The following is a 113,745-nucleotide window of genomic DNA, read 5'->3' as shown; positions in this document are numbered from 1 at the left end:
TCAGATCGCAGCAGCAATGCAGCTTAAGGTTTGGCAAGTACCAGCATGGGAGACTGGCTGGGAATCTCAAGTTCTGTTGACCTTTTTGAACCTGAAAATTGTGTTAGTTTCTCTATGAGATAGTAAAAGAAGGTTCAAATTGAACAACTGCTGTCAACGGCCATTCTAAGCTGAATGTGCGTGCTCTTGTCGGATCACAGCAGCGATGCGGCTTAAGGCTTGGCAAGTACCAGCATGGGAGACTGGCTGCGAATTCCAAGTTCCGTTGACCTTTTTGAACCTGAAAATTGTGTTAGTTTCTCTATGAGATAGTAAAAGAAGGTTCAAACTGAACAGCTGCTGTCAACGGCCATTCTAAGCTGAATGTGCCTGCTCTCGTCAGATCGCAGCAGCAATGCAGCTTAAGGCTTGGCAAGTACCAGCATGGGAGACTGGCTGGGAATCCCAAGTTCTGTTGACCTTTTTGAACCTGAAAATTGTTAGTTTCTCTGTCAAAGATGGTAAAAGAAGGTTCAAACTGAACAGCTGCTGTCAACGGCCATTCTAAGCTGAATGTGCCTGCTCTCGTCAGATCGCAGCAGCAATGCAGCTTAAGGCTTGGCAAGTACCAGCATGGGAGACTGGCTGGGAATCCCAAGTTCTGTTGACCTTTTTGAACCTGAAAATTGTTAGTTTCTCTGTCAAAGATGGTAAAAGAAGGTTCAAATTGAACAGCTGCTGTCAACGGCCATTCTAAGCTGAATGTGCCTGCTCTCGTCAGATCGCAGCAGCAATGCAGCTTAAGGCTTGGCAAGTACCAGCATGGGAGACTGGCTGGGAATCCCAAGTTCCGTTGACCTTTTTGAACCTGAAAATTGTGTTAGTTTCTCTATGAGATAGTAAAAGAAGGTTCAAATTGAACAGCTGCTGTCAACGGCCATTCTAAGCTGAATGTGCCTGCTCTCGTCAGATCGCAGCAGCAATGCAGCTTAAGGCTTGGCAAGTACCAGCATGGGAGACTGGCTGGGAATCCCAAGTTCTGTTGACCTTTTTGAACCTGAAAATTGTGTTAGTTTCTCTATGAGATAGTAAAAGAAGGTTCAAATTGAACAGCTGCTGTCAACGGCCATTCTAAGCTGAATGTGCCTGCTCTCGTCAGATCGCAGCAACAATGCAGCTTAAGGCTTGGCAAGTACAAGCATGGGAGACTGGCTGGGAATCCCAAGTTCTGTTGACCTTTTTGAACCTGAAAATTGTTAGTTTCTCTGTCAAAGATGGTAAAAGAAGGTTCAAATTGAACAGCTGCTGTCAACGGCCATTCTAAGCTGAATGTGCCTGCTCTCGTCAGATCGCAGCAGCAATGCAGCTTAAGGCTTGGCAAGTACCAGCATGGGAGACTGGCTGGGAATACCAAGTTCCGTTGACCTTTTTGAACCTGAAAATTGTGTTAGTTTCTCTATGAGATAGTAAAAGAAGGTTCAAACTGAACAGCTGCTGTCAACGGCCATTCTAAGCTGAATGTGCCTGCTCTCGTCAGATCACAGCAGCAATGCAGCTTAAGGCTTGGCAAGTACCAGCATGGGAGACTGGCTGGGAATCCCAAGTTCCGTTGACTTTTTTGAACCTGAAAATTGTGTTAGTTTCTCTATGAGATAGTAAAAGAAGGTTCAAATTGAACAGCTGCTGTCAACGGCCATTCTAAGCTGAATGTGCGTGCTCTTGTCGGAGCACAGCAGCGATGTGGCTTAAGGCTTGGCAAGTACCAGCATGGGAGACTGGCTGCGAATTCCAAGTTCCGTTGACCTTTTTGAACCTGAAAATTGTGTTAGTTTCTCTATGAGATAGTAAAAGAAGGTTCAAACTGAACAGCTGCTGTCAACGGCCATTCTAAGCTGAATGTGCCTGCTCTCGTCAGATCGCAGCATCAATGCAGCTTAAGGCTTGGCAAGTACCAGCATGGGAGACTGGCTGGGAATCCCAAGTTCTGTTGACCTTTTTGAACCTGAAAATTGTTAGTTTCTCTGTCAAAGATGGTAAAAGAAGGTTCAAATTGAACAGCTGCTGTCAACGGCCATTCTAAGCTGAATGTGCCTGCTCTCGTCAGATCGCAGCAGCAATACAGCTTAAGGCTTGGCAAGTACCAGCATGGGAGACTGGCTGGGAATCCCAAGTTCTGTTGACCTTTTTGAACCTGAAAATTGTGTTAGTTTCTCTATGAGATAGTAAAAGAAGGTTCAAATTGAACAGCTGCTGTCAACGGCCATTCTAAGCTGAATGTGCCTGCTCTCGTCAGATCGCAGCAACAATGCAGCTTAAGGCTTGGCAAGTACAAGCATGGGAGACTGGCTGGGAATCCCAAGTTCTGTTGACCTTTTTGAACCTGAAAATTGTTAGTTTCTCTGTCAAAGATGGTAAAAGAAGGTTCAAATTGAACAGCTGCTGTCAACGGCCATTCTAAGCTGAATGTGCCTGCTCTCGTCAGATCGCAGCAGCAATGCAGCTTAAGGCTTGGCAAGTACCAGCATGGGAGACTGGCTGGGAATACCAAGTTCCGTTGACCTTTTTGAACCTGAAAATTGTGTTAGTTTCTCTATGAGATAGTAAAAGAAGGTTCAAACTGAACAGCTGCTGTCAACGGCCATTCTAAGCTGAATGTGCCTGCTCTCGTCAGATCACAGCAGCAATGCAGCTTAAGGCTTGCCAAGTACCAGCATGGGAGACTGGCTGGGAATCCCAAGTTCCGTTGACCTTTTTGAACCTGAAAATTGTGTTAGTTTCTCTATGAGATAGTAAAAGAAGGTTCAAATTGAACAGCTGCTGTCAACGGCCATTCTAAGCTGAATGTGCGTGCTCTTGTCGGATCACAGCAGCGATGCGGCTTAAGGCTTGGCAAGTACCAGCATGGGAGACTGGCTGCGAATTCCAAGTTCCGTTGACCTTTTTGAACCTGAAAATTGTGTTAGTTTCTCTATGAGATAGTAAAAGAAGGTTCAAACTGAACAGCTGCTGTCAATGGCCATTCTAAGCTGAATGTGCCTGCTCTCGTCAGATCGCAGCATAAATGCAGCTTAAGGCTTGGCAAGTACCAGCATGGGAGACTGGCTGGGAATCCCAAGTTCTGTTGACCTTTTTGAACTTGAAAATTGTTAGTTTCTCTGTCAAAGATGGTAAAAGAAGGTTCAAATTGAACAGCTGCTGTCAACGGCCATTCTAAGCTGAATGTGCCTGCTCTCGTCAGATCGCAGCAGCAATGCAGCTTAAGGCTTGGCAAGTACCAGCATGGGAGACTGGCTGGGAATCCCAAGTTCTGTTGACCTTTTTGAACCTGAAAATTGTGTTAGTTTCTCTATGAGATAGTAAAAGAAGGTTCAAATTGAACAGCTGCTGTCAACGGCCATTCTAAGCTGAATGTGCCTGCTCTCGTCAGATCGCAGCAACAATGCAGCTTAAGGCTTGGCAAGTACAAGCATGGGAGACTGGCTGGGAATCCCAAGTTCTGTTGACCTTTTTGAACCTGAAAATTGTTAGTTTCTCTGTCAAAGATGGTAAAAGAAGGTTCAAATTGAACAGCTGCTGTCAACGGCCATTCTAAGCTGAATGTGCCTGCTCTCGTCAGATCGCAGCAGCAATGCAGCTTAAGGCTTGGCAAGTACCAGCATGGGAGACTGGCTGGGAATACCAAGTTCCGTTGACCTTTTTGAACCTGAAAATTGTGTTAGTTTCTCTATGAGATAGTAAAAGAAGGTTCAAACTGAACAGCTGCTGTCAACGGCCATTCTAAGCTGAATGTGCCTGCTCTCGTCAGATCAGAGCAGCAATGCAGCTTAAGGCTTGGCAAGTACCAGCATGGGAGACTGGCTGGGAATCCCAAGTTCCGTTGACCTTTTTGAACCTGAAAATTGTGTTAGTTTCTCTATGAGATAGTAAAAGAAGGTTCAAATTGAACAGCTGCTGTCAACGGCCATTCTAAGCTGAATGTGCGTGCTCTTGTCGGATCACAGGAGCGATGCGGCTTAAGGCTTGGCAAGTACCAGCATGGGAGACTGGCTGCGAATTCCAAGTTCCGTTGACCTTTTTGAACCTGAAAATTGTGTTAGTTTCTCTATGAGATAGTAAAAGAAGGTTCAAACTGAACAGCTGCTGTCAACGGCCATTCTAAGCTGAATGTGCCTGCTCTCGTCAGATCGCAGCATCAATGCAGCTTAAGGCTTGGCAAGTACCAGCATGGGAGACTGGCTGGGAATCCCAAGTTCTGTTGACCTTTTTGAACCTGAAAATTGTTAGTTTCTCTGTCAAAGATGGTAAAAGAAGGTTCAAATTGAACAGCTGCTGTCAACGGCCATTCTAAGCTGAATGTGCCTGCTCTCGTCAGATCGCAGCAGCAATGCAGCTTAAGGCTTGGCAAGTACCAGCATGGGAGACTGGCTGGGAATCCCAAGTTCCGTTGACCTTTTTGAACCTGAAAATTGTGTTAGTTTTTCTATGAGATAGTAAAAGAAGGTTCAAATTGAACAGCTGCTGTCAACGGCCATTCTAAGCTGAATGTGCCTGCTCTCGTCAGATCGCAGCAGCAATGCAGCTTAAGGCTTGGCAAGTACCAGCATGGGAGACTGGCTGGGAATCCCAAGTTCTGTTGACCTTTTTGAACCTGAAAATTGTGTTAGTTTCTCTGTCAAAGATGGTAAAAGAAGGTTCAAATTGAACAGCTGCTGTCAACGGCCATTCTAAGCTGAATGTGCCTGCTCTCGTCAGATGGCAGCAGCAATGCAGCTTAAGGCTTGGTAAGTACCAGCATGGGAGACTGGCTGGGAATCCCAAGTTCCGTTGACCTTTTTGAACCTGAAAATTGTGTTAGTTTCTCTATGAGATAGTAAAAGAAGGTTCAAATTGAACAGCTGCTGTCAACGGCCATTCTAAGCTGAATGTGCCTGCTCTCGTCAGATCGCAGCAGCAATGCAGCTTAAGGCTTGGCAAGTACCAGCATGGGAGACTGGCTGGGAATCCCAAGTTCTGTTGACCTTTTTGAACCTGAAAACTGTGTTAGTTTCTCTATGAGATAGTAAAAGAAGGTTCAAATTGAACAGCTGCTGTCAACGGCCATTCTAAGCTGAATGTGCCTGCTCTCGTCAGATCGCAGCAGCAATGCAGCTTAAGGCTTGGCAAGTACCAGCATGGGAGACTGGCTGGGAATCCCAAGTTCTGTTGAGCTTTTTGAACCTGAAAACTGTGTTAGTTTCTCTATGAGATAGTAAAAGAAGGTTCAAATTGAACAGCTGCTGTCAACGGCCATTCTAAGCTGAATGTGCGTGCTCTTGTCGGATCACAGCAGCGATGCGGCTTAAGGCTTGGCAAGTACCAGCATGGGAGACTGGCTGCGAATCCCAAGTTCCGTTGACCTTTTTGAACCTGAAAATTGTGTTAGTTTCTCTATGAGATAGTAAAAGAAGGTTCAAATTGAACAGCTGCTGTCAACGGCCATTCTAAGCTGAATGTGCCTGCTCTCGTCAGATCGCAGCAGCAATGCAGCTTAAGGCTTGGCAAGTACCAGCATGGGAGACTGGCTGGGAATACCAAGTTCCGTTGACCTTTTTGAACCTGAAAATTGTGTTAGTTTCTCTATGAGATAGTAAAAGAAGGTTCAAACTGAACAGCTGCTGTCAACGGCCATTCTAAGCTGAATGTGCCTGCTCTCGTCAGATCACAGCAGCAATGCAGCTTAAGGCTTGGCAAGTACCAGCATGGGAGACTGGCTGGGAATCCCAAGTTCCGTTGACCTTTTTGAACCTGAAAATTGTGTTAGTTTCTCTATGAGATAGTAAAAGAAGGTTCAAATTGAACAGCTGCTGTCAACGGCCATTCTAAGCTGAATGTGCGTGCTCTTGTCGGAGCACAGCAGCGATGCGGCTTAAGGCTTGGCAAGTACCAGCATGGGAGACTGGCTGCGAATTCCAAGTTCCGTTGACCTTTTTGAACCTGAAAATTGTGTTAGTTTCTCTATGAGATAGTAAAAGAAGGTTCAAATTGAACAGCTGGTGTCAACGGCCATTCTAAGCTGAATGTGCGTGCTCTTGTCGGAGCACAGCAGCGATGCGGCTTAAGGCTTGGCAAGTACCAGCATGGGAGACTGGCTGCGAATTCCAAGTTCCGTTGACCTTTTTGAACCTGAAAATTGTGTTAGTTTCTCTATGAGATAGTAAAAGAAGGTTCAAACTGAACAGCTGCTGTCAACGGCCATTCTAAGCTGAATGTGCCTGCTCTCGTCAGATGGCAGCAGCAATGCAGCTTAAGGCTTGGCAAGTACCAGCATGGGAGACTGGCTGGGAATCCCAAGTTCTGTTGAGCTTTTTGAACCTGAAAATTGTGTTAGTTTCTCTATGAGATAGTAAAAGAAGGTTCAAATTGAACAGCTGCTGTCAACGGCCATTCTAAGCTGAATGTGCGTGCTCTTGTCGGATCACAGCAGCGATGCGGCTTAAGGCTTGGCAAGTACCAGCATGGGAGACTGGCTGCGAATTCCAAGTTCCGTTGACCTTTTTGAACCTGAAAATTGTGTTAGTTTCTCTATGAGATAGTAAAAGAAGGTTCAAACTGAACAGCTGCTGTCAACGGCCATTCTAAGCTGAATGTGCCTGCTCTCGTCAGATCGCAGCATCAATGCAGCTTAAGGCTTGGCAAGTACCAGCATGGGAGACTGGCTGGGAATCCCAAGTTCTGTTGACCTTTTTGAACCTGAAAATTGTTAGTTTCTCTGTCAAAGATGGTAAAAGAAGGTTCAAATTGAACAGCTGCTGTCAACGGCCATTCTAAGCTGAATGTGCCTGCTCTCGTCAGATCGCAGCAGCAATGCAGCTTAAGGCTTGGCAAGTACCAGCATGGGAGACTGGCTGGGAATCCCAAGTTCCGTTGACCTTTTTGAACCTGAAAATTGTGTTAGTTTCTCTATGAGATAGTAAAAGAAGGTTCAAACTGAACAGCTGCTGTCAACGGCCATTCTAAGCTGAATGTGCCTGCTCTCGTCAGATCGCAGCATCAATGCAGCTTAAGGCTTGGCAAGTACCAGCATGGGAGACTGGCTGGGAATCCCAAGTTCTTTTGACCTTTTTGAACCTGAAAATTGTTAGTTTCTCTGTCAAAGATGGTAAAAGAAGGTTCAAATTGAACAGCTGCTGTCAACGGCCATTCTAAGCTGAATGTGCCTGCTCTCGTCAGATCGCAGCAGCAATGCAGCTTAAGGCTTGGCAAGTACCAGCATGGGAGACTGGCTGGGAATCCCAAGTTCCGTTGACCTTTTTGAACCTGAAAATTGTGTTAGTTTCTCTATGAGATAGTAAAAGAAGGTTCAAATTGAACAGCTGCTGTCAACGGCCATTCTAAGCTGAATGTGCCTGCTCTCGTCAGATCGCAGCAGCAATGCAGCTTAAGGCTTGGCAAGTACCAGCATGGGAGACTGGCTGGGAATCCCAAGTTCTGTTGACCTTTTTGAACCTGAAAATTGTGTTAGTTTCTCTGTCAAAGATGGTAAAAGAAGGTTCAAATTGAACAGCTGCTGTCAACGGCCATTCTAAGCTGAATGTGCCTGCTCTCGTCAGATGGCAGCAGCAATGCAGCTTAAGGCTTGGTAAGTACCAGCATGGGAGACTGGCTGGGAATCCCAAGTTCTGTTGACCTTTTTGAACCTGAAAATTGTGTTAGTTTCTCTATGAGATAGTAAAAGAAGGTTCAAATTGAACAGCTGCTGTCAACGGCCATTCTAAGCTGAATGTGCCTGCTCTCGTCAGATCGCAGCAGCAATGCAGCTTAAGGTTTGGCAAGTACCAGCATGGGAGACTGGCTGGGAATCTCAAGTTCTGTTGACCTTTTTGAACCTGAAAATTGTGTTAGTTTCTCTATGAGATAGTAAAAGAAGGTTCAAATTGAACAACTGCTGTCAACGGCCATTCTAAGCTGAATGTGCGTGCTCTTGTCGGATCACAGCAGCGATGCGGCTTAAGGCTTGGCAAGTACCAGCATGGGAGACTGGCTGCGAATTCCAAGTTCCGTTGACCTTTTTGAACCTGAAAATTGTGTTAGTTTCTCTATGAGATAGTAAAAGAAGGTTCAAACTGAACAGCTGCTGTCAACGGCCATTCTAAGCTGAATGTGCCTGCTCTCGTCAGATCGCAGCAGCAATGCAGCTTAAGGCTTGGCAAGTACCAGCATGGGAGACTGGCTGGGAATCCCAAGTTCTGTTGACCTTTTTGAACCTGAAAATTGTTAGTTTCTCTGTCAAAGATGGTAAAAGAAGGTTCAAACTGAACAGCTGCTGTCAACGGCCATTCTAAGCTGAATGTGCCTGCTCTCGTCAGATCGCAGCAGCAATGCAGCTTAAGGCTTGGCAAGTACCAGCATGGGAGACTGGCTGGGAATCCCAAGTTCTGTTGACCTTTTTGAACCTGAAAATTGTTAGTTTCTCTGTCAAAGATGGTAAAAGAAGGTTCAAATTGAACAGCTGCTGTCAACGGCCATTCTAAGCTGAATGTGCCTGCTCTCGTCAGATCGCAGCAGCAATGCAGCTTAAGGCTTGGCAAGTACCAGCATGGGAGACTGGCTGGGAATCCCAAGTTCCGTTGACCTTTTTGAACCTGAAAATTGTGTTAGTTTCTCTATGAGATAGTAAAAGAAGGTTCAAATTGAACAGCTGCTGTCAACGGCCATTCTAAGCTGAATGTGCCTGCTCTCGTCAGATCGCAGCAGCAATGCAGCTTAAGGCTTGGCAAGTACCAGCATGGGAGACTGGCTGGGAATCCCAAGTTCCGTTGACCTTTTTGAACCTGAAAATTGTGTTAGTTTCTCTATGAGATAGTAAAAGAAGGTTCAAATTGAACAGCTGCTGTCAACGGCCATTCTAAGCTGAATGTGCCTGCTCTCGTCAGATCGCAGCAGCAATGCAGCTTAAGGCTTGGCAAGTACCAGCATGGGAGACTGGCTGGGAATCCCAAGTTCTGTTGACCTTTTTGAACCTGAAAATTGTGTTAGTTTCTCTGTCAAAGATGGTAAAAGAAGGTTCAAATTGAACAGCTGCTGTCAACGGCCATTCTAAGCTGAATGTGCCTGCTCTCGTCAGATGGCAGCAGCAATGCAGCTTAAGGCTTGGTAAGTACCAGCATGGGAGACTGGCTGGGAATCCCAAGTTCTGTTGACCTTTTTGAACCTGAAAATTGTGTTAGTTTCTCTATGAGATAGTAAAAGAAGGTTCAAATTGAACAGCTGCTGTCAACGGCCATTCTAAGCTGAATGTGCCTGCTCTCGTCAGATCGCAGCAGCAATGCAGCTTAAGGTTTGGCAAGTACCAGCATGGGAGACTGGCTGGGAATCTCAAGTTCTGTTGACCTTTTTGAACCTGAAAATTGTGTTAGTTTCTCTATGAGATAGTAAAAGAAGGTTCAAATTGAACAACTGCTGTCAACGGCCATTCTAAGCTGAATGTGCGTGCTCTTGTCGGATCACAGCAGCGATGCGGCTTAAGGCTTGGCAAGTACCAGCATGGGAGACTGGCTGCGAATTCCAAGTTCCGTTGACCTTTTTGAACCTGAAAATTGTGTTAGTTTCTCTATGAGATAGTAAAAGAAGGTTCAAACTGAACAGCTGCTGTCAACGGCCATTCTAAGCTGAATGTGCCTGCTCTCGTCAGATCGCAGCAGCAATGCAGCTTAAGGCTTGGCAAGTACCAGCATGGGAGACTGGCTGGGAATCCCAAGTTCTGTTGACCTTTTTGAACCTGAAAATTGTTAGTTTCTCTGTCAAAGATGGTAAAAGAAGGTTCAAACTGAACAGCTGCTGTCAACGGCCATTCTAAGCTGAATGTGCCTGCTCTCGTCAGATCGCAGCAGCAATGCAGCTTAAGGCTTGGCAAGTACCAGCATGGGAGACTGGCTGGGAATCCCAAGTTCTGTTGACCTTTTTGAACCTGAAAATTGTTAGTTTCTCTGTCAAAGATGGTAAAAGAAGGTTCAAATTGAACAGCTGCTGTCAACGGCCATTCTAAGCTGAATGTGCCTGCTCTCGTCAGATCGCAGCAGCAATGCAGCTTAAGGCTTGGCAAGTACCAGCATGGGAGACTGGCTGGGAATCCCAAGTTCCGTTGACCTTTTTGAACCTGAAAATTGTGTTAGTTTCTCTATGAGATAGTAAAAGAAGGTTCAAATTGAACAGCTGCTGTCAACGGCCATTCTAAGCTGAATGTGCCTGCTCTCGTCAGATCGCAGCAGCAATGCAGCTTAAGGCTTGGCAAGTACCAGCATGGGAGACTGGCTGGGAATCCCAAGTTCTGTTGACCTTTTTGAACCTGAAAATTGTGTTAGTTTCTCTATGAGATAGTAAAAGAAGGTTCAAATTGAACAGCTGCTGTCAACGGCCATTCTAAGCTGAATGTGCCTGCTCTCGTCAGATCGCAGCAGCAATGCAGCTTAAGGTTTGGCAAGTACCAGCATGGGAGACTGGCTGGGAATCTCAAGTTCTGTTGACCTTTTTGAACCTGAAAATTGTGTTAGTTTCTCTATGAGATAGTAAAAGAAGGTTCAAATTGAACAACTGCTGTCAACGGCCATTCTAAGCTGAATGTGCGTGCTCTTGTCGGATCACAGCAGCGATGCGGCTTAAGGCTTGGCAAGTACCAGCATGGGAGACTGGCTGCGAATTCCAAGTTCCGTTGACCTTTTTGAACCTGAAAATTGTGTTAGTTTCTCTATGAGATAGTAAAAGAAGGTTCAAACTGAACAGCTGCTGTCAACGGCCATTCTAAGCTGAATGTGCCTGCTCTCGTCAGATCGCAGCAGCAATGCAGCTTAAGGCTTGGCAAGTACCAGCATGGGAGACTGGCTGGGAATCCCAAGTTCTGTTGACCTTTTTGAACCTGAAAATTGTTAGTTTCTCTGTCAAAGATGGTAAAAGAAGGTTCAAACTGAACAGCTGCTGTCAACGGCCATTCTAAGCTGAATGTGCCTGCTCTCGTCAGATCGCAGCAGCAATGCAGCTTAAGGCTTGGCAAGTACCAGCATGGGAGACTGGCTGGGAATCCCAAGTTCTGTTGACCTTTTTGAACCTGAAAATTGTTAGTTTCTCTGTCAAAGATGGTAAAAGAAGGTTCAAATTGAACAGCTGCTGTCAACGGCCATTCTAAGCTGAATGTGCCTGCTCTCGTCAGATCGCAGCAGCAATGCAGCTTAAGGCTTGGCAAGTACCAGCATGGGAGACTGGCTGGGAATCCCAAGTTCCGTTGACCTTTTTGAACCTGAAAATTGTGTTAGTTTCTCTATGAGATAGTAAAAGAAGGTTCAAATTGAACAGCTGCTGTCAACGGCCATTCTAAGCTGAATGTGCCTGCTCTCGTCAGATCGCAGCAGCAATGCAGCTTAAGGCTTGGCAAGTACCAGCATGGGAGACTGGCTGGGAATCCCAAGTTCTGTTGACCTTTTTGAACCTGAAAATTGTGTTAGTTTCTCTATGAGATAGTAAAAGAAGGTTCAAATTGAACAGCTGCTGTCAACGGCCATTCTAAGCTGAATGTGCCTGCTCTCGTCAGATCGCAGCAGCAATGCAGCTTAAGGCTTGGCAAGTACCAGCATGGGAGACTGGCTGGGAATCCCAAGTTCCGTTGACCTTTTTGAACCTGAAAATTGTGTTAGTTTCTCTATGAGATAGTAAAAGAAGGTTCAAATTGAACAGCTGCTGTCAACGGCCATTCTAAGCTGAATGTGCCTGCTCTCGTCAGATCGCAGCAGCAATGCAGCTTAAGGCTTGGCAAGTACCAGCATGGGAGACTGGCTGGGAATCCCAAGTTCTGTTGACCTTTTTGAACCTGAAAATTGTGTTAGTTTCTCTGTCAAAGATGGTAAAAGAAGGTTCAAATTGAACAGCTGCTGTCAACGGCCATTCTAAGCTGAATGTGCCTGCTCTCGTCAGATGGCAGCAGCAATGCAGCTTAAGGCTTGGTAAGTACCAGCATGGGAGACTGGCTGGGAATCCCAAGTTCTGTTGACCTTTTTGAACCTGAAAATTGTGTTAGTTTCTCTATGAGATAGTAAAAGAAGGTTCAAATTGAACAGCTGCTGTCAACGGCCATTCTAAGCTGAATGTGCCTGCTCTCGTCAGATCGCAGCAGCAATGCAGCTTAAGGTTTGGCAAGTACCAGCATGGGAGACTGGCTGGGAATCTCAAGTTCTGTTGACCTTTTTGAACCTGAAAATTGTGTTAGTTTCTCTATGAGATAGTAAAAGAAGGTTCAAATTGAACAACTGCTGTCAACGGCCATTCTAAGCTGAATGTGCGTGCTCTTGTCGGATCACAGCAGCGATGCGGCTTAAGGCTTGGCAAGTACCAGCATGGGAGACTGGCTGCGAATTCCAAGTTCCGTTGACCTTTTTGAACCTGAAAATTGTGTTAGTTTCTCTATGAGATAGTAAAAGAAGGTTCAAACTGAACAGCTGCTGTCAACGGCCATTCTAAGCTGAATGTGCCTGCTCTCGTCAGATCGCAGCAGCAATGCAGCTTAAGGCTTGGCAAGTACCAGCATGGGAGACTGGCTGGGAATCCCAAGTTCTGTTGACCTTTTTGAACCTGAAAATTGTTAGTTTCTCTGTCAAAGATGGTAAAAGAAGGTTCAAACTGAACAGCTGCTGTCAACGGCCATTCTAAGCTGAATGTGCCTGCTCTCGTCAGATCGCAGCAGCAATGCAGCTTAAGGCTTGGCAAGTACCAGCATGGGAGACTGGCTGGGAATCCCAAGTTCTGTTGACCTTTTTGAACCTGAAAATTGTTAGTTTCTCTGTCAAAGATGGTAAAAGAAGGTTCAAATTGAACAGCTGCTGTCAACGGCCATTCTAAGCTGAATGTGCCTGCTCTCGTCAGATCGCAGCAGCAATGCAGCTTAAGGCTTGGCAAGTACCAGCATGGGAGACTGGCTGGGAATCCCAAGTTCCGTTGACCTTTTTGAACCTGAAAATTGTGTTAGTTTCTCTATGAGATAGTAAAAGAAGGTTCAAATTGAACAGCTGCTGTCAACGGCCATTCTAAGCTGAATGTGCCTGCTCTCGTCAGATCGCAGCAGCAATGCAGCTTAAGGCTTGGCAAGTACCAGCATGGGAGACTGGCTGGGAATCCCAAGTTCTGTTGACCTTTTTGAACCTGAAAATTGTGTTAGTTTCTCTATGAGATAGTAAAAGAAGGTTCAAATTGAACAGCTGCTGTCAACGGCCATTCTAAGCTGAATGTGCCTGCTCTCGTCAGATCGCAGCAGCAATGCAGCTTAAGGTTTGGCAAGTACCAGCATGGGAGACTGGCTGGGAATCTCAAGTTCTGTTGACCTTTTTGAACCTGAAAATTGTGTTAGTTTCTCTATGAGATAGTAAAAGAAGGTTCAAATTGAACAACTGCTGTCAACGGCCATTCTAAGCTGAATGTGCGTGCTCTTGTCGGATCACAGCAGCGATGCGGCTTAAGGCTTGGCAAGTACCAGCATGGGAGACTGGCTGCGAATTCCAAGTTCCGTTGACCTTTTTGAACCTGAAAATTGTGTTAGTTTCTCTATGAGATAGTAAAAGAAGGTTCAAACTGAACAGCTGCTGTCAACGGCCATTCTAAGCTGAATGTGCCTGCTCTCGTCAGATCGCAGCAGCAATGCAGCTTAAGGCTTGGCAAGTACCAGCATGGGAGACTGGCTGGGAATCCCAAGTTCTGTTGACCTTTTTGAACCTGAAAATTGTTAGTTTCTCTGTCAAAGATGGTAAAAGAAGGTTCAAACTGAACAGCTGCTGTCAACGGCCATTCTAAGCTGAATGTGCCTGCTCTCGTCAGATCGCAGCAGCAATGCAGCTTAAGGCTTGGCAAGTACCAGCATGGGAGACTGGCTGGGAATCCCAAGTTCTGTTGACCTTTTTGAACCTGAAAATTGTTAGTTTCTCTGTCAAAGATGGTAAAAGAAGGTTCAAATTGAACAGCTGCTGTCAACGGCCATTCTAAGCTGAATGTGCCTGCTCTCGTCAGATCGCAGCAGCAATGCAGCTTAAGGCTTGGCAAGTACCAGCATGGGAGACTGGCTGGGAATCCCAAGTTCCGTTGACCTTTTTGAACCTGAAAATTGTGTTAGTTTCTCTATGAGATAGTAAAAGAAGGTTCAAATTGAACAGCTGCTGTCAACGGCCATTCTAAGCTGAATGTGCCTGCTCTCGTCAGATCGCAGCAGCAATGCAGCTTAAGGCTTGGCAAGTACCAGCATGGGAGACTGGCTGGGAATCCCAAGTTCTGTTGACCTTTTTGAACCTGAAAATTGTGTTAGTTTCTCTATGAGATAGTAAAAGAAGGTTCAAATTGAACAGCTGCTGTCAACGGCCATTCTAAGCTGAATGTGCCTGCTCTCGTCAGATCGCAGCAGCTTAAAGCTTGGCAAGTACCAGCATGGGAGACTGGCTGGGAATCCCAAGTTCCGTTGACCTTTTTGAACCTGAAAATTGTGTTAGTTTCTCTATGAGATAGTAAAAGAAGGTTCAAATTGAACAGCTGCTGTCAACGGCCATTCTAAGCTGAATGTGCCTGCTCTAGTCAGATCGCAGCAGCAATGCAGCTTAAGGCTTGGCAAGTACCAGCATGGGAGACTGGCTGGGAATCCCAAGTTCTGTTGACCTTTTTGAACCTGAAAATTGTGTTAGTTTCTCTATGAGATAGTAAAAGAAGGTTCAAATTGAACAGCTGCTGTCAACGGCCATTCTAAGCTGAATGTGCCTGCTCTCGTCAGATCGCAGCAGCAATGCAGCTTAAGGCTTGGCAAGTACCAGCATGGGAGACTGTCTGGGAATCCCAAGTTCCGTTGACCTTTTTGAACCTGAAAATTGTGTTAGTTTCTCTATGAGATAGTAAAAGAAGGTTCAAATTGAACAGCTGCTGTCATCGGCCATTCTAAGCTGAATGTGCCTGCTCTCGTCAGATCGCAGCAGCAATGCAGCGTAAGGCTTGGCAAGTACCAGCATGGGAGACTGGCTGGGAATCCCAAGTACTGTTGACCTTTTTGAACCTGAAAATTGTGTTAGTTTTTCTATGAGATAGTAAAAGAAGGTTCAAATTGAACAGCTGCTGTCAACGGCCATTCTAAGCTGAATGTGCCTGCTCTCGTCAGATCGCAGCAGCAATGCAGCTTAAGGCTTGGCAAGTACCAGCATGGGAGACTGGCTGGGAATCCCAAGTTCTGTTGACCTTTTTGAACCTGAAAATTGTGTTAGTTTCTCTATGAGATAGTAAAAGAAGGTTTAAATTGAACAGCTGCTGTCAACGGCCATTCTAAGCTGAATGTGCCTGCTCTCGTCAGATCGCAGCAACAATGCAGCTTAAGGCTTGGCAAGTACATGCATGGGAGACTGGCTGGGAATCCCAAGTTCTGTTGACCTTTTTGAACCTGAAAATTGTTAGTTTCTCTGTCAAAGATGGTAAAAGAAGGTTCAAATTGAACAGCTGCTGTCAACGGCCATTCTAAGCTGAATGTGCCTGCTCTCGTCAGATCGCAGCAGCAATGCAGCTTAAGGCTTGGCAAGTACCAGCATGGGAGACTGGCTGGGAAAATCAAGTTCCGTTGACCTTTTTGAACCTGAAAATTGTGTTAGTTTCTCTATGAGATAGTAAAAGAAGGTTCAAACTGAACAGCTGCTGTCAACGGCCATTCTAAGCTGAATGTGCCTGCTCTCGTCAGATCGCAGCATCAATGCAGCTTAAGGCTTGGCAAGTACCAGCATGGGAGACTGGCTGGGAATCCCAAGTTCTGTTGACCTTTTTGAACCTGAAAATTGTTAGTTTCTCTGTCAAAGATGGTAAAAGAAGGTTCAAATTGAACAGCTGCTGTCAACGGCCATTCTAAGCTGAATGTGCCTGCTCTCGTCAGATCGCAGCAGCAATGCAGCTTAAGGCTGGGCAAGTACCAGCATGGGAGACTGGCTGGGAATCCCAAGTTCTGTTGACCTTTTTGAACCTGAAAATTGTGTTAGTTTCTCTATGAGATAGTAAAAGAAGGTTCAAATTGAACAGCTGCTGTCAACGGCCATTCTAAGCTGAATGTGCCTGCTCTCGTCAGATCGCAGCAACAATGCAGCTTAAGGCTTGGCAAGTACAAGCATGGGAGACTGGCTGGGAATCCCAAGTTCTGTTGACCTTTTTGAACCTGAAAATTGTTAGTTTCTCTGTCAAAGATGGTAAAAGAAGGTTCAAATTGAACAGCTGCTGTCAACGGCCATTCTAAGCTGAATGTGCCTGCTCTCGTCAGATCGCAGCAGCAATGCAGCTTAAGGCTTGGCAAGTACCAGCATGGGAGACTGGCTGGGAATACCAAGTTCCGTTGACCTTTTTGAACCTGAAAATTGTGTTAGTTTCTCTATGAGATAGTAAAAGAAGGTTCAAACTGAACAGCTGCTGTCAACGGCCATTCTAAGCTGAATGTGCCTGCTCTCGTCAGATCACAGCAGCAATGCAGCTTAAGGCTTGGCAAGTACCAGCATGGGAGACTGGCTGGGAATCCCAAGTTCCGTTGACTTTTTTGAACCTGAAAATTGTGTTAGTTTCTCTATGAGATAGTAAAAGAAGGTTCAAATTGAACAGCTGCTGTCAACGGCCATTCTAAGCTGAATGTGCGTGCTCTTGTCGGAGCACAGCAGCGATGTGGCTTAAGGCTTGGCAAGTACCAGCATGGGAGACTGGCTGCGAATTCCAAGTTCCGTTGACCTTTTTGAACCTGAAAATTGTGTTAGTTTCTCTATGAGATAGTAAAAGAAGGTTCAAACTGAACAGCTGCTGTCAACGGCCATTCTAAGCTGAATGTGCCTGCTCTCGTCAGATCGCAGCATCAATGCAGCTTAAGGCTTGGCAAGTACCAGCATGGGAGACTGGCTGGGAATCCCAAGTTCTGTTGACCTTTTTGAACCTGAAAATTGTTAGTTTCTCTGTCAAAGATGGTAAAAGAAGGTTCAAATTGAACAGCTGCTGTCAACGGCCATTCTAAGCTGAATGTTCCTGCTCTCGTCAGATCGCAGCAGCAATACAGCTTAAGGCTTGGCAAGTACCAGCATGGGAGACTGGCTGGGAATCCCAAGTTCTGTTGACCTTTTTGAACCTGAAAATTGTGTTAGTTTCTCTATGAGATAGTAAAAGAAGGTTCAAATTGAACAGCTGCTGTCAACGGCCATTCTAAGCTGAATGTGCCTGCTCTCGTCAGATCGCAGCAACAATGCAGCTTAAGGCTTGGCAAGTACAAGCATGGGAGACTGGCTGGGAATCCCAAGTTCTGTTGACCTTTTTGAACCTGAAAATTGTGTTAGTTTCTCTATGAGATAGTAAAAGAAGGTTCAAATTGAACAGCTGCTGTCAACGGCCATTCTAAGCTGAATGTGCCTGCTCTCGTCAGATCGCAGCAACAATGCAGCTTAAGGCTTGGCAAGTACAAGCATGGGAGACTGGCTGGGAATCCCAAGTTCTGTTGACCTTTTTGAACCTGAAAATTGTTAGTTTCTCTGTCAAAGATGGTAAAAGAAGGTTCAAATTGAACAGCTGCTGTCAACGGCCATTCTAAGCTGAATGTGCCTGCTCTCGTCAGATCGCAGCAGCAATGCAGCTTAAGGCTTGGCAAGTACCAGCATGGGAGACTGGCTGGGAATACCAAGTTCCGTTGACCTTTTTGAACCTGAAAATTGTGTTAGTTTCTCTATGAGATAGTAAAAGAAGGTTCAAACTGAACAGCTGCTGTCAACGGCCATTCTAAGCTGAATGTGCCTGCTCTCGTCAGATCAGAGCAGCAATGCAGCTTAAGGCTTGGCAAGTACCAGCATGGGAGACTGGCTGGGAATCCCAAGTTCCGTTGACCTTTTTGAACCTGAAAATTGTGTTAGTTTCTCTATGAGATAGTAAAAGAAGGTTCAAATTGAACAGCTGCTGTCAACGGCCATTCTAAGCTGAATGTGCGTGCTCTTGTCGGATCACAGGAGCGATGCGGCTTAAGGCTTGGCAAGTACCAGCATGGGAGACTGGCTGCGAATTCCAAGTTCCGTTGACCTTTTTGAACCTGAAAATTGTGTTAGTTTCTCTATGAGATAGTAAAAGAAGGTTCAAACTGAACAGCTGCTGTCAACGGCCATTCTAAGCTGAATGTGCCTGCTCTCGTCAGATCGCAGCATCAATGCAGCTTAAGGCTTGGCAAGTACCAGCATGGGAGACTGGCTGGGAATCCCAAGTTCTGTTGACCTTTTTGAACCTGAAAATTGTTAGTTTCTCTGTCAAAGATGGTAAAAGAAGGTTCAAATTGAACAGCTGCTGTCAACGGCCATTCTAAGCTGAATGTGCCTGCTCTCGTCAGATCGCAGCAGCAATGCAGCTTAAGGCTTGGCAAGTACCAGCATGGGAGACTGGCTGGGAATCCCAAGTTCCGTTGACCTTTTTGAACCTGAAAATTGTGTTAGTTTCTCTATGAGATAGTAAAAGAAGGTTCAAATTGAACAGCTGCTGTCAACGGCCATTCTAAGCTGAATGTGCCTGCTCTCGTCAGATCGCAGCAGCAATGCAGCTTAAGGCTTGGCAAGTACCACCATGGGAGACTGGCTGGGAATCCCAAGTTCTGTTGACCTTTTTGAACCTGAAAATTGTGTTAGTTTCTCTGTCAAAGATGGTAAAAGAAGGTTCAAATTGAACAGCTGCTGTCAACGGCCATTCTAAGCTGAATGTGCCTGCTCTCGTCAGATGGCAGCAGCAATGCAGCTTAAGGCTTGGTAAGTACCAGCATGGGAGACTGGCTGGGAATCCCAAGTTCCGTTGACCTTTTTGAACCTGAAAATTGTGTTAGTTTCTCTATGAGATAGTAAAAGAAGGTTCAAATTGAACAGCTGCTGTCAACGGCCATTCTAAGCTGAATGTGCCTGCTCTCGTCAGATCGCAGCAGCAATGCAGCTTAAGGCTTGGCAAGTACCAGCATGGGAGACTGGCTGGGAATCCCAAGTTCTGTTGACCTTTTTGAACCTGAAAATTGTGTTAGTTTCTCTATGAGATAGTAAAAGAAGGTTCAAATTGAACAGCTGCTGTCAACGGCCATTCTAAGCTGAATGTGCCTGCTCTCGTCAGATCGCAGCAGCAATGCAGCTTAAGGCTTGGCAAGTACCAGCATGGGAGACTGGCTGGGAATCCCAAGTTCTGTTGAGCTTTTTGAACCTGAAAATTGTGTTAGTTTCTCTATGAGATAGTAAAAGAAGGTTCAAATTGAACAGCTGCTGTCAACGGCCATTCTAAGCTGAATGTGCCTGCTCTCGTCAGATGGCAGCAGCAATGCAGCTTAAGGCTTGGTAAGTACCAGCATGGGAGACTGGCCGGGAATCCCAAGTTCTGTTGACCTTTTTGAACCTGAAAATTGTGTTAGTTTCTCTATGAGATAGTAAAAGAAGGTTCAAACTGAACAGCTGCTGTCAACGGCCATTCTAAGCTGAATGTGCCTGCTCTCGTCAGATCACAGCAGCAATGCAGCTTAAGGCTTGGCAAGTACCAGCATGGGAGACTGGCTGGGAATCCCAAGTTCCGTTGACCTTTTTGAACCTGAAAATTGTGTTAGTTTCTCTATGAGATAGTAAAAGAAGGTTCAAATTGAACAGCTGCTGTCAACGGCCATTCTAAGCTGAATGTGCGTGCTCTTGTCGGAGCACAGCAGCGATGCGGCTTAAGGCTTGGCAAGTACCAGCATGGGAGACTGGCTGCGAATTCCAAGTTCCGTTGACCTTTTTGAACCTGAAAATTGTGTTAGTTTCTCTATGAGATAGTAAAAGAAGGTTCAAACTGAACAGCTGCTGTCAACGGCCATTCTAAGCTGAATGTGCCTGCTCTCGTCAGATCGCAGCAGCAATGCAGCTTAAGGCTTGGCAAGTACCAGCATGGGAGACTGGCTGGGAATCCCAAGTTCTGTTGAGCTTTTTGAACCTGAAAATTGTGTTAGTTTCTCTATGAGATAGTAAAAGAAGGTTCAAATTGAACAGCTGCTGTCAACGGCCATTCTAAGCTGAATGTGCCTGCTCTCGTCAGATCGCAGCAACAATGCAGCTTAAGGCTTGGCAAGTACAAGCATGGGAGACTGGCTGGGAATCCCAAGTTCTGTTGACCTTTTTGAACCTGAAAATTGTTAGTTTCTCTGTCAAAGATGGTAAAAGAAGGTTCAAATTGAACAGCTGCTGTCAACGGCCATTCTAAGCTGAATGTGCCTGCTCTCGTCAGATCGCAGCAGCAATACAGCTTAAGGCTTGGCAAGTACCAGCATGGGAGACTGGCTGGGAATCCCAAGTTCTGTTGACCTTTTTGAACCTGAAAATTGTGTTAGTTTCTCTATGAGATAGTAAAAGAAGGTTCAAATTGAACAGCTGCTGTCAACGGCCATTCTAAGCTGAATGTGCCTGCTCTCGTCAGATCGCAGCAACAATGCAGCTTAAGGCTTGGCAAGTACAAGCATGGGAGACTGGCTGGGAATCCCAAGTTCTGTTGACCTTTTTGAACCTGAAAATTGTTAGTTTCTCTGTCAAAGATGGTAAAAGAAGGTTCAAATTGAACAGCTGCTGTCAACGGCCATTCTAAGCTGAATGTGCCTGCTCTCGTCAGATCGCAGCAGCAATGCAGCTTAAGGCTTGGCAAGTACCAGCATGGGAGACTGGCTGGGAATACCAAGTTCCGTTGACCTTTTTGAACCTGAAAATTGTGTTAGTTTCTCTATGAGATAGTAAAAGAAGGTTCAAACTGAACAGCTGCTGTCAACGGCCATTCTAAGCTGAATGTGCCTGCTCTCGTCAGATCACAGCAGCAATGCAGCTTAAGGCTTGCCAAGTACCAGCATGGGAGACTGGCTGGGAGTCCCAAGTTCCGTTGACCTTTTTGAACCTGAAAATTGTGTTAGTTTCTCTATGAGATAGTAAAAGAAGGTTCAAATTGAACAGCTGCTGTCAACGGCCATTCTAAGCTGAATGTGCGTGCTCTTGTCGGATCACAGCAGCGATGCGGCTTAAGGCTTGGCAAGTACCAGCATGGGAGACTTGCTGCGAATTCCAAGTTCCGTTGACCTTTTTGAACCTGAAAATTGTGTTAGTTTCTCTATGAGATAGTAAAAGAAGGTTCAAACTGAACAGCTGCTGTCAACGGCCATTCTAAGCTGAATGTGCCTGCTCTCGTCAGATCGCAGCATAAATGCAGCTTAAGGCTTGGCAAGTACCAGCATGGGAGACTGGCTGGGAATCCCAAGTTCTGTTGACCTTTTTGAACTTGAAAATTGTTAGTTTCTCTGTCAAAGATGGTAAAAGAAGGTTCAAATTGAACAGCTGCTGTCAACGGCCATTCTAAGCTGAATGTGCCTGCTCTCGTCAGATCGCAGCAGCAATGCAGCTTAAGGCTTGGCAAGTACCAGCATGGGAGACTGGCTGGGAATCCCAAGTTCTGTTGACCTTTTTGAACCTGAAAATTGTGTTAGTTTCTCTATGAGATAGTAAAAGAAGGTTCAAATTGAACAGCTGCTGTCAACGGCCATTCTAAGCTGAATGTGCCTGCTCTCGTCAGATCGCAGCAACAATGCAGCTTAAGGCTTGGCAAGTACAAGCATGGGAGACTGGCTGGGAATCCCAAGTTCTGTTGACCTTTTTGAACCTGAAAATTGTTAGTTTCTCTGTCAAAGATGGTAAAAGAAGGTTCAAATTGAACAGCTGCTGTCAACGGCCATTCTAAGCTGAATGTGCCTGCTCTCGTCAGATCGCAGCAGCAATGCAGCTTAAGGCTTGGCAAGTACCAGCATGGGAGACTGGCTGGGAATACCAAGTTCCGTTGACCTTTTTGAACCTGAAAATTGTGTTAGTTTCTCTATGAGATAGTAAAAGAAGGTTCAAACTGAACAGCTGCTGTCAACGGCCATTCTAAGCTGAATGTGCCTGCTCTCGTCAGATCAGAGCAGCAATGCAGCTTAAGGCTTGGCAAGTACCAGCATGGGAGACTGGCTGGGAATCCCAAGTTCCGTTGACCTTTTTGAACCTGAAAATTGTGTTAGTTTCTCTATGAGATAGTAAAAGAAGGTTCAAATTGAACAGCTGCTGTCAACGGCCATTCTAAGCTGAATGTGCGTGCTCTTGTCGGATCACAGGAGCGATGCGGCTTAAGGCTTGGCAAGTACCAGCATGGGAGACTGGCTGCGAATTCCAAGTTCCGTTGACCTTTTTGAACCTGAAAATTGTGTTAGTTTCTCTATGAGATAGTAAAAGAAGGTTCAAACTGAACAGCTGCTGTCAACGGCCATTCTAAGCTGAATGTGCCTGCTCTCGTCAGATCGCAGCATCAATGCAGCTTAAGGCTTGGCAAGTACCAGCATGGGAGACTGGCTGGGAATCCCAAGTTCTGTTGACCTTTTTGAACCTGAAAATTGTTAGTTTCTCTGTCAAAGATGGTAAAAGAAGGTTCAAATTGAACAGCTGCTGTCAACGGCCATTCTAAGCTGAATGTGCCTGCTCTCGTCAGATCGCAGCAACAATGCAGCTTAAGGCTTGGCAAGTACAAGCATGGGAGACTGGCTGGGAATCCCAAGTTCTGTTGACCTTTTTGAACCTGAAAATTGTTAGTTTCTCTGTCAAAGATGGTAAAAGAAGGTTCAAATTGAACAGCTGCTGTCAACGGCCATTCTAAGCTGAATGTGCCTGCTCTCGTCAGATCGCAGCAGCAATGCAGCTTAAGGCTTGGCAAGTACCAGCATGGGAGACTGGCTGGGAATACCAAGTTCCGTTGACCTTTTTGAACCTGAAAATTGTGTTAGTTTCTCTATGAGATAGTAAAAGAAGGTTCAAACTGAACAGCTGCTGTCAACGGCCATTCTAAGCTGAATGTGCCTGCTCTCGTCAGATCACAGCAGCAATGCAGCTTAAGGCTTGCCAAGTACCAGCATGGGAGACTGGCTGGGAATCCCAAGTTCCGTTGACCTTTTTGAACCTGAAAATTGTGTTAGTTTCTCTATGAGATAGTAAAAGAAGGTTCAAACTGAACAGCTGCTGTCAACGGCCATTCTAAGCTGAATGTGCCTGCTCTCGTCAGATCGCAGCATCAATGCAGCTTAAGGCTTGGCAAGTACCAGCATGGGAGACTGGCTGGGAATCCCAAGTTCTGTTGACCTTTTTGAACCTGAAAATTGTTAGTTTCTCTGTCAAAGATGGTAAAAGAAGGTTCAAATTGAACAGCTGCTGTCAACGGCCATTCTAAGCTGAATGTTCCTGCTCTCGTCAGATCGCAGCAGCAATACAGCTTAAGGCTTGGCAAGTACCAGCATGGGAGACTGGCTGGGAATCCCAAGTTCTGTTGACCTTTTTGAACCTGAAAATTGTGTTAGTTTCTCTATGAGATAGTAAAAGAAGGTTCAAATTGAACAGCTGCTGTCAACGGCCATTCTAAGCTGAATGTGCCTGCTCTCGTCAGATCGCAGCAACAATGCAGCTTAAGGCTTGGCAAGTACAAGCATGGGAGACTGGCTGGGAATCCCAAGTTCTGTTGACCTTTTTGAACCTGAAAATTGTTAGTTTCTCTGTCAAAGATGGTAAAAGAAGGTTCAAATTGAACAGCTGCTGTCAACGGCCATTCTAAGCTGAATGTGCCTGCTCTCGTCAGATCGCAGCAGCAATGCAGCTTAAGGCTTGGCAAGTACCAGCATGGGAGACTGGCTGGGAATACCAAGTTCCGTTGACCTTTTTGAACCTGAAAATTGTGTTAGTTTCTCTATGAGATAGTAAAAGAAGGTTCAAACTGAACAGCTGCTGTCAACGGCCATTCTAAGCTGAATGTGCCTGCTCTCGTCAGATCACAGCAGCAATGCAGCTTAAGGCTTGCCAAGTACCAGCATGGGAGACTGGCTGGGAATCCCAAGTTCCGTTGACCTTTTTGAACCTGAAAATTGTGTTAGTTTCTCTATGAGATAGTAAAAGAAGGTTCAAATTGAACAGCTGCTGTCAACGGCCATTCTAAGCTGAATGTGCGTGCTCTTGTCGGATCACAGCAGCGATGCGGCTTAAGGCTTGGCAAGTACCAGCATGGGAGACTTGCTGCGAATTCCAAGTTCCGTTGACCTTTTTGAACCTGAAAATTGTGTTAGTTTCTCTATGAGATAGTAAAAGAAGGTTCAAACTGAACAGCTGCTGTCAACGGCCATTCTAAGCTGAATGTGCCTGCTCTCGTCAGATCGCAGCATAAATGCAGCTTAAGGCTTGGCAAGTACCAGCATGGGAGACTGGCTGGGAATCCCAAGTTCTGTTGACCTTTTTGAACTTGAAAATTGTTAGTTTCTCTGTCAAAGATGGTAAAAGAAGGTTCAAATTGAACAGCTGCTGTCAACGGCCATTCTAAGCTGAATGTGCCTGCTCTCGTCAGATCGCAGCAGCAATGCAGCTTAAGGCTTGGCAAGTACCAGCATGGGAGACTGGCTGGGAATCCCAAGTTCTGTTGACCTTTTTGAACCTGAAAATTGTGTTAGTTTCTCTATGAGATAGTAAAAGAAGGTTCAAATTGAACAGCTGCTGTCAACGGCCATTCTAAGCTGAATGTGCCTGCTCTCGTCAGATCGCAGCAACAATGCAGCTTAAGGCTTGGCAAGTACAAGCATGGGAGACTGGCTGGGAATCCCAAGTTCTGTTGACCTTTTTGAACCTGAAAATTGTTAGTTTCTCTGTCAAAGATGGTAAAAGAAGGTTCAAATTGAACAGCTGCTGTCAACGGCCATTCTAAGCTGAATGTGCCTGCTCTCGTCAGATCGCAGCAGCAATGCAGCTTAAGGCTTGGCAAGTACCAGCATGGGAGACTGGCTGGGAATACCAAGTTCCGTTGACCTTTTTGAACCTGAAAATTGTGTTAGTTTCTCTATGAGATAGTAAAAGAAGGTTCAAACTGAACAGCTGCTGTCAACGGCCATTCTAAGCTGAATGTGCCTGCTCTCGTCAGATCAGAGCAGCAATGCAGCTTAAGGCTTGGCAAGTACCAGCATGGGAGACTGGCTGGGAATCCCAAGTTCCGTTGACCTTTTTGAACCTGAAAATTGTGTTAGTTTCTCTATGAGATAGTAAAAGAAGGTTCAAATTGAACAGCTGCTGTCAACGGCCATTCTAAGCTGAATGTGCGTGCTCTTGTCGGATCACAGGAGCGATGCGGCTTAAGGCTTGGCAAGTACCAGCATGGGAGACTGGCTGCGAATTCCAAGTTCCGTTGACCTTTTTGAACCTGAAAATTGTGTTAGTTTCTCTATGAGATAGTAAAAGAAGGTTCAAACTGAACAGCTGCTGTCAACGGCCATTCTAAGCTGAATGTGCCTGCTCTCGTCAGATCGCAGCATCAATGCAGCTTAAGGCTTGGCAAGTACCAGCATGGGAGACTGGCTGGGAATCCCAAGTTCTGTTGACCTTTTTGAACCTGAAAATTGTTAGTTTCTCTGTCAAAGATGGTAAAAGAAGGTTCAAATTGAACAGCTGCTGTCAACGGCCATTCTAAGCTGAATGTGCCTGCTCTCGTCAGATCGCAGCAGCAATGCAGCTTAAGGCTTGGCAAGTACCAGCATGGGAGACTGGCTGGGAATCCCAAGTTCCGTTGACCTTTTTGAACCTGAAAATTGTGTTAGTTTCTCTATGAGATAGTAAAAGAAGGTTCAAATTGAACAGCTGCTGTCAACGGCCATTCTAAGCTGAATGTGCCTGCTCTCGTCAGATCGCAGCAGCAATGCAGCTTAAGGCTTGGCAAGTACCAGCATGGGAGACTGGCTGGGAATCCCAAGTTCTGTTGACCTTTTTGAACCTGAAAATTGTGTTAGTTTCTCTGTCAAAGATGGTAAAAGAAGGTTCAAATTGAACAGCTGCTGTCAACGGCCATTCTAAGCTGAATGTGCCTGCTCTCGTCAGATGGCAGCAGCAATGCAGCTTAAGGCTTGGTAAGTACCAGCATGGGAGACTGGCTGGGAATCCCAAGTTCCGTTGACCTTTTTGAACCTGAAAATTGTGTTAGTTTCTCTATGAGATAGTAAAAGAAGGTTCAAATTGAACAGCTGCTGTCAACGGCCATTCTAAGCTGAATGTGCCTGCTCTCGTCAGATCGCAGCAGCAATGCAGCTTAAGGCTTGGCAAGTACCAGCATGGGAGACTGGCTGGGAATCCCAAGTTCTGTTGACCTTTTTGAACCTGAAAATTGTGTTAGTTTCTCTATGAGATAGTAAAAGAAGGTTCAAATTGAACAGCTGCTGTCAACGGCCATTCTAAGCTGAATGTGCCTGCTCTCGTCAGATGGCAGCAGCAATGCAACTTAAGGCTTGGTAAGTACCAGCATGGGAGACTGGCCGGGAATCCCAAGTTCTGTTGACCTTTTTGAACCTGAAAATTGTGTTAGTTTCTCTATGAGATAGTAAAAGAAGGTTCAAATTGAACAGCTGCTGTCAACGGCCATTCTTAGCTGAATGTGCCTGCTCTCGTCAGATCGCAGCAGCAATGCAGCTTAAGGCTTGGCAAGTACCAGCATGGGAGACTGGCTGGGAATACCAAGTTCCGTTGACCTTTTTGAACCTGAAAATTGTGTTAGTTTCTCTATGAGATAGTAAAAGAAGGTTCAAACTGAACAGCTGCTGTCAACGGCCATTCTAAGCTGAATGTGCCTGCTCTCGTCAGATCACAGCAGCAATGCAGCTTAAGGCTTGGCAAGTACCAGCATGGGAGACTGGCTGGGAATCCCAAGTTCCGTTGACCTTTTTGAACCTGAAAATTGTGTTAGTTTCTCTATGAGATAGTAAAAGAAGGTTCAAATTGAACAGCTGCTGTCAACGGCCATTCTAAGCTGAATGTGCGTGCTCTTGTCGGAGCACAGCAGCGATGCGGCTTAAGGCTTGGCAAGTACCAGCATGGGAGACTGGCTGCGAATTCCAAGTTCCGTTGACCTTTTTGAACCTGAAAATTGTGTTAGTTTCTCTATGAGATAGTAAAAGAAGGTTCAAACTGAACAGCTGCTGTCAACGGCCATTCTAAGCTGAATGTGCCTGCTCTCGTCAGATCGCAGCAGCAATGCAGCTTAAGGCTTGGCAAGTACCAGCATGGGAGACTGGCTGGGAATCCCAAGTTCTGTTGAGCTTTTTGAACCTGAAAATTGTGTTAGTTTCTCTATGAGATAGTAAAAGAAGGTTCAAATTGAACAGCTGCTGTCAACGGCCATTCTAAGCTGAATGTGCCTGCTCTCGTCAGATCGCAGCAACAATGCAGCTTAAGGCTTGGCAAGTACAAGCATGGGAGACTGGCTGGGAATCCCAAGTTCTGTTGACCTTTTTGAACCTGAAAATTGTTAGTTTCTCTGTCAAAGATGGTAAAAGAAGGTTCAAATTGAACAGCTGCTGTCAACGGCCATTCTAAGCTGAATGTGCCTGCTCTCGTCAGATCGCAGCAGCAATACAGCTTAAGGCTTGGCAAGTACCAGCATGGGAGACTGGCTGGGAATCCCAAGTTCTGTTGACCTTTTTGAACCTGAAAATTGTGTTAGTTTCTCTATGAGATAGTAAAAGAAGGTTCAAATTGAACAGCTGCTGTCAACGGCCATTCTAAGCTGAATGTGCCTGCTCTCGTCAGATCGCAGCAACAATGCAGCTTAAGGCTTGGCAAGTACAAGCATGGGAGACTGGCTGGGAATCCCAAGTTCTGTTGACCTTTTTGAACCTGAAAATTGTTAGTTTCTCTGTCAAAGATGGTAAAAGAAGGTTCAAATTGAACAGCTGCTGTCAACGGCCATTCTAAGCTGAATGTGCCTGCTCTCGTCAGATCGCAGCAGCAATGCAGCTTAAGGCTTGGCAAGTACCAGCATGGGAGACTGGCTGGGAATACCAAGTTCCGTTGACCTTTTTGAACCTGAAAATTGTGTTAGTTTCTCTATGAGATAGTAAAAGAAGGTTCAAACTGAACAGCTGCTGTCAACGGCCATTCTAAGCTGAATGTGCCTGCTCTCGTCAGATCACAGCAGCAATGCAGCTTAAGGCTTGCCAAGTACCAGCATGGGAGACTGGCTGGGAGTCCCAAGTTCCGTTGACCTTTTTGAACCTGAAAATTGTGTTAGTTTCTCTATGAGATAGTAAAAGAAGGTTCAAATTGAACAGCTGCTGTCAACGGCCATTCTAAGCTGAATGTGCGTGCTCTTGTCGGATCACAGCAGCGATGCGGCTTAAGGCTTGGCAAGTACCAGCATGGGAGACTTGCTGCGAATTCCAAGTTCCGTTGACCTTTTTGAACCTGAAAATTGTGTTAGTTTCTCTATGAGATAGTAAAAGAAGGTTCAAACTGAACAGCTGCTGTCAACGGCCATTCTAAGCTGAATGTGCCTGCTCTCGTCAGATCGCAGCATAAATGCAGCTTAAGGCTTGGCAAGTACCAGCATGGGAGACTGGCTGGGAATCCCAAGTTCTGTTGACCTTTTTGAACTTGAAAATTGTTAGTTTCTCTGTCAAAGATGGTAAAAGAAGGTTCAAATTGAACAGCTGCTGTCAACGGCCATTCTAAGCTGAATGTGCCTGCTCTCGTCAGATCGCAGCAGCAATGCAGCTTAAGGCTTGGCAAGTACCAGCATGGGAGACTGGCTGGGAATCCCAAGTTCTGTTGACCTTTTTGAACCTGAAAATTGTGTTAGTTTCTCTATGAGATAGTAAAAGAAGGTTCAAATTGAACAGCTGCTGTCAACGGCCATTCTAAGCTGAATGTGCCTGCTCTCGTCAGATCGCAGCAACAATGCAGCTTAAGGCTTGGCAAGTACAAGCATGGGAGACTGGCTGGGAATCCCAAGTTCTGTTGACCTTTTTGAACCTGAAAATTGTTAGTTTCTCTGTCAAAGATGGTAAAAGAAGGTTCAAATTGAACAGCTGCTGTCAACGGCCATTCTAAGCTGAATGTGCCTGCTCTCGTCAGATCGCAGCAGCAATGCAGCTTAAGGCTTGGCAAGTACCAGCATGGGAGACTGGCTGGGAATACCAAGTTCCGTTGACCTTTTTGAACCTGAAAATTGTGTTAGTTTCTCTATGAGATAGTAAAAGAAGGTTCAAACTGAACAGCTGCTGTCAACGGCCATTCTAAGCTGAATGTGCCTGCTCTCGTCAGATCAGAGCAGCAATGCAGCTTAAGGCTTGGCAAGTACCAGCATGGGAGGCTGGCTGGGAATCCCAAGTTCCGTTGACCTTTTTGAACCTGAAAATTGTGTTAGTTTCTCTATGAGATAGTAAAAGAAGGTTCAAATTGAACAGCTGCTGTCAACGGCCATTCTAAGCTGAATGTGCGTGCTCTTGTCGGATCACAGGAGCGATGCGGCTTAAGGCTTGGCAAGTACCAGCATGGGAGACTGGCTGCGAATTCCAAGTTCCGTTGACCTTTTTGAACCTGAAAATTGTGTTAGTTTCTCTATGAGATAGTAAAAGAAGGTTCAAACTGAACAGCTGCTGTCAACGGCCATTCTAAGCTGAATGTGCCTGCTCTCGTCAGATCGCAGCATCAATGCAGCTTAAGGCTTGGCAAGTACCAGCATGGGAGACTGGCTGGGAATCCCAAGTTCTGTTGACCTTTTTGAACCTGAAAATTGTTAGTTTCTCTGTCAAAGATGGTAAAAGAAGGTTCAAATTGAACAGCTGCTGTCAACGGCCATTCTAAGCTGAATGTGCCTGCTCTCGTCAGATCGCAGCAGCAATGCAGCTTAAGGCTTGGCAAGTACCAGCATGGGAGACTGGCTGGGAATCCCAAGTTCCGTTGACCTTTTTGAACCTGAAAATTGTGTTAGTTTCTCTATGAGATAGTAAAAGAAGGTTCAAATTGAACAGCTGCTGTCAACGGCCATTCTAAGCTGAATGTGCCTGCTCTCGTCAGATCGCAGCAGCAATGCAGCTTAAGGCTTGGCAAGTACCAGCATGGGAGACTGGCTGGGAATCCCAAGTTCTGTTGACCTTTTTGAACCTGAAAATTGTGTTAGTTTCTCTGTCAAAGATGGTAAAAGAAGGTTCAAATTGAACAGCTGCTGTCAACGGCCATTCTAAGCTGAATGTGCCTGCTCTCGTCAGATGGCAGCAGCAATGCAGCTTAAGGCTTGGTAAGTACCAGCATGGGAGACTGGCTGGGAATCCCAAGTTCCGTTGACCTTTTTGAACCTGAAAATTGTGTTAGTTTCTCTATGAGATAGTAAAAGAAGGTTCAAATTGAACAGCTGCTGTCAACGGCCATTCTAAGCTGAATGTGCCTGCTCTCGTCAGATCGCAGCAGCAATGCAGCTTAAGGCTTGGCAAGTACCAGCATGGGAGACTGGCTGGGAATCCCAAGTTCTGTTGACCTTTTTGAACCTGAAAATTGTGTTAGTTTCTCTATGAGATAGTAAAAGAAGGTTCAAATTGAACAGCTGCTGTCAACGGCCATTCTAAGCTGAATGTGCCTGCTCTCGTCAGATGGCAGCAGCAATGCAGCTTAAGGCTTGGTAAGTACCAGCATGGGAGACTGGCCGGGAATCCCAAGTTCTGTTGACCTTTTTGAACCTGAAAATTGTGTTAGTTTCTCTATGAGATAGTAAAAGAAGGTTCAAATTGAACAGCTGCTGTCAACGGCCATTCTAAGCTGAATGTGCTTGCTCTCGTCAGATCGCAGCAGCAATGCAGCTTAAGGCTTGGCAAGTACCAGCATGGGAGACTGGCTGGGAATACCAAGTTCCGTTGACCTTTTTGAACCTGAAAATTGTGTTAGTTTCTCTATGAGATAGTAAAAGAAGGTTCAAACTGAACAGCTGCTGTCAACGGCCATTCTAAGCTGAATGTGCCTGCTCTCGTCAGATCACAGCAGCAATGCAGCTTAAGGCTTGGCAAGTACCAGCATGGGAGACTGGCTGGGAATCCCAAGTTCCGTTGACCTTTTTGAACCTGAAAATTGTGTTAGTTTCTCTATGAGATAGTAAAAGAAGGTTCAAATTGAACAGCTGCTGTCAACGGCCATTCTAAGCTGAATGTGCGTGCTCTTGTCGGAGCACAGCAGCGATGCGGCTTAAGGCTTGGCAAGTACCAGCATGGGAGACTGGCTGCGAATTCCAAGTTCCGTTGACCTTTTTGAACCTGAAAATTGTGTTAGTTTCTCTATGAGATAGTAAAAGAAGGTTCAAACTGAACAGCTGCTGTCAACGGCCATTCTAAGCTGAATGTGCCTGCTCTCGTCAGATCGCAGCAGCAATGCAGCTTAAGGCTTGGCAAGTACCAGCATGGGAGACTGGCTGGGAATCCCAAGTTCTGTTGAGCTTTTTGAACCTGAAAATTGTGTTAGTTTCTCTATGAGATAGTAAAAGAAGGTTCAAATTGAACAGCTGCTGTCAACGGCCATTCTAAGCTGAATGTGCCTGCTCTCGTCAGATCGCAGCAACAATGCAGCTTAAGGCTTGGCAAGTACAAGCATGGGAGACTGGCTGGGAATCCCAAGTTCTGTTGACCTTTTTGAACCTGAAAATTGTTAGTTTCTCTGTCAAAGATGGTAAAAGAAGGTTCAAATTGAACAGCTGCTGTCAACGGCCATTCTAAGCTGAATGTGCCTGCTCTCGTCAGATCGCAGCAGCAATACAGCTTAAGGCTTGGCAAGTACCAGCATGGGAGACTGGCTGGGAATCCCAAGTTCTGTTGACCTTTTTGAACCTGAAAATTGTGTTAGTTTCTCTATGAGATAGTAAAAGAAGGTTCAAATTGAACAGCTGCTGTCAACGGCCATTCTAAGCTGAATGTGCCTGCTCTCGTCAGATCGCAGCAACAATGCAGCTTAAGGCTTGGCAAGTACAAGCATGGGAGACTGGCTGGGAATCCCAAGTTCTGTTGACCTTTTTGAACCTGAAAATTGTTAGTTTCTCTGTCAAAGATGGTAAAAGAAGGTTCAAATTGAACAGCTGCTGTCAACGGCCATTCTAAGCTGAATGTGCCTGCTCTCGTCAGATCGCAGCAGCAATGCAGCTTAAGGCTTGGCAAGTACCAGCATGGGAGACTGGCTGGGAATACCAAGTTCCGTTGACCTTTTTGAACCTGAAAATTGTGTTAGTTTCTCTATGAGATAGTAAAAGAAGGTTCAAACTGAACAGCTGCTGTCAACGGCCATTCTAAGCTGAATGTGCCTGCTCTCGTCAGATCACAGCAGCAATGCAGCTTAAGGCTTGCCAAGTACCAGCATGGGAGACTGGCTGGGAGTCCCAAGTTCCGTTGACCTTTTTGAACCTGAAAATTGTGTTAGTTTCTCTATGAGATAGTAAAAGAAGGTTCAAATTGAACAGCTGCTGTCAACGGCCATTCTAAGCTGAATGTGCGTGCTCTTGTCGGATCACAGCAGCGATGCGGCTTAAGGCTTGGCAAGTACCAGCATGGGAGACTGGCTGCGAATTCCAAGTTCCGTTGACCTTTTTGAACCTGAAAATTGTGTTAGTTTCTCTATGAGATAGTAAAAGAAGGTTCAAACTGAACAGCTGCTGTCAACGGCCATTCTAAGCTGAATGTGCCTGCTCTCGTCAGATCGCAGCATAAATGCAGCTTAAGGCTTGGCAAGTACCAGCATGGGAGACTGGCTGGGAATCCCAAGTTCTGTTGACCTTTTTGAACCTGAAAATTGTTAGTTTCTCTGTCAAAGATGGTAAAAGAAGGTTCAAATTGAACAGCTGCTGTCAACGGCCATTCTAAGCTGAATGTGCCTGCTCTCGTCAGATCGCAGCAGCAATGCAGCTTAAGGCTTGGCAAGTACCAGCATGGGAGACTGGCTGGGAATCCCAAGTTCCGTTGACCTTTTTGAACCTGAAAATTGTGTTAGTTTCTCTATGAGATAGTAAAAGAAGGTTCAAATTGAACAGCTGCTGTCAACGGCCATTCTAAGCTGAATGTGCCTGCTCTCGTCAGATCGCAGCAGCAATGCAGCTTAAGGCTTGGCAAGTACCAGCATGGGAGACTGGCTGGGAATCCCAAGTTCTGTTGACCTTTTTGAACCTGAAAATTGTGTTAGTTTCTCTGTCAAAGATGGTAAAAGAAGGTTCAAATTGAACAGCTGCTGTCAACGGCCATTCTAAGCTGAATGTGCCTGCTCTCGTCAGATGGCAGCAGCAATGCAGCTTAAGGCTTGGTAAGTACCAGCATGGGAGACTGGCTGGGAATCCCAAGTTCTGTTGACCTTTTTGAACCTGAAAATTGTGTTAGTTTCTCTATGAGATAGTAAAAGAAGGTTCAAATTGAACAGCTGCTGTCAACGGCCATTCTAAGCTGAATGTGCCTGCTCTCGTCAGATCGCAGCAGCAATGCAGCTTAAGGCTTGGCAAGTACCAGCATGGGAGACTGGCTGGGAATACCAAGTTCCGTTGACCTTTTTGAACCTGAAAATTGTGTTAGTTTCTCTATGAGATAGTAAAAGAAGGTTCAAACTGAACAGCTGCTGTCAACGGCCATTCTAAGCTGAATGTGCCTGCTCTCGTCAGATCACAGCAGCAATGCAGCTTAAGGCTTGGCAAGTACCAGCATGGGAGACTGGCTGGGAATCCCAAGTTCCGTTGACCTTTTTGAACCTGAAAATTGTGTTAGTTTCTCTATGAGATAGTAAAAGAAGGTTCAAATTGAACAGCTGCTGTCAACGGCCATTCTAAGCTGAATGTGCGTGCTCTTGTCGGAGCACAGCAGCGATGCGGCTTAAGGCTTGGCAAGTACCAGCATGGGAGACTGGCTGCGAATTCCAAGTTCCGTTGACCTTTTTGAACCTGAAAATTGTGTTAGTTTCTCTATGAGATAGTAAAAGAAGGTTCAAACTGAACAGCTGCTGTCAACGGCCATTCTAAGCTGAATGTGCCTGCTCTCGTCAGATGGCAGCAGCAATGCAGCTTAAGGCTTGGCAAGTACCAGCATGGGAGACTGGCTGGGAATCCCAAGTTCTGTTGAGCTTTTTGAACATGAAAATTGTGTTAGTTTCTCTGTCAAAGATGGTAAAAGAAGGTTCAAATTGAACAGCTGCTGTCAACGGCCATTCTAAGCTGAATGTGCCTGCTCTCGTCAGATGGCAGCAGCAATGCAGCTTAAGGCTTGGCAAGTACCAGCATGGGAGACTGGCTGGGAATCCCAAGTTCTGTTGACCTTTTTGAACCTGAAAATTGTGTTAGTTTCTCTGTCAAAGATGGTAAAAGAAGGTTCAAATTGAACAGCTGCTGTCAACGGCCATTCTAAGCTGAATGTGCCTGCTCTCGTCAGATCGCAGCAGCAATGCAGCTTAAGGCTTGGCAAGTACCAGCATGGGAGACTGGCTGGGAATCCCAAGTTCTGTTGACCTTTTTGAACCTGAAAATTGTGTTAGTTTCTCTATGAGATAGTAAAAGAAGGTTCAAATTGAACAGCTGCTGTCAACGGCCATTCTAAGCTGAATGTGCCTGCTCTCGTCAGTTGGCAGCAGCAATGCAGCTTAAGGCTTGGTAAGTACCAGCATGGGAGACTGGCCGGGAATCCCAAGTTCTGTTGACCTTTTTGAACCTGAAAATTGTGTTAGTTTCTCTATGAGATAGTAAAAGAAGGTTCAAATTGAACAGCTGCTGTCAACGGCCATTCTAAGCTGAATGTGCCTGCTCTCGTCAGATCGCAGCAGCAATGCAGCTTAAGGCTTGGCAAGTACCAGCATGGGAGACTGGCTGGGAATACCAAGTTCCGTTGACCTTTTTGAACCTGAAAATTGTGTTAGTTTCTCTATGAGATAGTAAAAGAAGGTTCAAACTGAACAGCTGCTGTCAACGGCCATTCTAAGCTGAATGTGCCTGCTCTCGTCAGATCACAGCAGCAATGCAGCTTAAGGCTTGGCAAGTACCAGCATGGGAGACTGGCTGGGAATCCCAAGTTCCGTTGACCTTTTTGAACCTGAAAATTGTGTTAGTTTCTCTATGAGATAGTAAAAGAAGGTTCAAATTGAACAGCTGCTGTCAACGGCCATTCTAAGCTGAATGTGCGTGCTCTTGTCGGAGCACAGCAGCGATGCGGCTTAAGGCTTGGCAAGTACCAGCATGGGAGACTGGCTGCGAATTCCAAGTTCCGTTGACCTTTTTGAACCTGAAAATTGTGTTAGTTTCTCTATGAGATAGTAAAAGAAGGTTCAAACTGAACAGCTGCTGTCAACGGCCATTCTAAGCTGAATGTGCCTGCTCTCGTCAGATGGCAGCAGCAATGCAGCTTAAGGCTTGGCAAGTACCAGCATGGGAGACTGGCTGGGAATCCCAAGTTCTGTTGAGCTTTTTGAACATGAAAATTGTGTTAGTTTCTCTATGAGATAGTAAAAGAAGGTTCAAATTGAACAGCTGCTGTCAACGGCCATTCTAAGCTGAATGTGCGTGCTCTTGTCGGATCACAGCAGCGATGCGGCTTAAGGCTTGGCAAGTACCAGCATGGGAGACTGGCTGCGAATTCCAAGTTCCGTTGACCTTTTTGAACCTGAAAATTGTGTTAGTTTCTCTATGAGATAGTAAAAGAAGGTTCAAACTGAACAGCTGCTGTCAACGGCCATTCTAAGCTGAATGTGCCTGCTCTCGTCAGATCGCAGCATCAATGCAGCTTAAGGCTTGGCAAGTACCAGCATGGGAGACTGGCTGGGAATCCCAAGTTCTGTTGACCTTTTTGAACCTGAAAATTGTTAGTTTCTCTGTCAAAGATGGTAAAAGAAGGTTCAAATTGAACAGCTGCTGTCAACGGCCATTCTAAGCTGAATGTGCCTGCTCTCGTCAGATCGCAGCAGCAATGCAGCTTAAGGCTTGGCAAGTACCAGCATGGGAGACTGGCTGGGAATCCCAAGTTCCGTTGACCTTTTTGAACCTGAAAATTGTGTTAGTTTCTCTATGAGATAGTAAAAGAAGGTTCAAACTGAACAGCTGCTGTCAACGGCCATTCTAAGCTGAATGTGCCTGCTCTCGTCAGATCGCAGCAGCAATGCAGCTTAAGGCTTGGCAAGTACCAGCATGGGAGACTGGCTGGGAATCCCAAGTTCTGTTGACCTTTTTGAACCTGAAAATTGTTAGTTTCTCTGTCAAAGATGGTAAAAGAAGGTTCAAATTGAACAGATGCTGTCAACGGCCATTCTAAGCTGAATGTGCCTGCTCTCGTCAGATGGCAGCAGCAATGCAGCTTAAGGCTTGGCAAGTACCAGCATGGGAGACTGGCTGGGAATCCCAAGTTCTGTTGAGCTTTTTGAACCTGAAAATTGTGTTAGTTTCTCTATGAGATAGTAAAAGAAGGTTCAAATTGAACAGCTGCTGTCAACGGCCATTCTAAGCTGAATGTGCGTGCTCTTGTCCGATCACAGCAGCGATGCGGCTTAAGGCTTGGCAAGTACCTGCATGGGAGACTGGCTGCGAATTCCAAGTTCCGTTGACCTTTTTGAACCTGAAAATTGTGTTAGTTTCTCTATGAGATAGTAAATGAAGGTTCAAACTGAACAGCTGCTGTCAACGGCCATTCTAAGCTGAATGTGCCTGCTCTCGTCAGATCGCAGCATCAATGCAGCTTAAGGCTTGGCAAGTACCAGCATGGGAGACTGGCTGGGAATCCCAAGTTCTGTTGACCTTTTTGAACCTGAAAATTGTTAGTTTCTCTGTCAAAGATGGTAAAAGAAGGTTCAAATTGAACAGCTGCTGTCAACGGCCATTCTAAGCTGAATGTGCCTGCTCTCGTCAGATCGCAGCAGCAATGCAGCTTAAGGCTTGGCAAGTACCAGCATGGGAGACTGGCTGGGAATCCCAAGTTCTGTTGACCTTTTTGAACCTGAAAATTGTTAGTTTCTCTGTCAAAGATGGTAAAAGAAGGTTCAAATTGAACAGCTGCTGTCAACGGCCATTCTAAGCTGAATGTGCCTGCTCTCGTCAGATGGCAGCAGCAATGCAGCTTAAGGCTTGGTAAGTACCAGCATGGGAGACTGGCTGGGAATCCCAAGTTCCGTTGACCTTTTTGAACCTGAAAATTGTGTTAGTTTCTCTATGAGATAGTAAAAGAAGGTTCAAATTGAACAGCTGGTGTCAACGGCCATTCTAAGCTGAATGTGCGTGCTCTTGTCGGATCACAGCAGCGATGCGGCTTAAGGCTTGGCAAGTACCAGCATGGGAGACTGGCTGCGAATCCCAAGTTCCGTTGACCTTTTTGAACCTGAAAATTGTGTTAGTTTCTCTATGAGATAGTAAAAGAAGGTTCAAATTGAACAGCTGCTGTCAACGGCCATTCTAAGCTGAATGTGCGTGCTCTTGTCGGAGCACAGCAGCGATGCGGCTTAAGGCTTGGCAAGTACCAGCATGGGAGACTGGCTGCGAATTCCAAGTTCCGTTGACCTTTTTGAACCTGAAAATTGTGTTAGTTTCTCTATGAGATAGTAAAAGAAGGTTCAAACTGAACAGCTGCTGTCAACGGCCATTCTAAGCTGAATGTGCCTGCTCTCGTCAGATGGCAGCAGCAATGCAGCTTAAGGCTTGGCAAGTACCAGCATGGGAGACTGGCTGGGAATCCCAAGTTCTGTTGAGCTTTTTGAACCTGAAAATTGTGTTAGTTTCTCTATGAGATAGTAAAAGAAGGTTCAAATTGAACAGCTGCTGTCAACGGCCATTCTAAGCTGAATGTGCGTGCTCTTGTCGGATCACAGCAGCGATGCGGCTTAAGGCTTGGCAAGTACCAGCATGGGACACTGGCTGCGAATTCCAAGTTCCGTTGACCTTTTTGAACCTGAAAATTGTGTTAGTTTCTCTATGAGATAGTAAAAGAAGGTTCAAACTGAACAGCTGCTGTCAACGGCCATTCTAAGCTGAATGTGCCTGCTCTCGTCAGATCGCAGCATCAATGCAGCTTAAGGCTTGGCAAGTACCAGCATGGGAGACTGGCTGGGAATCCCAAGTTCTGTTGACCTTTTTGAACCTGAAAATTGTTAGTTTCTCTGTCAAAGATGGTAAAAGAAGGTTCAAATTGAACAGCTGCTGTCAACGGCCATTCTAAGCTGAATGTGCCTGCTCTCGTCAGATCGCAGCAGCAATGCAGCTTAAGGCTTGGCAAGTACCAGCATGGGAGACTGGCTGGGAATCCCAAGTTCCGTTGACCTTTTTGAACCTGAAAATTGTGTTAGTTTCTCTATGAGATAGTAAAAGAAGGTTCAAATTGAACAGCTGCTGTCAACGGCCATTCTAAGCTGAATGTGCGTGCTCTTGTCGGATCACAGCAGCGATGCGGCTTAAGGCTTGGCAAGTACCAGCATGGGAGACTGGCTGCGAATTCCAAGTTCCGTTGACCTTTTTGAACCTGAAAATTGTGTTAGTTTCTCTATGAGATAGTAAAAGAAGGTTCAAACTGAACAGCTGCTGTCAACGGCCATTCTAAGCTGAATGTGCCTGCTCTCGTCAGATCGCAGCAGCAATGCAGCTTAAGGCTTGGCAAGTACCAGCATGGGAGACTGGCTGGGAATCCCAAGTTCTGTTGACCTTTTTGAACCTGAAAATTGTTAGTTTCTCTGTCAAAGATGGTAAAAGAAGGTTCAAATTGAACAGATGCTGTCAACGGCCATTCTAAGCTGAATGTGCCTGCTCTCGTCAGATGGCAGCAGCAATGCAGCTTAAGGCTTGGCAAGTACCAGCATGGGAGACTGGCTGGGAATCCCAAGTTCTGTTGAGCTTTTTGAACCTGAAAATTGTGTTAGTTTCTCTATGAGATAGTAAAAGAAGGTTCAAATTGAACAGCTGCTGTCAACGGCCATTCTAAGCTGAATGTGCGTGCTCTTGTCGGATCACAGCAGCGATGCGGCTTAAGGCTTGGCAAGTACCAGCATGGGAGACTGGCTGCGAATTCCAAGTTCCGTTGACCTTTTTGAACCTGAAAATTGTGTTAGTTTCTCTATGAGATAGTAAAAGAAGGTTCAAACTGAACAGCTGCTGTCAACGGCCATTCTAAGCTGAATGTGCCTGCTCTCGTCAGATCGCAGCATCAATGCAGCTTAAGGCTTGGCAAGTACCAGCATGGGAGACTGGCTGGGAATCCCAAGTTCTGTTGACCTTTTTGAACCTGAAAATTGTTAGTTTCTCTGTCAAAGATGGTAAAAGAAGGTTCAAATTGAACAGCTGCTGTCAACAGCCATTCTAAGCTGATTGTGCCTGCTCTCGTCAGATCGCAGCAGCAATGCAGCTTAAGGCTTGGCAAGTACCAGCATGGGAGACTGGCTGGGAATCCCAAGTTCTGTTGACCTTTTTGAACCTGAAAATTGTGTTAGTTTCTCTGTCAAAGATGGTAAAAGAAGGTTCAAATTGAACAGCTGCTGTCAACGGCCATTCTAAGCTGAATGTGCCTGCTCTCGTCAGATGGCAGCAGCAATGCAGCTTAAGGCTTGGTAAGTACCAGCATGGGAGACTGGCTGGGAATCCCAAGTTCTGTTGACCTTTTTGAACCTGAAAATTGTGTTAGTTTCTCTATGAGATAGTAAAAGAAGGTTCAAATTGAACAGCTGCTGTCAACGGCCATTCTAAGCTGAATGTGCCTGCTCTCGTCAGATCGCAGCAGCAATGCAGCTTAAGGTTTGGCAAGTACCAGCATGGGAGACTGGCTGGGAATCTCAAGTTCTGTTGACCTTTTTGAACCTGAAAATTGTGTTAGTTTCTCTATGAGATAGTAAAAGAAGGTTCAAATTGAACAACTGCTGTCAACGGCCATTCTAAGCTGAATGTGCGTGCTCTTGTCGGATCACAGCAGCGATGCGGCTTAAGGCTTGGCAAGTACCAGCATGGGAGACTGGCTGCGAATTCCAAGTTCCGTTGACCTTTTTGAACCTGAAAATTGTGTTAGTTTCTCTATGAGATAGTAAAAGAAGGTTCAAACTGAACAGCTGCTGTCAACGGCCATTCTAAGCTGAATGTGCCTGCTCTCGTCAGATCGCAGCAGCAATGCAGCTTAAGGCTTGGCAAGTACCAGCATGGGAGACTGGCTGGGAATCCCAAGTTCTGTTGACCTTTTTGAACCTGAAAATTGTTAGTTTCTCTGTCAAAGATGGTAAAAGAAGGTTCAAACTGAACAGCTGCTGTCAACGGCTATTCTAAGCTGAATGTGCCTGCTCTCGTCAGATCGCAGCAGCAATGCAGCTTAAGGCTTGGCAAGTACCAGCATGGGAGACTGGCTGGGAATCCCAAGTTCTGTTGACCTTTTTGAACCTGAAAATTGTTAGTTTCTCTGTCAAAGATGGTAAAAGAAGGTTCAAATTGAACAGCTGCTGTCAACGGCCATTCTAAGCTGAATGTGCCTGCTCTCGTCAGATGGCAGCAGCAATGCAGCTTAAGGCTTGGTAAGTACCAGCATGGGAGACTGGCTGGGAATCCCAAGTTCCGTTGACCTTTTTGAACCTGAAAATTGTGTTAGTTTCTCTATGAGATAGTAAAAGAAGGTTCAAATTGAACAGCTGGTGTCAACGGCCATTCTAAGCTGAATGTGCGTGCTCTTGTCGGATCACAGCAGCGATGCGGCTTAAGGCTTGGCAAGTACCAGCATGGGAGACTGGCTGCGAATCCCAAGTTCCGTTGACCTTTTTGAACCTGAAAATTGTGTTAGTTTCTCTATGAGATAGTAAAAGAAGGTTCAAACTGAACAGGTGCTGTCAACGGCCATTCTAAGCTGAATGTGCCTGCTCTCGTCAGATCGCAGCAGCAATGCAGCTTAAGGCTTGGCAAGTACCAGCATGGGAGACTGTCTGGGAATCCCAAGTTCCGTTGACCTTTTTGAACCTGAAAATTGTGTTAGTTTCTCTATGAGATAGTAAAAGAAGGTTCAAATTGAACAGCTGCTGTCAACGGCCATTCTAAGCTGAATGTGCCTGCTCTCGTCAGATCGCAGCAGCAATGCAGCTTAAGGCTTGGCAAGTACCAGCATGGGAGACTGGCTGGGAATCCCAAGTTCCGTTGACCTTTTTGAACCTGAAAATTGTGTTAGTTACTCTATGAGATAGTAAAAGAAGGTTCAAATTGAACAGCTGCTGTCAACGGCCATTCTAAGCTGAATGTGCCTGCTCTCATCAGATCGCAGCAGCAATGCAGCTTAAGGCTTGGCAAGTACCAGCATGGGAGACTGGCTGGGAATCCCAAGTTCTGTTGACCTTTTTGAACCTGAAAATTGTGTTAGTTTCTCTATGAGATAGTAAAAGAAGGTTCAAATTGAACAGCTGCTGTCAACGGCCATTCTAAGCTGAATGTGCCTGCTCTCGTCAGATCGCAGCAGCTTAAAGCTTGGCAAGTACCAGCATGGGAGACTGGCTGGGAATCCCAAGTTCCGTTGACCTTTTTGAACCTGAAAATTGTGTTAGTTTCTCTATGAGATAGTAAAAGAAGGTTCAAATTGAACAGCTGCTGTCAACGGCCATTCTAAGCTGAATGTGCCTGCTCTAGTCAGATCGCAGCAGCAATGCAGCTTAAGGCTTGGCAAGTACCAGCATGGGAGACTGGCTGGGAATCCCAAGTTCTGTTGACCTTTTTGAACCTGAAAATTGTGTTAGTTTCTCTATGAGATAGTAAAAGAAGGTTCAAATTGAACAGCTGCTGTCAACGGCCATTCTAAGCTGAATGTGCCTGCTCTCGTCAGATCGCAGCAGCAATGCAGCTTAAGGCTTGGCAAGTACCAGCATGGGAGACTGTCTGGGAATCCCAAGTTCCGTTGACCTTTTTGAACCTGAAAATTGTGTTAGTTTCTCTATGAGATAGTAAAAGAAGGTTCAAATTGAACAGCTGCTGTCATCGGCCATTCTAAGCTGAATGTGCCTGCTCTCGTCAGATCGCAGCAGCAATGCAGCGTAAGGCTTGGCAAGTACCAGCATGGGAGACTGGCTGGGAATCCCAAGTACTGTTGACCTTTTTGAACCTGAAAATTGTGTTAGTTTTTCTATGAGATAGTAAAAGAAGGTTCAAATTGAACAGCTGCTGTCAACGGCCATTCTAAGCTGAATGTGCCTGCTCTCGTCAGATCGCAGCAGCAATGCAGCTTAAGGCTTGGCAAGTACCAGCATGGGAGACTGGCTGGGAATCCCAAGTTCTGTTGACCTTTTTGAACCTGAAAATTGTGTTAGTTTCTCTATGAGATAGTAAAAGAAGGTTTAAATTGAACAGCTGCTGTCAACGGCCATTCTAAGCTGAATGTGCCTGCTCTCGTCAGATCGCAGCAACAATGCAGCTTAAGGCTTGGCAAGTACATGCATGGGAGACTGGCTGGGAATCCCAAGTTCTGTTGACCTTTTTGAACCTGAAAATTGTTAGTTTCTCTGTCAAAGATGGTAAAAGAAGGTTCAAATTGAACAGCTGCTGTCAACGGCCATTCTAAGCTGAATGTGCCTGCTCTCGTCAGATCGCAGCAGCAATGCAGCTTAAGGCTTGGCAAGTACCAGCATGGGAGACTGGCTGGGAATCCCAAGTTCTGTTGACCTTTTTGAACCTGAAAATTGTGTTAGTTTCTCTATGAGATAGTAAAAGAAGGTTCAAATTGAACAGCTGCTGTCAACGGCCATTCTAAGCTGAATGTGCCTGCTCTCGTCAGATCGCAGCAACAATGCAGCTTAAGGCTTGGCAAGTACAAGCATGGGAGACTGGCTGGGAATCCCAAGTTCTGTTGACCTTTTTGAACCAGAAAATTGTTAGTTTCTCTGTCAAAGATGGTAAAAGAAGGTTCAAATTGAACAGCTGCTGTCAACGGCCATTCTAAGCTGAATGTGCCTGCTCTCGTCAGATCGCAGCAGCAATGCAGCTTAAGGCTTGGCAAGTACCAGCATGGGAGACTGGCTGGGAATACCAAGTTCCGTTGACCTTTTTGAACCTGAAAATTGTGTTAGTTTCTCTATGAGATAGTAAAAGAAGGTTCAAACTGAACAGCTGCTGTCAACGGCCATTCTAAGCTGAATGTGCCTGCTCTCGTCAGATCGCAGCAACAATGCAGCTTAAGGCTTGGCAAGTACCAGCATGGGAGACTGGCTGCGAATTCCAAGTTCCGTTGACCTTTTTGAACCTGAAAATTGTGTTAGTTTCTCTATGAGATAGTAAAAGAAGGTTCAAACTGAACAGCTGCTGTCAACGGCCATTCTAAGCTGAATGTGCCTGCTCTCGTCAGATCGCAGCATCAATGCAGCTTAAGGCTTGGCAAGTACCAGCATGGGAGACTGGCTGGGAATCCCAAGTTCTGTTGACCTTTTTGAACCTGAAAATTGTTAGTTTCTCTGTCAAAGATGGTAAAAGAAGGTTCAAATTGAACAGCTGCTGTCAACGGCCATTCTAAGCTGAATGTGCCTGCTCTCGTCAGATCGCAGCAGCAATGCAGCTTAAGGTTTGGCAAGTACCAGCATGGGAGACTGGCTGGGAATCTCAAGTTCTGTTGACCTTTTTGAACCTGAAAATTGTGTTAGTTTCTCTATGAGATAGTAAAAGAAGGTTCAAATTGAACAACTGCTGTCAACGGCCATTCTAAGCTGAATGTGCGTGCTCTTGTCGGATCACAGCAGCGATGCGGCTTAAGGCTTGGCAAGTACCAGCATGGGAGACTGGCTGCGAATTCCAAGTTCCGTTGACCTTTTTGAACCTGAAAATTGTGTTAGTTTCTCTATGAGATAGTAAAAGAAGGTTCAAACTGAACAGCTGCTGTCAACGGCCATTCTAAGCTGAATGTGCCTGCTCTCGTCAGATCGCAGCAGCAATGCAGCTTAAGGCTTGGCAAGTACCAGCATGGGAGACTGGCTGGGAATCCCAAGTTCTGTTGACCTTTTTGAACCTGAAAATTGTTAGTTTCTCTGTCAAAGATGGTAAAAGAAGGTTCAAACTGAACAGCTGCTGTCAACGGCCATTCTAAGCTGAATGTGCCTGCTCTCGTCAGATCGCAGCAGCAATGCAGCTTAAGGCTTGGCAAGTACCAGCATGGGAGACTGGCTGGGAATCCCAAGTTCTGTTGACCTTTTTGAACCTGAAAATTGTTAGTTTCTCTGTCAAAGATGGTAAAAGAAGGTTCAAATTGAACAGCTGCTGTCAACGGCCATTCTAAGCTGAATGTGCCTGCTCTCGTCAGATGGCAGCAGCAATGCAGCTTAAGGCTTGGTAAGTACCAGCATGGGAGACTGGCTGGGAATCCCAAGTTCCGTTGACCTTTTTGAACCTGAAAATTGTGTTAGTTTCTCTATGAGATAGTAAAAGAAGGTTCAAATTGAACAGCTGGTGTCAACGGCCATTCTAAGCTGAATGTGCGTGCTCTTGTCGGATCACAGCAGCGATGCGGCTTAAGGCTTGGCAAGTACCAGCATGGGAGACTGGCTGCGAATTCTAAGTTCCGTTGACCTTTTTGAACCTGAAAATTGTGTTAGTTTCTCTATGAGATAGTAAAAGAAGGTTCAAACTGAACAGCTGCTGTCAACGGCCATTCTAAGCTGAATGTGCCTGCTCTCGTCAGATCGCAGCAGCAATGCAGCTTAAGGCTTGGCAAGTACCAGCATGGGAGACTGTCTGGGAATCCCAAGTTCCGTTGACCTTTTTGAACCTGAAAATTGTGTTAGTTTCTCTATGAGATAGTAAAAGAAGGTTCAAATTGAACAGCTGCTGTCAACGGCCATTCTAAGCTGAATGTGCCTGCTCTCGTCAGATCGCAGCAGCAATGCAGCTTAAGGCTTGGCAAGTACCAGCATGGGAGACTGGCTGGGAATCCCAAGTTCCGTTGACCTTTTTGAACCTGAAAATTGTGTTAGTTACTCTATGAGATAGTAAAAGAAGGTTCAAATTGAACAGCTGCTGTCAACGGCCATTCTAAGCTGAATGTGCCTGCTCTCATCAGATCGCAGCAGCAATGCAGCTTAAGGCTTGGCAAGTACCAGCATGGGAGACTGGCTGGGAATCCCAAGTTCTGTTGACCTTTTTGAACCTGAAAATTGTGTTAGTTTCTCTATGAGATAGTAAAAGAAGGTTCAAATTGAACAGCTGCTGTCAACGGCCATTCTAAGCTGAATGTGCCTGCTCTCGTCAGATCGCAGCAGCTTAAAGCTTGGCAAGTACCAGCATGGGAGACTGGCTGGGAATCCCAAGTTCCGTTGACCTTTTTGAACCTGAAAATTGTGTTAGTTTCTCTATGAGATAGTAAAAGAAGGTTCAAATTGAACAGCTGCTGTCAACGGCCATTCTAAGCTGAATGTGCCTGCTCTAGTCAGATCGCAGCAGCAATGCAGCTTAAGGCTTGGCAAGTACCAGCATGGGAGACTGGCTGGGAATCCCAAGTTCTGTTGACCTTTTTGAACCTGAAAATTGTGTTAGTTTCTCTATGAGATAGTAAAAGAAGGTTCAAATTGAACAGCTGCTGTCAACGGCCATTCTAAGCTGAATGTGCCTGCTCTCGTCAGATCGCAGCAGCAATGCAGCTTAAGGCTTGGCAAGTACCAGCATGGGAGACTGTCTGGGAATCCCAAGTTCCGTTGACCTTTTTGAACCTGAAAATTGTGTTAGTTTCTCTATGAGATAGTAAAAGAAGGTTCAAATTGAACAGCTGCTGTCATCGGCCATTCTAAGCTGAATGTGCCTGCTCTCGTCAGATCGCAGCAGCAATGCAGCGTAAGGCTTGGCAAGTACCAGCATGGGAGACTGGCTGGGAATCCCAAGTACTGTTGACCTTTTTGAACCTGAAAATTGTGTTAGTTTTTCTATGAGATAGTAAAAGAAGGTTCAAATTGAACAGCTGCTGTCAACGGCCATTCTAAGCTGAATGTGCCTGCTCTCGTCAGATCGCAGCAGCAATGCAGCTTAAGGCTTGGCAAGTACCAGCATGGGAGACTGGCTGGGAATCCCAAGTTCTGTTGACCTTTTTGAACCTGAAAATTGTGTTAGTTTCTCTATGAGATAGTAAAAGAAGGTTTAAATTGAACAGCTGCTGTCAACGGCCATTCTAAGCTGAATGTGCCTGCTCTCGTCAGATCGCAGCAACAATGCAGCTTAAGGCTTGGCAAGTACATGCATGGGAGACTGGCTGGGAATCCCAAGTTCTGTTGACCTTTTTGAACCTGAAAATTGTTAGTTTCTCTGTCAAAGATGGTAAAAGAAGGTTCAAATTGAACAGCTGCTGTCAACGGCCATTCTAAGCTGAATGTGCCTGCTCTCGTCAGATCGCAGCAGCAATGCAGCTTAAGGCTTGGCAAGTACCAGCATGGGAGACTGGCTGGGAATCCCAAGTTCTGTTGACCTTTTTGAACCTGAAAATTGTGTTAGTTTCTCTATGAGATAGTAAAAGAAGGTTCAAATTGAACAGCTGCTGTCAACGGCCATTCTAAGCTGAATGTGCCTGCTCTCGTCAGATCGCAGCAACAATGCAGCTTAAGGCTTGGCAAGTACAAGCATGGGAGACTGGCTGGGAATCCCAAGTTCTGTTGACCTTTTTGAACCAGAAAATTGTTAGTTTCTCTGTCAAAGATGGTAAAAGAAGGTTCAAATTGAACAGCTGCTGTCAACGGCCATTCTAAGCTGAATGTGCCTGCTCTCGTCAGATCGCAGCAGCAATGCAGCTTAAGGCTTGGCAAGTACCAGCATGGGAGACTGGCTGGGAATACCAAGTTCCGTTGACCTTTTTGAACCTGAAAATTGTGTTAGTTTCTCTATGAGATAGTAAAAGAAGGTTCAAACTGAACAGCTGCTGTCAACGGCCATTCTAAGCTGAATGTGCCTGCTCTCGTCAGATCGCAGCAACAATGCAGCTTAAGGCTTGGCAAGTACCAGCATGGGAGACTGGCTGCGAATTCCAAGTTCCGTTGACCTTTTTGAACCTGAAAATTGTGTTAGTTTCTCTATGAGATAGTAAAAGAAGGTTCAAACTGAACAGCTGCTGTCAACGGCCATTCTAAGCTGAATGTGCCTGCTCTCGTCAGATCGCAGCATCAATGCAGCTTAAGGCTTGGCAAGTACCAGCATGGGAGACTGGCTGGGAATCCCAAGTTCTGTTGACCTTTTTGAACCTGAAAATTGTTAGTTTCTCTGTCAAAGATGGTAAAAGAAGGTTCAAATTGAACAGCTGCTGTCAACGGCCATTCTAAGCTGAATGTGCCTGCTCTCGTCAGATCGCAGCAGCAATGCAGCTTAAGGTTTGGCAAGTACCAGCATGGGAGACTGGCTGGGAATCTCAAGTTCTGTTGACCTTTTTGAACCTGAAAATTGTGTTAGTTTCTCTATGAGATAGTAAAAGAAGGTTCAAATTGAACAACTGCTGTCAACGGCCATTCTAAGCTGAATGTGCGTGCTCTTGTCGGATCACAGCAGCGATGCGGCTTAAGGCTTGGCAAGTACCAGCATGGGAGACTGGCTGCGAATTCCAAGTTCCGTTGACCTTTTTGAACCTGAAAATTGTGTTAGTTTCTCTATGAGATAGTAAAAGAAGGTTCAAACTGAACAGCTGCTGTCAACGGCCATTCTAAGCTGAATGTGCCTGCTCTCGTCAGATCGCAGCAGCAATGCAGCTTAAGGCTTGGCAAGTACCAGCATGGGAGACTGGCTGGGAATCCCAAGTTCTGTTGACCTTTTTGAACCTGAAAATTGTTAGTTTCTCTGTCAAAGATGGTAAAAGAAGGTTCAAACTGAACAGCTGCTGTCAACGGCCATTCTAAGCTGAATGTGCCTGCTCTCGTCAGATCGCAGCAGCAATGCAGCTTAAGGCTTGGCAAGTACCAGCATGGGAGACTGGCTGGGAATCCCAAGTTCTGTTGACCTTTTTGAACCTGAAAATTGTTAGTTTCTCTGTCAAAGATGGTAAAAGAAGGTTCAAATTGAACAGCTGCTGTCAACGGCCATTCTAAGCTGAATGTGCCTGCTCTCGTCAGATGGCAGCAGCAATGCAGCTTAAGGCTTGGTAAGTACCAGCATGGGAGACTGGCTGGGAATCCCAAGTTCCGTTGACCTTTTTGAACCTGAAAATTGTGTTAGTTTCTCTATGAGATAGTAAAAGAAGGTTCAAATTGAACAGCTGGTGTCAACGGCCATTCTAAGCTGAATGTGCGTGCTCTTGTCGGATCACAGCAGCGATGCGGCTTAAGGCTTGGCAAGTACCAGCATGGGAGACTGGCTGCGAATTCTAAGTTCCGTTGACCTTTTTGAACCTGAAAATTGTGTTAGTTTCTCTATGAGATAGTAAAAGAAGGTTCAAACTGAACAGCTGCTGTCAACGGCCATTCTAAGCTGAATGTGCCTGCTCTCGTCAGATCGCAGCAGCAATGCAGCTTAAGGCTTGGCAAGTACCAGCATGGGAGACTGTCTGGGAATCCCAAGTTCCGTTGACCTTTTTGAACCTGAAAATTGTGTTAGTTTCTCTATGAGATAGTAAAAGAAGGTTCAAATTGAACAGCTGCTGTCAACGGCCATTCTAAGCTGAATGTGCCTGCTCTCGTCAGATCGCAGCAGCAATGCAGCTTAAGGCTTGGCAAGTACCAGCATGGGAGACTGGCTGGGAATCCCAAGTTCCGTTGACCTTTTTGAACCTGAAAATTGTGTTAGTTACTCTATGAGATAGTAAAAGAAGGTTCAAATTGAACAGCTGCTGTCAACGGCCATTCTAAGCTGAATGTGCCTGCTCTCATCAGATCGCAGCAGCAATGCAGCTTAAGGCTTGGCAAGTACCAGCATGGGAGACTGGCTGGGAATCCCAAGTTCTGTTGACCTTTTTGAACCTGAAAATTGTGTTAGTTTCTCTATGAGATAGTAAAAGAAGGTTCAAATTGAACAGCTGCTGTCAACGGCCATTCTAAGCTGAATGTGCCTGCTCTCGTCAGATCGCAGCAGCTTAAAGCTTGGCAAGTACCAGCATGGGAGACTGGCTGGGAATCCCAAGTTCCGTTGACCTTTTTGAACCTGAAAATTGTGTTAGTTTCTCTATGAGATAGTAAAAGAAGGTTCAAATTGAACAGCTGCTGTCAACGGCCATTCTAAGCTGAATGTGCCTGCTCTAGTCAGATCGCAGCAGCAATGCAGCTTAAGGCTTGGCAAGTACCAGCATGGGAGACTGGCTGGGAATCCCAAGTTCTGTTGACCTTTTTGAACCAGAAAATTGTGTTAGTTTCTCTATGAGATAGTAAAAGAAGGTTCAAATTGAACAGCTGCTGTCAACGGCCATTCTAAGCTGAATGTGCCTGCTCTCGTCAGATCGCAGCAGCAATGCAGCTTAAGGCTTGGCAAGTACCAGCATGGGAGACTGTCTGGGAATCCCAAGTTCCGTTGACCTTTTTGAACCTGAAAATTGTGTTAGTTTCTCTATGAGATAGTAAAAGAAGGTTCAAATTGAACAGCTGCTGTCATCGGCCATTCTAAGCTGAATGTGCCTGCTCTCGTCAGATCGCAGCAGCAATGCAGCGTAAGGCTTGGCAAGTACCAGCATGGGAGACTGGCTGGGAATCCCAAGTACTGTTGACCTTTTTGAACCTGAAAATTGTGTTAGTTTTTCTATGAGATAGTAAAAGAAGGTTCAAATTGAACAGCTGCTGTCAACGGCCATTCTAAGCTGAATGTGCCTGCTCTCGTCAGATCGCAGCAGCAATGCAGCTTAAGGCTTGGCAAGTACCAGCATGGGAGACTGGCTGGGAATCCCAAGTTCTGTTGACCTTTTTGAACCTGAAAATTGTGTTAGTTTCTCTATGAGATAGTAAAAGAAGGTTTAAATTGAACAGCTGCTGTCAACGGCCATTCTAAGCTGAATGTGCCTGCTCTCGTCAGATCGCAGCAACAATGCAGCTTAAGGCTTGGCAAGTACATGCATGGGAGACTGGCTGGGAATCCCAAGTTCTGTTGACCTTTTTGAACCTGAAAATTGTTAGTTTCTCTGTCAAAGATGGTAAAAGAAGGTTCAAATTGAACAGCTGCTGTCAACGGCCATTCTAAGCTGAATGTGCCTGCTCTCGTCAGATCGCAGCAGCAATGCAGCTTAAGGCTTGGCAAGTACCAGCATGGGAGACTGGCTGGGAATCCCAAGTTCTGTTGACCTTTTTGAACCTGAAAATTGTGTTAGTTTCTCTATGAGATAGTAAAAGAAGGTTCAAATTGAACAGCTGCTGTCAACGGCCATTCTAAGCTGAATGTGCCTGCTCTCGTCAGATCGCAGCAACAATGCAGCTTAAGGCTTGGCAAGTACAAGCATGGGAGACTGGCTGGGAATCCCAAGTTCTGTTGACCTTTTTGAACCAGAAAATTGTTAGTTTCTCTGTCAAAGATGGTAAAAGAAGGTTCAAATTGAACAGCTGCTGTCAACGGCCATTCTAAGCTGAATGTGCCTGCTCTCGTCAGATCGCAGCAGCAATGCAGCTTAAGGCTTGGCAAGTACCAGCATGGGAGACTGGCTGGGAATACCAAGTTCCGTTGACCTTTTTGAACCTGAAAATTGTGTTAGTTTCTCTATGAGATAGTAAAAGAAGGTTCAAACTGAACAGCTGCTGTCAACGGCCATTCTAAGCTGAATGTGCCTGCTCTCGTCAGATCACAGCAGCAATGCAGCTTAAGGCTTGGCAAGTACCAGCATGGGAGACTGGCTGGGAATCCCAAGTTCCGTTTACTTTTTTGAACCTGAAAATTGTGTTAGTTTCTCTATGAGATAGTAAAAGAAGGTTCAAATTGAACAGCTGCTGTCAACGGCCATTCTAAGCTGAATGTGCGTGCTCTTGTCGGAGCACAGCAGCGATGTGGCTTAAGGCTTGGCAAGTACCAGCATGGGAGACTGGCTGCGAATTCCAAGTTCCGTTGACCTTTTTGAACCTGAAAATTGTGTTAGTTTCTCTATGAGATAGTAAAAGAAGGTTCAAACTGAACAGCTGCTTTCAACGGCCATTCTAAGCTGAATGTGCCTGCTCTCGTCAGATCGCAGCATCAATGCAGCTTAAGGCTTGGCAAGTACCAGCATGGGAGACTGGCTGGGAATCCCAAGTTCTGTTGACCTTTTTGAACCTGAAAATTGTTAGTTTCTCTGTCAAAGATGGTAAAAGAAGGTTCAAATTGAACAGCTGCTGTCAACGGCCATTCTAAGCTGAATGTGCCTGCTCTCGTCAGATCGCAGCAGCAATACAGCTTAAGGCTTGGCAAGTACCAGCATGGGAGACTGGCTGGGAATCCCAAGTTCTGTTGACCTTTTTGAACCTGAAAATTGTGTTAGTTTCTCTATGAGATAGTAAAAGAAGGTTCAAATTGAACAGCTGCTGTCAACGGCCATTCTAAGCTGAATGTGCCTGCTCTCGTCAGATCGCAGCAACAATGCAGCTTAAGGCTTGGCAAGTACAAGCATGGGAGACTGGCTGGGAATCCCAAGTTCTGTTGACCTTTTTGAACCTGAAAATTGTTAGTTTCTCTGTCAAAGATGGTAAAAGAAGGTTCAAATTGAACAGCTGCTGTCAACGGCCATTCTAAGCTGAATGTGCCTGCTCTTGTCAGATCGCAGCAGCAATGCAGCTTAAGGCTTGGCAAGTACCAGCATGGGAGACTGGCTGGGAATACCAAGTTCCGTTGACCTTTTTGAACCTGAAAATTGTGTTAGTTTCTCTATGAGATAGTAAAAGAAGGTTCAAACTGAACAGCTGCTGTCAACGGCCATTCTAAGCTGAATGTGCCTGCTCTCGTCAGATCACAGCAGCAATGCAGCTTAAGGCTTGCCAAGTACCAGCATGGGAGACTGGCTGGGAATCCCAAGTTCCGTTGACCTTTTTGAACCTGAAAATTGTGTTAGTTTCTCTATGAGATAGTAAAAGAAGGTTCAAATTGAACAGATGCTGTCAACGGCCATTCTAAGCTGAATGTGCGTGCTCTTGTCGGATCACAGCAGCGATGCGGCTTAAGGCTTGGCAAGTACCAGCATGGGAGACTGGCTGCGAATTCCAAGTTCCGTTGACCTTTTTGAACCTGAAAATTGTGTTAGTTTCTCTATGAGATAGTAAAAGAAGGTTCAAATTGAACAGCTGCTGTCAACGGCCATTCTAAGCTGAATGTGCCTGCTCTAGTCAGATCGCAGCAGCAATGCAGCTTAAGGCTTGGCAAGTACCAGCATGGGAGACTGGCTGGGAATCCCAAGTTCTGTTGACCTTTTTGAACCTGAAAATTGTGTTAGTTTCTCTATGAGATAGTAAAAGAAGGTTCAAATTGAACAGCTGCTGTCAACGGCCATTCTAAGCTGAATGTGCCTGCTCTCGTCAGATCGCAGCAACAATGCAGCTTAAGGCTTGGCAAGTACAAGCATGGGAGACTGGCTGGGAATCCCAAGTTCTGTTGACCTTTTTGAACCTGAAAATTGTTAGTTTCTCTGTCAAAGATGGTAAAAGAAGGTTCAAATTGAACAGCTGCTGTCAACGGCCATTCTAAGCTGAATGTGCCTGCTCTCGTCAGATCGCAGCAGCAATGCAGCTTAAGGCTTGGCAAGTACCAGCATGGGAGACTGGCTGGGAATACCAAGTTCCGTTGACCTTTTTGAACCTGAAAATTGTGTTAGTTTCTCTATGAGATAGTAAAAGAAGGTTCAAACTGAACAGCTGCTGTCAACGGCCATTCTAAGCTGAATGTGCCTGCTCTCGTCAGATCACAGCAGCAATGCAGCTTAAGGCTTGGCAAGTACCAGCATGGGAGACTGGCTGGGAATCCCAAGTTCCGTTGACTTTTTTGAACCTGAAAATTGTGTTAGTTTCTCTATGAGATAGTAAAAGAAGGTTCAAATTGAACAGCTGCTGTCAACGGCCATTCTAAGCTGAATGTGCGTGCTCTTGTCGGAGCACAGCAGCGATGTGGCTTAAGGCTTGGCAAGTACCAGCATGGGAGACTGGCTGCGAATTCCAAGTTCCGTTGACCTTTTTGAACCTGAAAATTGTGTTAGTTTCTCTATGAGATAGTAAAAGAAGGTTCAAACTGAACAGCTGCTTTCAACGGCCATTCTAAGCTGAATGTGCCTGCTCTCGTCAGATCGCAGCATCAATGCAGCTTAAGGCTTGGCAAGTACCAGCATGGGAGACTGGCTGGGAATCCCAAGTTCTGTTGACCTTTTTGAACCTGAAAATTGTTAGTTTCTCTGTCAAAGATGGTAAAAGAAGGTTCAAATTGAACAGCTGCTGTCAACGGCCATTCTAAGCTGAATGTGCCTGCTCTCGTCAGATCGCAGCAGCAATACAGCTTAAGGCTTGGCAAGTACCAGCATGGGAGACTGGCTGGGAATCCCAAGTTCTGTTGACCTTTTTGAACCTGAAAATTGTGTTAGTTTCTCTATGAGATAGTAAAAGAAGGTTCAAATTGAACAGCTGCTGTCAACGGCCATTCTAAGCTGAATGTGCCTGCTCTCGTCAGATCGCAGCAACAATGCAGCTTAAGGCTTGGCAAGTACAAGCATGGGAGACTGGCTGGGAATCCCAAGTTCTGTTGACCTTTTTGAACCTGAAAATTGTTAGTTTCTCTGTCAAAGATGGTAAAAGAAGGTTCAAATTGAACAGCTGCTGTCAACGGCCATTCTAAGCTGAATGTGCCTGCTCTTGTCAGATCGCAGCAGCAATGCAGCTTAAGGCTTGGCAAGTACCAGCATGGGAGACTGGCTGGGAATACCAAGTTCCGTTGACCTTTTTGAACCTGAAAATTGTGTTAGTTTCTCTATGAGATAGTAAAAGAAGGTTCAAACTGAACAGCTGCTGTCAACGGCCATTCTAAGCTGAATGTGCCTGCTCTCGTCAGATCACAGCAGCAATGCAGCTTAAGGCTTGCCAAGTACCAGCATGGGAGACTGGCTGGGAATCCCAAGTTCCGTTGACCTTTTTGAACCTGAAAATTGTGTTAGTTTCTCTATGAGATAGTAAAAGAAGGTTCAAATTGAACAGATGCTGTCAACGGCCATTCTAAGCTGAATGTGCGTGCTCTTGTCAGATCACAGCAGCGATGCGGATTAAGGCTTGGCAAGTACCAGCATGGGAGACTGGCTGCGAATTCCAAGTTCCGTTGACCTTTTTGAACCTGAAAATTGTGTTAGTTTCTCTATGAGATAGTAAAAGAAGGTTCAAACTGAACAGCTGCTGTCAACGGCCATTCTAAGCTGAATGTGCCTGCTCTCGTCAGATCGCAGCATAAATGCAGCTTAAGGCTTGGCAAGTACCAGCATGGGAGACTGGCTGGGAATCCCAAGTTCTGTTGACCTTTTTGAACTTGAAAATTGTTAGTTTCTCTGTCAAAGATGGTAAAAGAAGGTTCAAATTGAACAGCTGCTGTCAACGGCCATTCTAAGCTGAATGTGCCTGCTCTCGTCAGATCGCAGCAGCAATGCAGCTTAAGGCTTGGCAAGTACCAGCATGGGAGACTGGCTGGGAATCCCAAGTTCTGTTGACCTTTTTGAACCTGAAAATTGTGTTAGTTTCTCTATGAGATAGTAAAAGAAGGTTCAAATTGAACAGCTGCTGTCAACGGCCATTCTAAGCTGAATGTGCCTGCTCTCGTCAGATCGCAGCAACAATGCAGCTTAAGGCTTGGCAAGTACAAGCATGGGAGACTGGCTGGGAATCCCAAGTTCTGTTGACCTTTTTGAACCTGAAAATTGTTAGTTTCTCTGTCAAAGATGGTAAAAGAAGGTTCAAATTGAACAGCTGCTGTCAACGGCCATTCTAAGCTGAATGTGCCTGCTCTCGTCAGATCGCAGCAGCAATGCAGCTTAAGGCTTGGCAAGTACCAGCATGGGAGACTGGCTGGGAATACCAAGTTCCGTTGACCTTTTTGAACCTGAAAATTGTGTTAGTTTCTCTATGAGATAGTAAAAGAAGGTTCAAACTGAACAGCTGCTGTCAACGGCCATTCTAAGCTGAATGTGCCTGCTCTCGTCAGATCAGAGCAGCAATGCAGCTTAAGGCTTGGCAAGTACCAGCATGGGAGACTGGCTGGGAATCCCAAGTTCCGTTGACCTTTTTGAACCTGAAAATTGTGTTAGTTTCTCTATGAGATAGTAAAAGAAGGTTCAAATTGAACAGCTGCTGTCAACGGCCATTCTAAGCTGAATGTGCGTGCTCTTGTCGGATCACAGGAGCGATGCGGCTTAAGGCTTGGCAAGTACCAGCATGGGAGACTGGCTGCGAATTCCAAGTTCCGTTGACCTTTTTGAACCTGAAAATTGTGTTAGTTTCTCTATGAGATAGTAAAAGAAGGTTCAAACTGAACAGCTGCTGTCAACGGCCATTCTAAGCTGAATGTGCCTGCTCTCGTCAGATCGCAGCATCAATGCAGCTTAAGGCTTGGCAAGTACCAGCATGGGAGACTGGCTGGGAATCCCAAGTTCTGTTGACCTTTTTGAACCTGAAAATTGTTAGTTTCTCTGTCAAAGATGGTAAAAGAAGGTTCAAATTGAACAGCTGCTGTCAACGGCCATTCTAAGCTGAATGTGCCTGCTCTCGTCAGATCGCAGCAGCAATGCAGCTTAAGGCTTGGCAAGTACCAGCATGGGAGACTGGCTGGGAATCCCAAGTTCCGTTGACCTTTTTGAACCTGAAAATTGTGTTAGTTTCTCTATGAGATAGTAAAAGAAGGTTCAAATTGAACAGCTGCTGTCAACGGCCATTCTAAGCTGAATGTGCCTGCTCTCGTCAGATCGCAGCAGCAATGCAGCTTAAGGCTTGGCAAGTACCAGCATGGGAGACTGGCTGGGAATCCCAAGTTCTGTTGACCTTTTTGAACCTGAAAATTGTGTTAGTTTCTCTGTCAAAGATGGTAAAAGAAGGTTCAAATTGAACAGCTGCTGTCAACGGCCATTCTAAGCTGAATGTGCCTGCTCTCGTCAGATGGCAGCAGCAATGCAGCTTAAGGCTTGGTAAGTACCAGCATGGGAGACTGGCTGGGAATCCCAAGTTCCGTTGACCTTTTTGAACCTGAAAATTGTGTTAGTTTCTCTATGAGATAGTAAAAGAAGGTTCAAATTGAACAGCTGCTGTCAACGGCCATTCTAAGCTGAATGTGCCTGCTCTCGTCAGATCGCAGCAGCAATGCAGCTTAAGGCTTGGCAAGTACCAGCATGGGAGACTGGCTGGGAATCCCAAGTTCTGTTGACCTTTTTGAACCTGAAAATTGTGTTAGTTTCTCTATGAGATAGTAAAAGAAGGTTCAAATTGAACAGCTGCTGTCAACGGCCATTCTAAGCTGAATGTGCCTGCTCTCGTCAGATGGCAGCAGCAATGCAGCTTAAGGCTTGGTAAGTACCAGCATGGGAGACTGCTGGGAATCCCAAGTTCTGTTGACCTTTTTGAACCTGAAAATTGTGTTAGTTTCTCTATGAGATAGTAAAAGAAGGTTCAAATTGAACAGCTGCTGTCAACGGCCATTCTAAGCTGAATGTGCCTGCTCTCGTCAGATCGCAGCAGCAATGCAGCTTAAGGCTTGGCAAGTACCAGCATGGGAGACTGGCTGGGAATACCAAGTTCCGTTGACCTTTTTGAACCTGAAAATTGTGTTAGTTTCTCTATGAGATAGTAAAAGAAGGTTCAAACTGAACAGCTGCTGTCAACGGCCATTCTAAGCTGAATGTGCCTGCTCTCGTCAGATCACAGCAGCAATGCAGCTTAAGGCTTGGCAAGTACCAGCATGGGAGACTGGCTGGGAATCCCAAGTTCCGTTGACCTTTTTGAACCTGAAAATTGTGTTAGTTTCTCTATGAGATAGTAAAAGAAGGTTCAAATTGAACAGCTGCTGTCAACGGCCATTCTAAGCTGAATGTGCGTGCTCTTGTCGGAGCACAGCAGCGATGCGGCTTAAGGCTTGGCAAGTACCAGCATGGGAGACTGGCTGCGAATTCCAAGTTCCGTTGACCTTTTTGAACCTGAAAATTGTGTTAGTTTCTCTATGAGATAGTAAAAGAAGGTTCAAATTGAACAGCTGGTGTCAACGGCCATTCTAAGCTGAATGTGCGTGCTCTTGTCGGATCACAGCAGCGATGCGGCTTAAGGCTTGGCAAGTACCAGCATGGGAGACTGGCTGCGAATCCCAAGTTCCGTTGACCTTTTTGAACCTGAAAATTGTGTTAGTTTCTCTATGAGATAGTAAAAGAAGGTTCAAATTGAACAGCTGCTGTCAACGGCCATTCTAAGCTGAATGTGCCTGCTCTCGTCAGATCGCAGCAGCAATGCAGCTTAAGGCTTGGCAAGTACCAGCATGGGAGACTGGCTGGGAATCCCAAGTTCTGTTGACCTTTTTGAACCTGAAAATTGTGTTAGTTTCTCTGTCAAAGATGGTAAAAGAAGGTTCAAATTGAACAGCTGCTGTCAACGGCCATTCTAAGCTGAATGTGCCTGCTCTCGTCAGATGGCAGCAGCAATGCAGCTTAAGGCTTGGTAAGTACCAGCATGGGAGACTGGCTGGGAATCCCAAGTTCCGTTGACCTTTTTGAACCTGAAAATTGTGTTAGTTTCTCTATGAGATAGTAAAAGAAGGTTCAAATTGAACAGCTGCTGTCAACGGCCATTCTAAGCTGAATGTGCCTGCTCTCGTCAGATCGCAGCAACAATGCAGCTTAAGGCTTGGCAAGTACAAGCATGGGAGACTGGCTGGGAATCCCAAGTTCTGTTGACCTTTTTGAACCTGAAAATTGTGTTAGTTTCTCTGTCAAAGATGGTAAAAGAAGGTTCAAATTGAACAGCTGCTGTCAACGGCCATTCTAAGCTGAATGTGCCTGCTCTCGTCAGATCGCAGCAGCAATGCAGCTTAAGGCTTGGCAAGTACCAGCATGGGAGACTGGCTGGGAATCCCAAGTTCTGTTGACCTTTTTGAACCTGAAAATTGTGTTAGTTTCTCTATGAGATAGTAAAAGAAGGTTCAAATTGAACAGCTGCTGTCAACGGCCATTCTAAGCTGAATGTGCCTGCTCTCGTCAGATCGCAGCAACAATGCAGCTTAAGGCTTGGCAAGTACAAGCATGGGAGACTGGCTGGGAATCCCAAGTTCTGTTGACCTTTTTGAACCTGAAAATTGTTAGTTTCTCTGTCAAAGATGGTAAAAGAAGGTTCAAATTGAACAGCTGCTGTCAACGGCCATTCTAAGCTGAATGTGCCTGCTCTCGTCAGATGGCAGCAGCAATGCAGCTTAAGGCTTGGTAAGTACCAGCATGGGAGACTGGCTGGGAATCCCAAGTTCCGTTGACCTTTTTGAACCTGAAAATTGTGTTAGTTTCTCTATGAGATAGTAAAAGAAGGTTCAAATTGAACAGCTGGTGTCAACGGCCATTCTAAGCTGAATGTGCGTGCTCTTGTCGGATCACAGCAGCGATGCGGCTTAAGGCTTGGCAAGTACCAGCATGGGAGACTGGCTGCGAATCCCAAGTTCCGTTGACCTTTTTGAACCTGAAAATTGTGTTAGTTTCTCTATGAGATAGTAAAAGAAGGTTCAAATTGAACAGCTGCTGTCAACGGCCATTCTAAGCTGAATGTGCCTGCTCTCGTCAGATCGCAGCAGCAATGCAGCTTAAGGCTTGGCAAGTACCAGCATGGGAGACTGGCTGGGAATACCAAGTTCCGTTGACCTTTTTGAACCTGAAAATTGTGTTAGTTTCTCTATGAGATAGTAAAAGAAGGTTCAAACTGAACAGCTGCTGTCAACGGCCATTCTAAGCTGAATGTGCCTGCTCTCGTCAGATCACAGCAGCAATGCAGCTTAAGGCTTGGCAAGTACCAGCATGGGAGACTGGCTGGGAATCCCAAGTTCCGTTGACCTTTTTGAACCTGAAAATTGTGTTAGTTTCTCTATGAGATAGTAAAAGAAGGTTCAAATTGAACAGCTGCTGTCAACGGCCATTCTAAGCTGAATGTGCGTGCTCTTGTCGGAGCACAGCAGCGATGCGGCTTAAGGCTTGGCAAGTACCAGCATGGGAGACTGGCTGCGAATTCCAAGTTCCGTTGACCTTTTTGAACCTGAAAATTGTGTTAGTTTCTCTATGAGATAGTAAAAGAAGGTTCAAATTGAACAGCTGGTGTCAACGGCCATTCTAAGCTGAATGTGCGTGCTCTTGTCGGATCACAGCAGCGATGCGGCTTAAGGCTTGGCAAGTACCAGCATGGGAGACTGGCTGCGAATCCCAAGTTCCGTTGACCTTTTTGAACCTGAAAATTGTGTTAGTTTCTCTATGAGATAGTAAAAGAAGGTTCAAATTGAACAGCTGCTGTCAACGGCCATTCTAAGCTGAATGTGCCTGCTCTCGTCAGATCGCAGCAGCAATGCAGCTTAAGGCTTGGCAAGTACCAGCATGGGAGACTGGCTGGGAATCCCAAGTTCTGTTGACCTTTTTGAACCTGAAAATTGTGTTAGTTTCTCTGTCAAAGATGGTAAAAGAAGGTTCAAATTGAACAGCTGCTGTCAACGGCCATTCTAAGCTGAATGTGCCTGCTCTCGTCAGATGGCAGCAGCAATGCAGCTTAAGGCTTGGTAAGTACCAGCATGGGAGACTGGCTGGGAATCCCAAGTTCCGTTGACCTTTTTGAACCTGAAAATTGTGTTAGTTTCTCTATGAGATAGTAAAAGAAGGTTCAAATTGAACAGCTGCTGTCAACGGCCATTCTAAGCTGAATGTGCCTGCTCTCGTCAGATCGCAGCAGCAATGCAGCTTAAGGCTTGGCAAGTACCAGCATGGGAGACTGGCTGGGAATCCCAAGTTCTGTTGACCTTTTTGAACCTGAAAATTGTGTTAGTTTCTCTATGAGATAGTAAAAGAAGGTTCAAATTGAACAGCTGCTGTCAACGGCCATTCTAAGCTGAATGTGCCTGCTCTCGTCAGATGGCAGCAGCAATGCAGCTTAAGGCTTGGTAAGTACCAGCATGGGAGACTGGCTGGGAATCCCAAGTTCTGTTGACCTTTTTGAACCTGAAAATTGTGTTAGTTTCTCTATGAGATAGTAAAAGAAGGTTCAAATTGAACAGCTGCTGTCAACGGCCATTCTAAGCTGAATGTGCCTGCTCTCGTCAGATCGCAGCAGCAATGCAGCTTAAGGCTTGGCAAGTACCAGCATGGGAGACTGGCTGGGAATACCAAGTTCCGTTGACCTTTTTGAACCTGAAAATTGTGTTAGTTTCTCTATGAGATAGTAAAAGAAGGTTCAAACTGAACAGCTGCTGTCAACGGCCATTCTAAGCTGAATGTGCCTGCTCTCGTCAGATCACAGCAGCAATGCAGCTTAAGGCTTGGCAAGTACAAGCATGGGAGACTGGCTGGGAATCCCAAGTTCCGTTGACCTTTTTGAACCTGAAAATTGTGTTAGTTTCTCTATGAGATAGTAAAAGAAGGTTCAAATTGAACAGCTGCTGTCAACGGCCATTCTAAGCTTAATGTGCGTGCTCTTGTCGGAGCACAGCAGCGATGCGGCTTAAGGCTTGGCAAGTACCAGCATGGGAGACTGGCTGCGAATTTCAAGTTCCGTTGACCTTTTTGAACCTGAAAATTGTGTTAGTTTCTCTATGAGATAGTAAAAGAAGGTTCAAACTGAACAGCTGCTGTCAACGGCCATTCTAAGCTGAATGTGCCTGCTCTCGTCAGATGGCAGCAGCAATGCAGCTTAAGGCTTGGCAAGTACCAGCATGGGAGACTGGCTGGGAATCCCAAGTTCTGTTGAGCTTTTTGAACCTGAAAATTGTGTTAGTTTCTCTATGAGATAGTAAAAGAAGGTTCAAATTGAACAGCTGCTGTCAACGGCCATTCTAAGCTGAATGTGCGTGCTCTTGTCGGATCACAGCAGCGATGCGGCTTAAGGCTTGGCAAGTACCAGCATGGGAGACTGGCTGCGAATTCCAAGTTCCGTTGACCTTTTTGAACCTGAAAATTGTGTTAGTTTCTCTATGAGATAGTAAAAGAAGGTTCAAACTGAACAGCTGCTGTCAACGGCCATTCTAAGCTGAATGTGCCTGCTCTCGTCAGATCGCAGCATCAATGCAGCTTAAGGCTTGGCAAGTACCAGCATGGGAGACTGGCTGGGAATCCCAAGTTCTGTTGACCTTTTTGAACCTGAAAATTGTTAGTTTCTCTGTCAAAGATGGTAAAAGAAGGTTCAAATTGAACAGCTGCTGTCAACGGCCATTCTAAGCTGAATGTGCCTGCTCTCGTCAGATCGCAGCAGCAATGCAGCTTAAGGCTTGGCAAGTACCAGCATGGGAGACTGGCTGGGAATCCCAAGTTCCGTTGACCTTTTTGAACCTGAAAATTGTGTTAGTTTCTCTATGAGATAGTAAAAGAAGGTTCAAATTGAACAGCTGCTGTCAACGGCCATTCTAAGCTGAATGTGCGTGCTCTTGTCGGATCACAGCAGCGATGCGGCTTAAGGCTTGGCAAGTACCAGCATGGGAGACTGGCTGCGAATTCCAAGTTCCGTTGACCTTTTTGAACCTGAAAATTGTGTTAGTTTCTCTATGAGATAGTAAAAGAAGGTTCAAACTGAACAGCTGCTGTCAACGGCCATTCTAAGCTGAATGTGCCTGCTCTCGTCAGATGGCAGCAGCAATGCAGCTTAAGGCTTGGCAAGTACCAGCATGGGAGACTGGCTGGGAATCCCAAGTTCTGTTGAGCTTTTTGAACCTGAAAATTGTGTTAGTTTCTCTATGAGATAGTAAAAGAAGGTTCAAATTGAACAGCTGCTGTCAACGGCCATTCTAAGCTGAATGTGCGTGCTCTTGTCGGATCACAGCAGCGATGCGGCTTAAGGCTTGGCAAGTACCAGCATGGGAGACTGGCTGCGAATTCCAAGTTCCGTTGACCTTTTTGAACCTGAAAATTGTGTTAGTTTCTCTATGAGATAGTAAAAGAAGGTTCAAACTGAACAGCTGCTGTCAACGGCCATTCTAAGCTGAATGTGCCTGCTCTCGTCAGATCGCAGCATCAATGCAGCTTAAGGCTTGGCAAGTACCAGCATGGGAGACTGGCTGGGAATCCCAAGTTCTGTTGACCTTTTTGAACCTGAAAATTGTTAGTTTCTCTGTCAAAGATGGTAAAAGAAGGTTCAAATTGAACAGCTGCTGTCAACGGCCATTCTAAGCTGAATGTGCCTGCTCTCGTCAGATCGCAGCAGCAATGCAGCTTAAGGCTTGGCAAGTACCAGCATGGGAGACTGGCTGGGAATCCCAAGTTCCGTTGACCTTTTTGAACCTGAAAATTGTGTTAGTTTCTCTATGAGATAGTAAAAGAAGGTTCAAATTGAACAGCTGCTGTCAACGGCCATTCTAAGCTGAATGTGCGTGCTCTTGTCGGATCACAGCAGCGATGCGGCTTAAGGCTTGGCAAGTACCAGCATGGGAGACTGGCTGCGAATTCCAAGTTCCGTTGACCTTTTTGAACCTGAAAATTGTGTTAGTTTCTCTATGAGATAGTAAAAGAAGGTTCAAACTGAACAGCTGCTGTCAACGGCCATTCTAAGCTGAATGTGCCTGCTCTCGTCAGATGGCAGCAGCAATGCAGCTTAAGGCTTGGCAAGTACCAGCATGGGAGACTGGCTGGGAATCCCAAGTTCTGTTGAGCTTTTTGAACCTGAAAATTGTGTTAGTTTCTCTATGAGATAGTAAAAGAAGGTTCAAATTGAACAGCTGCTGTCAACGGCCATTCTAAGCTGAATGTGCGTGCTCTTGTCGGATCACAGCAGCGATGCGGCTTAAGGCTTGGCAAGTACCAGCATGGGAGACTGGCTGCGAATTCCAAGTTCCGTTGACCTTTTTGAACCTGAAAATTGTGTTAGTTTCTCTATGAGATAGTAAAAGAAGGTTCAAACTGAACAGCTGCTGTCAACGGCCATTCTAAGCTGAATGTGCCTGCTCTCGTCAGATCGCAGCATCAATGCAGCTTAAGGCTTGGCAAGTACCAGCATGGGAGACTGGCTGGGAATCCCAAGTTCTGTTGACCTTTTTGAACCTGAAAATTGTTAGTTTCTCTGTCAAAGATGGTAAAAGAAGGTTCAAATTGAACAGCTGCTGTCAACGGCCATTCTAAGCTGAATGTGCCTGCTCTCGTCAGATCGCAGCAGCAATGCAGCTTAAGGCTTGGCAAGTACCAGCATGGGAGACTGGCTGGGAATCCCAAGTTCCGTTGACCTTTTTGAACCTGAAAATTGTGTTAGTTTCTCTATGAGATAGTAAAAGAAGGTTCAAATTGAACAGCTGCTGTCAACGGCCATTCTAAGCTGAATGTGCGTGCTCTTGTCGGATCACAGCAGCGATGCGGCTTAAGGCTTGGCAAGTACCAGCATGGGAGACTGGCTGCGAATTCCAAGTTCCGTTGACCTTTTTGAACCTGAAAATTGTGTTAGTTTCTCTATGAGATAGTAAAAGAAGGTTCAAACTGAACAGCTGCTGTCAACGGCCATTCTAAGCTGAATGTGCCTGCTCTCGTCAGATCGCAGCAGCAATGCAGCTTAAGGCTTGGCAAGTACCAGCATGGGAGACTGGCTGGGAATCCCAAGTTCTGTTGACCTTTTTGAACCTGAAAATTGTTAGTTTCTCTGTCAAAGATGGTAAAAGAAGGTTCAAATTGAACAGATGCTGTCAACGGCCATTCTAAGCTGAATGTGCCTGCTCTCGTCAGATGGCAGCAGCAATGCAGCTTAAGGCTTGGCAAGTACCAGCATGGGAGACTGGCTGGGAATCCCAAGTTCTGTTGAGCTTTTTGAACCTGAAAATTGTGTTAGTTTCTCTATGAGATAGTAAAAGAAGGTTCAAATTGAACAGCTGCTGTCAACGGCCATTCTAAGCTGAATGTGCGTGCTCTTGTCGGATCACAGCAGCGATGCGGCTTAAGGCTTGGCAAGTACCAGCATGGGAGACTGGCTGCGAATTCCAAGTTCCGTTGACCTTTTTGAACCTGAAAATTGTGTTAGTTTCTCTATGAGATAGTAAATGAAGGTTCAAACTGAACAGCTGCTGTCAACGGCCATTCTAAGCTGAATGTGCCTGCTCTCGTCAGATCGCAGCATCAATGCAGCTTAAGGCTTGGCAAGTACCAGCATGGGAGACTGGCTGGGAATCCCAAGTTCTGTTGACCTTTTTGAACCTGAAAATTGTTAGTTTCTCTGTCAAAGATGGTAAAAGAAGGTTCAAATTGAACAGCTGCTGTCAACGGCCATTCTAAGCTGAATGTGCCTGCTCTCGTCAGATCGCAGCAGCAATGCAGCTTAAGGCTTGGCAAGTACCAGCATGGGAGACTGGCTGGGAATCCCAAGTTCCGTTGACCTTTTTGAACCTGAAAATTGTGTTAGTTTCTCTATGAGATAGTAAAAGAAGGTTCAAATTGAACAGCTGCTGTCAACGGCCATTCTAAGCTGAATGTGCCTGCTCTCGTCAGATCGCAGCAGCAATGCAGCTTAAGGCTTGGCAAGTACCAGCATGGGAGACTGGCTGGGAATCCCAAGTTCTGTTGACCTTTTTGAACCTGAAAATTGTGTTAGTTTCTCTGTCAAAGATGGTAAAAGAAGGTTCAAATTGAACAGCTGCTGTCAACGGCCATTCTAAGCTGAATGTGCCTGCTCTCGTCAGATGGCAGCAGCAATGCAGCTTAAGGCTTGGTAAGTACCAGCATGGGAGACTGGCTGGGAATCCCAAGTTCTGTTGACCTTTTTGAACCTGAAAATTGTGTTAGTTTCTCTATGAGATAGTAAAAGAAGGTTCAAATTGAACAGCTGCTGTCAACGGCCATTCTAAGCTGAATGTGCCTGCTCTCGTCAGATCGCAGCAGCAATGCAGCTTAAGGTTTGGCAAGTACCAGCATGGGAGACTGGCTGGGAATCTCAAGTTCTGTTGACCTTTTTGAACCTGAAAATTGTGTTAGTTTCTCTATGAGATAGTAAAAGAAGGTTCAAATTGAACAACTGCTGTCAACGGCCATTCTAAGCTGAATGTGCGTGCTCTTGTCGGATCACAGCAGCGATGCGGCTTAAGGCTTGGCAAGTACCAGCATGGGAGACTGGCTGCGAATTCCAAGTTCCGTTGACCTTTTTGAACCTGAAAATTGTGTTAGTTTCTCTATGAGATAGTAAAAGAAGGTTCAAACTGAACAGCTGCTGTCAACGGCCATTCTAAGCTGAATGTGCCTGCTCTCGTCAGATCGCAGCAGCAATGCAGCTTAAGGCTTGGCAAGTACCAGCATGGGAGACTGGCTGGGAATCCCAAGTTCTGTTGACCTTTTTGAACCTGAAAATTGTTAGTTTCTCTGTCAAAGATGGTAAAAGAAGGTTCAAACTGAACAGCTGCTGTCAACGGCCATTCTAAGCTGAATGTGCCTGCTCTCGTCAGATCGCAGCAGCAATGCAGCTTAAGGCTTGGCAAGTACCAGCATGGGAGACTGGCTGGGAATCCCAAGTTCTGTTGACCTTTTTGAACCTGAAAATTGTTAGTTTCTCTGTCAAAGATGGTAAAAGAAGGTTCAAATTGAACAGCTGCTGTCAACGGCCATTCTAAGCTGAATGTGCCTGCTCTCGTCAGATCGCAGCAGCAATGCAGCTTAAGGCTTGGTAAGTACCAGCATGGGAGACTGGCTGGGAATCCCAAGTTCCGTTGACCTTTTTGAACCTGAAAATTGTGTTAGTTTCTCTATGAGATAGTAAAAGAAGGTTCAAACTGAACAGCTGCTGTCAACGGCCATTCTAAGCTGAATGTGCCTGCTCTCGTCAGATGGCAGCAGCAATGCAGCTTAAGGCTTGGCAAGTACCAGCATGGGAGACTGGCTGGGAATCCCAAGTTCCGTTGACCTTTTTGAACCTGAAAATTGTGTTAGTTTCTCTATGAGATAGTAAAAGAAGGTTCAAATTGAACAGCTGCTGTCAACGGCCATTCTAAGCTGAATGTGCCTGCTCTCGTCAGATCGCAGCAGCAATGCAGCTTAAGGCTTGGCAAGTACCAGCATGGGAGACTGGCTGGGAATCCCAAGTTCCGTTGACCTTTTTGAACCTGAAAATTGTGTTAGTTACTCTATGAGATAGTAAAAGAAGGTTCAAATTGAACAGCTGCTGTCAACGGCCATTCTAAGCTGAATGTGCCTGCTCTCATCAGATCGCAGCAGCAATGCAGCTTAAGGCTTGGCAAGTACCAGCATGGGAGACTGGCTGGGAATCCCAAGTTCTGTTGACCTTTTTGAACCTGAAAATTGTGTTAGTTTCTCTATGAGATAGTAAAAGAAGGTTCAAATTGAACAGCTGCTGTCAACGGCCATTCTAAGCTGAATGTGCCTGCTCTCGTCAGATCGCAGCAGCTTAAAGCTTGGCAAGTACCAGCATGGGAGACTGGCTGGGAATCCCAAGTTCCGTTGACCTTTTTGAACCTGAAAATTGTGTTAGTTTCTCTATGAGATAGTAAAAGAAGGTTCAAATTGAACAGCTGCTGTCAACGGCCATTCTAAGCTGAATGTGCCTGCTCTAGTCAGATCGCAGCAGCAATGCAGCTTAAGGCTTGGCAAGTACCAGCATGGGAGACTGGCTGGGAATCCCAAGTTCTGTTGACCTTTTTGAACCTGAAAATTGTGTTAGTTTCTCTATGAGATAGTAAAAGAAGGTTCAAATTGAACAGCTGCTGTCAACGGCCATTCTAAGCTGAATGTGCCTGCTCTCGTCAGATCGCAGCAACAATGCAGCTTAAGGCTTGGCAAGTACATGCATGGGAGACTGGCTGGGAAACCCAAGTTCTGTTGACCTTTTTGAACCTGAAAATTGTTAGTTTCTCTGTCAAAGATGGTAAAAGAAGGTTCAAATTGAACAGCTGCTGTCAACGGCCATTCTAAGCTGAATGTGCCTGCTCTCGTCAGATCGCAGCAGCAATGCAGCTTAAGGCTTGGCAAGTACCAGCATGGGAGACTGGCTGGGAAAGCCAAGTTCCGTTGACCTTTTTGAACCTGAAAATTGTGTTAGTTTCTCTATGAGATAGTAAAAGAAGGTTCAAACTGAACAGCTGCTGTCAACGGCCATTCTAAGCTGAATGTGCCTGCTCTCGTCAGATCGCAGCATCAATGCAGCTTAAGGCTTGGCAAGTACCAGCATGGGAGACTGGCTGGGAATCCCAAGTTCTGTTGACCTTTTTGAACCTGAAAATTGTTAGTTTCTCTGTCAAAGATGGTAAAAGAAGGTTCAAATTGAACAGCTGCTGTCAACGGCCATTCTAAGCTGAATGTGCCTGCTCTCGTCAGATCGCAGCAGCAATGCAGCTTAAGGCTTGGCAAGTACCAGCATGGGAGACTGGCTGGGAATCCCAAGTTCTGTTGACCTTTTTGAACCTGAAAATTGTGTTAGTTTCTCTATGAGATAGTAAAAGAAGGTTCAAATTGAACAGCTGCTGTCAACGGCCATTCTAAGCTGAATGTGCCTGCTCTCGTCAGATCGCAGCAACAATGCAGCTTAAGGCTTGGCAAGTACAAGCATGGGAGACTGGCTGGGAATCCCAAGTTCTGTTGACCTTTTTGAACCTGAAAATTGTTAGTTTCTCTGTCAAAGATGGTAAAAGAAGGTTCAAATTGAACAGCTGCTGTCAACGGCCATTCTAAGCTGAATGTGCCTCCTCTCGTCAGATCGCAGCAGCAATGCAGCTTAAGGCTTGGCAAGTACCAGCATGGGAGACTGGCTGGGAATACCAAGTTCCGTTGACCTTTTTGAACCTGAAAATTGTGTTAGTTTCTCTATGAGATAGTAAAAGAAGGTTCAAACTGAACAGCTGCTGTCAACGGCCATTCTAAGCTGAATGTGCCTGCTCTCGTCAGATCACAGCAGCAATGCAGCTTAAGGCTTGGCAAGTACCAGCATGGGAGACTGGCTGGGAATCCCAAGTTCCGTTGACTTTTTTGAACCTGAAAATTGTGTTAGTTTCTCTATGAGATAGTAAAAGAAGGTTCAAATTGAACAGCTGCTGTCAACGGCCATTCTAAGCTGAATGTGCCTGCTCTCGTCAGATCACAGCAGCAATGCAGCTTAAGGCTTGGCAAGTACCAGCATGGGAGACTGGCTGGGAATCCCAAGTTCCGTTGACTTTTTTGAACCTGAAAATTGTGTTAGTTTCTCTATGAGATAGTAAAAGAAGGTTCAAATTGAACAGCTGCTGTCAACGGCCATTCTAAGCTGAATGTGCGTGCTCTTGTCGGAGCACAGCAGCGATGTGGCTTAAGGCTTGGCAAGTACCAGCATGGGAGACTGGCTGCGAATTCCAAGTTCCGTTGACCTTTTTGAACCTGAAAATTGTGTTAGTTTCTCTATGAGATAGTAAAAGAAGGTTCAAACTGAACAGCTGCTGTCAACGGCCATTCTAAGCTGAATGTGCCTGCTCTCGTCAGATCGCAGCATCAATGCAGCTTAAGGCTTGGCAAGTACCAGCATGGGAGACTGGCTGGGAATCCCAAGTTCTGTTGACCTTTTTGAACCTGAAAATTGTTAGTTTCTCTGTCAAAGATGGTAAAAGAAGGTTCAAATTGAACAGCTGCTGTCAACGGCCATTCTAAGCTGAATGTGCCTGCTCTCGTCAGATCGCAGCAGCAATACAGCTTAAGGCTTGGCAAGTACCAGCATGGGAGACTGGCTGGGAATCCCAAGTTCTGTTGACCTTTTTGAACCTGAAAATTGTGTTAGTTTCTCTATGAGATAGTAAAAGAAGGTTCAAATTGAACAGCTGCTGTCAACGGCCATTCAAAGCTGAATGTGCCTGCTCTCGTCAGATCGCAGCAACAATGCAGCTTAAGGCTTGGCAAGTACAAGCATGGGAGACTGGCTGGGAATCCCAAGTTCTGTTGACCTTTTTGAACCTGAAAATTGTTAGTTTCTCTGTCAAAGATGGTAAAAGAAGGTTCAAATTGAACAGCTGCTGTCAACGGCCATTCTAAGCTGAATGTGCCTGCTCTCGTCAGATCGCAGCAGCAATGCAGCTTAAGGCTTGGCAAGTACCAGCATGGGAGACTGGCTGGGAATCCCAAGTTCCGTTGACCTTTTTGAACCTGAAAATTGTGTTAGTTTCTCTATGAGATAGTAAAAGAAGGTTCAAATTGAACAGCTGCTGTCAACGGCCATTCTAAGCTGAATGTGCGTGCTCTTGTCGGATCACAGCAGCGATGCGGCTTAAGGCTTGGCAAGTACCAGCATGGGAGACTGGCTGCGAATTCCAAGTTCCGTTGACCTTTTTGAACCTGAAAATTGTGTTAGTTTCTCTATGAGATAGTAAAAGAAGGTTCAAACTGAACAGCTGCTGTCAACGGCCATTCTAAGCTGAATGTGCCTGCTCTCGTCAGATCGCAGCATAAATGCAGCTTAAGGCTTGGCAAGTACCAGCATGGGAGACTGGCTGGGAATCCCAAGTTCTGTTGACCTTTTTGAACTTGAAAATTGTTAGTTTCTCTGTCAAAGATGGTAAAAGAAGGTTCAAATTGAACAGCTGCTGTCAACGGCCATTCTAAGCTGAATGTGCGTGCTCTTGTCGGAGCACAGCAGCGATGTGGCTTAAGGCTTGGCAAGTACCAGCATGGGAGACTGGCTGCGAATTCCAAGTTCCGTTGACCTTTTTGAACCTGAAAATTGTGTTAGTTTCTCTATGAGATAGTAAAAGAAGGTTCAAACTGAACAGCTGCTGTCAACGGCCATTCTAAGCTGAATGTGCCTGCTCTCGTCAGATCGCAGCATCAATGCAGCTTAAGGCTTGGCAAGTACCAGCATGGGAGACTGGCTGGGAATCCCAAGTTCTGTTGACCTTTTTGAACCTGAAAATTGTTAGTTTCTCTGTCAAAGATGGTAAAAGAAGGTTCAAATTGAACAGCTGCTGTCAACGGCCATTCTAAGCTGAATGTGCCTGCTCTCGTCAGATCGCAGCAGCAATACAGCTTAAGGCTTGGCAAGTACCAGCATGGGAGACTGGCTGGGAATCCCAAGTTCTGTTGACCTTTTTGAACCTGAAAATTGTGTTAGTTTCTCTATGAGATAGTAAAAGAAGGTTCAAATTGAACAGCTGCTGTCAACGGCCATTCAAAGCTGAATGTGCCTGCTCTCGTCAGATCGCAGCAACAATGCAGCTTAAGGCTTGGCAAGTACAAGCATGGGAGACTGGCTGGGAATCCCAAGTTCTGTTGACCTTTTTGAACCTGAAAATTGTTAGTTTCTCTGTCAAAGATGGTAAAAGAAGGTTCAAATTGAACAGCTGCTGTCAACGGCCATTCTAAGCTGAATGTGCCTGCTCTCGTCAGATCGCAGCAGCAATGCAGCTTAAGGCTTGGCAAGTACCAGCATGGGAGACTGGCTGGGAATCCCAAGTTCCGTTGACCTTTTTGAACCTGAAAATTGTGTTAGTTTCTCTATGAGATAGTAAAAGAAGGTTCAAATTGAACAGCTGCTGTCAACGGCCATTCTAAGCTGAATGTGCGTGCTCTTGTCGGATCACAGCAGCGATGCGGCTTAAGGCTTGGCAAGTACCAGCATGGGAGACTGGCTGCGAATTCCAAGTTCCGTTGACCTTTTTGAACCTGAAAATTGTGTTAGTTTCTCTATGAGATAGTAAAAGAAGGTTCAAACTGAACAGCTGCTGTCAACGGCCATTCTAAGCTGAATGTGCCTGCTCTCGTCAGATCGCAGCATAAATGCAGCTTAAGGCTTGGCAAGTACCAGCATGGGAGACTGGCTGGGAATCCCAAGTTCTGTTGACCTTTTTGAACTTGAAAATTGTTAGTTTCTCTGTCAAAGATGGTAAAAGAAGGTTCAAATTGAACAGCTGCTGTCAACGGCCATTCTAAGCTGAATGTGCCTGCTCTCGTCAGATCGCAGCAGCAATGCAGCTTAAGGCTTGGCAAGTACCAGCATGGGAGACTGGCTGGGAATCCCAAGTTCTGTTGACCTTTTTGAACCTGAAAATTGTGTTAGTTTCTCTATGAGATAGTAAAAGAAGGTTCAAATTGAACAGCTGCTGTCAACGGCCATTCTAAGCTGAATGTGCCTGCTCTCGTCAGATCGCAGCAACAATGCAGCTTAAGGCTTGGCAAGTACAAGCATGGGAGACTGGCTGGGAATCCCAAGTTCTGTTGACCTTTTTGAACCTGAAAATTGTTAGTTTCTCTGTCAAAGATGGTAAAAGAAGGTTCAAATTGAACAGCTGCTGTCAACGGCCATTCTAAGCTGAATGTGCCTGCTCTCGTCAGATCGCAGCAGCAATGCAGCTTAAGGCTTGGCAAGTACCAGCATGGGAGACTGGCTGGGAATACCAAGTTCCGTTGACCTTTTTGAACCTGAAAATTGTGTTAGTTTCTCTATGAGATAGTAAAAGAAGGTTCAAACTGAACAGCTGCTGTCAACGGCCATTCTAAGCTGAATGTGCCTGCTCTCGTCAGATCAGAGCAGCAATGCAGCTTAAGGCTTGGCAAGTACCAGCATGGGAGACTGGCTGGGAATCCCAAGTTCCGTTGACCTTTTTGAACCTGAAAATTGTGTTAGTTTCTCTATGAGATAGTAAAAGAAGGTTCAAATTGAACAGCTGCTGTCAACGGCCATTCTAAGCTGAATGTGCGTGCTCTTGTCGGATCACAGGAGCGATGTGGCTTAAGGCTTGGCAAGTACCAGCATGGGAGACTGGCTGTGAATTCCAAGTTCCGTTGACCTTTTTGAACCTGAAAATTGTGTTAGTTTCTCTATGAGATAGTAAAAGAAGGTTCAAACTGAACAGCTGCTGTCAACGGCCATTCTAAGCTGAATGTGCCTGCTCTCGTCAGATCGCAGCATCAATGCAGCTTAAGGCTTGGCAAGTACCAGCATGGGAGACTGGCTGGGAATCCCAAGTTCTGTTGACCTTTTTGAACCTGAAAATTGTTAGTTTCTCTGTCAAAGATGGTAAAAGAAGGTTCAAATTGAACAGCTGCTGTCAACGGCCATTCTAAGCTGAATGTGCCTGCTCTCGTCAGATCGCAGCAGCAATGCAGCTTAAGGCTTGGCAAGTACCAGCATGGGAGACTGGCTGGGAATCCCAAGTTCCGTTGACCTTTTTGAACCTGAAAATTGTGTTAGTTTCTCTATGAGATAGTAAAAGAAGGTTCAAATTGAACAGCTGCTGTCAACGGCCATTCTAAGCTGAATGTGCCTGCTCTCGTCAGATCGCAGCAGCAATGCAGCTTAAGGCTTGGCAAGTACCAGCATGGGAGACTGGCTGGGAATCCCAAGTTCTGTTGACCTTTTTGAACCTGAAAATTGTGTTAGTTTCTCTGTCAAAGATGGTAAAAGAAGGTTCAAATTGAACAGCTGCTGTCAACGGCCATTCTAAGCTGAATGTGCCTGCTCTCGTCAGATGGCAGCAGCAATGCAGCTTAAGGCTTGGTAAGTACCAGCATGGGAGACTGGCTGGGAATCCCAAGTTCCGTTGACCTTTTTGAACCTGAAAATTGTGTTAGTTTCTCTATGAGATAGTAAAAGAAGGTTCAAATTGAACAGCTGCTGTCAACGGCCATTCTAAGCTGAATGTGCCTGCTCTCGTCAGATCGCAGCAGCAATGCAGCTTAAGGCTTGGCAAGTACCAGCATGGGAGACTGGCTGGGAATCCCAAGTTCTGTTGACCTTTTTGAACCTGAAAATTGTGTTAGTTTCTCTATGAGATAGTAAAAGAAGGTTCAAATTGAACAGCTGCTGTCAACGGCCATTCTAAGCTGAATGTGCCTGCTCTCGTCAGATGGCAGCAGCAATGCAGCTTAAGGCTTGGTAAGTACCAGCATGGGAGACTGGCTGGGAATCCCAAGTTCTGTTGACCTTTTTGAACCTGAAAATTGTGTTAGTTTCTCTATGAGATAGTAAAAGAAGGTTCAAATTGAACAGCTGCTGTCAACGGCCATTCTAAGCTGAATGTGCCTGCTCTCGTCAGATCGCAGCAGCAATGCAGCTTAAGGCTTGGCAAGTACCAGCATGGGAGACTGGCTGGGAATACCAAGTTCCGTTGACCTTTTTGAACCTGAAAATTGTGTTAGTTTCTCTATGAGATAGTAAAAGAAGGTTCAAACTGAACAGCTGCTGTCAACGGCCATTCTAAGCTGAATGTGCCTGCTCTCGTCAGATCACAGCAGCAATGCAGCTTAAGGCTTGGCAAGTACCAGCATGGGAGACTGGCTGGGAATCCCAAGTTCCGTTGACCTTTTTGAACCTGAAAATTGTGTTAGTTTCTCTATGAGATAGTAAAAGAAGGTTCAAATTGAACAGCTGCTGTCAACGGCCATTCTAAGCTGAATGTGCGTGCTCTTGTCGGAGCACAGCAGCGATGCGGCTTAAGGCTTGGCAAGTACCAGCATGGGAGACTGGCTGCGAATTCCAAGTTCCGTTGACCTTTTTGAACCTGAAAATTGTGTTAGTTTCTCTATGAGATAGTAAAAGAAGGTTCAAACTGAACAGCTGCTGTCAACGGCCATTCTAAGCTGAATGTGCCTGCTCTCGTCAGATGGCAGCAGCAATGCAGCTTAAGGCTTGGCAAGTACCAGCATGGGAGACTGGCTGGGAATCCCAAGTTCTGTTGAGCTTTTTGAACCTGAAAATTGTGTTAGTTTCTCTATGAGATAGTAAAAGAAGGTTCAAATTGAACAGCTGCTGTCAACGGCCATTCTAAGCTGAATGTGCGTGCTCTTGTCGGATCACAGCAGCGATGCGGCTTAAGGCTTGGCAAGTACCAGCATGGGAGACTGGCTGCGAATTCCAAGTTCCTTTGATCTTTTTGAACCTGAAAATTGTGTTAGTTTCTCTATGAGATAGTAAAAGAAGGTTCAAACTGAACAGCTGCTGTCAACGGCCATTCTAAGCTGAATGTGCCTGCTCTCGTCAGATCGCAGCATCAATGCAGCTTAAGGCTTGGCAAGTACCAGCATGGGAGACTGGCTGGGAATCCCAAGTTCTGTTGACCTTTTTGAACCTGAAAATTGTTAGTTTCTCTGTCAAAGATGGTAAAAGAAGGTTCAAATTGAACAGCTGCTGTCAACGGCCATTCTAAGCTGAATGTGCCTGCTCTCGTCAGATCGCAGCAGCAATGCAGCTTAAGGCTTGGCAAGTACCAGCATGGGAGACTGGCTGGGAATCCCAAGTTCCGTTGACCTTTTTGAACCTGAAAATTGTGTTAGTTTCTCTATGAGATAGTAAAAGAAGGTTCAAATTGAACAGCTGCTGTCAACGGCCATTCTAAGCTGAATGTGCGTGCTCTTGTCGGATCACAGCAGCGATGCGGCTTAAGGCTTGGCAAGTACCAGCATGGGAGACTGGCTGCGAATTCCAAGTTCCGTTGACCTTTTTGAACCTGAAAATTGTGTTAGTTTCTCTATGAGATAGTAAAAGAAGGTTCAAACTGAACAGCTGCTGTCAACGGCCATTCTAAGCTGAATGTGCCTGCTCTCGTCAGATCGCAGCAGCAATGCAGCTTAAGGCTTGGCAAGTACCAGCATGGGAGACTGGCTGGGAATCCCAAGTTCTGTTGACCTTTTTGAACCTGAAAATTGTTAGTTTCTCTGTCAAAGATGGTAAAAGAAGGTTCAAATTGAACAGATGCTGTCAACGGCCATTCTAAGCTGAATGTGCCTGCTCTCGTCAGATGGCAGCAGCAATGCAGCTTAAGGCTTGGCAAGTACCAGCATGGGAGACTGGCTGGGAATCCCAAGTTCTGTTGAGCTTTTTGAACCTGAAAATTGTGTTAGTTTCTCTATGAGATAGTAAAAGAAGGTTCAAATTGAACAGCTGCTGTCAACGGCCATTCTAAGCTGAATGTGCGTGCTCTTGTCGGATCACAGCAGCGATGCGGCTTAAGGCTTGGCAAGTACCAGCATGGGAGACTGGCTGGGAATCCCAAGTTCTGTTGACCTTTTTGAACCTGAAAATTGTGTTAGTTTCTCTATGAGATAGTAAAAGAAGGTTCAAATTGAACAGCTGCTGTCAACGGCCATTCTAAGCTGAATGTGCCTGCTCTCGTCAGATGGCAGCAGCAATGCAGCTTAAGGCTTGGTAAGTACCAGCATGGGAGACTGGCTGGGAATCCCAAGTTCCGTTGACCTTTCTGAACCTGAAAATTGTGTTAGTTTCTCTATGAGATAGTAAAAGAAGGTTCAAATTGAACAGCTGCTGTCAACGGCCATTCTAAGCTGAATGTGCCTGCTCTCGTCAGATCGCAGCAGCAATGCAGCTTAAGGCTTGGCAAGTACCAGCATGGGAGACTGGCTGGGAATCCCAAGTTCTGTTGACCTTTTTGAACCTGAAAATTGTGTTAGTTTCTCTATGAGATAGTAAAAGAAGGTTCAAATTGAACAGCTGCTGTCAACGGCCATTCTAAGCTGAATGTGCCTGCTCTCGTCAGATGGCAGCAGCAATGCAGCTTAAGGCTTGGTAAGTACCAGCATGGGAGACTGGCTGGGAATCCCAAGTTCTGTTGACCTTTTTGAACCTGAAAATTGTGTTAGTTTCTCTATGAGATAGTAAAAGAAGGTTCAAATTGAACAGCTGCTGTCAACGGCCATTCTAAGCTGAATGTGCCTGCTCTCGTCAGATCGCAGCAGCAATGCAGCTTAAGGCTTGGCAAGTACCAGCATGGGAGACTGGCTGGGAATACCAAGTTCCGTTGACCTTTTTGAACCTGAAAATTGTGTTAGTTTCTCTATGAGATAGTAAAAGAAGGTTCAAACTGAACAGCTGCTGTCAACGGCCATTCTAAGCTGAATGTGCCTGCTCTCGTCAGATCACAGCAGCAATGCAGCTTAAGGCTTGGCAAGTACCAGCATGGGAGACTGGCTGGGAATCCCAAGTTCCGTTGACCTTTTTGAACCTGAAAATTGTGTTAGTTTCTCTATGAGATAGTAAAAGAAGGTTCAAATTGAACAGCTGCTGTCAACGGCCATTCTAAGCTGAATGTGCGTGCTCTTGTCGGAGCACAGCAGCGATGCGGCTTAAGGCTTGGCAAGTACCAGCATGGGAGACTGGCTGCGAATTCCAAGTTCCGTTGACCTTTTTGAACCTGAAAATTGTGTTAGTTTCTCTATGAGATAGTAAAAGAAGGTTCAAACTGAACAGCTGCTGTCAACGGCCATTCTAAGCTGAATGTGCCTGCTCTCGTCAGATGGCAGCAGCAATGCAGCTTAAGGCTTGGCAAGTACCAGCATGGGAGACTGGCTGGGAATCCCAAGTTCTGTTGAGCTTTTTGAACCTGAAAATTGTGTTAGTTTCTCTATGAGATAGTAAAAGAAGGTTCAAATTGAACAGCTGCTGTCAACGGCCATTCTAAGCTGAATGTGCGTGCTCTTGTCGGATCACAGCAGCGATGCGGCTTAAGGCTTGGCAAGTACCAGCATGGGAGACTGGCTGCGAATTCCAAGTTCCGTTGACCTTTTTGAACCTGAAAATTGTGTTAGTTTCTCTATGAGATAGTAAAAGAAGGTTCAAACTGAACAGCTGCTGTCAACGGCCATTCTAAGCTGAATGTGCCTGCTCTCGTCAGATCGCAGCATCAATGCAGCTTAAGGCTTGGCAAGTACCAGCATGGGAGACTGGCTGGGAATCCCAAGTTCTGTTGACCTTTTTGAACCTGAAAATTGTTAGTTTCTCTGTCAAAGATGGTAAAAGAAGGTTCAAATTGAACAGCTGCTGTCAACGGCCATTCTAAGCTGAATGTGCCTGCTCTCGTCAGATCGCAGCAGCAATGCAGCTTAAGGCTTGGCAAGTACCAGCATGGGAGACTGGCTGGGAATCCCAAGTTCCGTTGACCTTTTTGAACCTGAAAATTGTGTTAGTTTCTCTATGAGATAGTAAAAGAAGGTTCAAATTGAACAGCTGCTGTCAACGGCCATTCTAAGCTGAATGTGCGTGCTCTTGTCGGATCACAGCAGCGATGCGGCTTAAGGCTTGGCAAGTACCAGCATGGGAGACTGGCTGCGAATTCCAAGTTCCGTTGACCTTTTTGAACCTGAAAATTGTGTTAGTTTCTCTATGAGATAGTAAAAGAAGGTTCAAACTGAACAGCTGCTGTCAACGGCCATTCTAAGCTGAATGTGCCTGCTCTCGTCAGATCGCAGCAGCAATGCAGCTTAAGGCTTGGCAAGTACCAGCATGGGAGACTGGCTGGGAATCCCAAGTTCTGTTGACCTTTTTGAACCTGAAAATTGTTAGTTTCTCTGTCAAAGATGGTAAAAGAAGGTTCAAATTGAACAGATGCTGTCAACGGCCATTCTAAGCTGAATGTGCCTGCTCTCGTCAGATGGCAGCAGCAATGCAGCTTAAGGCTTGGCAAGTACCAGCATGGGAGACTGGCTGGGAATCCCAAGTTCTGTTGAGCTTTTTGAACCTGAAAATTGTGTTAGTTTCTCTATGAGATAGTAAAAGAAGGTTCAAATTGAACAGCTGCTGTCAACGGCCATTCTAAGCTGAATGTGCGTGCTCTTGTCGGATCACAGCAGCGATGCGGCTTAAGGCTTGGCAAGTACCAGCATGGGAGACTGGCTGCGAATTCCAAGTTCCGTTGACCTTTTTGAACCTGAAAATTGTGTTAGTTTCTCTATGAGATAGTAAATGAAGGTTCAAACTGAACAGCTGCTGTCAACGGCCATTCTAAGCTGAATGTGCCTGCTCTCGTCAGATCGCAGCATCAATGCAGCTTAAGGCTTGGCAAGTACCAGCATGGGAGACTGGCTGGGAATCCCAAGTTCTGTTGACCTTTTTGAACCTGAAAATTGTTAGTTTCTCTGTCAAAGATGGTAAAAGAAGGTTCAAATTGAACAGCTGCTGTCAACGGCCATTCTAAGCTGAATGTGCCTGCTCTCGTCAGATCGCAGCAGCAATGCAGCTTAAGGCTTGGCAAGTACCAGCATGGGAGACTGGCTGGGAATCCCAAGTTCCGTTGACCTTTTTGAACCTGAAAATTGTGTTAGTTTCTCTATGAGATAGTAAAAGAAGGTTCAAATTGAACAGCTGCTGTCAACGGCCATTCTAAGCTGAATGTGCCTGCTCTCGTCAGATCGCAGCAGCAATGCAGCTTAAGGCTTGGCAAGTACCAGCATGGGAGACTGGCTGGGAATCCCAAGTTCTGTTGACCTTTTTGAACCTGAAAATTGTGTTAGTTTCTCTGTCAAAGATGGTAAAAGAAGGTTCAAATTGAACAGCTGCTGTCAACGGCCATTCTAAGCTGAATGTGCCTGCTCTCGTCAGATGGCAGCAGCAATGCAGCTTAAGGCTTGGTAAGTACCAGCATGGGAGACTGGCTGGGAATCCCAAGTTCTGTTGACCTTTTTGAACCTGAAAATTGTGTTAGTTTCTCTATGAGATAGTAAAAGAAGGTTCAAATTGAACAGCTGCTGTCAACGGCCATTCTAAGCTGAATGTGCCTGCTCTCGTCAGATCGCAGCAGCAATGCAGCTTAAGGTTTGGCAAGTACCAGCATGGGAGACTGGCTGGGAATCTCAAGTTCTGTTGACCTTTTTGAACCTGAAAATTGTGTTAGTTTCTCTATGAGATAGTAAAAGAAGGTTCAAATTGAAAAACTGCTGTCAACGGCCATTCTAAGCTGAATGTGCGTGCTCTTGTCGGATCACAGCAGCGATGCGGCTTAAGGCTTGGCAAGTACCAGCATGGGAGACTGGCTGCGAATTCCAAGTTCCGTTGACCTTTTTGAACCTGAAAATTGTGTTAGTTTCTCTATGAGATAGTAAAAGAAGGTTCAAACTGAACAGCTGCTGTCAACGGCCATTCTAAGCTGAATGTGCCTGCTCTCGTCAGATCGCAGCAGCAATGCAGCTTAAGGCTTGGCAAGTACCAGCATGGGAGACTGGCTGGGAATCCCAAGTTCTGTTGACCTTTTTGAACCTGAAAATTGTTAGTTTCTCTGTCAAAGATGGTAAAAGAAGGTTCAAGCTGAACAGCTGCTGTCAACGGCCATTCTAAGCTGAATGTGCCTGCTCTCGTCAGATCGCAGCAGCAATGCAGCTTAAGGCTTGGCAAGTACCAGCATGGGAGACTGGCTGGGAATCCCAAGTTCTGTTGACCTTTTTGAACCTGAAAATTGTTAGTTTCTCTGTCAAAGATGGTAAAAGAAGGTTCAAATTGAACAGCTGCTGTCAACGGCCATTCTAAGCTGAATGTGCCTGCTCTCGTCAGATGGCAGCAGCAATGCAGCTTAAGGCTTGGTAAGTACCAGCATGGGAGACTGGCTGGGAATCCCAAGTTCCGTTGACCTTTTTGAACCTGAAAATTGTGTTAGTTTCTCTATGAGATAGTAAAAGAAGGTTCAAATTGAACAGCTGGTGTCAACGGCCATTCTAAGCTGAATGTGCGTGCTCTTGTCGGATCACAGCAGCGATGCGGCTTAAGGCTTGGCAAGTACCAGCATGGGAGACTGGCTGCGAATCCCAAGTTCCGTTGACCTTTTTGAACCTGAAAATTGTGTTAGTTTCTCTATGAGATAGTAAAAGAAGGTTCAAACTGAACAGCTGCTGTCAACGGCCATTCTAAGCTGAATGTGCCTGCTCTCGTCAGATCGCAGCAGCAATGCAGCTTAAGGCTTGGCAAGTACCAGCATGGGAGACTGGCTGGGAATCCCAAGTTCCGTTGACCTTTTTGAACCTGAAAATTGTGTTAGTTTCTCTATGAGATAGTAAAAGAAGGTTCAAATTGAACAGCTGCTGTCAACGGCCATTCTAAGCTGAATGTGCCTGCTCTCGTCAGATCGCAGCAGCAATGCAGCTTAAGGCTTGGCAAGTACCAGCATGGGCGACTGGCTGGGAATCCCAAGTTCCGTTGACCTTTTTGAACCTGAAAATTGTGTTAGTTACTCTATGAGATAGTAAAAGAAGGTTCAAATTGAACAGCTGCTGTCAACGGCCATTCTAAGCTGAATGTGCCTGCTCTCATCAGATCGCAGCAGCAATGCAGCTTAAGGCTTGGCAAGTACCAGCATGGGAGACTGGCTGGGAATCCCAAGTTCTGTTGACCTTTTTGAACCTGAAAATTGTGTTAGTTTCTCTATGAGATAGTAAAAGAAGGTTCAAATTGAACAGCTGCTGTCAACGGCCATTCTAAGCTGAATGTGCCTGCTCTCGTCAGATCGCAGCAGCTTAAAGCTTGGCAAGTACCAGCATGGGAGACTGGCTGGGAATCCCAAGTTCCGTTGACCTTTTTGAACCTGAAAATTGTGTTAGTTTCTCTATGAGATAGTAAAAGAAGGTTCAAATTGAACAGCTGCTGTCAACGGCCATTCTAAGCTGAATGTGCCTGCTCTCGTCAGATCGCAGCAGCAATGCAGCTTAAGGCTTGGCAAGTACCAGCATGGGAGACTGGCTGGGAATCCCAAGTTCTGTTGACCTTTTTGAACCTGAAAATTGTGTTAGTTTCTCTATGAGATAGTAAAAGAAGGTTTAAATTGAACAGCTGCTGTCAACGGCCATTCTAAGCTGAATGTGCCTGCTCTCGTCAGATCGCAGCAACAATGCAGCTTAAGGCTTGGCAAGTACATGCATGGGAGACTGGCTGGGAATCCCAAGTTCTGTTGACCTTTTTGAACCTGAAAATTGTTAGTTTCTCTGTCAAAGATGGTAAAAGAAGGTTCAAATTGAACAGCTGCTGTCAACGGCCATTCTAAGCTGAATGTGCCTGCTCTCGTCAGATCGCAGCAGCAATGCAGCTTAAGGCTTGGCAAGTACCAGCATGGGAGACTGGCTGGGAAAACCAAGTTCCGTTGACCTTTTTGAACCTGAAAATTGTGTTAGTTTCTCTATGAGATAGTAAAAGAAGGTTCAAACTGAACAGCTGCTGTCAACGGCCATTCTAAGCTGAATGTGCCTGCTCTCGTCAGATCGCAGCATCAATGCAGCTTAAGGCTTGGCAAGTACCAGCATGGGAGACTGGCTGGGAATCCCAAGTTCCGTTGACCTTTTTGAACCTGAAAATTGTTAGTTTCTCTGTCAAAGATGGTAAAAGAAGGTTCAAATTGAACAGCTGCTGTCAACGGCCATTCTAAGCTGAATGTGCCTGCTCTCGTCAGATCGCAGCAGCAATGCAGCTTAAGGCTTGGCAAGTACCAGCATGGGAGACTGGCTGGGAATCCCAAGTTCTGTTGACCTTTTTGAACCTGAAAATTGTGTTAGTTTCTCTATGAGATAGTAAAAGAAGGTTCAAATTGAACAGCTGCTGTCAACGGCCATTCTAAGCTGAATGTGCCTGCTCTCGTCAGATCGCAGCAACAATGCAGCTTAAGGCTTGGCAAGTACAAGCATGGGAGACTGGCTGGGAATCCCAAGTTCTGTTGACCTTTTTGAACCTGAAAATTGTTAGTTTCTCTGTCAAAGATGGTAAAAGAAGGTTCAAATTGAACAGCTGATGTCAACGGCCATTCTAAGCTGAATGTGCCTGCTCTCGTCAGATCGCAGCAGCAATGCAGCTTAAGGCTTGGCAAGTACCAGCATGGGAGACTGGCTGGGAATACCAAGTTCCGTTGACCTTTTTGAACCTGAAAATTGTGTTAGTTTCTCTATGAGATAGTAAAAGAAGGTTCAAACTGAACAGCTGCTGTCAACGGCCATTCTAAGCTGAATGTGCCTGCTCTCGTCAGATCACAGCAGCAATGCAGCTTAAGGCTTGGCAAGTACCAGCATGGGAGACTGGCTGGGAATCCCAAGTTCCGTTGACTTTTTTGAACCTGAAAATTGTGTTAGTTTCTCTATGAGATAGTAAAAGAAGGTTCAAATTGAACAGCTGCTGTCAACGGCCATTCTAAGCTGAATGTGCGTGCTCTTGTCGGAGCACAGCAGCGATGTGGCTTAAGGCTTGGCAAGTACCAGCATGGGAGACTGGCTGCGAATTCCAAGTTCCGTTGACCTTTTTGAACCTGAAAATTGTGTTAGTTTCTCTATGAGATAGTAAAAGAAGGTTCAAACTGAACAGCTGCTGTCAACGGCCATTCTAAGCTGAATGTGCCTGCTCTCGTCAGATCGCAGCATCAATGCAGCTTAAGGCTTGGCAAGTACCAGCATGGGAGACTGGCTGGGAATCCCAAGTTCTGTTGACCTTTTTGAACCTGAAAATTGTTAGTTTCTCTGTCAAAGATGGTAAAAGAAGGTTCAAATTGAACAGCTGCTGTCAACGGCCATTCTAAGCTGAATGTGCCTGCTCTCGTCAGATCGCAGCAGCAATACAGCTTAAGGCTTGGCAAGTACCAGCATGGGAGACTGGCTGGGAATCCCAAGTTCTGTTGACCTTTTTGAACCTGAAAATTGTGTTAGTTTCTCTATGAGATAGTAAAAGAAGGTTCAAACTGAACAGCTGCTGTCAACGGCCATTCTAAGCTGAATGTGCCTGCTCTCGTCAGATCGCAGCAGCAATGCAGCTTAAGGCTTGGCAAGTACCAGCATGGGAGACTGGCTGGGAATCCCAAGTTCTGTTGACCTTTTTGAACCTGAAAATTGTTAGTTTCTCTGTCAAAGATGGTAAAAGAAGGTTCAAATTGAACAGCTGCTGTCAACGGCCATTCTAAGCTGAATGTGCCTGCTCTCGTCAGATGGCAGCAGCAATGCAGCTTAAGGCTTGGTAAGTACCAGCATGGGAGACTGGCTGGGAATCCCAAGTTCCGTTGACCTTTTTGAACCTGAAAATTGTGTTAGTTTCTCTATGAGATAGTAAAAGAAGGTTCAAATTGAACAGCTGGTGTCAACGGCCATTCTAAGCTGAATGTGCGTGCTCTTGTCGGATCACAGCAGCGATGCGGCTTAAGGCTTGGCAAGTACCAGCATGGGAGACTGGCTGCGAATCCCAAGTTCCGTTGACCTTTTTGAACCTGAAAATTGTGTTAGTTTCTCTATGAGATAGTAAAAGAAGGTTCAAACTGAACAGCTGCTGTCAACGGCCATTCTAAGCTAAATGTGCCTGCTCTCGTCAGATCGCAGCAGCAATGCAGCTTAAGGCTTGGCAAGTACCAGCATGGGAGACTGGCTGGGAATCCCAAGTTCCGTTGACCTTTTTGAACCTGAAAATTGTGTTAGTTTCTCTATGAGATAGTAAAAGAAGGTTCAAATTGAACAGCTGCTGTCAACGGCCATTCTAAGCTGAATGTGCCTGCTCTCGTCAGATCGCAGCAGCAATGCAGCTTAAGGCTTGGCAAGTACCAGCATGGGCGACTGGCTGGGAATCCCAAGTTCCGTTGACCTTTTTGAACCTGAAAATTGTGTTAGTTACTCTATGAGATAGTAAAAGAAGGTTCAAATTGAACAGCTGCTGTCAACGGCCATTCTAAGCTGAATGTGCCTGCTCTCATCAGATCGCAGCAGCAATGCAGCTTAAGGCTTGGCAAGTACCAGCATGGGAGACTGGCTGGGAATCCCAAGTTCTGTTGACCTTTTTGAACCTGAAAATTGTGTTAGTTTCTCTATGAGATAGTAAAAGAAGGTTCAAATTGAACAGCTGCTGTCAACGGCCATTCTAAGCTGAATGTGCCTGCTCTCGTCAGATCGCAGCAGCTTAAAGCTTGGCAAGTACCAGCATGGGAGACTGGCTGGGAATCCCAAGTTCCGTTGACCTTTTTGAACCTGAAAATTGTGTTAGTTTCTCTATGAGATAGTAAAAGAAGGTTCAAATTGAACAGCTGCTGTCAACGGCCATTCTAAGCTGAATGTGCCTGCTCTAGTCAGATCGCAGCAGCAATGCAGCTTAAGGCTTGGCAAGTACCAGCATGGGAGACTGGCTGGGAATCCCAAGTTCTGTTGACCTTTTTGAACCTGAAAATTGTGTTAGTTTCTCTATGAGATAGTAAAAGAAGGTTCAAATTGAACAGCTGCTGTCAACGGCCATTCTAAGCTGAATGTGCCTGCTCTCGTCAGATCGCAGCAGCAATGCAGCTTAAGGCTTGGCAAGTACCAGCATGGGAGACTGTCTGGGAATCCCAAGTTCCGTTGACCTTTTTGAACCTGAAAATTGTGTTAGTTTCTCTATGAGATAGTAAAAGAAGGTTCAAATTGAACAGCTGCTGTCATCGGCCATTCTAAGCTGAATGTGCCTGCTCTCGTCAGATCGCAGCAGCAATGCAGCGTAAGGCTTGGCAAGTACCAGCATGGGAGACTGGCTGGGAATCCCAAGTACTGTTGACCTTTTTGAACCTGAAAATTGTGTTAGTTTTTCTATGAGATAGTAAAAGAAGGTTCAAATTGAACAGCTGCTGTCAACGGCCATTCTAAGCTGAATGTGCCTGCTCTCGTCAGATCGCAGCAGCAATGCAGCTTAAGGCTTGGCAAGTACCAGCATGGGAGACTGGCTGGGAATCCCAAGTTCTGTTGACCTTTTTGAACCTGAAAATTGTGTTAGTTTCTCTATGAGATAGTAAAAGAAGGTTTAAATTGAACAGCTGCTGTCAACGGCCATTCTAAGCTGAATGTGCCTGCTCTCGTCAGATCGCAGCAACAATGCAGCTTAAGGCTTGGCAAGTACATGCATGGGAGACTGGCTGGGAATCCCAAGTTCTGTTGACCTTTTTGAACCTGAAAATTGTTAGTTTCTCTGTCAAAGATGGTAAAAGAAGGTTCAAATTGAACAGCTGCTGTCAACGGCCATTCTAAGCTGAATGTGCCTGCTCTCGTCAGATCGCAGCAGCAATGCAGCTTAAGGCTTGGCAAGTACCAGCATGGGAGACTGGCTGGGAAAACCAAGTTCCGTTGACCTTTTTGAACCTGAAAATTGTGTTAGTTTCTCTATGAGATAGTAAAAGAAGGTTCAAACTGAACAGCTGCTGTCAACGGCCATTCTAAGCTGAATGTGCCTGCTCTCGTCAGATCGCAGCATCAATGCAGCTTAAGGCTTGGCAAGTACCAGCATGGGAGACTGGCTGGGAATCCCAAGTTCTCTTGACCTTTTTGAACCTGAAAATTGTTAGTTTCTCTGTCAAAGATGGTAAAAGAAGGTTCAAATTGAACAGCTGCTGTCAACGGCCATTCTAAGCTGAATGTGCCTGCTCTCGTCAGATCGCAGCAGCAATGCAGCTTAAGGCTTGGCAAGTACCAGCATGGGAGACTGGCTGGGAATCCCAAGTTCTGTTGACCTTTTTGAACCTGAAAATTGTTAGTTTCTCTGTCAAAGATGGTAAAAGAAGGTTCAAATTGAACAGATGCTGTCAACGGCCATTCTAAGCTGAATGTGCCTGCTCTCGTCAGATGGCAGCAGCAATGCAGCTTAAGGCTTGGCAAGTACCAGCATGGGAGACTGGCTGGGAATCCCAAGTTCTGTTGAGCTTTTTGAACCTGAAAATTGTGTTAGTTTCTCTATGAGATAGTAAAAGAAGGTTCAAATTGAACAGCTGCTGTCAACGGCCATTCTAAGCTGAATGTGCGTGCTCTTGTCGGATCACAGCAGCGATGCGGCTTAAGGCTTGGCAAGTACCAGCATGGGAGACTGGCTGCGAATTCCAAGTTCCGTTGACCTTTTTGAACCTGAAAATTGTGTTAGTTTCTCTATGAGATAGTAAATGAAGGTTCAAACTGAACAGCTGCTGTCAACGGCCATTCTAAGCTGAATGTGCCTGCTCTCGTCAGATCGCAGCATCAATGCAGCTTAAGGCTTGGCAAGTACCAGCATGGGAGACTGGCTGGGAATCCCAAGTTCTGTTGACCTTTTTGAACCTGAAAATTGTTAGTTTCTCTGTCAAAGATGGTAAAAGAAGGTTCAAATTGAACAGCTGCTGTCAACGGCCATTCTAAGCTGAATGTGCCTGCTCTCGTCAGATCGCAGCAGCAATGCAGCTTAAGGCTTGGCAAGTACCAGCATGGGAGACTGGCTGGGAATCCCAAGTTCCGTTGACCTTTTTGAACCTGAAAATTGTGTTAGTTTCTCTATGAGATAGTAAAAGAAGGTTCAAATTGAACAGCTGCTGTCAACGGCCATTCTAAGCTGAATGTGCCTGCTCTCGTCAGATCGCAGCAGCAATGCAGCTTAAGGCTTGGCAAGTACCAGCATGGGAGACTGGCTGGGAATCCCAAGTTCTGTTGACCTTTTTGAACCTGAAAATTGTGTTAGTTTCTCTGTCAAAGATGGTAAAAGAAGGTTCAAATTGAACAGCTGCTGTCAACGGCCATTCTAAGCTGAATGTGCCTGCTCTCGTCAGATGGCAGCAGCAATGCAGCTTAAGGCTTGGTAAGTACCAGCATGGGAGACTGGCTGGGAATCCCAAGTTCTGTTGACCTTTTTGAACCTGAAAATTGTGTTAGTTTCTCTATGAGATAGTAAAAGAAGGTTCAAATTGAACAGCTGCTGTCAACGGCCATTCTAAGCTGAATGTGCCTGCTCTCGTCAGATCGCAGCAGCAATGCAGCTTAAGGTTTGGCAAGTACCAGCATGGGAGACTGGCTGGGAATCTCAAGTTCTGTTGACCTTTTTGAACCTGAAAATTGTGTTAGTTTCTCTATGAGATAGTAAAAGAAGGTTCAAATTGAAAAACTGCTGTCAACGGCCATTCTAAGCTGAATGTGCGTGCTCTTGTCGGATCACAGCAGCGATGCGGCTTAAGGCTTGGCAAGTACCAGCATGGGAGACTGGCTGCGAATTCCAAGTTCCGTTGACCTTTTTGAACCTGAAAATTGTGTTAGTTTCTCTATGAGATAGTAAAAGAAGGTTCAAACTGAACAGCTGCTGTCAACGGCCATTCTAAGCTGAATGTGCCTGCTCTCGTCAGATCGCAGCAGCAATGCAGCTTAAGGCTTGGCAAGTACCAGCATGGGAGACTGGCTGGGAATCCCAAGTTCTGTTGACCTTTTTGAACCTGAAAATTGTTAGTTTCTCTGTCAAAGATGGTAAAAGAAGGTTCAAGCTGAACAGCTGCTGTCAACGGCCATTCTAAGCTGAATGTGCCTGCTCTCGTCAGATCGCAGCAGCAATGCAGCTTAAGGCTTGGCAAGTACCAGCATGGGAGACTGGCTGGGAATCCCAAGTTCTGTTGACCTTTTTGAACCTGAAAATTGTTAGTTTCTCTGTCAAAGATGGTAAAAGAAGGTTCAAATTGAACAGCTGCTGTCAACGGCCATTCTAAGCTGAATGTGCCTGCTCTCGTCAGATGGCAGCAGCAATGCAGCTTAAGGCTTGGTAAGTACCAGCATGGGAGACTGGCTGGGAATCCCAAGTTCCGTTGACCTTTTTGAACCTGAAAATTGTGTTAGTTTCTCTATGAGATAGTAAAAGAAGGTTCAAATTGAACAGCTGGTGTCAACGGCCATTCTAAGCTGAATGTGCGTGCTCTTGTCGGATCACAGCAGCGATGCGGCTTAAGGCTTGGCAAGTACCAGCATGGGAGACTGGCTGCGAATCCCAAGTTCCGTTGACCTTTTTGAACCTGAAAATTGTGTTAGTTTCTCTATGAGATAGTAAAAGAAGGTTCAAACTGAACAGCTGCTGTCAACGGCCATTCTAAGCTGAATGTGCCTGCTCTCGTCAGATCGCAGCAGCAATGCAGCTTAAGGCTTGGCAAGTACCAGCATGGGAGACTGGCTGGGAATCCCAAGTTCCGTTGACCTTTTTGAACCTGAAAATTGTGTTAGTTTCTCTATGAGATAGTAAAAGAAGGTTCAAATTGAACAGCTGCTGTCAACGGCCATTCTAAGCTGAATGTGCCTGCTCTCGTCAGATCGCAGCAGCAATGCAGCTTAAGGCTTGGCAAGTACCAGCATGGGCGACTGGCTGGGAATCCCAAGTTCCGTTGACCTTTTTGAACCTGAAAATTGTGTTAGTTACTCTATGAGATAGTAAAAGAAGGTTCAAATTGAACAGCTGCTGTCAACGGCCATTCTAAGCTGAATGTGCCTGCTCTCATCAGATCGCAGCAGCAATGCAGCTTAAGGCTTGGCAAGTACCAGCATGGGAGACTGGCTGGGAATCCCAAGTTCTGTTGACCTTTTTGAACCTGAAAATTGTGTTAGTTTCTCTATGAGATAGTAAAAGAAGGTTCAAATTGAACAGCTGCTGTCAACGGCCATTCTAAGCTGAATGTGCCTGCTCTCGTCAGATCGCAGCAGCTTAAAGCTTGGCAAGTACCAGCATGGGAGACTGGCTGGGAATCCCAAGTTCCGTTGACCTTTTTGAACCTGAAAATTGTGTTAGTTTCTCTATGAGATAGTAAAAGAAGGTTCAAATTGAACAGCTGCTGTCAACGGCCATTCTAAGCTGAATGTGCCTGCTCTCGTCAGATCGCAGCAGCAATGCAGCTTAAGGCTTGGCAAGTACCAGCATGGGAGACTGGCTGGGAATCCCAAGTTCTGTTGACCTTTTTGAACCTGAAAATTGTGTTAGTTTCTCTATGAGATAGTAAAAGAAGGTTTAAATTGAACAGCTGCTGTCAACGGCCATTCTAAGCTGAATGTGCCTGCTCTCGTCAGATCGCAGCAACAATGCAGCTTAAGGCTTGGCAAGTACATGCATGGGAGACTGGCTGGGAATCCCAAGTTCTGTTGACCTTTTTGAACCTGAAAATTGTTAGTTTCTCTGTCAAAGATGGTAAAAGAAGGTTCAAATTGAACAGCTGCTGTCAACGGCCATTCTAAGCTGAATGTGCCTGCTCTCGTCAGATCGCAGCAGCAATGCAGCTTAAGGCTTGGCAAGTACCAGCATGGGAGACTGGCTGGGAAAACCAAGTTCCGTTGACCTTTTTGAACCTGAAAATTGTGTTAGTTTCTCTATGAGATAGTAAAAGAAGGTTCAAACTGAACAGCTGCTGTCAACGGCCATTCTAAGCTGAATGTGCCTGCTCTCGTCAGATCGCAGCATCAATGCAGCTTAAGGCTTGGCAAGTACCAGCATGGGAGACTGGCTGGGAATCCCAAGTTCCGTTGACCTTTTTGAACCTGAAAATTGTTAGTTTCTCTGTCAAAGATGGTAAAAGAAGGTTCAAATTGAACAGCTGCTGTCAACGGCCATTCTAAGCTGAATGTGCCTGCTCTCGTCAGATCGCAGCAGCAATGCAGCTTAAGGCTTGGCAAGTACCAGCATGGGAGACTGGCTGGGAATCCCAAGTTCTGTTGACCTTTTTGAACCTGAAAATTGTGTTAGTTTCTCTATGAGATAGTAAAAGAAGGTTCAAATTGAACAGCTGCTGTCAACGGCCATTCTAAGCTGAATGTGCCTGCTCTCGTCAGATCGCAGCAACAATGCAGCTTAAGGCTTGGCAAGTACAAGCATGGGAGACTGGCTGGGAATCCCAAGTTCTGTTGACCTTTTTGAACCTGAAAATTGTTAGTTTCTCTGTCAAAGATGGTAAAAGAAGGTTCAAATTGAACAGCTGATGTCAACGGCCATTCTAAGCTGAATGTGCCTGCTCTCGTCAGATCGCAGCAGCAATGCAGCTTAAGGCTTGGCAAGTACCAGCATGGGAGACTGGCTGGGAATACCAAGTTCCGTTGACCTTTTTGAACCTGAAAATTGTGTTAGTTTCTCTATGAGATAGTAAAAGAAGGTTCAAACTGAACAGCTGCTGTCAACGGCCATTCTAAGCTGAATGTGCCTGCTCTCGTCAGATCACAGCAGCAATGCAGCTTAAGGCTTGGCAAGTACCAGCATGGGAGACTGGCTGGGAATCCCAAGTTCCGTTGACTTTTTTGAACCTGAAAATTGTGTTAGTTTCTCTATGAGATAGTAAAAGAAGGTTCAAATTGAACAGCTGCTGTCAACGGCCATTCTAAGCTGAATGTGCGTGCTCTTGTCGGAGCACAGCAGCGATGTGGCTTAAGGCTTGGCAAGTACCAGCATGGGAGACTGGCTGCGAATTCCAAGTTCCGTTGACCTTTTTGAACCTGAAAATTGTGTTAGTTTCTCTATGAGATAGTAAAAGAAGGTTCAAACTGAACAGCTGCTGTCAACGGCCATTCTAAGCTGAATGTGCCTGCTCTCGTCAGATCGCAGCATCAATGCAGCTTAAGGCTTGGCAAGTACCAGCATGGGAGACTGGCTGGGAATCCCAAGTTCTGTTGACCTTTTTGAACCTGAAAATTGTTAGTTTCTCTGTCAAAGATGGTAAAAGAAGGTTCAAATTGAACAGCTGCTGTCAACGGCCATTCTAAGCTGAATGTGCCTGCTCTCGTCAGATCGCAGCAGCAATACAGCTTAAGGCTTGGCAAGTACCAGCATGGGAGACTGGCTGGGAATCCCAAGTTCTGTTGACCTTTTTGAACCTGAAAATTGTGTTAGTTTCTCTATGAGATAGTAAAAGAAGGTTCAAACTGAACAGCTGCTGTCAACGGCCATTCTAAGCTGAATGTGCCTGCTCTCGTCAGATCGCAGCAGCAATGCAGCTTAAGGCTTGGCAAGTACCAGCATGGGAGACTGGCTGGGAATCCCAAGTTCTGTTGACCTTTTTGAACCTGAAAATTGTTAGTTTCTCTGTCAAAGATGGTAAAAGAAGGTTCAAATTGAACAGCTGCTGTCAACGGCCATTCTAAGCTGAATGTGCCTGCTCTCGTCAGATGGCAGCAGCAATGCAGCTTAAGGCTTGGTAAGTACCAGCATGGGAGACTGGCTGGGAATCCCAAGTTCCGTTGACCTTTTTGAACCTGAAAATTGTGTTAGTTTCTCTATGAGATAGTAAAAGAAGGTTCAAATTGAACAGCTGGTGTCAACGGCCATTCTAAGCTGAATGTGCGTGCTCTTGTCGGATCACAGCAGCGATGCGGCTTAAGGCTTGGCAAGTACCAGCATGGGAGACTGGCTGCGAATCCCAAGTTCCGTTGACCTTTTTGAACCTGAAAATTGTGTTAGTTTCTCTATGAGATAGTAAAAGAAGGTTCAAACTGAACAGCTGCTGTCAACGGCCATTCTAAGCTAAATGTGCCTGCTCTCGTCAGATCGCAGCAGCAATGCAGCTTAAGGCTTGGCAAGTACCAGCATGGGAGACTGGCTGGGAATCCCAAGTTCCGTTGACCTTTTTGAACCTGAAAATTGTGTTAGTTTCTCTATGAGATAGTAAAAGAAGGTTCAAATTGAACAGCTGCTGTCAACGGCCATTCTAAGCTGAATGTGCCTGCTCTCGTCAGATCGCAGCAGCAATGCAGCTTAAGGCTTGGCAAGTACCAGCATGGGCGACTGGCTGGGAATCCCAAGTTCCGTTGACCTTTTTGAACCTGAAAATTGTGTTAGTTACTCTATGAGATAGTAAAAGAAGGTTCAAATTGAACAGCTGCTGTCAACGGCCATTCTAAGCTGAATGTGCCTGCTCTCATCAGATCGCAGCAGCAATGCAGCTTAAGGCTTGGCAAGTACCAGCATGGGAGACTGGCTGGGAATCCCAAGTTCTGTTGACCTTTTTGAACCTGAAAATTGTGTTAGTTTCTCTATGAGATAGTAAAAGAAGGTTCAAATTGAACAGCTGCTGTCAACGGCCATTCTAAGCTGAATGTGCCTGCTCTCGTCAGATCGCAGCAGCTTAAAGCTTGGCAAGTACCAGCATGGGAGACTGGCTGGGAATCCCAAGTTCCGTTGACCTTTTTGAACCTGAAAATTGTGTTAGTTTCTCTATGAGATAGTAAAAGAAGGTTCAAATTGAACAGCTGCTGTCAACGGCCATTCTAAGCTGAATGTGCCTGCTCTAGTCAGATCGCAGCAGCAATGCAGCTTAAGGCTTGGCAAGTACCAGCATGGGAGACTGGCTGGGAATCCCAAGTTCTGTTGACCTTTTTGAACCTGAAAATTGTGTTAGTTTCTCTATGAGATAGTAAAAGAAGGTTCAAATTGAACAGCTGCTGTCAACGGCCATTCTAAGCTGAATGTGCCTGCTCTCGTCAGATCGCAGCAGCAATGCAGCTTAAGGCTTGGCAAGTACCAGCATGGGAGACTGTCTGGGAATCCCAAGTTCCGTTGACCTTTTTGAACCTGAAAATTGTGTTAGTTTCTCTATGAGATAGTAAAAGAAGGTTCAAATTGAACAGCTGCTGTCATCGGCCATTCTAAGCTGAATGTGCCTGCTCTCGTCAGATCGCAGCAGCAATGCAGCGTAAGGCTTGGCAAGTACCAGCATGGGAGACTGGCTGGGAATCCCAAGTACTGTTGACCTTTTTGAACCTGAAAATTGTGTTAGTTTTTCTATGAGATAGTAAAAGAAGGTTCAAATTGAACAGCTGCTGTCAACGGCCATTCTAAGCTGAATGTGCCTGCTCTCGTCAGATCGCAGCAGCAATGCAGCTTAAGGCTTGGCAAGTACCAGCATGGGAGACTGGCTGGGAATCCCAAGTTCTGTTGACCTTTTTGAACCTGAAAATTGTGTTAGTTTCTCTATGAGATAGTAAAAGAAGGTTTAAATTGAACAGCTGCTGTCAACGGCCATTCTAAGCTGAATGTGCCTGCTCTCGTCAGATCGCAGCAACAATGCAGCTTAAGGCTTGGCAAGTACATGCATGGGAGACTGGCTGGGAATCCCAAGTTCTGTTGACCTTTTTGAACCTGAAAATTGTTAGTTTCTCTGTCAAAGATGGTAAAAGAAGGTTCAAATTGAACAGCTGCTGTCAACGGCCATTCTAAGCTGAATGTGCCTGCTCTCGTCAGATCGCAGCAGCAATGCAGCTTAAGGCTTGGCAAGTACCAGCATGGGAGACTGGCTGGGAAAACCAAGTTCCGTTGACCTTTTTGAACCTGAAAATTGTGTTAGTTTCTCTATGAGATAGTAAAAGAAGGTTCAAACTGAACAGCTGCTGTCAACGGCCATTCTAAGCTGAATGTGCCTGCTCTCGTCAGATCGCAGCATCAATGCAGCTTAAGGCTTGGCAAGTACCAGCATGGGAGACTGGCTGGGAATCCCAAGTTCTGTTGACCTTTTTGAACCTGAAAATTGTTAGTTTCTCTGTCAAAGATGGTAAAAGAAGGTTCAAATTGAACAGCTGCTGTCAACGGCCATTCTAAGCTGAATGTGCCTGCTCTCGTCAGATCGCAGCAGCAATGCAGCTTAAGGCTTGGCAAGTACCAGCATGGGAGACTGGCTGGGAATCCCAAGTTCTGTTGACCTTTTTGAACCTGAAAATTGTTAGTTTCTCTGTCAAAGATGGTAAAAGAAGGTTCAAATTGAACAGATGCTGTCAACGGCCATTCTAAGCTGAATGTGCCTGCTCTCGTCAGATGGCAGCAGCAATGCAGCTTAAGGCTTGGCAAGTACCAGCATGGGAGACTGGCTGGGAATCCCAAGTTCTGTTGAGCTTTTTGAACCTGAAAATTGTGTTAGTTTCTCTATGAGATAGTAAAAGAAGGTTCAAATTGAACAGCTGCTGTCAACGGCCATTCTAAGCTGAATGTGCGTGCTCTTGTCGGATCACAGCAGCGATGCGGCTTAAGGCTTGGCAAGTACCAGCATGGGAGACTGGCTGCGAATTCCAAGTTCCGTTGACCTTTTTGAACCTGAAAATTGTGTTAGTTTCTCTATGAGATAGTAAATGAAGGTTCAAACTGAACAGCTGCTGTCAACGGCCATTCTAAGCTGAATGTGCCTGCTCTCGTCAGATCGCAGCATCAATGCAGCTTAAGGCTTGGCAAGTACCAGCATGGGAGACTGGCTGGGAATCCCAAGTTCTGTTGACCTTTTTGAACCTGAAAATTGTTAGTTTCTCTGTCAAAGATGGTAAAAGAAGGTTCAAATTGAACAGCTGCTGTCAACGGCCATTCTAAGCTGAATGTGCCTGCTCTCGTCAGATCGCAGCAGCAATGCAGCTTAAGGCTTGGCAAGTACCAGCATGGGAGACTGGCTGGGAATCCCAAGTTCCGTTGACCTTTTTGAACCTGAAAATTGTGTTAGTTTCTCTATGAGATAGTAAAAGAAGGTTCAAATTGAACAGCTGCTGTCAACGGCCATTCTAAGCTGAATGTGCCTGCTCTCGTCAGATCGCAGCAGCAATGCAGCTTAAGGCTTGGCAAGTACCAGCATGGGAGACTGGCTGGGAATCCCAAGTTCTGTTGACCTTTTTGAACCTGAAAATTGTGTTAGTTTCTCTGTCAAAGATGGTAAAAGAAGGTTCAAATTGAACAGCTGCTGTCAACGGCCATTCTAAGCTGAATGTGCCTGCTCTCGTCAGATGGCAGCAGCAATGCAGCTTAAGGCTTGGTAAGTACCAGCATGGGAGACTGGCTGGGAATCCCAAGTTCTGTTGACCTTTTTGAACCTGAAAATTGTGTTAGTTTCTCTATGAGATAGTAAAAGAAGGTTCAAATTGAACAGCTGCTGTCAACGGCCATTCTAAGCTGAATGTGCCTGCTCTCGTCAGATCGCAGCAGCAATGCAGCTTAAGGTTTGGCAAGTACCAGCATGGGAGACTGGCTGGGAATCTCAAGTTCTGTTGACCTTTTTGAACCTGAAAATTGTGTTAGTTTCTCTATGAGATAGTAAAAGAAGGTTCAAATTGAAAAACTGCTGTCAACGGCCATTCTAAGCTGAATGTGCGTGCTCTTGTCGGATCATAGCAGCGATGCGGCTTAAGGCTTGGCAAGTACCAGCATGGGAGACTGGCTGCGAATTCCAAGTTCCGTTGACCTTTTTGAACCTGAAAATTGTGTTAGTTTCTCTATGAGATAGTAAAAGAAGGTTCAAACTGAACAGCTGCTGTCAACGGCCATTCTAAGCTGAATGTGCCTGCTCTCGTCAGATCGCAGCAGCAATGCAGCTTAAGGCTTGGCAAGTACCAGCATGGGAGACTGGCTGGGAATCCCAAGTTCTGTTGACCTTTTTGAACCTGAAAATTGTTAGTTTCTCTGTCAAAGATGGTAAAAGAAGGTTCAAACTGAACAGCTGCTGTCAACGGCCATTCTAAGCTGAATGTGCCTGCTCTCGTCAGATCGCAGCAGCAATGCAGCTTAAGGCTTGGCAAGTACCAGCATGGGAGACTGGCTGGGAATCCCAAGTTCTGTTGACCTTTTTGAACCTGAAAATTGTTAGTTTCTCTGTCAAAGATGGTAAAAGAAGGTTCAAATTGAACAGCTGCTGTCAACGGCCATTCTAAGCTGAATGTGCCTGCTCTCGTCAGATGGCAGCAGCAATGCAGCTTAAGGCTTGGTAAGTACCAGCATGGGAGACTGGCTGGGAATCCCAAGTTCCGTTGACCTTTTTGAACCTGAAAATTGTGTTAGTTTCTCTATGAGATAGTAAAAGAAGGTTCAAATTGAACAGCTGGTGTCAACGGCCATTCTAAGCTGAATGTGCGTGCTCTTGTCGGATCACAGCAGCGATGCGGCTTAAGGCTTGGCAAGTACCAGCATGGGAGACTGGCTGCGAATCCCAAGTTCCGTTGACCTTTTTGAACCTGAAAATTGTGTTAGTTTCTCTATGAGATAGTAAAAGAAGGTTCAAACTGAACAGCTGCTGTCAACGGCCATTCTAAGCTGAATGTGCCTGCTCTCGTCAGATCGCAGCAGCAATGCAGCTTAAGGCTTGGCAAGTACCAGCATGGGAGACTGGCTGGGAATCCCAAGTTCCGTTGACCTTTTTGAACCTGAAAATTGTGTTAGTTTCTCTATGAGATAGTAAAAGAAGGTTCAAATTGAACAGCTGCTGTCAACGGCCATTCTAAGCTGAATGTGCCTGCTCTCGTCAGATCGCAGCAGCAATGCAGCTTAAGGCTTGGCAAGTACCAGCATGGGCGACTGGCTGGGAATCCCAAGTTCCGTTGACCTTTTTGAACCTGAAAATTGTGTTAGTTACTCTATGAGATAGTAAAAGAAGGTTCAAATTGAACAGCTGCTGTCAACGGCCATTCTAAGCTGAATGTGCCTGCTCTCATCAGATCGCAGCAGCAATGCAGCTTAAGGCTTGGCAAGTACCAGCATGGGAGACTGGCTGGGAATCCCAAGTTCTGTTGACCTTTTTGAACCTGAAAATTGTGTTAGTTTCTCTATGAGATAGTAAAAGAAGGTTCAAATTGAACAGCTGCTGTCAACGGCCATTCTAAGCTGAATGTGCCTGCTCTCGTCAGATCGCAGCAGCTTAAAGCTTGGCAAGTACCAGCATGGGAGACTGGCTGGGAATCCCAAGTTCCGTTGACCTTTTTGAACCTGAAAATTGTGTTAGTTTCTCTATGAGATAGTAAAAGAAGGTTCAAATTGAACAGCTGCTGTCAACGGCCATTCTAAGCTGAATGTGCCTGCTCTCGTCAGATCGCAGCAGCAATGCAGCTTAAGGCTTGGCAAGTACCAGCATGGGAGACTGGCTGGGAATCCCAAGTTCTGTTGACCTTTTTGAACCTGAAAATTGTGTTAGTTTCTCTATGAGATAGTAAAAGAAGGTTTAAATTGAACAGCTGCTGTCAACGGCCATTCTAAGCTGAATGTGCCTGCTCTCGTCAGATCGCAGCAACAATGCAGCTTAAGGCTTGGCAAGTACATGCATGGGAGACTGGCTGGGAATCCCAAGTTCTGTTGACCTTTTTGAACCTGAAAATTGTTAGTTTCTCTGTCAAAGATGGTAAAAGAAGGTTCAAATTGAACAGCTGCTGTCAACGGCCATTCTAAGCTGAATGTGCCTGCTCTCGTCAGATCGCAGCAGCAATGCAGCTTAAGGCTTGGCAAGTACCAGCATGGGAGACTGGCTGGGAAAACCAAGTTCCGTTGACCTTTTTGAACCTGAAAATTGTGTTAGTTTCTCTATGAGATAGTAAAAGAAGGTTCAAACTGAACAGCTGCTTTTAACGGCCATTCTAAGCTGAATGTGCCTGCTCTCGTCAGATCGCAGCATCAATGCAGCTTAAGGCTTGGCAAGTACCAGCATGGGAGACTGGCTGGGAATCCCAAGTTCCGTTGACCTTTTTGAACCTGAAAATTGTTAGTTTCTCTGTCAAAGATGGTAAAAGAAGGTTCAAATTGAACAGCTGCTGTCAACGGCCATTCTAAGCTGAATGTGCCTGCTCTCGTCAGATCGCAGCAGCAATGCAGCTTAAGGCTTGGCAAGTACCAGCATGGGAGACTGGCTGGGAATCCCAAGTTCTGTTGACCTTTTTGAACCTGAAAATTGTGTTAGTTTCTCTATGAGATAGTAAAAGAAGGTTCAAATTGAACAGCTGCTGTCAACGGCCATTCTAAGCTGAATGTGCCTGCTCTCGTCAGATCGCAGCAACAATGCAGCTTAAGGCTTGGCAAGTACAAGCATGGGAGACTGGCTGGGAATCCCAAGTTCTGTTGACCTTTTTGAACCTGAAAATTGTTAGTTTCTCTGTCAAAGATGGTAAAAGAAGGTTCAAATTGAACAGCTGATGTCAACGGCCATTCTAAGCTGAATGTGCCTGCTCTCGTCAGATCGCAGCAGCAATGCAGCTTAAGGCTTGGCAAGTACCAGCATGGGAGACTGGCTGGGAATACCAAGTTCCGTTGACCTTTTTGAACCTGAAAATTGTGTTAGTTTCTCTATGAGATAGTAAAAGAAGGTTCAAACTGAACAGCTGCTGTCAACGGCCATTCTAAGCTGAATGTGCCTGCTCTCGTCAGATCACAGCAGCAATGCAGCTTAAGGCTTGGCAAGTACCAGCATGGGAGACTGGCTGGGAATCCCAAGTTCCGTTGACTTTTTTGAACCTGAAAATTGTGTTAGTTTCTCTATGAGATAGTAAAAGAAGGTTCAAATTGAACAGCTGCTGTCAACGGCCATTCTAAGCTGAATGTGCGTGCTCTTGTCGGAGCACAGCAGCGATGTGGCTTAAGGCTTGGCAAGTACCAGCATGGGAGACTGGCTGCGAATTCCAAGTTCCGTTGACCTTTTTGAACCTGAAAATTGTGTTAGTTTCTCTATGAGATAGTAAAAGAAGGTTCAAACTGAACAGCTGCTGTCAACGGCCATTCTAAGCTGAATGTGCCTGCTCTCGTCAGATCGCAGCATCAATGCAGCTTAAGGCTTGGCAAGTACCAGCATGGGAGACTGGCTGGGAATCCCAAGTTCTGTTGACCTTTTTGAACCTGAAAATTGTTAGTTTCTCTGTCAAAGATGGTAAAAGAAGGTTCAAATTGAACAGCTGCTGTCAACGGCCATTCTAAGCTGAATGTGCCTGCTCTCGTCAGATCGCAGCAGCAATACAGCTTAAGGCTTGGCAAGTACCAGCATGGGAGACTGGCTGGGAATCCCAAGTTCTGTTGACCTTTTTGAACCTGAAAATTGTGTTAGTTTCTCTATGAGATAGTAAAAGAAGGTTCAAACTGAACAGCTGCTGTCAACGGCCATTCTAAGCTGAATGTGCCTGCTCTCGTCAGATCGCAGCAGCAATGCAGCTTAAGGCTTGGCAAGTACCAGCATGGGAGACTGGCTGGGAATCCCAAGTTCTGTTGACCTTTTTGAACCTGAAAATTGTTAGTTTCTCTGTCAAAGATGGTAAAAGAAGGTTCAAATTGAACAGCTGCTGTCAACGGCCATTCTAAGCTGAATGTGCCTGCTCTCGTCAGATGGCAGCAGCAATGCAGCTTAAGGCTTGGTAAGTACCAGCATGGGAGACTGGCTGGGAATCCCAAGTTCCGTTGACCTTTTTGAACCTGAAAATTGTGTTAGTTTCTCTATGAGATAGTAAAAGAAGGTTCAAATTGAACAGCTGGTGTCAACGGCCATTCTAAGCTGAATGTGCGTGCTCTTGTCGGATCACAGCAGCGATGCGGCTTAAGGCTTGGCAAGTACCAGCATGGGAGACTGGCTGCGAATCCCAAGTTCCGTTGACCTTTTTGAACCTGAAAATTGTGTTAGTTTCTCTATGAGATAGTAAAAGAAGGTTCAAACTGAACAGCTGCTGTCAACGGCCATTCTAAGCTGAATGTGCCTGCTCTCGTCAGATCGCAGCAGCAATGCAGCTTAAGGCTTGGCAAGTACCAGCATGGGAGACTGGCTGGGAATCCCAAGTTCCGTTGACCTTTTTGAACCTGAAAATTGTGTTAGTTTCTCTATGAGATAGTAAAAGAAGGTTCAAATTGAACAGCTGCTGTCAACGGCCATTCTAAGCTGAATGTGCCTGCTCTCGTCAGATCGCAGCAGCAATGCAGCTTAAGGCTTGGCAAGTACCAGCATGGGCGACTGGCTGGGAATCCCAAGTTCCGTTGACCTTTTTGAACCTGAAAATTGTGTTAGTTACTCTATGAGATAGTAAAAGAAGGTTCAAATTGAACAGCTGCTGTCAACGGCCATTCTAAGCTGAATGTGCCTGCTCTCATCAGATCGCAGCAGCAATGCAGCTTAAGGCTTGGCAAGTACCAGCATGGGAGACTGGCTGGGAATCCCAAGTTCTGTTGACCTTTTTGAACCTGAAAATTGTGTTAGTTTCTCTATGAGATAGTAAAAGAAGGTTCAAATTGAACAGCTGCTGTCAACGGCCATTCTAAGCTGAATGTGCCTGCTCTCGTCAGATCGCAGCAGCTTAAAGCTTGGCAAGTACCAGCATGGGAGACTGGCTGGGAATCCCAAGTTCCGTTGACCTTTTTGAACCTGAAAATTGTGTTAGTTTCTCTATGAGATAGTAAAAGAAGGTTCAAATTGAACAGCTGCTGTCAACGGCCATTCTAAGCTGAATGTGCCTGCTCTAGTCAGATCGCAGCAGCAATGCAGCTTAAGGCTTGGCAAGTACCAGCATGGGAGACTGGCTGGGAATCCCAAGTTCTGTTGACCTTTTTGAACCTGAAAATTGTGTTAGTTTCTCTATGAGATAGTAAAAGAAGGTTCAAATTGAACAGCTGCTGTCAACGGCCATTCTAAGCTGAATGTGCCTGCTCTCGTCAGATCGCAGCAGCAATGCAGCTTAAGGCTTGGCAAGTACCAGCATGGGAGACTGTCTGGGAATCCCAAGTTCCGTTGACCTTTTTGAACCTGAAAATTGTGTTAGTTTCTCTATGAGATAGTAAAAGAAGGTTCAAATTGAACAGCTGCTGTCATCGGCCATTCTAAGCTGAATGTGCCTGCTCTCGTCAGATCGCAGCAGCAATGCAGCGTAAGGCTTGGCAAGTACCAGCATGGGAGACTGGCTGGGAATCCCAAGTACTGTTGACCTTTTTGAACCTGAAAATTGTGTTAGTTTTTCTATGAGATAGTAAAAGAAGGTTCAAATTGAACAGCTGCTGTCAACGGCCATTCTAAGCTGAATGTGCCTGCTCTCGTCAGATCGCAGCAGCAATGCAGCTTAAGGCTTGGCAAGTACCAGCATGGGAGACTGGCTGGGAATCCCAAGTTCTGTTGACCTTTTTGAACCTGAAAATTGTGTTAGTTTCTCTATGAGATAGTAAAAGAAGGTTTAAATTGAACAGCTGCTGTCAACGGCCATTCTAAGCTGAATGTGCCTGCTCTCGTCAGATCGCAGCAACAATGCAGCTTAAGGCTTGGCAAGTACATGCATGGGAGACTGGCTGGGAATCCCAAGTTCTGTTGACCTTTTTGAACCTGAAAATTGTTAGTTTCTCTGTCAAAGATGGTAAAAGAAGGTTCAAATTGAACAGCTGCTGTCAACGGCCATTCTAAGCTGAATGTGCCTGCTCTCGTCAGATCGCAGCAGCAATGCAGCTTAAGGCTTGGCAAGTACCAGCATGGGAGACTGGCTGGGAAAACCAAGTTCCGTTGACCTTTTTGAACCTGAAAATTGTGTTAGTTTCTCTATGAGATAGTAAAAGAAGGTTCAAACTGAACAGCTGCTGTCAACGGCCATTCTAAGCTGAATGTGCCTGCTCTCGTCAGATCGCAGCAGCAATGCAGCTTAAGGCTTGGCAAGTACCAGCATGGGAGACTGGCTGGGAATCCCAAGTTCTGTTGACCTTTTTGAACCTGAAAATTGTTAGTTTCTCTGTCAAAGATGGTAAAAGAAGGTTCAAATTGAACAGCTGCTGTCAACGGCCATTCTAAGCTGAATGTGCCTGTTCTCGTCAGATCGCAGCAGCAATGCAGCTTAAGGCTTGGCAAGTACCAGCATGGGAGACTGGCTGGGAATCCCAAGTTCTGTTGACCTTTTTGAACCTGAAAATTGTGTTAGTTTCTCTATGAGATAGTAAAAGAAGGTTCAAATTGAACAGCTGCTGTCAACGGCCATTCTAAGCTGAATGTGCCTGCTCTCGTCAGATCGCAGCAACAATGCAGCTTAAGGCTTGGCAAGTACCAGCATGGGAGACTGGCTGGGAATCCCAAGTTCCGTTGACTTTTTTGAACCTGAAAATTGTGTTAGTTTCTCTATGAGATAGTAAAAGAAGGTTCAAATTGAACAGCTGCTGTCAACGGCCATTCTAAGCTGAATGTGCGTGCTCTTGTCGGAGCACAGCAGCGATGTGGCTTAAGGCTTGGCAAGTACCAGCATGGGAGACTGGCTGCGAATTCCAAGTTCCGTTGACCTTTTTGAACCTGAAAATTGTGTTAGTTTCTCTATGAGATAGTAAAAGAAGGTTCAAACTGAACAGCTGCTGTCAACGGCCATTCTAAGCTGAATGTGCCTGCTCTCGTCAGATCGCAGCATCAATGCAGATTAAGGCTTGGCAAGTACCAGCATGGGAGACTGGCTGGGAATCCCAAGTTCTGTTGACCTTTTTGAACCTGAAAATTGTTAGTTTCTCTGTCAAAGATGGTAAAAGAAGGTTCAAATTGAACAGCTGCTGTCAACGGCCATTCTAAGCTGAATGTGCCTGCTCTCGTCAGATCGCAGCAGCAATACAGCTTAAGGCTTGGCAAGTACCAGCATGGGAGACTGGCTGGGAATCCCAAGTTCTGTTGACCTTTTTGAACCTGAAAATTGTGTTAGTTTCTCTATGAGATAGTAAAAGAAGGTTCAAATTGAACAGCTGCTGTCAACGGCCATTCTAAGCTGAATGTGCCTGCTCTCGTCAGATCGCAGCAACAATGCAGCTTAAGGCTTGGCAAGTACAAGCATGGGAGACTGGCTGGGAATCCCAAGTTCTGTTGACCTTTTTGAACCTGAAAATTGTTAGTTTCTCTGTCAAAGATGGTAAAAGAAGGTTCAAATTGAACAGCTGCTGTCAACGGCCATTCTAAGCTGAATGTGCCTGCTCTCGTCAGATCGCAGCAGCAATGCAGCTTAAGGCTTGGCAAGTACCAGCATGGGAGACTGGCTGGGAATACCAAGTTCCGTTGACCTTTTTGAACCTGAAAATTGTGTTAGTTTCTCTATGAGATAGTAAAAGAAGGTTCAAACTGAACAGCTGCTGTCAACGGCCATTCTAAGCTGAATGTGCCTGCTCTCGTCAGATCACAGCAGCAATGCAGCTTAAGGCTTGCCAAGTACCAGCATGGGAGACTGGCTGGGAATCCCAAGTTCCGTTGACCTTTTTGAACCTGAAAATTGTGTTAGTTTCTCTATGAGATAGTAAAAGAAGGTTCAAATTGAACAGCTGCTGTCAACGGCCATTCTAAGCTGAATGTGCGTGCTCTTGTCGGATCACAGCAGCGATGCGGCTTAAGGCTTGGCAAGTACCAGCATGGGAGACTGGCTGCGAATTCCAAGTTCCGTTGACCTTTTTGAACCTGAAAATTGTGTTAGTTTCTCTATGAGATAGTAAAAGAAGGTTCAAACTGAACAGCTGCTGTCAACGGCCATTCTAAGCTGAATGTGCCTGCTCTCGTCAGATCGCAGCATAAATGCAGCTTAAGGCTTGGCAAGTACCAGCATGGGAGACTGGCTGGGAATCCCAAGTTCTGTTGACCTTTTTGAACCTGAAAATTGTTAGTTTCTCTGTCAAAGATGGTAAAAGAAGGTTCAAATTGAACAGCTGCTGTCAACGGCCATTCTAAGCTGAATGTGCCTGCTCTCGTCAGATCGCAGCAGCAATGCAGCTTAAGGCTTGGCAAGTACCAGCATGGGAGACTGGCTGGGAATCCCAAGTTCCGTTGACCTTTTTGAACCTGAAAATTGTGTTAGTTTCTCTATGAGATAGTAAAAGAAGGTTCAAATTGAACAGCTGCTGTCAACGGCCATTCTAAGCTGAATGTGCGTGCTCTTGTCGGATCACAGGAGCGATGCGGCCTAAGGCTTGGCAAGTACCAGCATGGGAGACTGGCTGCGAATTCCAAGTTCCGTTGACCTTTTTGAACCTGAAAATTGTGTTAGTTTCTCTATGAGATAGTAAAAGAAGGTTCAAACTGAACAGCTGCTGTCAACGGCCATTCTAAGCTGAATGTGCCTGCTCTCGTCAGATCGCAGCATCAATGCAGCTTAAGGCTTGGCAAGTACCAGCATGGGAGACTGGCTGGGAATCCCAAGTTCTGTTGACCTTTTTGAACCTGAAAATTGTTAGTTTCTCTGTCAAAGATGGTAAAAGAAGGTTCAAATTGAACAGCTGCTGTCAACGGCCATTCTAAGCTGAATGTGCCTGCTCTCGTCAGATCGCAGCAGCAATGCAGCTTAAGGCTTGGCAAGTACCAGCATGGGAGACTGGCTGGGAATCCCAAGTTCCGTTGACCTTTTTGAACCTGAAAATTGTGTTAGTTTCTCTATGAGATAGTAAAAGAAGGTTCAAATTGAACAGCTGCTGTCAACGGCCATTCTAAGCTGAAAGTGCCTGCTCTCGTCAGATCGCAGCAGCAATGCAGCTTAAGGCTTGGCAAGTACCAGCATGGGAGACTGGCTGGGAATCCCAAGTTCTGTTGACCTTTTTGAACCTGAAAATTGTGTTAGTTTCTCTGTCAAAGATGGTAAAAGAAGGTTCAAATTGAACAGCTGCTGTCAACGGCCATTCTAAGCTGAATGTGCCTGCTCTCGTCAGATCGCAGCAGCAATGCAGCTTAAGGCTTGGTAAGTACCAGCATGGGAGACTGGCTGGGAATTCCAAGTTCCGTTGACCTTTTTGAACCTGAAAATTGTGTTAGTTTCTCTATGAGATAGTAAAAGAAGGTTCAAATTGAACAGCTGCTGTCAACGTCCATTCTAAGCTGAATGTGCCTGCTCTCGTCAGATCGCAGCAGCAATGCAGCTTAAGGCTTGGCAAGTACCAGCATGGGAGACTGGCTGGGAATCCCAAGTTCTGTTGACCTTTTTGAACCTGAAAATTGTGTTAGTTTCTCTATGAGATAGTAAAAGAAGGTTCAAATTGAACAGCTGCTGTCAACGGCCATTCTAAGCTGAATGTGCCTGCTCTCGTCAGATGGCAGCAGCAATGCAGCTTAAGGCTTGGCAAGTACCAGCATGGGAGACTGGCTGGGAATCCCAAGTTCTGTTGACCTTTTTGAACCTGAAAATTGTTAGTTTCTCTGTCAAAGATGGTAAAAGAAGGTTCAAATTGAACAGCTGCTGTCAACGGCCATTCTAAGCTGAATGTGCCTGCTCTCGTCAGATCGCAGCAGCAATGCAGCTTAAGGCTTGGCAAGTACCAGCATGGGAGACTGGCTGGGAATCCCAAGTTCCGTTGACCTTTTTGAACCTGAAAATTGTGTTAGTTTCTCTATGAGATAGTAAAAGAAGGTTCAAATTGAACAGCTGCTGTCAACGGCCATTCTAAGCTGAATGTGCCTGCTCTCGTCAGATCGCAGCAGCAATGCAGCTTAAGGCTTGGCAAGTACCAGCATGGGAGACTGGCTGGGAATCCCAAGTTCTGTTGACCTTTTTGAACCTGAAAATTGTGTTAGTTTCTCTGTCAAAGATGGTAAAAGAAGGTTCAAATTGAACAGCTGCTGTCAACGGCCATTCTAAGCTGAATGTGCCTGCTCTCGTCAGATCGCAGCAGCAATGCAGCTTAAGGCTTGGCAAGTACCAGCATGGGAGACTGGCTGGGAATTCCAAGTTCCGTTGACCTTTTTGAACCTGAAAATTGTGTTAGTTTCTCTATGAGATAGTAAAAGAAGGTTCAAATTGAATAGCTGCTGTCAACGTCCATTCTAAGCTGAATGTGCCTGCTCTCGTCAGATCGCAGCAGCAATGCAGCTTAAGGCTTGGCAAGTACCAGCATGGGAGACTGGCTGGGAATCCCAAGTTCTGTTGACCTTTTTGAACCTGAAAATTGTGTTAGTTTCTCTATGAGATAGTAAAAGAAGGTTCAAATTGAACAGCTGCTGTCAACGGCCATTCTAAGCTGAATGTGCCTGCTCTCGTCAGATGGCAGCAGCAATGCAGCTTAAGGCTTGGTAAGTACCAGCATGGGAGACTGGCTGGGAATCCCAAGTTCTGTTGACCTTTTTGAACCTGAAAATTGTGTTAGTTTCTCTATGAGATAGTAAAAGAAGGTTCAAATTGAACAGCTGCTGTCAACGGCCATTCTAAGCTGAATGTGCCTGCTCTCGTCAGATCGCAGCAGCAATGCAGCTTAAGGCTTGGCAAGTACCAGCATGGGAGACTGGCTGGGAATACCAAGTTCCGTTGACCTTTTTGAACCTGAAAATTGTGTTAGTTTCTCTATGAGATAGTAAAAGAAGGTTCAAACTGAACAGCTGCTGTCAACGGCCATTCTAAGCTGAATGTGCCTGCTCTCGTCAGATCACAGCAGCAATGCAGCTTAAGGCTTGGCAAGTACCAGCATGGGAGACTGGCTGGGAATCCCAAGTTCCGTTGACCTTTTTGAACCTGAAAATTGTGTTAGTTTCTCTATGAGATAGTAAAAGAAGGTTCAAATTGAACAGCTGCTGTCAACGGCCATTCTAAGCTGAATGTGCGTGCTCTTGTCGGAGCACAGCAGCGATACGGCTTAAGGCTTGGCAAGTACCAGCATGGGAGACTGGCTGCGAATTCCAAGTTCCGTTGACCTTTTTGAACCTGAAAATTGTGTTAGTTTCTCTATGAGATAGTAAAAGAAGGTTCAAATTGAACAGCTGGTGTCAACGGCCATTCTAAGCTGAATGTGCGTGCTCTTGTCGGATCACAGCAGCGATGCGGCTTAAGGCTTGGCAAGTACCAGCATGGGAGACTGGCTGCGAATCCCAAGTTCTGTTGACCTTTTTGAACCTGAAAATTGTGTTAGTTTCTCTGTCAAAGATGGTAAAAGAAGGTTCAAATTGAACAGCTGCTGTCAACGGCCATTCTAAGCTGAATGTGCCTGCTCTCGTCAGATGGCAGCAGCAATGCAGCTTAAGGCTTGGCAAGTACCAGCATGGGAGACTGGCTGGGAATCCCAAGTTCTGTTGACCTTTTTGAACCTGAAAATTGTGTTAGTTTCTCTATGAGATAGTAAAAGAAGGTTCAAATTGAACAGCTGCTGTCAACGGCCATTCTAAGCTGAATGTGCCTGCTCTCGTCAGATGGCAGCAGCAATGCAGCTTAAGGCTTGGTAAGTACCAGCATGGGAGACTGGCTGGGAATCCCAAGTTCTGTTGACCTTTTTGAACCTGAAAATTGTGTTAGTTTCTCTATGAGATAGTAAAAGAAGGTTCAAATTGAACAGCTGCTGTCAACGGCCATTCTAAGCTGAATGTGCCTGCTCTCGTCAGATCGCAGCAGCAATGCAGCTTAAGGCTTGGCAAGTACCAGCATGGGAGACTGGCTGGGAATACCAAGTTCCGTTGACCTTTTTGAACCTGAAAATTGTGTTAGTTTCTCTATGAGATAGTAAAAGAAGGTTCAAACTGAACAGCTGCTGTCAACGGCCATTCTAAGCTGAATGTGCCTGCTCTCGTCAGATCACAGCAGCAATGCAGCTTAAGGCTTGGCAAGTACCAGCATGGGAGACTGGCTGGGAATCCCAAGTTCCGTTGACCTTTTTGAACCTGAAAATTGTGTTAGTTTCTCTATGAGATAGTAAAAGAAGGTTCAAATTGAACAGCTGCTGTCAACGGCCATTCTAAGCTGAATGTGCGTGCTCTTGTCGGAGCACAGCAGCGATGCGGCTTAAGGCTTGGCAAGTACCAGCATGGGAGACTGGCTGCGAATTCCAAGTTCCGTTGACCTTTTTGAACCTGAAAATTGTGTTAGTTTCTCTATGAGATAGTAAAAGAAGGTTCAAATTGAACAGCTGGTGTCAACGGCCATTCTAAGCTGAATGTGCGTGCTCTTGTCGGATCACAGCAGCGATGCGGCTTAAGGCTTGGCAAGTACCAGCATGGGAGACTGGCTGCGAATCCCAAGTTCTGTTGACCTTTTTGAACCTGAAAATTGTGTTAGTTTCTCTGTCAAAGATGGTAAAAGAAGGTTCAAATTGAACAGCTGCTGTCAACGGCCATTCTAAGCTGAATGTGCCTGCTCTCGTCAGATGGCAGCAGCAATGCAGCTTAAGGCTTGGTAAGTACCAGCATGGGAGACTGGCTGGGAATCCCAAGTTCCGTTGACCTTTTTGAACCTGAAAATTGTGTTAGTTTCTCTATGAGATAGTAAAAGAAGGTTCAAATTGAACAGCTGCTGTCAACGGCCATTCTAAGCTGAATGTGCCTGCTCTCGTCAGATCGCAGCAGCAATGCAGCTTAAGGCTTGGCAAGTACCAGCATGGGAGACTGGCTGGGAATCCCAAGTTCTGTTGACCTTTTTGAACCTGAAAATTGTGTTAGTTTCTCTATGAGATAGTAAAAGAAGGTTCAAATTGAACAGCTGCTGTCAACGGCCATTCTAAGCTGAATGTGCCTGCTCTCGTCAGATGGCAGCAGCAATGCAGCTTAAGGCTTGGTAAGTACCAGCATGGGAGACTGGCTGGGAATCCCAAGTTCTGTTGACCTTTTTGAACCTGAAAATTGTGTTAGTTTCTCTATGAGATAGTAAAAGAAGGTTCAAATTGAACAGCTGCTGTCAACGGCCATTCTAAGCTGAATGTGCCTGCTCTCGTCAGATCGCAGCAGCAATGCAGCTTAAGGCTTGGCAAGTACCAGCATGGGAGACTGGCTGGGAATACCAAGTTCCGTTGACCTTTTTGAACCTGAAAATTGTGTTAGTTTCTCTATGAGATAGTAAAAGAAGGTTCAAACTGAACAGCTGCTGTCAACGGCCATTCTAAGCTGAATGTGCCTGCTCTCGTCAGATCACAGCAGCAATGCAGCTTAAGGCTTGGCAAGTACCAGCATGGGAGACTGGCTGGGAATCCCAAGTTCCGTTGACCTTTTTGAACCTGAAAATTGTGTTAGTTTCTCTATGAGATAGTAAAAGAAGGTTCAAATTGAACAGCTGCTGTCAACGGCCATTCTAAGCTGAATGTGCGTGCTCTTGTCGGAGCACAGCAGCGATGCGGCTTAAGGCTTGGCAAGTACCAGCATGGGAGACTGGCTGCGAATTCCAAGTTCCGTTTACCTTTTTGAACCTGAAAATTGTGTTAGTTTCTCTATGAGATAGTAAAAGAAGGTTCAAACTGAACAGCTGCTGTCAACGGCCATTCTAAGCTGAATGTGCCTGCTCTCGTCAGATGGCAGCAGCAATGCAGCTTAAGGCTTGGCAAGTACCAGCATGGGAGACTGGCTGGGAATCCCAAGTTCTGTTGAGCTTTTTGAACCTGAAAATTGTGTTAGTTTCTCTATGAGATAGTAAAAGAAGGTTCAAATTGAACAGCTGCTGTCAACGGCCATTCTAAGCTGAATGTGCGTGCTCTTGTCGGATCACAGCAGCGATGCGGCTTAAGGCTTGGCAAGTACCAGCATGGGAGACTGGCTGCGAATTCCAAGTTCCGTTGACCTTTTTGAACCTGAAAATTGTGTTAGTTTCTCTATGAGATAGTAAAAGAAGGTTCAAATTGAACAGCTGCTGTCAACGGCCATTCTAAGCTGAATGTGCGTGCTCTTGTCGGATCACAGCAGCGATGCGGCTTAAGGCTTGGCAAGTACCAGCATGGGAGACTGGCTGCGAATTCCAAGTTCCGTTGACCTTTTTGAACCTGAAAATTGTGTTAGTTTCTCTATGAGATAGTAAAAGAAGGTTCAAACTGAACAGCTGCTGTCAACGGCCATTCTAAGCTGAATGTGCCTGCTCTCGTCAGATCGCAGCAGCAATGCAGCTTAAGGCTTGGCAAGTACCAGTATGGGAGACTGGCTGGGAATCCCAAGTTCTGTTGACCTTTTTGAACCTGAAAATTGTTAGTTTCTCTGTCAAAGATGGTAAAAGAAGGTTCAAATTGAACAGCTGCTGTCAACGGCCATTCTAAGCTGAATGTGCCTGCTCTCGTCAGATGGCAGCAGCAATGCAGCTTAAGGCTTGGTAAGTACCAGCATGGGAGACTGGCTGGGAATCCCAAGTTCCGTTGACCTTTTTGAACCTGAAAATTGTGTTAGTTTCTCTATGAGATAGTAAAAGAAGGTTCAAATTGAACAGCTGCTGTCAACGGCCATTCTAAGCTGAATGTGCCTGCTCTCGTCAGATCGCAGCAGCAATGCAGCTTAAGGCTTGGCAAGTACCAGCATGGGAGACTGGCTGGGAATCCCAAGTTCTGTTGACCTTTTTGAACCTGAAAATTGTGTTAGTTTCTCTGTCAAAGATGGTAAAAGAAGGTTCAAATTGAACAGCTGCTGTCAACGGCCATTCTAAGCTGAATGTGCCTGCTCTCGTCAGATGGCAGCAGCAATGCAGCTTAAGGCTTGGTAAGTACCAGCATGGGAGACTGGCTGGGAATCCCAAGTTCCGTTGACCTTTTTGAACCTGAAAATTGTGTTAGTTTCTCTATGAGATAGTAAAAGAAGGTTCAAATTGAACAGCTGCTGTCAACGGCCATTCTAAGCTGAATGTGCCTGCTCTCGTCAGATCGCAGCAGCAATGCAGCTTAAGGCTTGGCAAGTACCAGCATGGGAGACTGGCTGGGAATCCCAAGTTCTGTTGACCTTTTTGAACCTGAAAATTGTGTTAGTTTCTCTATGAGATAGTAAAAGAAGGTTCAAATTGAACAGCTGCTGTCAACGGCCATTCTAAGCTGAATGTGCCTGCTCTCGTCAGATGGCAGCAGCAATGCAGCTTAAGGCTTGGTAAGTACCAGCATGGGAGACTGGCTGGGAATCCCAAGTTCTGTTGACCTTTTTGAACCTGAAAATTGTGTTAGTTTCTCTATGAGATAGTAAAAGAAGGTTCAAATTGAACAGCTGCTGTCAACGGCCATTCTAAGCTGAATGTGCCTGCTCTCGTCAGATCGCAGCAGCAATGCAGCTTAAGGCTTGGCAAGTACCAGCATGGGAGACTGGCTGGGAATACCAAGTTCCGTTGACCTTTTTGAACCTGAAAATTGTGTTAGTTTCTCTATGAGATAGTAAAAGAAGGTTCAAACTGAACAGCTGCTGTCAACGGCCATTCTAAGCTGAATGTGCCTGCTCTCGTCAGATCACAGCAGCAATGCAGCTTAAGGCTTGGCAAGTACCAGCATGGGAGACTGGCTGGGAATCCCAAGTTCCGTTGACCTTTTTGAACCTGAAAATTGTGTTAGTTTCTCTATGAGATAGTAAAAGAAGGTTCAAATTGAACAGCTGCTGTCAACGGCCATTCTAAGCTGAATGTGCGTGCTCTTGTCGGAGCACAGCAGCGATGCGGCTTAAGGCTTGGCAAGTACCAGCATGGGAGACTGGCTGCGAATTCCAAGTTCCGTTGACCTTTTTGAACCTGAAAATTGTGTTAGTTTCTCTATGAGATAGTAAAAGAAGGTTCAAACTGAACAGCTGCTGTCAACGGCCATTCTAAGCTGAATGTGCCTGCTCTCGTCAGATGGCAGCAGCAATGCAGCTTAAGGCTTGGCAAGTACCAGCATGGGAGACTGGCTGGGAATCCCAAGTTCTGTTGAGCTTTTTGAACCTGAAAATTGTGTTAGTTTCTCTATGAGATAGTAAAAGAAGGTTCAAATTGAACAGCTGCTGTCAACGGCCATTCTAAGCTGAATGTGCGTGCTCTTGTCGGATCACAGCAGCGATGCGGCTTAAGGCTTGGCAAGTACCAGCATGGGAGACTGGCTGCGAATTCCAAGTTCCGTTGACCTTTTTGAACCTGAAAATTGTGTTAGTTTCTCTATGAGATAGTAAAAGAAGGTTCAAACTGAACAGCTGCTGTCAACGGCCATTCTAAGCTGAATGTGCCTGCTCTCGTCAGATCGCAGCATCAATGCAGCTTAAGGCTTGGCAAGTACCAGCATGGGAGACTGGCTGGGAATCCCAAGTTCTGTTGACCTTTTTGAACCTGAAAATTGTTAGTTTCTCTGTCAAAGATGGTAAAAGAAGGTTCAAATTGAACAGCTGCTGTCAACGGCCATTCTAAGCTGAATGTGCCTGCTCTCGTCAGATCGCAGCAGCAATGCAGCTTAAGGCTTGGCAAGTACCAGCATGGGAGACTGGCTGGGAATACCAAGTTCCGTTGACCTTTTTGAACCTGAAAATTGTGTTAGTTTCTCTATGAGATAGTAAAAGAAGGTTCAAATTGAACAGCTGCTGTCAACGGCCATTCTAAGCTGAATGTGCGTGCTCTTGTCGGATCACAGCAGCGATGCGGCTTAAGGCTTGGCAAGTACCAGCATGGGAGACTGGCTGCGAATTCCAAGTTCCGTTGACCTTTTTGAACCTGAAAATTGTGTTAGTTTCTCTATGAGATAGTAAAAGAAGGTTCAAACTGAACAGCTGCTGTCAACGGCCATTCTAAGCTGAATGTGCCTGCTCTCGTCAGATCGCAGCATAAATGCAGCTTAAGGCTTGGCAAGTACCAGCATGGGAGACTGGCTGGGAATCCCAAGTTCCGTTGACCTTTTTGAACCTGAAAATTGTGTTAGTTTCTCTATGAGATAGTAAAAGAAGGTTCAAATTGAACAGCTGCTGTCAACGGCCATTCTAAGCTGAATGTGCGTGCTCTTGTCGGATCACAGCAGCGATGCGGCTTAAGGCTTGGCAAGTACCAGCATGGGAGACTGGCTGCGAATTCCAAGTTCCGTTGACCTTTTTGAACCTGAAAATTGTGTTAGTTTCTCTATGAGATAGTAAAAGAAGGTTCAAACTGAACAGCTGCTGTCAACGGCCATTCTAAGCTGAATGTGCCTGCTCTCGTCAGATCGCAGCATCAATGCAGCTTAAGGCTTGGCAAGTACCAGCATGGGAGACTGGCTGGGAATCCCAAGTTCTGTTGACCTTTTTGAACCTGAAAATTGTTAGTTTCTCTGTCAAAGATGGTAAAAGAAGGTTCAAATTGAACAGCTGCTGTCAACGGCCATTCTAAGCTGAATGTGCCTGCTCTCGTCAGATCGCAGCAGCAATGCAGCTTAAGGCTTGGCAAGTACCAGCATGGGAGACTGGCTGGGAATACCAAGTTCCGTTGACCTTTTTGAACCTGAAAATTGTGTTAGTTTCTCTATGAGATAGTAAAAGAAGGTTCAAATTGAACAGCTGCTGTCAACGGCCATTCTAAGCTGAATGTGCGTGCTCTTGTCGGATCACAGCAGCGATGCGGCTTAAGGCTTGGCAAGTACCAGCATGGGAGACTGGCTGCGAATTCCAAGTTCCGTTGACCTTTTTGAACCTGAAAATTGTGTTAGTTTCTCTATGAGATAGTAAAAGAAGGTTCAAACTGAACAGCTGCTGTCAACGGCCATTCTAAGCTGAATGTGCCTGCTCTCGTCAGATCGCAGCATAAATGCAGCTTAAGGCTTGGCAAGTACCAGCATGGGAGACTGGCTGGGAATCCCAAGTTCTGTTGACCTTTTTGAACCTGAAAATTGTTAGTTTCTCTGTCAAAGATGGTAAAAGAAGGTTCAAATTGAACAGCTGCTGTCAACGGCCATTCTAAGCTGAATGTGCCTGCTCTCGTCAGATGGCAGCAGCAATGCAGCTTAAGGCTTGGTAAGTACCAGCATGGGAGACTGGCTGGGAATCCCAAGTTCCGTTGACCTTTTTGAACCTGAAAATTGTGTTAGTTTCTCTATGAGATAGTAAAAGAAGGTTCAAATTGAACAGCTGGTGTCAACGGCCATTCTAAGCTGAATGTGCGTGCTCTTGTCGGATCACAGCAGCGATGCGGCTTAAGGCTTGGCAAGTACCAGCATGGGAGACTGGCTGCGAATCCCAAGTTCCGTTGACCTTTTTGAACCTGAAAATTGTGTTAGTTTCTCTATGAGATAGTAAAAGAAGGTTCAAATTGAACAGCTGCTGTCAACGGCCATTCTAAGCTGAATGTGCCTGCTCTCGTCAGATCGCAGCAGCAATGCAGCTTAAGGCTTGGCAAGTACCAGCATGGGAGACTGGCTGGGAATCCCAAGTTCTGTTGACCTTTTTGAACCTGAAAATTGTGTTAGTTTCTCTGTCAAAGATGGTAAAAGAAGGTTCAAATTGAACAGCTGCTGTCAACGGCCATTCTAAGCTGAATGTGCCTGCTCTCGTCAGATGGCAGCAGCAATGCAGCTTAAGGCTTGGTAAGTACCAGCATGGGAGACTGGCTGGGAATCCCAAGTTCCGTTGACCTTTTTGAACCTGAAAATTGTGTTAGTTTCTCTATGAGATAGTAAAAGAAGGTTCAAATTGAACAGCTGCTGTCAACGGCCATTCTAAGCTGAATGTGCCTGCTCTCGTCAGATTGCAGCAGCAATGCAGCTTAAGGCTTGGCAAGTACCAGCATGGGAGACTGGCTGGGAATCCCAAGTTCTGTTGACCTTTTTGAACCTGAAAATTGTGTTAGTTTCTCTATGAGATAGTAAAAGAAGGTTCAAATTGAACAGCTGCTGTCAACGGCCATTCTAAGCTGAATGTGCCTGCTCTCGTCAGATGGCAGCAGCAATGCAGCTTAAGGCTTGGTAAGTACCAGCATGGGAGACTGGCTGGGAATCCCAAGTTCTGTTGACCTTTTTGAACCTGAAAATTGTGTTAGTTTCTCTATGAGATAGTAAAAGAAGGTTCAAATTGAACAGCTGCTGTCAACGGCCATTCTAAGCTGAATGTGCCTGCTCTCGTCAGATCGCAGCAGCAATGCAGCTTAAGGCTTGGCAAGTACCAGCATGGGAGACTGGCTGGGAATACCAAGTTCCGTTGACCTTTTTGAACCTGAAAATTGTGTTAGTTTCTCTATGAGATAGTAAAAGAAGGTTCAAACTGAACAGCTGCTGTCAACGGCCATTCTAAGCTGAATGTGCCTGCTCTCGTCAG

General features: G+C 45.7%; 231 pseudogenes; all 231 read left to right on the top strand.

Moving 5' to 3' along the window:
* Positions 1–14,705: 14,705 nt before the first annotated feature.
* LOC140098360 (5S ribosomal RNA) lies at positions 14,706–14,823 on the top strand (annotated as a pseudogene).
* Positions 14,824–36,452: 21,629 nt separating this feature from the next.
* LOC140085675 (5S ribosomal RNA) lies at positions 36,453–36,571 on the top strand (annotated as a pseudogene).
* A 70-nt stretch (positions 36,572–36,641) lies between these two features.
* On the top strand, positions 36,642–36,760 carry LOC140080362 (5S ribosomal RNA; annotated as a pseudogene).
* Positions 36,761–36,830: 70 nt separating this feature from the next.
* On the top strand, positions 36,831–36,949 carry LOC140090242 (5S ribosomal RNA; annotated as a pseudogene).
* Positions 36,950–37,775: 826 nt separating this feature from the next.
* On the top strand, positions 37,776–37,894 carry LOC140085674 (5S ribosomal RNA; annotated as a pseudogene).
* Positions 37,895–37,964: 70 nt separating this feature from the next.
* Positions 37,965–38,083, top strand: LOC140099558 (5S ribosomal RNA; annotated as a pseudogene).
* Positions 38,084–38,342: 259 nt separating this feature from the next.
* LOC140080361 (5S ribosomal RNA) lies at positions 38,343–38,461 on the top strand (annotated as a pseudogene).
* Positions 38,462–38,909: 448 nt separating this feature from the next.
* Positions 38,910–39,028, top strand: LOC140085672 (5S ribosomal RNA; annotated as a pseudogene).
* Positions 39,029–39,098: 70 nt separating this feature from the next.
* Positions 39,099–39,217, top strand: LOC140084718 (5S ribosomal RNA; annotated as a pseudogene).
* Positions 39,218–39,289: 72 nt separating this feature from the next.
* LOC140091956 (5S ribosomal RNA) lies at positions 39,290–39,408 on the top strand (annotated as a pseudogene).
* Positions 39,409–39,478: 70 nt separating this feature from the next.
* Positions 39,479–39,597, top strand: LOC140092976 (5S ribosomal RNA; annotated as a pseudogene).
* Positions 39,598–39,856: 259 nt separating this feature from the next.
* LOC140080360 (5S ribosomal RNA) lies at positions 39,857–39,975 on the top strand (annotated as a pseudogene).
* Positions 39,976–40,045: 70 nt separating this feature from the next.
* LOC140084707 (5S ribosomal RNA) lies at positions 40,046–40,164 on the top strand (annotated as a pseudogene).
* A 70-nt stretch (positions 40,165–40,234) lies between these two features.
* On the top strand, positions 40,235–40,353 carry LOC140090241 (5S ribosomal RNA; annotated as a pseudogene).
* A 259-nt stretch (positions 40,354–40,612) lies between these two features.
* On the top strand, positions 40,613–40,731 carry LOC140087304 (5S ribosomal RNA; annotated as a pseudogene).
* Positions 40,732–40,801: 70 nt separating this feature from the next.
* LOC140099557 (5S ribosomal RNA) lies at positions 40,802–40,920 on the top strand (annotated as a pseudogene).
* A 70-nt stretch (positions 40,921–40,990) lies between these two features.
* LOC140080133 (5S ribosomal RNA) lies at positions 40,991–41,109 on the top strand (annotated as a pseudogene).
* A 251-nt stretch (positions 41,110–41,360) lies between these two features.
* LOC140092682 (5S ribosomal RNA) lies at positions 41,361–41,479 on the top strand (annotated as a pseudogene).
* A 70-nt stretch (positions 41,480–41,549) lies between these two features.
* Positions 41,550–41,668, top strand: LOC140087182 (5S ribosomal RNA; annotated as a pseudogene).
* A 70-nt stretch (positions 41,669–41,738) lies between these two features.
* LOC140093910 (5S ribosomal RNA) lies at positions 41,739–41,857 on the top strand (annotated as a pseudogene).
* A 70-nt stretch (positions 41,858–41,927) lies between these two features.
* Positions 41,928–42,046, top strand: LOC140080359 (5S ribosomal RNA; annotated as a pseudogene).
* Positions 42,047–42,116: 70 nt separating this feature from the next.
* On the top strand, positions 42,117–42,235 carry LOC140089538 (5S ribosomal RNA; annotated as a pseudogene).
* Positions 42,236–42,305: 70 nt separating this feature from the next.
* Positions 42,306–42,424, top strand: LOC140080357 (5S ribosomal RNA; annotated as a pseudogene).
* A 70-nt stretch (positions 42,425–42,494) lies between these two features.
* Positions 42,495–42,613, top strand: LOC140087105 (5S ribosomal RNA; annotated as a pseudogene).
* Positions 42,614–42,683: 70 nt separating this feature from the next.
* On the top strand, positions 42,684–42,802 carry LOC140078558 (5S ribosomal RNA; annotated as a pseudogene).
* A 70-nt stretch (positions 42,803–42,872) lies between these two features.
* LOC140085973 (5S ribosomal RNA) lies at positions 42,873–42,991 on the top strand (annotated as a pseudogene).
* A 70-nt stretch (positions 42,992–43,061) lies between these two features.
* Positions 43,062–43,180, top strand: LOC140085671 (5S ribosomal RNA; annotated as a pseudogene).
* A 70-nt stretch (positions 43,181–43,250) lies between these two features.
* On the top strand, positions 43,251–43,369 carry LOC140092975 (5S ribosomal RNA; annotated as a pseudogene).
* Positions 43,370–43,628: 259 nt separating this feature from the next.
* LOC140080356 (5S ribosomal RNA) lies at positions 43,629–43,747 on the top strand (annotated as a pseudogene).
* A 70-nt stretch (positions 43,748–43,817) lies between these two features.
* Positions 43,818–43,936, top strand: LOC140080354 (5S ribosomal RNA; annotated as a pseudogene).
* A 70-nt stretch (positions 43,937–44,006) lies between these two features.
* Positions 44,007–44,125, top strand: LOC140090240 (5S ribosomal RNA; annotated as a pseudogene).
* A 259-nt stretch (positions 44,126–44,384) lies between these two features.
* On the top strand, positions 44,385–44,503 carry LOC140087059 (5S ribosomal RNA; annotated as a pseudogene).
* Positions 44,504–44,573: 70 nt separating this feature from the next.
* On the top strand, positions 44,574–44,692 carry LOC140099556 (5S ribosomal RNA; annotated as a pseudogene).
* Positions 44,693–44,762: 70 nt separating this feature from the next.
* LOC140080122 (5S ribosomal RNA) lies at positions 44,763–44,881 on the top strand (annotated as a pseudogene).
* Positions 44,882–45,132: 251 nt separating this feature from the next.
* On the top strand, positions 45,133–45,251 carry LOC140092681 (5S ribosomal RNA; annotated as a pseudogene).
* A 70-nt stretch (positions 45,252–45,321) lies between these two features.
* On the top strand, positions 45,322–45,440 carry LOC140086936 (5S ribosomal RNA; annotated as a pseudogene).
* Positions 45,441–45,510: 70 nt separating this feature from the next.
* Positions 45,511–45,629, top strand: LOC140093909 (5S ribosomal RNA; annotated as a pseudogene).
* A 70-nt stretch (positions 45,630–45,699) lies between these two features.
* On the top strand, positions 45,700–45,818 carry LOC140080353 (5S ribosomal RNA; annotated as a pseudogene).
* A 70-nt stretch (positions 45,819–45,888) lies between these two features.
* On the top strand, positions 45,889–46,007 carry LOC140089536 (5S ribosomal RNA; annotated as a pseudogene).
* Positions 46,008–46,077: 70 nt separating this feature from the next.
* Positions 46,078–46,196, top strand: LOC140080352 (5S ribosomal RNA; annotated as a pseudogene).
* Positions 46,197–46,266: 70 nt separating this feature from the next.
* LOC140087104 (5S ribosomal RNA) lies at positions 46,267–46,385 on the top strand (annotated as a pseudogene).
* A 70-nt stretch (positions 46,386–46,455) lies between these two features.
* Positions 46,456–46,574, top strand: LOC140078547 (5S ribosomal RNA; annotated as a pseudogene).
* A 70-nt stretch (positions 46,575–46,644) lies between these two features.
* Positions 46,645–46,763, top strand: LOC140085972 (5S ribosomal RNA; annotated as a pseudogene).
* A 70-nt stretch (positions 46,764–46,833) lies between these two features.
* On the top strand, positions 46,834–46,952 carry LOC140085670 (5S ribosomal RNA; annotated as a pseudogene).
* Positions 46,953–47,022: 70 nt separating this feature from the next.
* LOC140092974 (5S ribosomal RNA) lies at positions 47,023–47,141 on the top strand (annotated as a pseudogene).
* Positions 47,142–47,400: 259 nt separating this feature from the next.
* On the top strand, positions 47,401–47,519 carry LOC140080351 (5S ribosomal RNA; annotated as a pseudogene).
* Positions 47,520–47,589: 70 nt separating this feature from the next.
* Positions 47,590–47,708, top strand: LOC140080350 (5S ribosomal RNA; annotated as a pseudogene).
* A 70-nt stretch (positions 47,709–47,778) lies between these two features.
* On the top strand, positions 47,779–47,897 carry LOC140090239 (5S ribosomal RNA; annotated as a pseudogene).
* Positions 47,898–48,156: 259 nt separating this feature from the next.
* On the top strand, positions 48,157–48,275 carry LOC140086812 (5S ribosomal RNA; annotated as a pseudogene).
* A 70-nt stretch (positions 48,276–48,345) lies between these two features.
* On the top strand, positions 48,346–48,464 carry LOC140099555 (5S ribosomal RNA; annotated as a pseudogene).
* Positions 48,465–48,534: 70 nt separating this feature from the next.
* On the top strand, positions 48,535–48,653 carry LOC140080110 (5S ribosomal RNA; annotated as a pseudogene).
* A 251-nt stretch (positions 48,654–48,904) lies between these two features.
* Positions 48,905–49,023, top strand: LOC140092680 (5S ribosomal RNA; annotated as a pseudogene).
* A 70-nt stretch (positions 49,024–49,093) lies between these two features.
* LOC140086689 (5S ribosomal RNA) lies at positions 49,094–49,212 on the top strand (annotated as a pseudogene).
* A 70-nt stretch (positions 49,213–49,282) lies between these two features.
* On the top strand, positions 49,283–49,401 carry LOC140093908 (5S ribosomal RNA; annotated as a pseudogene).
* Positions 49,402–49,471: 70 nt separating this feature from the next.
* Positions 49,472–49,590, top strand: LOC140080349 (5S ribosomal RNA; annotated as a pseudogene).
* Positions 49,591–49,660: 70 nt separating this feature from the next.
* On the top strand, positions 49,661–49,779 carry LOC140089535 (5S ribosomal RNA; annotated as a pseudogene).
* A 70-nt stretch (positions 49,780–49,849) lies between these two features.
* On the top strand, positions 49,850–49,968 carry LOC140080348 (5S ribosomal RNA; annotated as a pseudogene).
* Positions 49,969–50,038: 70 nt separating this feature from the next.
* Positions 50,039–50,157, top strand: LOC140087103 (5S ribosomal RNA; annotated as a pseudogene).
* A 70-nt stretch (positions 50,158–50,227) lies between these two features.
* LOC140078535 (5S ribosomal RNA) lies at positions 50,228–50,346 on the top strand (annotated as a pseudogene).
* A 70-nt stretch (positions 50,347–50,416) lies between these two features.
* Positions 50,417–50,535, top strand: LOC140096308 (5S ribosomal RNA; annotated as a pseudogene).
* A 259-nt stretch (positions 50,536–50,794) lies between these two features.
* LOC140092826 (5S ribosomal RNA) lies at positions 50,795–50,913 on the top strand (annotated as a pseudogene).
* Positions 50,914–50,983: 70 nt separating this feature from the next.
* LOC140084597 (5S ribosomal RNA) lies at positions 50,984–51,102 on the top strand (annotated as a pseudogene).
* Positions 51,103–51,172: 70 nt separating this feature from the next.
* On the top strand, positions 51,173–51,291 carry LOC140087101 (5S ribosomal RNA; annotated as a pseudogene).
* A 70-nt stretch (positions 51,292–51,361) lies between these two features.
* Positions 51,362–51,480, top strand: LOC140086198 (5S ribosomal RNA; annotated as a pseudogene).
* Positions 51,481–51,550: 70 nt separating this feature from the next.
* On the top strand, positions 51,551–51,669 carry LOC140096558 (5S ribosomal RNA; annotated as a pseudogene).
* Positions 51,670–51,928: 259 nt separating this feature from the next.
* LOC140092679 (5S ribosomal RNA) lies at positions 51,929–52,047 on the top strand (annotated as a pseudogene).
* A 70-nt stretch (positions 52,048–52,117) lies between these two features.
* Positions 52,118–52,236, top strand: LOC140087100 (5S ribosomal RNA; annotated as a pseudogene).
* Positions 52,237–52,306: 70 nt separating this feature from the next.
* LOC140078524 (5S ribosomal RNA) lies at positions 52,307–52,425 on the top strand (annotated as a pseudogene).
* A 70-nt stretch (positions 52,426–52,495) lies between these two features.
* On the top strand, positions 52,496–52,614 carry LOC140089915 (5S ribosomal RNA; annotated as a pseudogene).
* Positions 52,615–52,873: 259 nt separating this feature from the next.
* LOC140092825 (5S ribosomal RNA) lies at positions 52,874–52,992 on the top strand (annotated as a pseudogene).
* A 70-nt stretch (positions 52,993–53,062) lies between these two features.
* LOC140084596 (5S ribosomal RNA) lies at positions 53,063–53,181 on the top strand (annotated as a pseudogene).
* Positions 53,182–53,251: 70 nt separating this feature from the next.
* LOC140087099 (5S ribosomal RNA) lies at positions 53,252–53,370 on the top strand (annotated as a pseudogene).
* A 70-nt stretch (positions 53,371–53,440) lies between these two features.
* Positions 53,441–53,559, top strand: LOC140086195 (5S ribosomal RNA; annotated as a pseudogene).
* Positions 53,560–53,629: 70 nt separating this feature from the next.
* On the top strand, positions 53,630–53,748 carry LOC140096557 (5S ribosomal RNA; annotated as a pseudogene).
* A 259-nt stretch (positions 53,749–54,007) lies between these two features.
* LOC140091793 (5S ribosomal RNA) lies at positions 54,008–54,126 on the top strand (annotated as a pseudogene).
* Positions 54,127–54,196: 70 nt separating this feature from the next.
* On the top strand, positions 54,197–54,315 carry LOC140080347 (5S ribosomal RNA; annotated as a pseudogene).
* A 70-nt stretch (positions 54,316–54,385) lies between these two features.
* On the top strand, positions 54,386–54,504 carry LOC140087098 (5S ribosomal RNA; annotated as a pseudogene).
* Positions 54,505–54,574: 70 nt separating this feature from the next.
* LOC140078512 (5S ribosomal RNA) lies at positions 54,575–54,693 on the top strand (annotated as a pseudogene).
* Positions 54,694–55,141: 448 nt separating this feature from the next.
* Positions 55,142–55,260, top strand: LOC140085669 (5S ribosomal RNA; annotated as a pseudogene).
* Positions 55,261–55,330: 70 nt separating this feature from the next.
* Positions 55,331–55,449, top strand: LOC140099553 (5S ribosomal RNA; annotated as a pseudogene).
* Positions 55,450–55,519: 70 nt separating this feature from the next.
* LOC140080346 (5S ribosomal RNA) lies at positions 55,520–55,638 on the top strand (annotated as a pseudogene).
* A 72-nt stretch (positions 55,639–55,710) lies between these two features.
* LOC140090236 (5S ribosomal RNA) lies at positions 55,711–55,829 on the top strand (annotated as a pseudogene).
* Positions 55,830–55,899: 70 nt separating this feature from the next.
* LOC140080345 (5S ribosomal RNA) lies at positions 55,900–56,018 on the top strand (annotated as a pseudogene).
* Positions 56,019–56,088: 70 nt separating this feature from the next.
* Positions 56,089–56,206, top strand: LOC140098482 (5S ribosomal RNA; annotated as a pseudogene).
* A 70-nt stretch (positions 56,207–56,276) lies between these two features.
* On the top strand, positions 56,277–56,395 carry LOC140078500 (5S ribosomal RNA; annotated as a pseudogene).
* A 70-nt stretch (positions 56,396–56,465) lies between these two features.
* On the top strand, positions 56,466–56,584 carry LOC140087977 (5S ribosomal RNA; annotated as a pseudogene).
* A 448-nt stretch (positions 56,585–57,032) lies between these two features.
* Positions 57,033–57,151, top strand: LOC140080343 (5S ribosomal RNA; annotated as a pseudogene).
* Positions 57,152–57,223: 72 nt separating this feature from the next.
* On the top strand, positions 57,224–57,342 carry LOC140090235 (5S ribosomal RNA; annotated as a pseudogene).
* Positions 57,343–57,412: 70 nt separating this feature from the next.
* Positions 57,413–57,531, top strand: LOC140087097 (5S ribosomal RNA; annotated as a pseudogene).
* A 72-nt stretch (positions 57,532–57,603) lies between these two features.
* On the top strand, positions 57,604–57,722 carry LOC140080342 (5S ribosomal RNA; annotated as a pseudogene).
* A 70-nt stretch (positions 57,723–57,792) lies between these two features.
* Positions 57,793–57,911, top strand: LOC140087096 (5S ribosomal RNA; annotated as a pseudogene).
* A 70-nt stretch (positions 57,912–57,981) lies between these two features.
* LOC140090234 (5S ribosomal RNA) lies at positions 57,982–58,100 on the top strand (annotated as a pseudogene).
* Positions 58,101–58,359: 259 nt separating this feature from the next.
* Positions 58,360–58,478, top strand: LOC140078488 (5S ribosomal RNA; annotated as a pseudogene).
* Positions 58,479–58,548: 70 nt separating this feature from the next.
* On the top strand, positions 58,549–58,667 carry LOC140087976 (5S ribosomal RNA; annotated as a pseudogene).
* Positions 58,668–59,115: 448 nt separating this feature from the next.
* Positions 59,116–59,234, top strand: LOC140080341 (5S ribosomal RNA; annotated as a pseudogene).
* A 72-nt stretch (positions 59,235–59,306) lies between these two features.
* LOC140090233 (5S ribosomal RNA) lies at positions 59,307–59,425 on the top strand (annotated as a pseudogene).
* A 70-nt stretch (positions 59,426–59,495) lies between these two features.
* LOC140080340 (5S ribosomal RNA) lies at positions 59,496–59,614 on the top strand (annotated as a pseudogene).
* Positions 59,615–59,684: 70 nt separating this feature from the next.
* On the top strand, positions 59,685–59,803 carry LOC140091955 (5S ribosomal RNA; annotated as a pseudogene).
* Positions 59,804–59,873: 70 nt separating this feature from the next.
* LOC140078476 (5S ribosomal RNA) lies at positions 59,874–59,992 on the top strand (annotated as a pseudogene).
* Positions 59,993–60,062: 70 nt separating this feature from the next.
* Positions 60,063–60,181, top strand: LOC140095577 (5S ribosomal RNA; annotated as a pseudogene).
* A 637-nt stretch (positions 60,182–60,818) lies between these two features.
* On the top strand, positions 60,819–60,937 carry LOC140085668 (5S ribosomal RNA; annotated as a pseudogene).
* A 70-nt stretch (positions 60,938–61,007) lies between these two features.
* On the top strand, positions 61,008–61,126 carry LOC140099551 (5S ribosomal RNA; annotated as a pseudogene).
* A 637-nt stretch (positions 61,127–61,763) lies between these two features.
* On the top strand, positions 61,764–61,882 carry LOC140085667 (5S ribosomal RNA; annotated as a pseudogene).
* Positions 61,883–61,952: 70 nt separating this feature from the next.
* Positions 61,953–62,071, top strand: LOC140099550 (5S ribosomal RNA; annotated as a pseudogene).
* Positions 62,072–62,708: 637 nt separating this feature from the next.
* On the top strand, positions 62,709–62,827 carry LOC140085666 (5S ribosomal RNA; annotated as a pseudogene).
* Positions 62,828–62,897: 70 nt separating this feature from the next.
* On the top strand, positions 62,898–63,016 carry LOC140099549 (5S ribosomal RNA; annotated as a pseudogene).
* Positions 63,017–63,275: 259 nt separating this feature from the next.
* Positions 63,276–63,394, top strand: LOC140080339 (5S ribosomal RNA; annotated as a pseudogene).
* A 448-nt stretch (positions 63,395–63,842) lies between these two features.
* LOC140085664 (5S ribosomal RNA) lies at positions 63,843–63,961 on the top strand (annotated as a pseudogene).
* Positions 63,962–64,031: 70 nt separating this feature from the next.
* LOC140099548 (5S ribosomal RNA) lies at positions 64,032–64,150 on the top strand (annotated as a pseudogene).
* A 70-nt stretch (positions 64,151–64,220) lies between these two features.
* LOC140080338 (5S ribosomal RNA) lies at positions 64,221–64,339 on the top strand (annotated as a pseudogene).
* Positions 64,340–64,411: 72 nt separating this feature from the next.
* LOC140091954 (5S ribosomal RNA) lies at positions 64,412–64,530 on the top strand (annotated as a pseudogene).
* Positions 64,531–64,600: 70 nt separating this feature from the next.
* LOC140092973 (5S ribosomal RNA) lies at positions 64,601–64,719 on the top strand (annotated as a pseudogene).
* Positions 64,720–64,978: 259 nt separating this feature from the next.
* LOC140080337 (5S ribosomal RNA) lies at positions 64,979–65,097 on the top strand (annotated as a pseudogene).
* A 70-nt stretch (positions 65,098–65,167) lies between these two features.
* LOC140080336 (5S ribosomal RNA) lies at positions 65,168–65,286 on the top strand (annotated as a pseudogene).
* Positions 65,287–65,356: 70 nt separating this feature from the next.
* Positions 65,357–65,475, top strand: LOC140102241 (5S ribosomal RNA; annotated as a pseudogene).
* A 70-nt stretch (positions 65,476–65,545) lies between these two features.
* Positions 65,546–65,664, top strand: LOC140092347 (5S ribosomal RNA; annotated as a pseudogene).
* A 70-nt stretch (positions 65,665–65,734) lies between these two features.
* On the top strand, positions 65,735–65,853 carry LOC140099547 (5S ribosomal RNA; annotated as a pseudogene).
* Positions 65,854–65,923: 70 nt separating this feature from the next.
* Positions 65,924–66,042, top strand: LOC140080098 (5S ribosomal RNA; annotated as a pseudogene).
* Positions 66,043–66,293: 251 nt separating this feature from the next.
* On the top strand, positions 66,294–66,412 carry LOC140092678 (5S ribosomal RNA; annotated as a pseudogene).
* A 70-nt stretch (positions 66,413–66,482) lies between these two features.
* LOC140090571 (5S ribosomal RNA) lies at positions 66,483–66,601 on the top strand (annotated as a pseudogene).
* Positions 66,602–66,671: 70 nt separating this feature from the next.
* On the top strand, positions 66,672–66,790 carry LOC140082032 (5S ribosomal RNA; annotated as a pseudogene).
* Positions 66,791–66,860: 70 nt separating this feature from the next.
* On the top strand, positions 66,861–66,979 carry LOC140085663 (5S ribosomal RNA; annotated as a pseudogene).
* Positions 66,980–67,049: 70 nt separating this feature from the next.
* Positions 67,050–67,168, top strand: LOC140080335 (5S ribosomal RNA; annotated as a pseudogene).
* A 70-nt stretch (positions 67,169–67,238) lies between these two features.
* LOC140087094 (5S ribosomal RNA) lies at positions 67,239–67,357 on the top strand (annotated as a pseudogene).
* Positions 67,358–67,427: 70 nt separating this feature from the next.
* Positions 67,428–67,546, top strand: LOC140094707 (5S ribosomal RNA; annotated as a pseudogene).
* A 70-nt stretch (positions 67,547–67,616) lies between these two features.
* Positions 67,617–67,735, top strand: LOC140089914 (5S ribosomal RNA; annotated as a pseudogene).
* A 70-nt stretch (positions 67,736–67,805) lies between these two features.
* On the top strand, positions 67,806–67,924 carry LOC140089913 (5S ribosomal RNA; annotated as a pseudogene).
* Positions 67,925–68,183: 259 nt separating this feature from the next.
* Positions 68,184–68,302, top strand: LOC140085662 (5S ribosomal RNA; annotated as a pseudogene).
* Positions 68,303–68,372: 70 nt separating this feature from the next.
* Positions 68,373–68,491, top strand: LOC140084595 (5S ribosomal RNA; annotated as a pseudogene).
* A 70-nt stretch (positions 68,492–68,561) lies between these two features.
* LOC140096615 (5S ribosomal RNA) lies at positions 68,562–68,680 on the top strand (annotated as a pseudogene).
* A 70-nt stretch (positions 68,681–68,750) lies between these two features.
* Positions 68,751–68,869, top strand: LOC140099546 (5S ribosomal RNA; annotated as a pseudogene).
* Positions 68,870–69,128: 259 nt separating this feature from the next.
* On the top strand, positions 69,129–69,247 carry LOC140091792 (5S ribosomal RNA; annotated as a pseudogene).
* A 259-nt stretch (positions 69,248–69,506) lies between these two features.
* On the top strand, positions 69,507–69,625 carry LOC140085660 (5S ribosomal RNA; annotated as a pseudogene).
* A 70-nt stretch (positions 69,626–69,695) lies between these two features.
* Positions 69,696–69,814, top strand: LOC140084594 (5S ribosomal RNA; annotated as a pseudogene).
* Positions 69,815–69,884: 70 nt separating this feature from the next.
* LOC140096613 (5S ribosomal RNA) lies at positions 69,885–70,003 on the top strand (annotated as a pseudogene).
* A 70-nt stretch (positions 70,004–70,073) lies between these two features.
* Positions 70,074–70,192, top strand: LOC140099545 (5S ribosomal RNA; annotated as a pseudogene).
* A 259-nt stretch (positions 70,193–70,451) lies between these two features.
* Positions 70,452–70,570, top strand: LOC140091790 (5S ribosomal RNA; annotated as a pseudogene).
* Positions 70,571–70,640: 70 nt separating this feature from the next.
* LOC140080334 (5S ribosomal RNA) lies at positions 70,641–70,759 on the top strand (annotated as a pseudogene).
* Positions 70,760–70,829: 70 nt separating this feature from the next.
* LOC140087093 (5S ribosomal RNA) lies at positions 70,830–70,948 on the top strand (annotated as a pseudogene).
* A 70-nt stretch (positions 70,949–71,018) lies between these two features.
* Positions 71,019–71,137, top strand: LOC140078465 (5S ribosomal RNA; annotated as a pseudogene).
* A 448-nt stretch (positions 71,138–71,585) lies between these two features.
* Positions 71,586–71,704, top strand: LOC140085659 (5S ribosomal RNA; annotated as a pseudogene).
* Positions 71,705–71,774: 70 nt separating this feature from the next.
* On the top strand, positions 71,775–71,893 carry LOC140099544 (5S ribosomal RNA; annotated as a pseudogene).
* A 70-nt stretch (positions 71,894–71,963) lies between these two features.
* Positions 71,964–72,082, top strand: LOC140080331 (5S ribosomal RNA; annotated as a pseudogene).
* A 72-nt stretch (positions 72,083–72,154) lies between these two features.
* LOC140090232 (5S ribosomal RNA) lies at positions 72,155–72,273 on the top strand (annotated as a pseudogene).
* A 70-nt stretch (positions 72,274–72,343) lies between these two features.
* On the top strand, positions 72,344–72,462 carry LOC140080330 (5S ribosomal RNA; annotated as a pseudogene).
* Positions 72,463–72,532: 70 nt separating this feature from the next.
* On the top strand, positions 72,533–72,651 carry LOC140091953 (5S ribosomal RNA; annotated as a pseudogene).
* Positions 72,652–72,721: 70 nt separating this feature from the next.
* On the top strand, positions 72,722–72,840 carry LOC140078454 (5S ribosomal RNA; annotated as a pseudogene).
* Positions 72,841–72,910: 70 nt separating this feature from the next.
* On the top strand, positions 72,911–73,029 carry LOC140087975 (5S ribosomal RNA; annotated as a pseudogene).
* Positions 73,030–73,666: 637 nt separating this feature from the next.
* LOC140085658 (5S ribosomal RNA) lies at positions 73,667–73,785 on the top strand (annotated as a pseudogene).
* A 70-nt stretch (positions 73,786–73,855) lies between these two features.
* On the top strand, positions 73,856–73,974 carry LOC140099542 (5S ribosomal RNA; annotated as a pseudogene).
* A 259-nt stretch (positions 73,975–74,233) lies between these two features.
* Positions 74,234–74,352, top strand: LOC140080329 (5S ribosomal RNA; annotated as a pseudogene).
* Positions 74,353–74,800: 448 nt separating this feature from the next.
* Positions 74,801–74,919, top strand: LOC140090231 (5S ribosomal RNA; annotated as a pseudogene).
* Positions 74,920–74,989: 70 nt separating this feature from the next.
* Positions 74,990–75,108, top strand: LOC140080328 (5S ribosomal RNA; annotated as a pseudogene).
* A 70-nt stretch (positions 75,109–75,178) lies between these two features.
* Positions 75,179–75,297, top strand: LOC140091951 (5S ribosomal RNA; annotated as a pseudogene).
* A 70-nt stretch (positions 75,298–75,367) lies between these two features.
* On the top strand, positions 75,368–75,486 carry LOC140078442 (5S ribosomal RNA; annotated as a pseudogene).
* A 70-nt stretch (positions 75,487–75,556) lies between these two features.
* On the top strand, positions 75,557–75,675 carry LOC140087973 (5S ribosomal RNA; annotated as a pseudogene).
* Positions 75,676–76,312: 637 nt separating this feature from the next.
* Positions 76,313–76,431, top strand: LOC140085657 (5S ribosomal RNA; annotated as a pseudogene).
* Positions 76,432–76,501: 70 nt separating this feature from the next.
* LOC140099541 (5S ribosomal RNA) lies at positions 76,502–76,620 on the top strand (annotated as a pseudogene).
* Positions 76,621–76,879: 259 nt separating this feature from the next.
* Positions 76,880–76,998, top strand: LOC140080327 (5S ribosomal RNA; annotated as a pseudogene).
* Positions 76,999–77,446: 448 nt separating this feature from the next.
* On the top strand, positions 77,447–77,565 carry LOC140085656 (5S ribosomal RNA; annotated as a pseudogene).
* A 70-nt stretch (positions 77,566–77,635) lies between these two features.
* LOC140099539 (5S ribosomal RNA) lies at positions 77,636–77,754 on the top strand (annotated as a pseudogene).
* A 70-nt stretch (positions 77,755–77,824) lies between these two features.
* LOC140080326 (5S ribosomal RNA) lies at positions 77,825–77,943 on the top strand (annotated as a pseudogene).
* Positions 77,944–78,015: 72 nt separating this feature from the next.
* On the top strand, positions 78,016–78,134 carry LOC140091950 (5S ribosomal RNA; annotated as a pseudogene).
* Positions 78,135–78,204: 70 nt separating this feature from the next.
* LOC140092972 (5S ribosomal RNA) lies at positions 78,205–78,323 on the top strand (annotated as a pseudogene).
* Positions 78,324–78,582: 259 nt separating this feature from the next.
* Positions 78,583–78,701, top strand: LOC140080325 (5S ribosomal RNA; annotated as a pseudogene).
* A 70-nt stretch (positions 78,702–78,771) lies between these two features.
* On the top strand, positions 78,772–78,890 carry LOC140080324 (5S ribosomal RNA; annotated as a pseudogene).
* Positions 78,891–78,960: 70 nt separating this feature from the next.
* On the top strand, positions 78,961–79,079 carry LOC140090230 (5S ribosomal RNA; annotated as a pseudogene).
* A 259-nt stretch (positions 79,080–79,338) lies between these two features.
* LOC140099538 (5S ribosomal RNA) lies at positions 79,339–79,457 on the top strand (annotated as a pseudogene).
* Positions 79,458–79,527: 70 nt separating this feature from the next.
* LOC140078595 (5S ribosomal RNA) lies at positions 79,528–79,646 on the top strand (annotated as a pseudogene).
* Positions 79,647–79,716: 70 nt separating this feature from the next.
* Positions 79,717–79,835, top strand: LOC140080087 (5S ribosomal RNA; annotated as a pseudogene).
* A 251-nt stretch (positions 79,836–80,086) lies between these two features.
* Positions 80,087–80,205, top strand: LOC140080323 (5S ribosomal RNA; annotated as a pseudogene).
* A 70-nt stretch (positions 80,206–80,275) lies between these two features.
* LOC140089534 (5S ribosomal RNA) lies at positions 80,276–80,394 on the top strand (annotated as a pseudogene).
* Positions 80,395–80,464: 70 nt separating this feature from the next.
* Positions 80,465–80,583, top strand: LOC140083897 (5S ribosomal RNA; annotated as a pseudogene).
* A 70-nt stretch (positions 80,584–80,653) lies between these two features.
* LOC140084235 (5S ribosomal RNA) lies at positions 80,654–80,772 on the top strand (annotated as a pseudogene).
* A 70-nt stretch (positions 80,773–80,842) lies between these two features.
* On the top strand, positions 80,843–80,961 carry LOC140080322 (5S ribosomal RNA; annotated as a pseudogene).
* A 70-nt stretch (positions 80,962–81,031) lies between these two features.
* Positions 81,032–81,150, top strand: LOC140087092 (5S ribosomal RNA; annotated as a pseudogene).
* A 70-nt stretch (positions 81,151–81,220) lies between these two features.
* Positions 81,221–81,339, top strand: LOC140078431 (5S ribosomal RNA; annotated as a pseudogene).
* A 70-nt stretch (positions 81,340–81,409) lies between these two features.
* On the top strand, positions 81,410–81,528 carry LOC140089912 (5S ribosomal RNA; annotated as a pseudogene).
* A 259-nt stretch (positions 81,529–81,787) lies between these two features.
* On the top strand, positions 81,788–81,906 carry LOC140085655 (5S ribosomal RNA; annotated as a pseudogene).
* A 70-nt stretch (positions 81,907–81,976) lies between these two features.
* Positions 81,977–82,095, top strand: LOC140084593 (5S ribosomal RNA; annotated as a pseudogene).
* A 70-nt stretch (positions 82,096–82,165) lies between these two features.
* Positions 82,166–82,284, top strand: LOC140080320 (5S ribosomal RNA; annotated as a pseudogene).
* Positions 82,285–82,354: 70 nt separating this feature from the next.
* LOC140090229 (5S ribosomal RNA) lies at positions 82,355–82,473 on the top strand (annotated as a pseudogene).
* A 259-nt stretch (positions 82,474–82,732) lies between these two features.
* On the top strand, positions 82,733–82,851 carry LOC140087479 (5S ribosomal RNA; annotated as a pseudogene).
* A 70-nt stretch (positions 82,852–82,921) lies between these two features.
* On the top strand, positions 82,922–83,040 carry LOC140078594 (5S ribosomal RNA; annotated as a pseudogene).
* Positions 83,041–83,110: 70 nt separating this feature from the next.
* On the top strand, positions 83,111–83,229 carry LOC140080076 (5S ribosomal RNA; annotated as a pseudogene).
* A 251-nt stretch (positions 83,230–83,480) lies between these two features.
* Positions 83,481–83,599, top strand: LOC140092677 (5S ribosomal RNA; annotated as a pseudogene).
* A 70-nt stretch (positions 83,600–83,669) lies between these two features.
* Positions 83,670–83,788, top strand: LOC140086566 (5S ribosomal RNA; annotated as a pseudogene).
* Positions 83,789–83,858: 70 nt separating this feature from the next.
* On the top strand, positions 83,859–83,977 carry LOC140093907 (5S ribosomal RNA; annotated as a pseudogene).
* A 70-nt stretch (positions 83,978–84,047) lies between these two features.
* LOC140080319 (5S ribosomal RNA) lies at positions 84,048–84,166 on the top strand (annotated as a pseudogene).
* A 70-nt stretch (positions 84,167–84,236) lies between these two features.
* On the top strand, positions 84,237–84,355 carry LOC140089533 (5S ribosomal RNA; annotated as a pseudogene).
* Positions 84,356–84,425: 70 nt separating this feature from the next.
* Positions 84,426–84,544, top strand: LOC140083886 (5S ribosomal RNA; annotated as a pseudogene).
* Positions 84,545–84,803: 259 nt separating this feature from the next.
* On the top strand, positions 84,804–84,922 carry LOC140080318 (5S ribosomal RNA; annotated as a pseudogene).
* Positions 84,923–85,370: 448 nt separating this feature from the next.
* Positions 85,371–85,489, top strand: LOC140085653 (5S ribosomal RNA; annotated as a pseudogene).
* Positions 85,490–85,559: 70 nt separating this feature from the next.
* Positions 85,560–85,678, top strand: LOC140099537 (5S ribosomal RNA; annotated as a pseudogene).
* A 70-nt stretch (positions 85,679–85,748) lies between these two features.
* LOC140080317 (5S ribosomal RNA) lies at positions 85,749–85,867 on the top strand (annotated as a pseudogene).
* Positions 85,868–85,939: 72 nt separating this feature from the next.
* Positions 85,940–86,058, top strand: LOC140091949 (5S ribosomal RNA; annotated as a pseudogene).
* Positions 86,059–86,128: 70 nt separating this feature from the next.
* On the top strand, positions 86,129–86,247 carry LOC140092970 (5S ribosomal RNA; annotated as a pseudogene).
* Positions 86,248–86,506: 259 nt separating this feature from the next.
* On the top strand, positions 86,507–86,625 carry LOC140080316 (5S ribosomal RNA; annotated as a pseudogene).
* A 70-nt stretch (positions 86,626–86,695) lies between these two features.
* LOC140080315 (5S ribosomal RNA) lies at positions 86,696–86,814 on the top strand (annotated as a pseudogene).
* A 70-nt stretch (positions 86,815–86,884) lies between these two features.
* On the top strand, positions 86,885–87,003 carry LOC140090228 (5S ribosomal RNA; annotated as a pseudogene).
* Positions 87,004–87,262: 259 nt separating this feature from the next.
* On the top strand, positions 87,263–87,381 carry LOC140099536 (5S ribosomal RNA; annotated as a pseudogene).
* Positions 87,382–87,451: 70 nt separating this feature from the next.
* LOC140078593 (5S ribosomal RNA) lies at positions 87,452–87,570 on the top strand (annotated as a pseudogene).
* A 70-nt stretch (positions 87,571–87,640) lies between these two features.
* On the top strand, positions 87,641–87,759 carry LOC140080064 (5S ribosomal RNA; annotated as a pseudogene).
* Positions 87,760–88,010: 251 nt separating this feature from the next.
* On the top strand, positions 88,011–88,129 carry LOC140080314 (5S ribosomal RNA; annotated as a pseudogene).
* A 70-nt stretch (positions 88,130–88,199) lies between these two features.
* LOC140089532 (5S ribosomal RNA) lies at positions 88,200–88,318 on the top strand (annotated as a pseudogene).
* Positions 88,319–88,388: 70 nt separating this feature from the next.
* Positions 88,389–88,507, top strand: LOC140083875 (5S ribosomal RNA; annotated as a pseudogene).
* A 70-nt stretch (positions 88,508–88,577) lies between these two features.
* Positions 88,578–88,696, top strand: LOC140084234 (5S ribosomal RNA; annotated as a pseudogene).
* A 70-nt stretch (positions 88,697–88,766) lies between these two features.
* Positions 88,767–88,885, top strand: LOC140080313 (5S ribosomal RNA; annotated as a pseudogene).
* A 70-nt stretch (positions 88,886–88,955) lies between these two features.
* On the top strand, positions 88,956–89,074 carry LOC140087091 (5S ribosomal RNA; annotated as a pseudogene).
* A 70-nt stretch (positions 89,075–89,144) lies between these two features.
* Positions 89,145–89,263, top strand: LOC140078420 (5S ribosomal RNA; annotated as a pseudogene).
* A 448-nt stretch (positions 89,264–89,711) lies between these two features.
* On the top strand, positions 89,712–89,830 carry LOC140085652 (5S ribosomal RNA; annotated as a pseudogene).
* Positions 89,831–89,900: 70 nt separating this feature from the next.
* LOC140084591 (5S ribosomal RNA) lies at positions 89,901–90,019 on the top strand (annotated as a pseudogene).
* Positions 90,020–90,089: 70 nt separating this feature from the next.
* LOC140080312 (5S ribosomal RNA) lies at positions 90,090–90,208 on the top strand (annotated as a pseudogene).
* A 70-nt stretch (positions 90,209–90,278) lies between these two features.
* Positions 90,279–90,397, top strand: LOC140090226 (5S ribosomal RNA; annotated as a pseudogene).
* Positions 90,398–90,656: 259 nt separating this feature from the next.
* LOC140087478 (5S ribosomal RNA) lies at positions 90,657–90,775 on the top strand (annotated as a pseudogene).
* A 70-nt stretch (positions 90,776–90,845) lies between these two features.
* On the top strand, positions 90,846–90,964 carry LOC140078592 (5S ribosomal RNA; annotated as a pseudogene).
* Positions 90,965–91,034: 70 nt separating this feature from the next.
* Positions 91,035–91,153, top strand: LOC140080052 (5S ribosomal RNA; annotated as a pseudogene).
* Positions 91,154–91,404: 251 nt separating this feature from the next.
* LOC140092676 (5S ribosomal RNA) lies at positions 91,405–91,523 on the top strand (annotated as a pseudogene).
* Positions 91,524–91,593: 70 nt separating this feature from the next.
* On the top strand, positions 91,594–91,712 carry LOC140086443 (5S ribosomal RNA; annotated as a pseudogene).
* A 70-nt stretch (positions 91,713–91,782) lies between these two features.
* LOC140093906 (5S ribosomal RNA) lies at positions 91,783–91,901 on the top strand (annotated as a pseudogene).
* A 70-nt stretch (positions 91,902–91,971) lies between these two features.
* LOC140080311 (5S ribosomal RNA) lies at positions 91,972–92,090 on the top strand (annotated as a pseudogene).
* Positions 92,091–92,160: 70 nt separating this feature from the next.
* Positions 92,161–92,279, top strand: LOC140089531 (5S ribosomal RNA; annotated as a pseudogene).
* Positions 92,280–92,349: 70 nt separating this feature from the next.
* On the top strand, positions 92,350–92,468 carry LOC140083863 (5S ribosomal RNA; annotated as a pseudogene).
* A 70-nt stretch (positions 92,469–92,538) lies between these two features.
* On the top strand, positions 92,539–92,657 carry LOC140085651 (5S ribosomal RNA; annotated as a pseudogene).
* A 70-nt stretch (positions 92,658–92,727) lies between these two features.
* On the top strand, positions 92,728–92,846 carry LOC140080309 (5S ribosomal RNA; annotated as a pseudogene).
* A 448-nt stretch (positions 92,847–93,294) lies between these two features.
* LOC140085650 (5S ribosomal RNA) lies at positions 93,295–93,413 on the top strand (annotated as a pseudogene).
* Positions 93,414–93,483: 70 nt separating this feature from the next.
* Positions 93,484–93,602, top strand: LOC140099535 (5S ribosomal RNA; annotated as a pseudogene).
* A 70-nt stretch (positions 93,603–93,672) lies between these two features.
* Positions 93,673–93,791, top strand: LOC140080308 (5S ribosomal RNA; annotated as a pseudogene).
* Positions 93,792–93,863: 72 nt separating this feature from the next.
* On the top strand, positions 93,864–93,982 carry LOC140091948 (5S ribosomal RNA; annotated as a pseudogene).
* A 5,535-nt stretch (positions 93,983–99,517) lies between these two features.
* LOC140098359 (5S ribosomal RNA) lies at positions 99,518–99,635 on the top strand (annotated as a pseudogene).
* Positions 99,636–103,488: 3,853 nt separating this feature from the next.
* On the top strand, positions 103,489–103,606 carry LOC140098510 (5S ribosomal RNA; annotated as a pseudogene).
* Positions 103,607–113,745: the final 10,139 nt, after the last annotated feature.

The sequence above is a fragment of the Engystomops pustulosus genome, chromosome 9, assembly GCF_040894005.1.
Source record: "Engystomops pustulosus chromosome 9, aEngPut4.maternal, whole genome shotgun sequence".
Classification (NCBI taxonomy): Eukaryota; Metazoa; Chordata; class Amphibia; order Anura; family Leptodactylidae; genus Engystomops; species Engystomops pustulosus.
Note: the sequence above shows the minus strand (reverse complement) of the source record. Positions and strands in the feature narration are given on the sequence as shown.